At 44.0% G+C, this 144,179-nt stretch overlaps 3 protein-coding genes and 1 long non-coding RNA gene across 18 annotated transcripts; 2 read left to right on the top strand and 2 right to left on the bottom strand.

Annotated features, from left to right (window-relative positions):
* Window positions 1-35,893: 35,893 nt before the first annotated feature.
* On the top strand, window positions 35,894-59,509 carry LOC120095087 (uncharacterized). Of its 7 annotated transcripts, none has more exons than XR_005490184.2 (6): window positions 35,894-35,986; window positions 44,237-44,342; window positions 44,926-44,984; window positions 50,421-50,587; window positions 52,652-52,737; window positions 53,339-59,509. It is a non-coding gene; the product is annotated as an uncharacterized LOC120095087 (long non-coding RNA). The 7 variants fall into 7 exon arrangements; XR_005490185.2 differs by having other exon boundaries at window positions 44,926-45,003; XR_005490179.2 differs by having other exon boundaries at window positions 44,926-45,083.
* Window positions 59,510-68,463: 8,954 nt separating this feature from the next.
* Cnot6 (CCR4-NOT transcription complex, subunit 6) lies at window positions 68,464-120,738 on the top strand. Of its 9 annotated transcripts, none has more exons than XM_063268577.1 (14): window positions 68,481-68,720; window positions 72,405-72,518; window positions 76,218-76,280; window positions 87,956-88,069; window positions 103,481-103,667; window positions 105,719-105,804; window positions 107,081-107,170; window positions 107,278-107,346; window positions 109,500-109,657; window positions 110,650-110,804; window positions 111,528-111,682; window positions 112,810-113,040; window positions 114,663-114,865; window positions 116,795-120,738. In XM_063268577.1, the coding sequence occupies exons 4-14, from the start codon at window positions 87,958-87,960 to the stop codon at window positions 117,005-117,007; spliced, it is 1,659 nt and encodes a 552-aa protein (XP_063124647.1). In that variant the 5' UTR covers window positions 68,481-68,720; window positions 72,405-72,518; window positions 76,218-76,280; window positions 87,956-87,957; the 3' UTR covers window positions 117,008-120,738. The 9 variants fall into 9 exon arrangements, 8 of the variants coding, with proteins under 8 accessions (XP_063124646.1, XP_063124647.1, XP_063124645.1 ...); XM_063268575.1 differs by lacking the exon at window positions 72,405-72,518 and adding an exon at window positions 73,034-73,094 and having other exon boundaries at window positions 68,483-68,720; window positions 107,081-107,185; NR_172026.1 differs by lacking the exon at window positions 72,405-72,518 and having other exon boundaries at window positions 68,504-68,720; window positions 107,081-107,185; window positions 116,795-117,074; window positions 118,535-120,736.
* On the bottom strand, window positions 68,902-79,862 carry Cnot6l2 (CCR4-NOT transcription complex, subunit 6 like 2). Its single transcript, XM_063270031.1, has 3 exons — window positions 79,854-79,862; window positions 73,715-78,636; window positions 68,902-72,965 (listed from the first exon to the last, which is right to left on the bottom strand). Exons 1-2 carry the CDS (start codon window positions 79,860-79,862, stop codon window positions 77,788-77,790), a joined length of 858 nt encoding a protein of 285 aa, XP_063126101.1. The 3' UTR covers window positions 68,902-72,965; window positions 73,715-77,787.
* Window positions 120,739-130,156: 9,418 nt separating the features above from the next.
* Scgb3a1 (secretoglobin, family 3A, member 1) lies at window positions 130,157-131,464 on the bottom strand. The gene is given in 3 exon segments (NM_001013180.1): window positions 130,157-130,184; window positions 130,536-130,771; window positions 131,398-131,464. Coding segments are annotated over 3 exon segments (315 nt in total). The 5' UTR covers window positions 131,453-131,464; the 3' UTR covers window positions 130,157-130,160.
* Window positions 131,465-144,179: the final 12,715 nt, after the last annotated feature.

Below are 144,179 nucleotides of genomic sequence, written 5' to 3'. Positions count from 1 at the left end.
AGGCAGAGGTGGAGGAGTACCATGAGCTCAGTGCTAGCCTGAGCTACTCAGAGCTCCATGACAGCCTTGGCTACATGACGAGAGCCTGTCTTAAAAAAAACAAAACAAAAAAACAACCATAAGCAAAAAGTAAAACAAAACAAACAAAAGGAGCCCTTCCACTGAGGAATATCTAAAGCATACGTGTGTAGCTTATTTGTTCAAATCAGGATACAAACAGTGTCTGCCCGTTGCGATGGCAAGCACGTACCTCTGAGATATAAGAAAACATGTAATCCACAAAAGCATTTATAATTTCCCCTGTGTCATTCATTCTCCATCACTTAGGACAGTTTAATGGTCCTAAGTGTTTTTCCGCCCTGCAAAGCCTGTAGGGGTCTGTTTCCAGCCTGGCTCACTGGCTGGCAAGGAGACTGTGAGTACCTCGTGCACGCGGCTAGAAAAGCAGAAGCCCTGGAGCCCAGAGCCAGCATCTGAAGGCAAGGGAGGGAGGATGTAAAAGTCAGCACACTCCAGTGTCAGTTGCCAGGTCCTGAAAAGAGCTAGCCCTGGGATTGGCTGGCCAACAGCAAGCCTCCCACACCCAGTGGCATCAGGGAGTGTAGTGAGAGTTTTCATTTCTTAACAAAACAAAACAAAACAAAACAAAACAGTTACGTTATGTGAATATGTTTTTGTTTTAGTCCCAGGTGTGGGATTCGGGGCTGCTCCAGATTGTCCACAGTCTGTGGACAATTACAATTATTGACTATGATTATCTCATGCTCTAGGAGGGGCATGATTTTTGATGGTTACAGGTAGTTTAGTTCTGGGGACTTTGGGAGGGGAGAGCCCCAAGAGGACCTGGGAAACTGCTGTTCCCCCTGATGCTGGCTTCTGTTGCTGCTTTTGCTATTGCTGGATTGCTGGCTTATTATTATAATTATTATCCTTATTATTAGTGTGTGTGTGTGTATGCACACATGTTCACATATATATACTGCAAGTACTAGAGTGCCATGGTATGTGTGGAGGTCAGAGAACACGTTTCAAAGTTCCATTCCCATCTATGGGCACATTGGTGCAGAAGGCCTTCGGGTCCCCACAGCCAAGGTCTCTGTCACACGTGCTTCTCAAACAAGCACACATGGATCATTTTCTTCATGTGCCAATGACAAGACAACTTCCAAAAATCTCTGTCAGCTGGGATGTGTGACAGAAAAGCCATCTGGCCAACACCCGTCCTGGGGCCAGTGACCATTTAGTTTCAATCTGTGGTTTTGGAAGAAAATAATTAAGGCTCTGGATGCTGCCAACAGGGTGGCTCTGTGCTGTCCTTGGCAATGACCCCTAAAGCAGAGCCCCACCATGAAGCTCTCTGCCCTGGCTCCAGCCCCACCCCACCGGTCTCTGCTGCAGACACTTGTAGTTAGCTCGCTTAGAGCATCGGAAGTAGTCATGCCTTCCTCATGGATGGCTGGTGCCCCTTCCCTAACTACAGGTCTTGGGTCTTCTTTTTGTCCCACTCCTGTTCTGCCTGTTTCTCTGCTGTCCTATAGACATCTACCCTGTGCTTCCTGGGTTTCCACCAGCCCTGCCAATGGCTGGGAGCTAGGCTTTCTCAGTCCTACTTTATAGACAGTGAAATCAAGGCTCTGAGAACTAACAGTTGTTGCTCAAGGTCCAAAGCCAGCAAGCCCGGGCACTTGATATTGGATCAAGCCTCCTGCTATGGCTTCTTCCTCTCTTACCCTTCATCATTCACATTTCTGTCTGCTGGTTTACTTCTCTCTCTGGCAAGTCCCTTTCTGAGCTTTCGAACCACAGCTGTTTGAAAAAAGTCTGTGGGGTTGCCTTTTGGCTTTTTTTGGTTGATTGATGTGGAAGGGCCCTACTCACTGTGTGTGGTGCCACCCCCGAAATAGTCCTGGATTCTATAAGAAAGCAGACTGAGCATGACATAAGGAGCAAGCCCTAAGCTAGTAAGCAGCACCCCTACATGACCTCCATTAACGGGGGAAGTCAGAGTGGGAACTCAAGCAGAGGCAGGAACCTGGAAACAGGAACTGAAGCAGAGGCTTACCTCACCCTTTCCTCCTTAAGCTACGTTGGTCATGGTCTTCATCATAGATAATCCTCTTCCTAAGCCAACTGTAACTCGCCATCATTCTGTACGCCGAAGTTCAGCCAATGGCTTTTCTGTTGGCCCCCAGAGCTGAAATCACTGGACTCAGTCTCTACTTTTCTTACCCCCAGTCTCCATCTTAAACTTGGGAGGCCTGCTTGATGCAACTCCCCTGCATCACTTCCCTTCCATCCCTCATTGCACTGAAGCCCCTCCACCCAACCCAGAAATCTATCAAAAATGAAATTTTCACCATACGCTTCTGCCTTATTTCTTTATGGAGCTTGAGAAATCGCTCAGAAGTTAAGAACATGTACTGCTCTTCCAGAGGACTCTAATTCGCATCTCAATACTCATGATAGCTTAAAACTGCTCCTTTCTGGCCTCTGTGGGCAGTAGCACTAGTGCGCACACACACACACACACACACACATGCACATACATACACACACACACACTCATATGCATGTGTACACGACAAAATAATTTAAAATGAAAATAAATCTTCTTTTAAAAAAGACTTCTACTGAGTCTCTGAAAACAGAGAGCTCAGGAAGTTTAGCTAGGCCTGCCCTGTTCCCAGTCCCAACACCCAGGCTACTGTGCTGGCAATCGTAACTCAAGCCAAGGTTCTCATCCCTACAGGCCCAGATTCTCACATCTGTTTTTCTTCTGCCTCCCCCTGCCTGGTCAGATACATTCTCCTCCTTGCTCCTCTGAATGAGGAAGTACCTACCTAGCTGTGATGAGGAAAACACCTTTACAGCCCATTAGCCATGTCCTGGGTCTGGTCTGGTAATAGCACCTCTAACATTTTCTGCTCCACCCCCACTCCACAGTGGCTCTATAACATGCACCTATCATGTCATATACTGTGATAGGCTCTGTGCATGAGTCCCTGGGCCATCCAAAGAAATCCAGGGAAGAATGCTCTGCAGTTCACAGGAGCGACTCAAGCAGTAGGATGTAGACTTGGAACTGCCAAAGGCCATAAGCTCAAGAAAGCTGACCGGAAGTCAACAGAGGGTGAAAGGGATAGGGTGGGGGAGCAGGGCTAAGAGAGTATGTGAACACCTAGATAAAGCTGTAACCTATGCTGACACTGAAATTTTCAGTTGTGTGAATACATGTCTTTTTTCTTTTTCTTGTCTTGAGTTTATTTGTAAAAACAGCATAGGACACTCACTGATCATCTGCAAATAGTGCATAGGTAAGTGTGTCACAGCAGTCCATCTGTCCTCACAGTGGCAGGAGCCTTTTCTATGGCGCCTTCCCAGGGGCCTGGGCACCTTTGGGAGCCTGGGCTGGAGCTGAAGCCTCGGCCTTAGCTGGAGCTTTGGCCTCTGCCTTTGTTTGAACCTTGGGTTTTGGTTGGCAGAGCCTCGGACCCTTGGCCATGTAGCTTTGAATCCTCTTCCCAAGCTTGGGGTGAGCGATGAAAGCCAGACGGCTGAGTCTGCGACTGGGGCCCTTTTGCATCTTGGGCTTGATGGCCTGAGGCTTCACGAGGGCCATGGTGGCCTCTGCGCATGCTATCACTGCCTTGGCATTGTTGGCCTGCGTCTTCTTCAGGCCTTTCTTCTTGTGCTTCTGGGCAAAGCGCATTTTCCTCAGGAACTTGGGGTCAACCCCCTTAAGAGATTCGTATCTTTGTGACTGGACTTCTTTGGTGTCGTTTTTGTGCCATTTGCAGGACTGGTTGTATGTGGTGTGGTTCTTGAACTTGGCCATGTCTGCATAGTAACCTTCGACTCCCACAGTGTCTGGGACCAGAAGAGAAAGACAATGTCTTTTTCCGCTTACATTGTTAAGAATTTTCTTCTGGTTGCATGCTATGGGAGGAACCACAAGTGACTCTTTTTCTGGGCACAGTGAGTGACTCTTCCCACCTACTCCGTGTTATCTGTTGTACTTGGCATAGTACGTTTGATGTGTGTCACCCCAGTTTGACCATGAACTGTCAAGGGTACACACGGAGGTCAATTCATCATAGCCTTGTAGCATCAGCTCCAACTATAGTACAAGATTACTCCAGGATCTACTCCAAGAACGAATGAGTCCTCACCCTGGCTGGGAGAAGCTTCCTGAATAGGGCCTCATTCTTGTCTTGGCATCAATACTCATGCCTATGCTTCCCCCAGGCACTGACTGTCGAGGAAATGGGAGGAGTAAGAAATGGGGGAGGATCATTCTCCCTCCTCTGCAGCTTCCCCTGACCTGAACCTCCTGTGATCCTCAAACAGTTGGTGAATTTCAAGGGTTCTGTGTACTGGGACCACCAGCCCCTTCCTCCTCTCCCTCTGAAAACCCTTTGGCCTCTTATTCCAACACGAACTCTGGTTCTCAGACTCCAGAACAAACGCAGGGCAGGAGAGCTGAGTTCACTGTGTAAAGACCCCCTTGCCATCTAAAGAGGGCCCCTGCTCAAATCCCCAAAGGCAAATTAAACAGAAGACAGTGGGCATGGGAGGGGGTTAACACCATGGAAATAGTGCTCTGTCCCTGGAGTAAGTACATTTCCTTTCTTTTTCGCTCAAGCTAGTTTGAAGTGAGTTCCTGTCCATCAAAGGAGCAGAGACTCAAGGCCAGTGCTGCCTGAGACCACAGATTGTCAGAGTGTGAGCACAGGAGCTTGGAGGAAGAAGGGAAGAGCCAGGCAGAGCCATGGTCTCCATGGGAAGCCTACAGAAGGAAAGCACACACAGAGGTCCAACATAATGAGAACTTGAGGTCTCCCACTCACAAGGATTGAGGGAACACAGTGTCACATTCCAAGTCCTCTTCAGGCAACCAAGGGCCAGAAGCATCAGGCATAAAGTCGCATGGTACTAAAGTTCCTGCGTTCCATGTGCAGCCGCAGTGACCTGCCTGGGAATTTAGTGTCAGTGGAAGAGAGGACGAGCATCCCTGTCAGCAAAGCTGCCTGCTTCAATCCCACCCATGCTCAGGGCTGTGTCAGGCTACAGACCAGTGCGTCTCAATGCTACTCTGTTGTCAGTTATTTTGGCTGAACCACAGACCCACAGAAGGGTCTGGAGCATCTCAGTCCACAGGCTGAGATCGTGGCATGGGAAAAATCTGTACCTTCAGAGGAAAGAGTCCTTGCTTCTTCCTGCTCTGGCTTTATTACCAAGGCCGTCTGCCAATTTGGTGTGTGTGTGTGTGTGTGTGTGTGTGTGTGTGTGTGTGTGTGTAAAGATATATTCTCTCGGCACATTTCAAGCATGACTGTAGTTGTCACGGCCTGTGCTCATTCTGCAGAATTTATTTTTCCTGCCTCAGTGGGTTTTTTTTTTTTTTTTTGGCCTGTAACTCACACTTCCTATTTTGTACATTTTCAGTGGGTGAGTGGATGATCTCTATGGAAAGCTGGTAAATATAAAACACAAACACGATGCCGATTAGGTAACACGGTAGCATCTTTGTGACCCTCTTCTACTTTGCACTGTAGCCAATACCATCACCTGGCATCTCAGAGCCACAGGTAATTCCCATGTGGGCTCCACTCTTCACGCAACCAACCAACCAATCTCTACTGATTGGCGTCGGCTCTTCCTGAAGTTGGCTGAGTAGAACAGCACCAGGTAAACAGGCATGTGCCCAGTTGTACATTATCTCATTGGAATAGTGCTATACCAGAATATATACATTTTAAGATCTTTACTACATGCTGCCGAACTTTTCTCTAGAAGTTTGTGCACATGGATGCTTTCTGAAGCATTCTGGGAAAGGCCCTTCTCATAGAAGATGATGTCTGCTTTTGTTGGTGGTTTGTTGTTGTTTTGTTTTTTGTTTTTTTGGGGGGTTTTGGGGAGCTACTTTATTGGGTTTTTATACCTTCCACCCTTCTGACACTTACTCCACCCCAATTCTTCCAATCCTCCAATACTAGGTAGGAGAGAAAGGTTAGAGGCAAGTCCAGTCTCCAACATAAGGATATCTCTAACCACCAATCTAGCATTCCAGCATTCCAGCATTCCAGCAATCCAGCATTCCAGCAATCCAGCAATCCAGCAATCCAGCAATCCAGCAATCCAGCAATCCAGCAATCATCCAGCAATCCAGCAATCCAGCAATCCAGCAATCCAGCAATCCAGCAATCCAGCAATCCAGCAATCCAGCAATCCAGGAATCCAGCAATCCAGCAATCCAGCAATCCAGCAATCCAGCAAAAGTAGCACCAGGAGCCACCAGCAACCAGAACCAGCAGCACTGGGAACCAGCAGCAGGGACAGCAGCAGGGACAGCAGCAGGGACAGCAGCAGGGACAGCAGCAGGGACAGCAGCAGGGACAGCAGCAGGGACAGCAGCAGCGAGCGTGTGGGACACACCCGAAATAACAAACAAGACAGATCCTTGCAGGCAGAGCTTTCTCCTTCTCTCTTCACTCACTCATGGCCTCCCAGCTGCTAGACCTGAGGAGGCAGCCTGGGCAGCTGACAGGATAGAGTGAAGAAGGCTTTATGGTCAGGAGAAGAGAGGAGGAGTGAAAGGAATGCTCCAGAGACTTGGAGGATTGCACTCTTAGGCCAAATCAAACAAGTAGCAATGTGGCTGATACCAGCTGGGAAGTAGGAACAAAGAACAAGTATGTTCTTCCCAGACCCATGTAAAACCTTCTAAGCCCTGGGATACTCTACCTGGGCCAAGATGGCAGCTGTAAATTGGGGGCTATTCCCACAAATCTGTAGTTTGGTCATTCTACTTACATAGGGCCCCAGAGAAAGTTTGGGCATGGGCACTGCTCCCTCTGTGTGTGTGTGTGTGTGTGTGTGTGTGTGTGTGTGTGTGTGTGTGTAACTCTGACTTTATAGAGAGTCCAAGAAATCTCTTAAAGTAAAACCCAATCCTGGTAGAATAGGGCTTGCATTCTAAATTAAACTTGGCTATAGGGGGAAAAATAAGTAAAGCTATTTTTTTGTTTGATTGATCAACGTCCCCTGCACATGGATGTCACCTGGAAATAGGGAGGGTTTCAGGATTTTCCTTAAAAGACCTTTCATGTCTTCTGATGTCAAAAGTCATTTCTGCACCAAGTGTGTGAACTCTGAGAGATGAAGGGCTGTGTGGAGTCTGTCTGACAGAAGCTGAGGCCTTCGGTGCTCGGATGCAGGGATCCTACTCGTCTCTCTCTCCCTGTTTTCTGCTCAAAATATCCTCTGACTAAACCCAAAGGGAAGTCAAAAGAAATAAAATAAAAAAGCCCTTGATGGGGTTCACATGGTCAGACTCCTAGGATATAGAAGAATGGAGAAGGGTCTGGAACAAAAAGTGTCCAGGTGAGTTTCCACCCTTTGCAAAGTAGGAGTTGGGTGAGGTCATTTTAATCTCTCAAAGTCCACCCCTAGGGATATATTTCCTCCTGCAGGTTTCATACCTAAACATTTCATAACTTCCCAAAACAGTGCCACCAGCTGGGGACCAAGTGTTCAAATACGTGAGCCTACGGGAGACTTTCCTCATTCTAACCACCACTATGGCTATGCATAGAAATTGTCACTGAAGGGCTCTCTTATAGGGAATGCCAGCTCTCTGAGCCAAAGGACAAGCTCTGTTGTCAAAAGAGACTCAGGGACTCTGAGAACTCAGAGTCTCTCTGTTCCTAGCCCATGTCTCGGGGTGTCCTCTCTATGCCCTTTGCATGTATAATGAGTCCAGCTATGCTGACTATTTAGTTGTTTTTGTCATTCCTTAGACCCAGACCCTAGACTTGCTCTTCAGCCTTATGTATCCTCCCTGCTCCCCAGGGGCTGGGACTGAGGCAGGAGGGCATTAGAGAGAAGGGACTAAGCAGAGAAAGGAAGGACCCCCCTCTACCTTCCTAGTTCTGATCATCTATCTCATCCTGCCTGACAGTGAGGAATTTTGACGTAACTAACCCTGCCATCTGTAAAAGAACTGTACTTTCTTGTCTGAGAAGCATCAGAAGTCAAATTGTTAAGAATAGATAACATGCCGGGCGTGGCGGTACATACCTTGTGGTACATACCTTTGATCCCAGCTCTCACAAAGCAGAAGCAGGCAGATCTCTGAGTCTGAGGCCAGCCTGGTTTACAAAATGAGTCTAGGACAGCCAGCCAGGGCTATTACTGGTTGCTCTTACAGAAAACTCAAGTTTGGTTCCCAGCACCAACCACATGGTGGCTCCCAAACACCTTTAGCACCCTCTTCTGGTGCGTGTGTGGGCACACACACACAGACACACACAGACACACACAGACACACACACACACACACAGACACACACAGACACACACACACACACACACACACACACACACACAGACACACACACACACACACACACACACACACACACACACACACACACCATAAAGAGTAAAAGGGAGGCTATTGAACTGTGCCTCAACCACAATCCTTTAACTCCAGTTTCTAAGTAACGATTTTTAAATCAGGGGTTTAGTCTCCATTGATATTGCCTTCTAAGCCTGCACAGCATGCCTAAGTGTCTTATCTCCAAGGAAAGCATTCGGTGGATAAGAAAACAAAGTATACCAGAATATACTTTCCCTTGTATCTAAGCTTACTTGCAGATTAAGTGGCTTCAAGACCGTAAGTCGAATTTGGAGCTCCTGTTGGGTCTCTTGGGCACATCCCTCCTCCAGCAATCGAATTCGAGTCTAATCGGTAATCTCTGATCCACTCTGAAATTTTTTTTTTCTGTGCTGAACGTCACCTTCCATGTATACCTGAATAGAGGTTCCTGGGGCTCTCAGGGGGGTTCCCCAGGTTGCACTGCCTGCAATTGGTGAGCTTGCCGTACCTCCTGGTGTCAGTGATGAAGCTATCTTGCAGGTTACCATGGAGATCTTGAATGTTCTGCCCCCATTCACATCCCTTCTGTCTATTTCCTCTTGTTATCAAGTACATTTCTAGTACATTGCTTAAACTTTTAGTGGATGATGCTCATCTTAAAACTTTCCTAGGGGCTGGAGAGGTGGCTCAGCGGTTAAGAGCACTGGTTGCTCTTCCAGAGGTCCTGAGTTCAAATCCCAGCAACCACATGGTGGCTCATGACTATCTATAATGGTATCTGATACTCTCTTCCGTCATGTAGACCTACAGGAAGACAGAGTGCTCGTAAACATAAACAGATAAATCTTTTTTCTTAAAAACCTCTTCCAGGGGGGCTGGAGAGATGGCTCAGCAGTTAAGAACCCCGACTGCTCTTCCAGAGGTCCTGAGTTCAAATCCCAGCAACCACATGGTGGCTCACAACCATCTATAAAGAGATCTGATGCCCTCTTCTGGTGTGTCTGAAGACAGCTACAGTGTACTTATATATAATAAATGAATAAATCTTTAAAAAAAAAACAAACCTCTTCCAGTACAGTATCTGAGGTTTCATTTTCAAAAGTGAAGGGCTCACTCTCAGTCGGCCCCTGTCTGAAACGCCTAGTGGAAGATTTAATGTAAGAAATCAACTTATGACAACTAAAATGCCACTCTGAAAAACATGGTAAAGGCTCTTGCAGTCTCTAGCATAGTCATAATTTGTGTTATTTTTGCAATTATAAAGAAAAGGGGGTTCCCATTTTTGGTGACTTTGCTGGCAGTTTTTTTTTTCCTTTTGAGAATTATTTCCTGCATCCTAACCCCATCTAACCAGACTGAACTGACACAATACTATTTTGTTGGTAGAGTTAAACACAGAGACATTAGGAGCTGGAAAGATGGCTCAGTGGTTAAGAGCACTGACTGCTCTTCCTAGAGGTCCTGAATTCAATTCCTAGTGCCCAACAGCAGCTCACGAGTGTCTGCAACTCCAGGATCTGACAACTTCTTGCAGACGTACTTACAGGCAAAACACCAATGCACATTAGAAACAAAACACAGAGTTTTAAAAAATACCTCTCTGAGCTCAGGCATTAATCTTAAGTGTTTGTTTAAAATGGAGCAAGTGCTGTGTTTTAGCATCTTCAATCCTTCCCTAGGGTCTATAACTAACCATTTACTTCATATGTTGTAGTGAAACTTAGTAGTCAGTCACCTTTCAAAGACAGAAATGAATTCTATGTTTCAAATGCTCTTAGGTTACAGTGAAAACTAGCTTTAAAACTTCACCCCTAGTAACATCTCAGTACTTCCCGTGTTCCAGCTGGACAAGCTTGCCCTGCGGGAGGTTCCCCATGGCAGTGTGGGGAAGCCTGAGCAGGTCTAGCCTCGGGGAATACAATGAGAACATCAGTCATGCTCTTGAATGTATTTGAATGTCACTGCTACATCAGAAGGCTACAAAAGTTTCCAACAGACTTAGTTTCAGATCTTATCTGTCCTGTAACAAGTCACAAACCATTAGACCTTGTCCTGTGTGATACTATTCCCAGGAAGATGGGAATAAACATTTACTCACCCCAGGTAGGAAAGTGATGAGGGACCACAGAGAGGATACCACTGAAGTCCAACTTGGTGACAATGAATTTTATTGGGGTTACTTACTACAGAAGATTGCCCCAAAGACAGGTGCATCACCAAACTCCCTCCCCGATCTATGTGCAGCAACTCTGGGAAGCTGGGAATCTCGAGGGCACTTCAACACCTGTAGACATCTTTCTAAGTTAGAGAGTGTCCTTTCCTGGTATCTTGACTGATCCTTAGCTGCTTCCCAGAAACTTGACTGATCTGGCTCTTTTGGCAGCTCAGTTGGTCTGAGTTTGTCTCTCTGTAGTTCTTACAGTGTGTGTGTGTGTGTGTGTGTGTGTGTGTGTGTGTGTGTGTTTGTGTATTTGTGTGTGTTGCATGCACCTATAATATCATCACAGCCTCTATAAAACAGCACCTCTATAAACACACCCACCATCTTTCCTTGTGTGTGTTTGTAAGAACACTTACTGTGAGCTCTACTCTCCTACCACATTTTAGTGTGCATTGTATTGTTAACGGTAAGCCTGGAGCTGTGGAAATGCTCTCTGGATGCATTCAACTTGCATAACAGAAACTAGAACCTGCCAAGAAACAATGAATCCCCTACTCCCTCATCTCTAGCAGCTGCCAGTCTAACTCTGAGCCAGTGCTCAGTGCTTTATGTGTTAATGGGTGGAATCCAGCAGTGTTTGTCCCCTTGTAAATAGCTGACTTCACACAGCACAGCATCCTGCATAGCTACATCTGCCTGATTACAAACAGCAGACTTGCTATCTTTTGAGGGAATTTATTAGGAGTCCAGCAGAGTGTAGAAAGCCACCAGGACATTGTAACAGGCCGGGTGTCCAACAGCAAGGTGCTTTCTGCCTGCAGGGTGGAAGCAGTGAGCAGTATCAGAAACTGGGCATTGGATGTGTGTGTGAAGGGTGTGGTGAGTTTGGCCTCGTGCTACTTGTATTCTAATGTTAATTTGGATCCCCCCAAACTGCTTACAAGTGTTGCAAGAAGCTCCTGGGAACCTGCCCCCAATTGGTTCTGATTGGTAAATAAAAGTGCTAATAGCCAATAGCTGGGAAGGACAGAGGCGGGATTTTGGAATTTCCTGGGTTTAGGAGGAGAGGAGAGGTGCCAGGCCTGAAAAGAGTGTGAGACAGACAGACAGACAAGCGTGGCCGCTGTGTGAAGGAGCTGGGAGAGCGGGGCCCAGAGAGGGGCCCAGTTGGGCAGTCCTCTGGGTCCAGAGCAGCCAAGATAGAACACAGAATTTAGTAAGTAATAACTCGGGATTAACTTCATGGAGGTTAGGCAGTGGCTCAGCTATAGAGCTGTTTAAGGCTCTATATCAAAATACAAAAGCTCTGTGTGTCTCTCATTCGGGAATGTAAACCACTGATGCGGGTAGTGAATCTGCCGACGGGGTTTATTTTTTAAATATTTAATTCTTCAGTAGGGTGTTGGTGAGGGTGTTGTACAGAGGAGTCACTTAGCCGGGATGCCATGACCTTTGGTAAAGAAAGAGAGCTAGGTCAAGTTAATCCTGTGGGGAGAGGACCTGGGGGATAAATGCCCTGACTTCTTGCTGCCCTCCCAGGAAGGCCTAATGGTTCATCCGAGAGGTTAGGCTCCCAGGAGAAGATGCACATCCCAGAGCTCCTGGGAAGGGACGCACAGTTGTTCCTCAAGGTAAACTAAAGGCACATCATACTTGCTACGTGCTTCTGAGTTCCCGCCTTAAAAGGTGGATATCCTACAACCCTGTGCTGTTTTGATGCAAGGAAATTCGTTCACGTTCCCTGGAGTCCAACCATAGGAATCCCTCTGAGACACAGCACAGCCATATGTCCTGTGGGGCCTTGGTGTCAGGACTACCCTGCATAGGTTCAAAACTGAAGGATGTCCAAGCCTCCTATTAAAAACAATGTTGCATTTACACCTGATTGAATTGTTTCTTCCCTATACATGAAGTCATCTTAGGTTACCTAGGACAAAATAAATGATACAATAAAAAATTCCGATAATATATTGGTTAGGGACAAGAAAAAAAAAAGTCCACACAAGTTCAATGCATAGTTTTTAAGCCATTTGCTCACAGGGGCTCCTTTAATGAGCACCTAGCCTGGCCTTCTGTCTCCTCTTCCTCAAGCTCCTCCTGTGAGATGGCCCTCTGCCAATTCCTTGCACCCTATACCATGTTATCAAGAAAACCTTATTCTCCATCCATTGGATTCCAATACCACCCTGCACTGGCATCGTGTACTCTGATTGGGCTAGTCAGAGATCAGATCGGGGGACATGAGTTGTGAGTGACACGCTGGTCCAAGTGTGGGTGGGCTCTGCAATATGAGAACAATATGACCTTGGTGGGTGCAGTGGATCACTGTCATTGTCACCTTAACTAGTTTAGAAGCACCTAGATGACACACCCCTGGGTATGCTTGTGTTTTTAGAGGTTCAGCCAAGAAGGGAAGATCTATCCTGAATGTGGGCACCACTAGCCTATGGGCTGGAGTCCTGGATTACGTAGAGACAGGGAGAAGGAAGTGAGCAGAGAACCAGTGCGTCTCTTTCCGCCTGCTAACGGTGGATACATTGTGACAAGCCACCTGTTTCCGGTTTGATTGCTGTGAAGAGACAGCATGTCCATAGCAACACTTACAAAGGAAAAGACATGATTTGGGTCTGGCTTACAGTTTCAGAGGTTCAGTCCTTTCCTGTCATGGCAGAAAGCATAGTGGCATACAGGCAGACATGGTGCTAGAGGAGGAGCTGAGAGCTCTACATCTTGATCCGAAGGTGGAAGGAGACTGTGTGCCACACTGGGTGTAGCATGAGCATAGGAGACCTCAAAGCCCACCCTTCCTCCAACAAGGCCATACCTCCTAATAGCGCCACTCCCCATGGGCCAAGCATTCAAACACATGAGTCTGGGGGGGGGCATCCTTATTCAAACTGCCATAGCACCAAATCTCCTGCCACCATGCCCTTCTGCCATGATGAGCTATATCCCTTCAAACTGAGCCAAAAATAAACCCTTTCTTAGATCGTGGCTGTCCATCTGGTATCTTATCACAGCCGTAGGAAAGTTATTAAGGCAGGGGATGTAGGGACACGGAGTCACATGGTGACAGACGTTTCCTCACATGATAACTTGCCTTTGACTCCTCTGATGTGAGAAAGTTTTAGGAGAAACATGGAGGCCACAGACCCAGGAGACCTTGACAGACAGTCAGGCATGTTGCTAGAATGTAAGAACAAACCTGCTTTTATTGAACCTATTTTCATGGTTGCCTTCTATTTGTGGGAAATTAATCTAACTTTATATTTAACTTAGTAATGTCATGCTATAGTTCGAAAAATAATAAGGTTATTTAAATGAAAACAGAGAGACTCCTTTTAAACTCCAACTGGCAAGCAAATGTGAAGCAGTCGTGGTGATGGGTGTGTCTGGTAGACTGGAGATTCACTTGGTGACTGTGGTGACTTGGTTTGCTCCCCAGGGCTGCCTCTGCTTTCACTTCAGCCCTTTACAGTGGTCCATCAGCTTCCTGTGGCCACAGTAACAAATCCTTACAAGATAGGTGACTCAGAGCTCCACACATTCATCCTCCCACAGTTCTGGTGGCCAGAAGTTTGACTGTGCTCCCTCTCAGGGATCTGGGGAGAAGCCTTCTCATCCTCTTTCAGCACCTGGCATCCGCAGGCTGTCCTGGGACAGCCGATGTTTAAGCACCGCCTCTTCTTCTCGTCTGTCTCTCTTACTAAATGGACAGCTCATTGTACGAGCTGTGTTGAAGTGGCTGACACGGGCATATTTTTGGCTCAGAGTCTGAGGCGCAGGGAAGTGATGGCAACGGGAGCGGGAGGCATCTGGTCACCTTGTACACAGTTAGGAAACAGAGAGAGGGGAGTGCCGGTATGCGATCCGCTTCCTCCTTGAGCTTCAGTTGCAGCCCCAGACGACAGAATGATGCTGCCCACATTCAGGGTCAGTCTTCCCACCTCCATTAACTTAAACTAAACGGGCCCTCACAGGTAGGCCAGGAATCTGGTTTTCTAGGTGGTTCTAGAGCCTGTTAAGTTGACAACGCTATTGACGACCCCGCCCAGAAAGATGGAGCTTTGTCTGTTTTGCCGGATCTGTCTCAGATTCTGTATGCGCTGGTGAGGGATGCTCAGAAGACATACAGTGGCCAATGAGTACATGCATTTGGGGTGTAGGATGAAATGAGGCAGGATGAGATATCAGGCCCGGAGATTCCCAAAGCTCTGCTATAAACGGGCATCCATCCCCCAAAGGTCCTGGTTTGACATCCTTTATCTCCCGGATGGTATTATTGGGAGCTGGCAGAACCTCGGGAGAGGTCCCTAGCTGCCAGGGGCACACCTTTGAAGGGGACTATGAGATTTCAGCCCTTCCTGTCTCCCTTTGCTTCCTGTTTACTAGTTAGTTGAGCAGTTTTGTCCCATCATGACATGCTGCCTTGTCAGAGACCCAGGGCCCTGGACCGCCCGTTTTTAGACTGGAACCTCCCAAAAAATCACAAGCAAAATAGTCATTTCCCAGGGTGGGAGGTGCTCAGTGTGCAAGAGTACTTGTAGCGTAAGCATGGGAACCTGGGCTTTGAACCCCAGCCCCATAGAAACAGTTGGGCTTGGCTGTACGCCTGTAATCCCAGACAGCGTGAGGGAAGGGGCAGAAATAGGAGGATCACTGACCGGAGTACAAGTCTGCCTAACTTGGAGACATCTTAGTTCAGTAAGGAACTGGTCTCAAAAAAAAAAAAAAAAAAAACCAAAGCAAAGAGCAATAAAGGAAACACCAGCAACCTCCGGCTTTCATGTATGTGCACACACACACTCATCCACATGAGCATAACATACACCACCACACACAGAGAAAGAAAGAAAAGTCAACTCAATCTCTTTATACATTAAGCAGTTTCTGAGGGGCTGGAGAGGTAGCTCAGCAGTTAAGAGCACTGTTGCTGGGATTGGGGATTTAGCTCAGTGGTAGAGCGCTTGCCTAGCAAGCACAAGGCCCTGGGTTCGGTCCCCAGCTCCGAAAAATAGGAAAAAAAAAAAAAAGCACTATTGCTCTGCAAAGGGCCTTGGTCGGGTTCCCGGCACCCACATCGACCGCCCGCATCTGGCGGTTCACAACTGTCTGTGACTTCAGTTCCAGTGGATCTGTCGTCATCCTCTGGCTTCCACAGGCACGGCATGGAAATGGTGCACACACACACACACACACACACACACACACACACACAGAGAGAGAGAGAGAGAGAGAGAGAGAGAGAGAGAGAGAGAGAGTTAATTTTAAAAGACATTTCCAAATGGTTTCTCTGAACTCCAATTTCAATAAATTCTAAATAAACCATCAGTGACTTTTTTCTTTTGCATTTTTAAAGTAAAACAATTTCATTGTAGCCAAACAACAACAACAACAACAAAGGAAACGAGAAACCCAAAACACAATAGGAAGACATTCACCGAGCAATTCAAAAAGATCTTTCTCAAAAAGCGACTTTGCAGGGGCCTTGATCCCTGGTGTGTCTGTCCTGCAAACCAGGGAGGAAGCTCACAGTGTCCAGGATCCTTCTTGGTGACACTTGGAAGCCCCTCCATCCTGCAAAACCACACCTAGTCCTTGCCAAAATTCAGAGAAGAACACTGAAACTAGTTTCCAACTTGGAACGCTGAGTTCTGAAATGGAAAAGGCCCCTCTTCTGAGAATCTCGGGCTCTTTCTGCTGCTGAAGGCTTTGTCGAAGTCAAGCCCCTCCTCTCACTGGTGAGGAGATCTCCCAGCCCAGCCCCCATCTCTCAGAGAAAGAACAGAAACCTTGTTCGTTCGGCCAAGCTCGGAGTTTGAGCACCTGGTCCTTTCAACTGTGAGTCTGCAGCCAGTGCTTGTGGGCTGCAACAGGAAGGGCGGAAAGATCTGCCCCTGGGGAGCCTGGAAGAAGGGGCAGCCAAGAATGTGCTAGAGAACTCAGCCAGCACCCTGGGGGGGGGCGGTTAAGGGAGGGAGGTGGGCAGGAGGGAGGGACCCTAACTTCCTCTGGAGTGAAAATGGCTTGCTTGGCAGCCCAGGAGTCTGGTGGCTTCTCCTTGGTTTGTGGAAGCACAATTTAATACTACTTTTCCCCCAGCGTTCTTCCCGGGACTTGGGGGACCGTGAAGTTGACAGGCCCAAACAGCTGCAGTTCTGCTCTATGTGACCTTGCACACATGACCTTGTCTTCTTAACTACAGTTTCCTGTCCGTAAAATGGGCTAATATTAATAGTACCCCTGGTGGCGAAGGCAGCCCCCTCTAGGCTGGGTCTCCACTGTGGCATTTGCACCCCATGTCTATTCCCTTAGGCCAAAGGCCCCTCAGTCTAAGCAATACTGTTCTTGGAGGAGGAAGGGAGAGTGAGGATTGTTCCTCCCTCCCTCCAAGGCTCCAGTTCTGCATGCCTAGGTGGGTTCTCTCATGAGACCTGACCCTCTGGCCTTCTCTTCTCTGGCTTCCCTAGACTGTGGTCTATTCTTGGGTCACCTGCTCTAACACTTCTGGGCTGTTTATACTGATTGGAGGAGGGTCTCAGAAAGATGAAGATCTTCACCACCCTCCCAAGGTCCACCCTAGACCTTGGTGGGGGTTCTCCTGTGCAAGGATGGAGGGTTGTAGGCAGGGGGTCTGCAGGATCCGTCACGTCACCGCTGCAGCTCAGACTGACACCATCCCTTTCCTTTTGTGAAAAGATCCACAACCCCCTAAACCTGCACATTCACTCACTTCCCTGTCCTCCCTTCAAGCCTCCAGGACACCCCCACACCCCCACCCCAGCTCACTGTTCCTCTGGGATAGGACTGGGGACCCTTTCATGCCCTCACCCCAGGGTTTTACAGGCTGTGAAGACAGCCAGAGGCCCCTGCTGTTCATTAATGACTTTCAGACACAGCATGGAGCCCAACTGGACAAGGCAGGACAGCAGGAGGCCAGTCTGGGAAAGTGGGGGGTGGAGAGAGCTACCAGGGGAGTTGAGAAGACACAGGAGACACAGGGTCCTATAAGGAAGATCCAGTTGTGTCTGCTGAGCTGCAGGGGTTGCCTTGTGTGCCTTTGGCTCCTTCGTTAACGCTACCTAGTGCTCCACATGGCCATCTGTGGGCACTGCTCTGAAGATCGATGGTGTCTCTGTGGCTTGCTTGCACCTCATCTCATCTGCCTCCTCTCAGTGTGTATCTCCTGTAGGGGGCGATCCCCCTTCGCCTCTCCTCGGATCTCTTCGTGGTAACTTTGTGTCTATGGTCCCTTATGGTACACACCCCTACCCCACAACTCTCCTGGGGTCAGGGCACCACAAGCCAATTAGGTCTCAAGCTAGGATCCTCATGGATTCAGGCAGGCCTTGTGAATGGACCCCTTTGTTAGGAACCACCCAGATTCCAGAACCAGGTGCTCCCCCAGCCAGCCTTCAGTAACTGTGCCAGCAGCCACAGAAGCAGACAAATGAGATACTTGTGTCCTTTAAAAGGTCCTGACCATCACAGCCCATTCTCTCACTTCTGTTCCTTGCTCTGTCTCTCACTCTGTCTCTTTCTTGTCCCTGCCCAGAGATGCCGTTAAAACACCACCATGATAAATCTCTTGCATGAAATATGTTGTGTGGTGTGTGATCTCTGCCATTCCTTGGCTTTGATTGGCCAAGGCACTTTTCTGCAGAATCCCTAACACCCTTGCCTCTAATCTCGCTCTGTCTCTGTCTCTCTGTCTCTGTCTCTCTGTCTCTGTCTCTCTCTGTCTCTGTCTCTCTCTGACTCTCTCTCTGTCTCTCTGTCTCTCTCTGTCTCTCTCTCTGTCTCTCTCTCTGTCTCTCTCTCTCTCTGTTTCTCTCTCTCCTTTTCTTTTTAGTTTTTGTTTTTCCAAGACAGAGTTTCTCTCTGTAACAGCCCTGGCTGTCTTGGAACTTGCTCTATAGAGCAGGCTAGCCTTGAACTCACATAGATTCGGCTACCTCTGCTTCCTGAGTGCTGGGATTAAAGATGGATGCTACCACTGTTGGCCTGCCTCTGATCTTTCAAAGTTAGTATCTTTGGGACTACAAAAGTAGGACTGGTCCCCAAAGACTTTTACCCACATAAGATGATGCTAGGACTATACATCTTTTAGATACTATTACCCCTCGTAGAGCCCAGAAACAAATATGCTAATCTCTGATAGACCTGGTCTCATCCTACCCCAAAATAACTAAAGCAGTTGGTTAATGGTTTGAAACACGCAGACAAAATTATCTTGATTTGCTAATGAAATTATGGTACATCCAGAAATTCACAGGCGTCTTTTTGAAATACACTGCAAAAATCGATAAGAGGACTTAAGGATGAAATAGGATTTATTTTCAGCACTTGGGAATCAAACCCATGGGTCTTGTCCATGATTGGAAATAGAAAGGTATCAAACCCTTTCGAGAAAACTGAAATTGAACAGAGAGATCCAGAACATATTGAAAAAAGTCACATTCTTGGATAGCAAAGCACAATGTCATTAAAAATGACATTTCCCCATAAATTAAAATTTAAGCTTAAAGTGGTTTGGCTTCCAGGAGGGGTAGGGAAAAAGAGGCAAGGAGGAGGAAGAAATAAAGTTGAATGAAAGAATTTAAATGTTGGGGTTTGGAGAGATGGCTCGGTGGTTAAGGGCACTGACTGCTCTTCCAGAGGTCCCGGGTTCAAATCCCACAACCACATGGTGACTCACAACCATCTGTAATGAGGTCTCATGCCCTCTTCTGGTGTGTCTGAAGACAGCGACAGTGTACTTATATATAATAAATAAATAAATCTATTTTAAAATAATGTAAATGTTTAGAGCAGGACTGGAGAGATGGCTCAGTAGGTAAAGCACTTACCATGCATGCATGAGGAGCACATGGCAGCATCAGGCAAGGCGAGGTGGCACACACCTGTGAACCCCATACTCCAACAGTGAGGTTGAAGGAGATAGGAGAACCCCTAGAATTTCACGAGACAGCTTGCCACGCAAGAGACCTTGGCTCAAATAAAGTAGAGGATGAGGACTTGAAGTTATCCTCTGTACGCCACTCGCGCGTGCCATGATGCACACGTACCACAGTATGCTGCTCATGCCTGCACTCATATGCACACACATGCAAACACATCATACTCACAGTGTATACAGACTTTGTTAAAGTGATGGGGGGATTAATGAGAACAGCATGTTGGGAGCGGCTTGCATTTACAGTCTGGCACTGTGAGATGCGTGCTCTTCCCATGAACTGTTGGATTGCTGGAAGAGAGGCAGATGTCTTTTGCATCCAGCCAGAGAAGCACTGCCAGCCCAGCAGCTACAACTTCCCTCAAGGAGTCAACAGGAAGGTCCCAGATGCTCTCAGCCAGAGGAGGAATTAACATTTGGATATCTCACAGCTCTGCAACCCTGTAGGAGCTGGAAGAGCTCACTGTAGAATAGCAAAGACCTGCTCCCTCTACCTACAGAGTCACCCCAGTACAGGGCTTGATCCCACCGAAGCTCAGGAACCCTTCTGGTGATTGTGAAGGCCTCAAATAGACCATCGCCATAGTAGGGAGGAAAGGTGTGTAGGGGGCACTTTCTGCCTGTCCCATTGAATTATAGCCCTTAAACTCAGTTGGAAGTGTCCTTAAGTTCATAGTGTCAGCTATTAGTATAGCTGCCCCTAGTTTCATGTGACTGTTATGACAAACTACCACAATCTAGGTGGCTTAAATAGAAAAACTATTCTCTCATTCTTCTGAAGACCAGGTGCCTGAAATCCAGCATCAAAAAGTTGGTTCCTTCTAGGGGCTCTGAGAGAGAGACTCCATCTCATGTCTCTCCTTGTTTTGGTGGCTGTGAATAATTCTGGCATTCCCTTACTTGTGAACACACTGCTGAAACCTCTGATGCCCTCTTCATATGGCCTTCTCCCCTCTGTGTCTCCTACCTTCTGTAGGTACTTCAATTACTAATCCAGGATAATATCAAGTCCTTTCATTTGAGTGGCAAAACAAACAAACAAAAAACAAAAAACCCAACAAAACAAAACAACAAAAAAACCAAACCAACCAACCAAACAAACAAACAAACAAATAAATCATGTTCCAAGATTTCAGGTGAACATTTAATGTTGGGGAGCAGGGATGGGATGGAGAGACCTACATTCAACACACCACAGAGCTACAATGGGAATGTTGGTCCCAATCTCTACTTCCCATGAAGAACTGCAGCTGGAGTCTCTTCTTGGTCATGGAAAGGTGTGTTGTGCTTCGTGATGGGATAAGGTTGATTTCCTGCCTAGGGCAACTGGGATATTGAAGAGGCCACCAGATTGGCTCATTTCAAAATTTGCATTATGACTATGTACACAGGGCTGGGGAGACAGTTCAGTAGGTGCAGTGTCTATATGTCTTAGTTCAAGTTTCTATTCCTGTGCTGAAGCACCAGGACCAAAAAGCAAGCTAAGGAAGAAAGGGTTTATAATGTTAGCATTCCTCCTTGTCTCCACCCCACAGTTGCCTGGCAACAGCCAGGTATGCCTAACTCAAGATAAAGGGGCTGCTTGCCCCCTCTTCTCTCTCTCTCTCTTGGTCTCTTACTCTCTTACTCTCTCTCCCTCTCTCTCTTTTCCCATCTTTATTAAATTGGGTATTTCTTATTTACATTTCAAATATTATTCCCTTTCCCGGTTTCCAGGCCAACATCTCCTTCCCTTCTATATGGGTGTTCCCCTCCATCCTCCCCCCACTACCGCTCTCCCCCCAACAATCCCGTTCACTGGGGGTCCAGCCTTGGCAGGACCAAGGGCTTCCCTTTCCACTGGTGCCCTTACTAGGCTATTCATTGCTACCTATGAGGTCAGAGTCCAGGGTCAGTCCATGCATAGTCTTTGGGTAGTGGCTTAGTCCCTGGAAGCTCTGGTTGGTTGGCATTGTTGTTCATATGGGGTCTCAAGCCCCTTCAGTTCTTTCAGTCCTTTCTTTGATTCCTTCAACGGGGGTCCCGTTCTCAGTTCAGTGGTTTGCTGCTGGCATTCACCTCTGTATTTGCTGTATTCTGGCTGTGTCTCTCAGGAGAGATCTACATCCAGTTCCTGTCAGCCTGCACTTCTTTGCTTCATCCATCTTATCTAGTTTGGTGGCTGTATATGTATGGGCCACATGTGGAGCAGGCTCTGAATGGGCGTTCCTTCAGTCTCTGCTCTAAACTTTGCCTCCCTATCCCCTCCTAAGGGTATTCTTGTTCCCCTTTTAAAGAAGGAGTGAAGCATCCGCATTTTGGTCATCCTTCTTGAGTTTCATGTGTTCTGTGCATCTAGGGTAATTCGAGCATTTGTCCTAATATCCACTTATCAATGAGTGCATACCATCTGTGTTTTTCTGTGATTGGGTTACCTCACTCAGGATGATATTTTCCAGTTCCATCCCTTTGCCTACGAATTTCATAAAGTCATTGTTCTTGATAGGTGAGTAGTATTCCATTGTGTAGATGTACTACATTTTCTGTACCCATTCCTCTGTTGAAGGGCATCTGGGTTCTTTCCAGCTTCTGGCTATTATAAATAAGGCTGCGATGAACATAGTGGAGCACGTGTCTTTGTTATATGTTGGAGCATCTTTTGGGTATATGCCCAAGACTCTTACTCTCTTGCCCTCCTCCTTTTCTGTCATTCCCCTTCCCCTCTTTCTCCATGAGGTCATGGCCAGCTTCTATTCCTCTTCCTTCTCCTCTTCCTCTTTCTCCTCCTCCTCCTTCTCTTCCTCTCTCTCTCTCTCTCTCTCTCTCTCTCTCTCTCTCCCTTTCCCAACTCCCCTCCCCATGCCCTACATAAACTCTATTCTATATTATACCTAACGTGTGTGGCTGTACCTCATGGGGAAGGGATACCTCAGCATGGGCCCCACAGAGGCATCCCCTTCCACCTCATCATACCATGCCTCTATCAAACACATCCCTGGCTTCCTTTCCTTTTTACAGATCACAACATATCCAGCTTACACTTCCACATCTTAGTCCATCATTGAAGGGAGCTAGGACAGGAACTCAGACAGGGTGAGAACCTACAGGCAGGAGCTGATGCAGAGCCCATAGAGAAGTGCTGCTTACTGGTTTGCTCCCCACAGCTTGCTCAGCCTTCTTTCTTATAGAACCCAGGACCACCCTCCCAGGGATGGTATCACCACCCACCATGAGCTGAGCCCTCATCCATCAATCACTAAGAATATGCCCTACAGCCCAGTCTCACGGAGGCATTTTCTTAATTGAGGTGCCCTCCTCTCAGATGACTTTAGCTTGTGTTGAGTTGACATAAAACTATCCAGTATCCTATGCAAGCATGAGTTCAGATTCCCATAACCCATGTAAAAGGTGAGCACAGCATCACCGGGGTTGGGAGAGGCAGAGACAGGTGGATCACACTCGGTTGTTGCCCCAATCAGTCTAGCTAAATTGATGAGTTCAGGGTTCAGTGAGAGACCCTGTCTAAAAAGATAAGGTAGAGAGTAACCCAGGAGGACAGTGACTTCTGGTCTCCGCATGTGCACACATGGGCACACGTATTCTGCACACACATGCAAATATATGCATGTGCCACGCAGAGAATCTATATATAGTGATGGAGACAATTGCGGATGAGACATATTATTAGGAAGCATCTGAAGCGCGGGGGTGGGATGCTTCCCTGTGGGTTATTGGTCACGGAGGTCACGGGGGCCCCAGAGGTCCCAAAACAACTCAGGCTGTTGCCATTGCTTTTGGATGCCCATCAGAACAAGACTGTACTGCTGAAGATACCACCCATTTCATATGCATTGGAAGGAAATCAAGCTGGAACCGAGCTAGATGCTTCCTTCCTCTTTGTTGACTGGTTTTCATTGTGCTAGAAGGTGCTGTGCGGGCTGCTGGGGGTGGGGTGGGGTGGGGGATATCATCAAAAGCAGTGAAGCCTGTTTGCTTCAATACCGGTCTACAAGACAAAAGAGAGACATTGGTTCAATTGTGGCATGGTGGTTGGGAGGTAACTGAGTTTGAAGCCTGAGCTGTAAGTGGGAATCCATGCCTGGCCCTGTGAACCTGGGATGATGAGTCAGAGGTTTAGAGCACTGCCTGCTCTTCCAGGGGCCTGGGTTTCAAATCCTAGCACCCACATGGCTACCAAACAACTACTTGTAACTCAAGTTCCAAGGGATTTGATGTCCTCTTCTGGCTTCCATAGGCACAAACAGAGCACACAGACATACAACACCCATACTCATAAGACAAAAGTAAAAGTTAAAAGGCCCATGACTAGGGAGGTTATGGTTATAAGGGATAGCTACTGTTATTTTTCTAAATGGATAGTGTCTTCGTCAGAGTTACGGTTCCTGCACAAACACCATGACCAAGAAGCAGGTTGGGGAGGAAAGGGTTTATTCAGCTTACACTTCCACATTGCTGTTCATCACCAAAGGAAGCCAGGACTGGAACTCACACAGGGCAGGAAGCAGGAGCTGATGCAGAGGCCATGGAGGGATGTTTCTTACTGACTTGTTTTTCCTGACTTGCTCCGCTTGCTTTCTTATAAAACCCAGGACTACCAGCCCAGGGATGGCAGCACCCACAATGGGCTGGGCCCTCCCCTCTTGATCACTAATGGAGAAAATGCCTTACAGCTGGATCTCATGGAGGCATTTCCTCAAGGGAGGCTCCTTTCTCTGTGAATACTCCAGCTTGTGTCAAGTTGACACACGAAACCAACCAGTATAGATAGTTTGTCAAATTGCCTTATAAATATTCCGAATTGTACCGATAATTCGGATTAGAGTTGCCCCCAACCTTTGCTGGGGAAGCCTGTTTTTGCAGAGGACATTGGTTGATGCAGAGATTCATAATTGGCCAAAATGCTGTGACTAAGTTACTGCTGAGTGCTCAGTCCTAAACAAGACAGCTATGTCAATTCTTCCGAGGCTCAGGAAACATCAAAGAAGAGGGAACAGAAGGGACTTAAGAGTCAGGAGATGGGACAGAGGGCTGTGAAGTGCTGTAAAGACAGCATAAGATCACAGCAGCTATGATTACCTGCCCAAGGCCAAGCTTCTCAATAGTCCATCGTGGATAGGGGCAGGGCTCAGAGCTCCCACCTCTCACCGAGGAGCTGTTGGCAGTTGATGGCTACTGGGGGGAAAGTGACTCATCTTTCTGCAATGATGTGGACACTGGTAAGTTGCCCGTACTCTGGTAAATAGCCCCACACCCAGACTCATGTGAGAAGCCCTAATTAAATTTAGTAGATCATTAGAAAAAAGAAGACATGACAGGAGACTGGCAAATAGAGGGAGACATGTGAGGACTTGTTCTGGGGAACGGAGGAGACGAGAGAGTAATGGGGACAAATATACAAATTAGGTCAAAATGTATCACATGCATGTGAGGAAAGAAGAAAAAGTCTATACGGATTCAAACGATGTGCTCTTGGACTCAGTACCAGGCTTATGCTCCTGTGAAGGAACAGGTGGATCCCATTGAATTGGGTTAGAATGAGTTCAATCAGATTGAACTTAGTAGTAAGTTCAATTTACTTAATTTAATAGTAAAATGGCAAGAACCCAGAAAAATAAAGAGCCCAAAGAGGGTCTTAAAATGGCGTAAGCAAAAGTCAAAAGTTTAATTTTACCGTAGTCATCTCTACAGTTGTTTTGCTGATGACCCACACTTTTCTGTTTCGGCTCGAGGATCTTGGTTAGCTTTAAACATGAATGGAAAGGGTCTTGTTCTACTCTGAGCTCAAAATATATTCTTTTCTTCTTTTAGAAGTACTGCTGGTTTCTCTTTCGTGCTTAAAGCTGTGGTTCATTTCGGGAACTTGGTGTGGTGGTGGATGCCTACAGTTCCTGAGATGAATGAGGCAGGGGGATCTAGAGTTTGAGGCTAGTTTGAGGGTAAAAAGTATTTTTGCTTATTCATAGACAATATTTGAAAAGTAACAAAACGAGCCGCATACTGGGAGAAGGTATTTATAGACTATATTACAGGCAACTAGAATATGGAATACGTTGTTTTAAAAAAAACCCCACAAAAAACCCCTACTCATCAAAAAGAAAACAATATACACTCCCCAATTTTTTAAAAAATAAAACTGGGGAAAATCTTCATAAGGGAAGTGCAAATCAAAATCATGACAGGTCGCTACGTGCTTGTTAGCATTGCTAAGTTAATTATGTTTTAAAGATGTATTTATTTTTATTTTATATGAATGAATGTTTTGCCTGCTTGTACATGTGTGCACTATGTGTGCCTGTTTACCCTGGGTGCCAGAAGAGGGGCTGGATCCCCTGGAACTGGAGTTACAGGTGGTTATGAGTCACTGTGGGAGTGCTGGGGACTTCGGTAAGAATAAGTGTTCTTAACCACTGAACCACCCTCTCCAGTTCCCAAGTATTCTTTCTTGGTTTAATCTGGGCAGAGGTTACATGGGACTAAGAATAAGTGTACCAGAAATGGACTTGAGACTTGAGAATTTTACTCTATGTAAACTACCTCTCCCCAATAAGAAAAAACACAAGAGCCAGAGAATGAACAGAGCCATGAAGACAGAAGAGTATGTTTTCTTTTCCTTTTTCTTTTATTGGGATTTTAAAATTTTACATTTCAAATGTTATCCCCTTTCCTGGTTTCCCCTTCAGAAACCCGCTATCCCACCCCCCAACCCCGGCTTCTATGAGGGTGCACCCCCACCTACCTACCCACTCCCTCCCACCTCCACACCCTGACATTCCCCTACACTGGGGCATCCTAGCCTTGACAGTACCTAGGGCCTGTCCTCCCGTTGATGCCCGACAAGGCCATCAAGAGTACATTCTTGAAAAGGGCCTGACAGACTTCCAGGGAAACATGTAGTGGATACATGCCTACCAAATGGAACAACACTTGTACATGTGTTGTTCATATTTGCCTGTGCAGTTCATACGTCCTAGCACAAAGTTGCTTGGCCAACCTTTATGAACGTGAGTGCTTTTGAGTAGCTTTATGTACTGCTCATACCCCTGGTCTGTGAAATCTCTCATTCCTCCCATAGGGTAGCCTCTGAGGGACCAGTACTGGAGGAAACTGATTAGAACTGGACTCCCTTCTACCTTCAACAGGGAACTAACCCCTTCACTTTCTCCCTGGTGCTTCCCCTTACAGGCTAGCCTGTGGGAGGGGTGGGGGTGGGGGTTGTTCAAGATAGGATTCTCTGTGTACAGCTCTGGCTGTCCTGGAACTCACTCTGTAAACCAGGCTGGCATGGAACTCACGGGAGATTCACTTGCCTCTGTGTGCTACCGCCTAACGCCCCACACCATTTTCACTGGTGCTCTGAGCTCAGGACCCTCTCTTCTCCTTTCTCTGAAGCCCCTCTGTCATCCCTTACTTCAGATTCACTGGGTCCTGTGAACAAGGTCTGTAAATAGTGAAGGTCAGGAAAGCCAAGTTAGAAAGACCCTTCCAGCTTTAATCCTGGTTCCATGAGGCCTGAGCAGGGGTCTCAAGGAGAATGCACCCCCAGTTACTTCTCCTATCAGCCAGCTGTGGACATGGAGGAACAAGTGGGGTCAAGGAGTGGGTACCCACTGGCCCAGAGTAATAGCCACTCTGCTGGGTCCTCTATAGAGGTAGATGACCCCCTCATTCCTCTGTTTCTCTAGGAGCTTCCCAGGTATGGACTCTCTGTGAATCTGTCCCCATCGTGCAGATGTTGTGATGTGGCTGGGATATTTCCCAGCTTGCACCAGGCTTGAACTAGACAGCTGCTGGGAGGGTCTCACATTCCCTAAGCAAAAAGTGCTTCCCTAACATTCATTATCCCCTATTGCAGACAAACAGCTCTGACCTCGCCATCCCCATGGGCAGCAAGATCAAAAGTGTGATGCCAGGGAATAAATCAGAGGCTGGCTGAGGGGTAAGGAAAGCAGTGTGGCTCAGCAGGGAGGAAATGACGGGCGACGTAAACAAGCATGACTTCATGTGTCCCCACACACCCCTCTGAGGTCAGACAGACCCCTCCCGTCCCCTGGGCCTGATGTACATAGTTCTAACACGTCAGAGCTGTGATTTCTTGACCACACAGGCACATGGGCCTCCAGGGGAGGACACGCAATTTGTACACCCATGAAGCACAGGTCAGAAGGGCTGGGCATCTCTATGAGCCTTACTTTGAGCATTGAGAGAGTAAGGGGTGGTGGTTTTCGCTCCCTGATCTCGGGGCTTCATGGAGGAATATTCCATTACTACTTATCACATGTGGCCAGGAAGGAAAATGGGGAAGCCCCAGACCTCTGAGTGTCCAGTAGAAAGAGGAGGAGGAAGCTTTGGAAACGAATGGATTTTTCCACTGTGTCTTGAAGGAGCTTACCAAAAAAGATAAGGGAAAAGACTTCAGGCATGGAGAGCAGAAGAACCATCTGACAGACAGACAGTTGCAAAGGCCAGATGGCTGGGACCCAGTCAGTGTTGACCTGTCTGACTCTGTTTTGATCCTTTTTAAATCGGGAGTCATAGGCTCAGGGTGTGAGGTAATAGGGACGGCCCCACCCTGCAAGTTTCCAGTGATGAATACCTTTCAGCTTTCCCTCCACTTCCAGGCTCCAAAGTTCTGGCCGAGGGAGATGACAGGCTGATCTCACATAATCTTAGCTCTCTGAGTGTCCAGAATCCCTATTGTCAAGCTTTTCATTTTTAATTTTTAAAAAAGATTTATTTATTTTCATTTACCTTGGTGTTTTGCCTGCATATATGTCTGTGAGAAGGTATAGGGTCCCGTCCCCTGGAACTGGAGTTACAGACAGTTGGGAACGTCCATGTGGGTGCTGAGAATTGAACCTGGGTCCTTTGGAAGAGCAACCGGTGCTCTTAACCACTAAATCATCACTCCAGCCCCCTCCACGCTTCTGATCACTCATCCTCCCATGTCTAGACTTTCTGAGTGCTCCCAACTCTGACCATAAACTTCAGACAAGGTGGGAAATTGCCTACAGTGTCAGGCCTTGTGTGCTGACTTCAGTCTGGGTATCAAGGAGGAGGAAGGGGACTAATGGTGTAACTCCCGCTATGGCCTTCTGCCACCGCTGCCTCCATGTCCTCACCACCTGTGCTATGTTCATGATTGGTCAGTAAGGGAGAATGGCTTTTCCAAGAAAGGATTATAATTGACACCTATTTGGGGACCAAGGCTGGGACATAGCCCATAGGAGCTGTGTGTAGTGTGTGTAGTGTGTGTACATGTGTGTACATGTGTGTACATGTGTGTGTGTGTGTGTGTGTGTGTGTGTGTGTGTGTGTGTAGGGATGTCTCAATCTGACCCAGATTGTTGGTGGCATGGTCACAGCAGTGGCCCAACCCTTACCATGAAGCCGGTAAGGTACAGACACAGCTATCTGCTGGAGAAGCATGTAACTGTCAGAGATTGTGAGCAACTGGGGAGACCCTTGTCAGAAGGGTTGGCCACTGGCCAGGTTCCAGCCACAATGGCTTTATCAAAGTATGGATCCCATGTCGCTGAACCACAGTGCTGTTCCCTCTCTTTCTTTAAAAACCTGTGTCCTCCGCTCTTTTGGCACTTGACTTATACAAAAAGGTACTGAGGCCTGGCTGCCATGACTGCCAACAGGAAGTAAAGACATATTCAGCACCCTCTATTTCTCCATCCTGGGTCAAGCGCAAAGCTAAAGGTTTGCTGGGGCCACCCTGTTGTGAAGGTAAGAGGAGACCCTCACAGTATCATATGGATACTTAGGAAGGGTCTTCTAAAGCCTCAGACTGGACCTCAGAGTCATCCCCCAACCCACTGCACCCCCACACAAAGGAGACTTGGGCAGGCAAGAAAACGATTTGTGAGGCCTAGGTTATCCTGGGGCTATTCAGATGTGGCACTGACCAAATGCATGGGAGTCTCTCCCCATCACCCTCCATCTAGCTCCAGGGCTATCCAGTAGACCTCATTGGAAGTGGCAGGCAGACAAGTTAAGACCCACTGTGTAATGATGTCTCTTTTTTCCCCTTGTTGAGACTTTATTAACAACTTTCCACTGGAAAGGAACCTATAGTTTAGGGCAAGTTTTAAGATATGCTTGATGATCAAATAACTCCCATGTATGCTTTGGACATAATTGTGCATCTTACCTCTGTAAATAGGTACATATAATTCAGAGACGAGAGCCATATGAAGGCTTTCGATGGGTAGGTCATACTGTGTCTTCAATACCTGTATATGATTTGATATTAGGCAGAGCTCATTTCAAATACAGGTATGGCTATTAATTCGGTGACTGGAGGCCTTTATGTTTATTTTCTGCCTTACTTTTCTTCATAAAAGAGGGACTAATGTAGTGTCTAGAAAGTCTGCTGCGAAGGTTATATGGAGTTACAGTCAACGATGCTCTGTACAGTGCTGTCCATGGTCACCTCTACCTTGCTTGAATAGATGGTGCTCAGTAAAGCAAGCATGTGTTTTTGTGGTTTCTGTAATTTTATGGTCATGGTAGATTGGCAATGCAGACCATACTGGAAGAGTTCCCTGTGATAATACCAAACGAAAAGTTGTCTTCACCATTGTCGATGTGAAGATGAGTGGCAGAGATTACAAAATCAGGACTAGGTCCGGGCAGCGCTACTACTGATTACACCAGAGGGAAAACTGGATCTTTCGTGTAAAGACAACATGGTGTTGTTCCTTTAATTAGAAACTCCACCCTTCAGACCTATGGAAAATTTAATTTGTGAGGCTTTCAATTGGTAATTTTTCTAGACACGTAGGATGAATTAGAAGCTCGAGAGTGTAGTAGCAGTTGAGACAAAAGAAGCTCCAGATAGTCCACATTCTTCATTCCTGATTCTCTTCAAGCCAAAGACGTCTTCTCTTAAGGAGGCTGCTCCAGTCACTTCTCCAGCTCCCAGTTGACACACTGAGGAGGGGGCCTGGGGGAGGGGGATTGGGACAATTGACTTGGAGTCAAGGTGACTGTAGAAGGACATGAGGTGCCCGTGCTTGCAGAAAAGCACAAGAGAATCAAGAATTGTTAAATACAGAGGAATCAGTTGCATACAGCCCCTTGGTTAAGGGTAGAACTGTGTCCACCTTCCCCTCTCTGCCCTGGGATTTTGTTGTTTGAAGCAGGACATGTCTTGTTCGTGCCGTCACTCTCTGTGAGTTCATATGTATATCAGGAAGACATATATGTGTTATTTACTACTTCTGGCTCTTACAATCTTTCTGTCTCCCCTTTTGCAAAGATCCCTGGGCCTTGAGGGGAAATGTTTGATAAAGACATCCTGTTTAGGGCCGAATGGAAGCTGCTATTTTTAAATTTACCCCGTATGTAGGCTGAAATTTCCCACAGCAATTGTGATTCTAAGAGTAGTACCATTCCCAGATCAAGACTTCCCTAGCGGGGCAGGCGAGCAAAAAAAAGAAAAAGAAAAAAAAAAGACTTCCCTAGCTTTGGACTTGTTTTTAAATTATTTTCAGGGGGATTGGAGAGATGGCTCAGTGGTTAAGAGCACTGGCTAGTCTTCCAGAGGTTCTGAGTTCAATTCCCAGCAACCACATGGTGGCTCACAACCATCTGTAATGAGCTCTGATGCCCTCTCCTGGTGTGTCTGAAAACAGCGACAGTGAACTCACATATATAAACTAATAATTTTTTAAATTGTTTCAGATTCATTCATTTATTTAATGTGTATGAACATTTTGATTGCATGTGCATCTGTGTACCATGTGTGTGCCTGTATCTGCAGAGCTAGAAGAGGTCTTTGGATCCCCTTGAAATGGAATTATAAATGATTGTGAGCCTCTGTGTGAGTTCTGAGAAATGAACCCAGGTCCTCTACAAGGGGAACAAGTATTCTTAATCTTTTGAGTCATCTCTTAGCTCTAGACTCCTTTTTACATTCTTCCTTTTCTTCTTTCGTTTTGTTTTGTTTTGGTTTTGAGACAGAGTTTTTTCAGTGTAGCTCTGGGTGCTCTGGAAACTCTTTCTGTAGACCAGGCTGGCCTTGAACTCAGAGATCTGCCTGCCTCTGCCTTCCAAGTGCTGAGATTAGAGGTATGAGCCACGACTGCCTGTAACTCCTTTCTTTTGATTTCTACAACATCCCCTCTTCTCACTGCCCCGGGCACAGATTCTGTGACTTTGTGAATGAGCTGGTAATCTTCATGTGCAAGCTGACTGGGAGGCTGTGCAGAGAGAGTTAAGATATTGTATGTGGTTGCTCAACCCTTGTACGTTTCCTGGAAGCCCAGAGCCAGGACTGTACCTCAGCCAGTTTTTGAGACGATGACACGTTACTCCTGATTATGATGTTTTGTGTACACCCAGGTCAATAAGGCCACTTCTACGTCTTGGGACTTGCCAGCATCGATTTGTGCAAACATCAAGATAACCCATACATCTGGTTTCACTGGTGGGGTCTTGAATTTTATTTGCCACAGTATGCTGTGCTTATGAGAAGCCCTTGTTGGAGCTTGTAGATTCTGAGACTTGAGTGGCTTCCCTGGGTGAGGGCATCTCACAGGGGTCACTGCTACAGAGCCAATGTGACCTGGGTAACCCCAGTGTAAGTAGAGATTGATTCATATGCTTAATCTTTCTTCTAACACAAATCTTCCTGCTTCTGCTTCTCCCCATGCCTTTTTCCATAATAAACTTCAGCCTTGAGTGTAACCTGACATTGAGTCGTGGGAGCTCCTTTAGTAAAATTATCAAACTGGAGTCTGATCTCAAGACCCTCTCCCTTCCAAAACAGAGGGTGAGGGGGAAATTTCAAAAGTGTCTTACTTGCCCTGAGGTTATCCTCAGCAATGGTGGTCACAGTTAGCATCTCTGTGAATTCATTCTGTTCTGATTGACAATCCATTGATCTCATTCTTGTCTGTGACCAATGGTGGGTTTTGACTTGGCCTTCTATCCTTCCCTTACTAAATTTAACATTCATTCCCCTGAGATGCTTCACAGCCAATCTCTCATCAGAGCATCCCTGGTCAGGACAAAGTCTTCAATAGGTGGAGACATGAATTACACACACAGTTGACCAATTCTTGGGGGCAGCCTCCTCAGAGGGGTGAAGCTTATCTATGATTTTTGACGTGTTTTCTTCTTGTCGAAATTCATGTCCAAATGCGATTCCCACTGTGTGGGTCTTGAAAGATGGCAGGCCTGAAGAGGTGATAAGCAGGAAGAGGGACAAATGAAAATCTTACTGGATCAGGGGTGAGGCCATTCCCTTGTTTTCTTTCCCATGCCCACCCTTCCCCTTCCTACTATGATACTATGCAGTAAGAGACCCTCACTGCTATGACTGCCTCATTTTTAACATTCAGCCTTCAGAACCATGAGCTGAATAAACTTTTTTTTAGGACATTCTGTTATGACAACAAAAAATGGGAGTGCTGGAGAGATGGCTCAGTGGTTAAGAGCACTGACTGCTCTTCCGGAGGTCCTGAGTTCAATTCCCAGCAACCACATGGTGGCTCACAACCATCTGTAATGGGATCTGATGCCCTCTTCTGGTGTGTCTGAAGACAGCTACAGTGTACTCATATAATGAATAAATAAATCTTAAAAAAAAAAGAAAGAAAATGGAAGCATATGATGGGTATATTCTTCAGGCAGGAGCCCAGACTCTCAGAGACAGAAGAACCTAAGAAGCTATGAGGTTTGAGTGGACAGACATACCTCCCTTTTGAAAATTATGGGCCCTGAAACCTGGATAAGACAGTAAATATTGTTTAATAAAGAGTGAATGAAAGTCTTGTTCAGGGGCAAGGACCCAGAAGAAGTCTTTCCAAAACATAATGGAATTTTGGGTTTGATTTCCAGCACTGAAAAAAAAGAGGGAGAGGAAAGATAGGAAACAAAGAGGGAAGGAAAAGGAGGAGGAATAGGAGGAGGAGGACAAGGGTTAGAATAATAGGAAAGGAAGACAAAGAAAGGGATGAGGAAGAGAGATCTGTTGTTGTCAAAGCCATCAATCAAAGGATCCCAGGACCATACTCAGTCAAGAGTGGGCTGCATCAAGGGAAAGTGAACACAGGCCAGGGACTTTACAGAATATGAGATTGTGCTGGGCGAGTCTAAGGAAGGCTTTGGGGCCTGAAGGTGAGCTCTGGGCTAGGAGCCGGGAAGAAGCAGAAAAGTGATGGTACTATGTACCACATTTAAATTCTCTGTCCATCTGTCCATCTGTCCATCCATCCATCCGTCCATCCATCCATCCATCTATCCATCCATTCAAAGACACTTGGGTGGTATCCCCACCTTTTAGCAATTGTGAGCAATGCTGCTGTCACCATGGGTGTAAAAATATCTCAAGGTCCTGTTTTTTATTCCTTTGGATATATATTGGAAAGCAGACTTTCTGGGCTGTGTGTTGCTTCAATTTTGAGAGTTTTGGGGGACTCCGTTCTGTTTTCCCACAATGGCCATGGCATTTCTTCTTCCTACCAGCAGTACATAAGGGCTCCAATTTTTTCCACATCCTTGTTAACATTTCTTGTTTTCTTTTCTTTCTTTTTTTTTTTTAAAGATTTATTTATTTTATGTATACGAGTACACTGTAGCTTTCTTCAGACACACCAGATCTCATTACAGATGGTTGTGAGCCACCATGTGGTTGCTGGGAATTGAACTCAGGACCTCTGGAAGAGCAGTCACTGCTCTTAACCGCTGAGCCATCTCTCCAGCCCCTCTTGTTTTCTTTTCTATTGTAGGTGAGGTGTAGCCCATTTGTGGATCTCATTTGCATTTCTCCAATACTTAGGGATGTTGCCTGTCTATTGTGTCCTGTTGGCCATTTACATGTCTCTTGAGGAGAAATGCCTATTCAAGGCCACCATTCATTTTGTACTTTGGTTCTGTGTTGGACTGGCTTTATTATAGTCTTCATATGACTCCTTTACCAGACATCTGTTTGGTGACTATTTCCTCTTATTCTATGAGTTGCCATTTTACCCTCTTAATAGTGTTTTGCTGTCTGTGTTGTATATTTTGGAAGCAAATCATCTGTCAGTCTCTCCCATGAAGCAAGCTACAGGATTTTCTTCATACCTACGTACCCTGGGGCAGAGACAAGGGTAAAGCAACCACTAATCAGCAAATGCAGGATATCCTGAAAGGGGAGACTGAATCAGAAGTGAATGGCAGAAGTGTTAGCAAAACATGATGGGAATCCAGCTAACCAAAGGAATTGTCAGCTCATACGTATATGAGTTTCCCCCCCAGAGCCTATAATCTCTCTATTGCTTATTGTCTCTATTGAGGTTTCAGAGCAGACACAGTTACAGGAAGTACAGGACATAGTCTCAGGATTCTAGTTAGAAACCCAGGAGGTTCATGGAGAGATGTTTCCCCACCAAGGTCAATGAATCCATGATAATCGGAAACAGCATAATTCTGGGAGTCAAGAACGGGTCTGGTGATCTTCAGCAATATGGTGCCACCCTGATCTTCAGGACAGCCCTTAAGGCTGTGGGAAAGAACTCTGAAAACGAGTTTAATAGATGTTCAAGAATACATAAATGAGTATAAGAACTGTTTTTTTATAGGCTTTCTCAACTATGAAAAAATATAACATGTCTGCCCCAGCAAAACACCATCCAACACAACTGAATTTCCAAAGAAAATAGAGATTTCCACTTCACAGGTGCTGAGGCAAGACCCATGGAAGGACATGTGATGTTTGGAGAGAGTATAAGTAGGACTCAATGGACCAGTGCTCTTGGTGTCTTATCTTTGTCTTTACTGATCTTCACTTTGGTGAGAGAGGCAGGACAGAGAACTCCTGGCATCCCTGCTGGTCCTGGTCACTTCTGCTGACTTGTGCCAATTCAGTGAAGCCTGACTCTTTCTGCCAGGTCATGCCACCACTGCTGATTTGTGTTTGCTCGCCTGACACTACTGAACTGGACTGCTGCTTTATATCCTGACAATGTAGATTGGATTTGCTTCAAAGAATTATTTCTAAACATGTCTACTTTCCCTGTATCCTACTACCTTTGGTGGGTGTTAGGTTAGAAGGAAGGTTAAAGCATTTAAGAACCCTTATTAAAAGTAGTATTTGAAAAATTGACGCCTACAAGATAGATGTGGCCTTATTGAAGGAAGTGTGCCACTCTGGGTTGCTTTTGAGGTTTCAAGGGCCCAAGTCCGGCCAAGTGATTCTCTTCTTCCTGCTGCCTGCCAATCTGGATGTAGAACTCTTAGTTACTTCTCTAGCACCATGTCTGCCTGAAGGCCACCATGCTCTCTCTACCATGATGATAATGGACTAAACTTCTGAAACTTTAAGCAAACCCCAATTAAATGCTTCCTTCTATATGAGTTGCCATGTTCATGGTGTTTCTTGACAACAATAGAACACTGACTAAGATGACAACCCAGACAGACAAAAGGAAGAATGTACATACAGGAACCTAAGGTCTCAGAGCCCCATGAAATTAGAAAAGGCTCTATTCCCAGGGTGAGCCTCTATTTCTTAATATGTAATGATGGAATATAGACTACTCACAGAGTGAAGATAGAAATCAAAATATTGAATGAGCACTGGGCCACAGGCATCAACATCCCTGTCTTGGTAATATTGAAGAAGAAGGAGGGGGAGGAGGAGGAGGAGGAGGAGGAGGAGGAGGAGGAGGAGGAGGAGGAAGAGGAGGAGGAGGAGGTGGTGGTGGTGGAGGAGGAGGAAGAGGAAGAGGAGGAGGAGGAGGAGGAGGAAGAGGGGGAGGGGGGACAGTATTCATGATGACAATAATGGCAGCCAAAAGAATGTGCTTTAGGGTTGAGGTCCTGTGGAATCTGAGGCTGAGCTGGAAAGATCCTTGCTGCCTTGATGAATACCACATGGGGGTCAGCCCTGGCGGGGGGGTCTCTGGAGAGGGGAGGAGGGTCCTGTTTTGTCTTTATCACAGCACTAAACATGTCCTGAACTTGGGCAACAGTGCCCCTAAGCTGAATACTTCACACAATAGGGGGTTTATTTAGCTCAGCCTGTTAGAGATCAAAGAGCATGATGACGCTAGATCTATCTATCTACGAATGGTGGGCATTACAGTGGAAGTGTTTGAGAAAGGGAGAGACCACTCAGCAAAACAGGGCACCAGTAAGAAAGACAAAGCCTCCTTTGTAACAACCCCATTTTTGTGAGAACTAATCCCATTTATAAATCCAATTTCTCTCTTCAGAGGAAGGCGCCTCCATAATCTATTACCTTGTACAAAGCCTCACTGAAAGGCTTCATCACTTCAACACCACCACACTGGGAACAAAGCTTTCAGCCCGTGAACCTTTGGGGAACAGGACACACTCAGACCAAATCTAACCACAGCTATGAGTCGGCCAGGACGGTGCTGAATCCTCAACACCCACTCACCCAGAGTCTAACTCCTGACTTCCCAGCCTGACCACACCTCTCTTTCTAGGAGATCAGAGAAAGAATGCATGCAACAACAGTGCCAGTCCCTGCTCGGGAGAGCCTACTTCTAGCTCAGCACAGTGTTTGAGTTCTATATGTCACCTCAGGCATTCTTTAGTGTTTAGCGTAGTAACCATGGATTGGTCCCAGAGGCCTCTACAGGCCAGCTTCCCTCTTTACCTGGAATGGCACTGAGCCTTGGAAATATTGACGCTGAGATAACGACAGCAGCTGCCACGGATTCCCTCAGTAGATTTCTACTCACAGTCAACCATCCATTGCTGTCAGTGGCACATTGCTTCTAACACCCTCCAAATAACACAGAGTGCGAATGCTCAAATCCCATATATACAATGGTATCCCTTGTTGCAGTAAAATTTAAAAAGCCTAACCTTTTATCCCTGCACTAGTGTGGCACCCGAGGGGCCGCATGACACTGTGGGGCACCCTTATCTCAGCGGCTCCATGCTGCCCCCAAGTACTCTCTGACCCAGGCAGTCATGGGCCATTCCACACTGGTCCTTCATGTCCTTCCGCACATGTGCCTTGCCACACTGGTCTCTAGTGTTAGCTCTCGCACCCGTGGGGCCAAATGGAACTAATCATAGTTTATGTCTGGTTAATATCTCTCCCAGTGGCTCTTTGCTAGCCGAGAATTCTCTGGTTACAGCTACCCAGTGAAATCAAGACTCGACAAACTGCAACCCAACAATCAGATTTATATGTTAAATTCTCAATCCACAATACATCCGCACAATAAACTCACAACCAATTGATAAGGATATAAACCGCCCACCTAGATAAGATAAATTTGCCTACAGAAATCCATCCCTTAAGAAATATACTTTACTACCTTGGCAATTCAAGACCACCTGGATCTGGGTCATTCTTCGTCTCCATCTTGATTCTCCTTCTCCTTCCCCCTCTCTCCCACCTTACAAAAACTTTGTCCCTGCCTTATTTTTTTTTACTGTCCAATCATGGCCTTGACCTAACTTGTGCCAGCCCTTACCTGCATATAGACATCAACCTACAATCCCTATGCACATTCTCCTGAATGCTATTTCTCTACATTCCTTGTAAATACTAACGTAATGTGAATGCTACGCAAACCGTTGCTGAACTGTACTGCTTTTGTGTCTAGTATTTCATACTCCTCCATCGTTATATTTTTTTAAAGATTTATTCATTTATTACATATAAGTAACTGTAGCTGTCTTCAGATAAACCAGAAGAGGGCATCAGACCTCTTTACAGATGGTTGTGAGCCACCATGTGGTTGCTGGGAATTGAACTCAGGACCTCTGGAAGAACAATCAGGGCTCTTAACTGCTGAGCCATTTCTCCAGCCCCCATCGTTATTTTTATTGTTCACCCCTCATAGTTTTTCGGTCAGCAGTTGAGCGAATCTGTAGATGTACAAGTCACGATTACCATAGGGCTGACTACATATTGCTGAAATACTTTGAGGTGCTCAAACCAATGCATATATTTTTTCTGGATACCATGTTCCCAGTCCCAGAGGACAACTGCTGGGGCTTGTTGTCTCTCCCTGAAGACCTTTTCTCTGTACTGTGCCCACTTTGGTGTGCACGAGGAGTATCTGAGTAAGCATCGTGAGTAGCGGAATCTGTCCATGATGGTTTTCAGCTCAATGTTTCCCACCATCCACCTGTATTATTGAGTGAAGCATATGTCAGCTTGTGGCTGCTGTCTTCCTCAGCACAAACACAGCCTTGTGTGGTCTGTCCTTCACTGAGAGTTCTGGGTGAGATTCTGCAGCTCCAGTCTGCTGTGGACAGAGCAAACATTTGCACTTCGCCTTACACCCATACTTTGAAATCTATTTCCCAGGAAGAGGATAGTAAGAGGTGATACCTTTGAGAGGTAATTAGGCCATGATGGTGAAGTTCTTGTGAGTGATGCTAATCCCCATGTAAAGAGACTTATTATCATTATTATAAACTGCACAGGTCCATGTTCTACGCTTTATTTCTTTTTAACGTGCATTTACTCGGTGGTGGGGCGCTCCTATTATGACATGCATGAAGAGATCAGAGGATAACTTGCAGGAGTCTGTCCTCCCCTTCCACTGTATGGGCCTCAGGGATTGGATAGAGGCTGTTGGGTTTGGCTTTTTTTTTTTTAAGATTTGTTTATTATATATGAGTATACTACAGCTGTCTTCAGACACACCAGAAGAAAGCATCAGATCCCATTACAGATGGTTGTGAGCCACCATGTGGTTGCTGGGAATTGAACTCAGGACCTCTGGAAGAGCAGTCAGTGCTCTTAACCACTGAGCTGTCTCTCCAGCTCAATTTTGGCATCTTTACCACTGAGATATCTCATTGGTCCCTGTGTGCCGTACTTTTATGTGACTGACAGCATAGTGCATTTTTGTGCTGCAGTGGCACCCCAGACACATGGGTGGTACACTACACTCCCATGCTATGAGAGCTGCCATGTCATGTCCCTGGACAATGGGACTTTTCAGCTACATTAACCATCCTGTAAAACTGTCTTCATTCATATGTTCATCAGTGACCATTACATCATTATGTGGTATCTGACTGTCAGGGGAAAGCCCCAAATACTGTTACACCCTTAGTAGGTGTTCAATAAAAAGTTTTCCTTTCATTCCACATTCATCTTTAGCTGGAAAGAATTCACAGATGAATAAGCCACTTGCCACTGTCTCCTGTGGCACCGAGCCAATGAAAAGAGCCTTACTGACTGCTGAAAGCCAGGCACCAGGCCAAAGGAAGCTGCTGGTGGTGGTGTTTCCCTTGCAGGAAACATCCATGTTAGTATATCCAACAGCGACGCATCCAGATAGCATGGGACTCCAAATGTGGACAACTGATAAAAAGCTCTTGGTCCCACCTCTGAGGTGTGTGTGTGTGTGTGTGTGTGTGTGTGTGTGTGTGTGTGTGTGTGTGTTTGTGTGTAGGTATATGTAGTGGGATCACCTATGTCTGCATGTGTAGAGGCCAGGGGTCAATGTTGACTATCTTTATCGGTGGCTCTCCCCTAGTTTTTTGAGTCAGGGTCCCTGACTAGCTAGACTCCTGGCTAGCAGGATCTCAAGATCCCCCTGTCTCTGGTCCCCCCCCCCCCAAAAATATGTGCTACCATCTGGCTCTTCTGTGGATGCCAGGGATCAAATTCTGGTCTTCATGCTGAACACAGCAAGAAGTTTACTCGTTGAACCACTACCGCAGCCCACCTCAGAGCTTTTCATGAAGAAAATCTTGGGCCTGAATCCGGAGAATTTGCTTCACAGTTGACTTCCTATTTTTCCGATAAAGAGGAGATGGCAAATCCAGTTAAAGGATGCCTACAGACAGGCCAGACAAACTGGGAAGGAGGAATGCTGTCCAAACACACTGACTCAGTTAATACAGTAAGTCCAAGGCAGGAGAGGGAAAGAGGATTTAAAAAGTGGAACATCCACTGTGACGTGTAATCCTTGCTTTGAATTCTGTGTGAGCAAGACACAAAGAGAAAGAGTTCTTATCTTGGGCATGATTGGGAAATGGCTCTTGCAAAGTGGCAAAGAGTTCTTGATTATTTACTGTTATCACGGCATGGTGACGCTATGGGGGAAATGTCCATTTGAAGTAATTAGGGGTAAAATGTAATCTGATTTTTGGAAAGAGCCATGAAGACAGACCGAAACTTTAATTATTTTGTGTGTCTATGTACTAGTGGCTTTTCTATTAGTCCAAAGTGTGAGCATGCTGTGCAAGCAACTGTTATTCCTGAAAATGAAGAACATGGTTACTCAAAAAGGTTTCCAAAGTTTAGTGATAAGAATAAATGCCAGCAATACGATCATGAAGCCATGTGTTGTTCTACTATTGATAATGAAATCATATATGCACGCAGAAAACTATTTGGCAATAAGCAGTGCGAACCTTAAAAGTATTCGTATCCTCTAATTCAAGGGCCAGACTTCTGGGAATGTACTCTGACTTAATTTGAAAGACAGGGGTGGGAGGTGGAAATCCTTCTCTTTGCATGGGAGTGGCTCTCTGAGTTACGTGTTTTGGCTTGATGGCATTAGACAGCAAAGTTCTGAGGTCTGTGTTGCAACTTGGAAGCCTGAGCTACAAGCTGGGAAGTGCGCGTACTGTGATTATAGCCAAGCGGAGGCATGTGTGCCTGGGACCCCCGCCAGTGGAAAGTCTGGAGGGGTGAGAACAGCTGAATCTTTGGAGAGAGCAGGGCTGGTCTGTGGAAAGTGGGAGACGGGGGGGGGGGGCGGGGGGGGCTGGGTGGGGGGGGTGGGTTGGGTGGGGGGGGTGGGTTGGGTGGGGGGAGGTAAAAGAGACTTCGGGCCACTTTTGAACCTTTAGAAAAGGCTGGGGCTATACCATCAGGGCTGCAAGCAAGTAGGACTTAGTGTAAATGTCTACAGTGGCCTTTGAATATTACCTGGTAAGACTCTGGGTGGTGAAGTTGGACTTTTGGAGGTCCTGGAAGACTTTGTCCTCACCTTCCTCCTCCTCTTCATTCCCCCCGCCCCTGCCCTCTTTCTTCTCCTCCTCCTCTTTCTTTTTTTTTTTTTTAAATTTTTATTTATTTGAGTACACACTAGCTGTCTTCAGATACACCAGAAGAGGGCAGACCATTACAGATGGTTGTGAGCCACCATGTGGTTGCTGGGAATTGAACTCAGATCCTCTGGAAGAGCAGTCAGTGCTCTTAACCGCTGAGCCATGTCTCCAGCCCCCTCGTTCTTGTATATCTGAGATGGGACCTTATATTGTATCCCAGGCTGACCTTGAACTCAAAGTGATCTTCCTGCTTCAACCTCCATTGTGGCTTTGGTTTTACCATTGAAGCTTTAACAGTGCTCTCTCCGGAGTTGCCTAAAGGGCACCATACACTCCGCTACACATTGCCTAGCCTTCAGACTTTCATTGGAAATCCTAAAATTCTTGCCTTTGTGTGCTTGCAAAACCAACACCATGTGGATAATGAGAAGGTCCTCTAGCACCTCGAACTGTCGTATTCAGGTCCCCTGGACCATGACTGCAGTGGCTTCTGAGTGTCTGGGTGACTGAGCAGGGTAAAGCCAAATTGAATTCCAGGAAGTCCGTATGTGTCCGGGAATGGTGAAATGAGTTCTAGAGAATTTGTAGGTGGCCCTATGCAACTCCTGGAGTCCTGTCCTTCTCAAAAGAAGGTATTTCAGATGAGTTTCATATCCTTCAGGTCACAATGGGTGGGGTCTGATTTACTCCTGAGATGCCTAAAAGGTTTTTTTTTTTTTTTTTTTTTTTTACTGTCCCGATGCAAAGCACTTGGCTTCTTTCTAACCCCAATCTCTTCTGAAACCATGCCCCCCACTCCCCCCGCATGCCCCCGTCTTTAGACTAGTCTGATCAAACTGAAAGTTTTTCAAGTATCTCTGCTCTATTTTTACTCATAATCCTCAGGGTAGGAGTATCCAGCCACAGTGAAGCCACAGCCTGCATGCTGGGCTCCTCTGATACTTCCTGGTCAGATTAGTCAGCTTGTTACCTTAAAAGGTAACTTTTGCCTTCCACAAATTCTCAGAATGGATTAAATGGTGACAGGTTCTTTACCAGGACATAGCTTGAATGTTTTTATTTCAGTCCCCTGCAGAGTCTCTGCTCCCAGGCAAAACACACAGACTACCGTTTCTACACTGTATTACTACGAACATTATGGCATTTTGGGCTCCTGCTGGTGTTGCTGATTAAGCTGAGTTGACAGCATTCTAGGGTTTCTTTAGCCTTCATCTTTGAACTCCTCCAAATCCCTCCCCCAACCTAGCTCCAAAGGCTTAAGTATCACATGGTCAGGCTTAATCATAATGATGAATCCCCTTTGCTTTAACAAAAACACATAGCGGAAATAATTTACGTCACAATGAGATAGGATTTATTCCAGCTCTCAGTTTCAGAAGTTCAGTCCAGCCCATTGATTCTGATGTTTGGTGAGGCAGAATGTTGTGGTAAAGAAAGAGCATGTGACAAAGGGAATTTATTTTATCACATAAAAGAAGTAGTTACTTTGCCTTGAAGCTTTCGCCTATTGTAGCAGATACAGACCCTAATCTCCAGTGCCTCTACTAATAAGACCAATATTTTCCATCTCAGCAGCAGTCTGTTGTTTGGAAAGTTCTGGTCTGAGGGCTGAGATAAGTGTAGCATTTACAGCACATGTTTTCCTTGCCTTGAAATATGGTACTCATATTGTCTTCGTTAGGGTTTCATTGCTGTAAAGAGATCAAGGCAAGTCTTAAAAAAGAAAACATTTAATTGGGGCTGGCTTACAGTTTCAGAGGTTCAGTCCATTGTCATCATGGTGGTAAGCCTGGCAGCCTGCAGGGACCTGTGGTGTTGGAAGAGTCAGAGTTCTACGTCCTGATCCAAAGGCAGCCAGGAGAGGACTGTTTCTTCTGTGAGCAGCCAGGAGGAGGCTCCCTTTCCACACTGGGTGGAGCTTGAACATAGGAGTCCTCAAAGCCCACCTACACAGGGAGTGAAACATTTCTTCCAACAAGACCACACCCCCTAATAGTGCCACTAATCATGGGCCAAGCATATTTAAACCAGCACACATATATTTTCTACAATGCTGTTGTTGCCTAAAATAGGAAGGTAAAATCTAATATTTATTTTTGTGTCATGAGTGGATCTTTAAATCTCACCCACTCCATTACTTTTCTTCATTTAAATATGAATGGGTGGTTAAGAATTATCGTGAGGGCCAGGCATTGTGCTGCACAGCTTTAATCCCACTACTTAAGAGGCAGAGGCAGGCACATCTCTGTAACTGGGAGGTCAGCATGGTCTACAGAGTGAGTTCCAAGTCAGCCAGGGCTACACAGAGAAACCCTGTCTCGAAAAAGAAAAACAAATACAAGATTGTGAATTGGAGGAAACTTTCCATGTTAAATCAGAGGCTAAACCTAAGAAGCACACAAGCAAATAAAATAATAACTTGAAGGAGGGAAAGGCTCGCACAGAGACATACACACACATACAAAGACGTCTATTTTCATATCCTTAGGGAGATAGAACATCTGTGGTCTAAGAACAAAAAGTTTTATCTTAAAATAATAAAAAATATTCAGAGAAAATTTGCTTTAGAAAATAGAAACATAATCCCGGAAACACAAAGCTCGCTGAAGAGTTAGAAATATAAGGAGGGAAAAAAAATTCGGACAAAGGGGTTGGGGATTTAGTTCAGTGGTAGAGTGCTTGCTAGGCAAGGCCCTGGGTTCGGTCCTCAGCTCAAAAAAAAAATTTTTTTTTTCAGACAAAACCCAAAAACCTAAAAATGTGTAACTCAACCCCAGAGAGATGATGTTTGAAGAATAGAGGTATTTAAGGAACACAAAAACAAAGGAGACAAAGCAAAACAGGTAGGTCAATGAGTTTTCCAGAGTAAAAAGCACACCCTTTACAACAAGGGCTTTGCACAAGGAAAAGAGAGACAGCTATACATCGAGCTATAACATCACATTGTAAGACTTCAGCACTGCAAATAAAAGGTGTGTATTGTGCACGGTCCTAGTCAGAAAGAAGGGGAAAGTTCTTTTAAAACTATCATCCCTGAGACTGTTTCGAATCGCTCAATGGCTTCTCAGAAGGATGAGACTAAAACACTTCCAGCTTGGATGCTGACATTCAACAGAACCAGCAACTGTGTCAGAGTCTGGATTACACATTTTTCAGAATGCATGTTCTCAAAGTAATTATCTCACGTGATTCTGGTTTCTACAGACTAATTCGCATGGTGCTTATAGGGAAGGGAATCGTGGGAAGGGAATCGTGGAAAGGGCTCCACGGGACCCAGGACTGAGTCTAAGCAGAAGAGAACCCCAGGACGATGATTCCTCAGTCTACAGTGGTTGCCCTTTAGGGCGCTGCCCTTGGCAGAATTGCTTCCCCTTTTTACCACACCCAAATGATTAAGATGTCAGCTGCTAAAAACCCTCTCTTTAGACCCATAGGTCTTCAGATAACGTCGGACTGCGCAATGTGTCTCTTCATTCCTTAATCCCGTGAGTCATCTAACTCGAAGTACGTTAATTGCTATGTTTAATCTGCAGAGGAGTAATGGGGCTGTAACGAGCCTCAGAAGGTCAAGGTCAATTTTGAAGGTGTGGAAATAAAAATAGAGACACATTCTAGATCGGTGTTCTTAACTTTCCTAATGCAGTGACCCTTTAATACAGGTCCTCACGTTGTATGAGCACTTACCGTAAAATTTTTTTGTTGCTACTTCGCAGCTGTAATTCTGCTACTGTTGTGAATGGTAATGTAAATATTGGCTGTGCGGGATATCTGACTTTTACCCTGGGTGAATAGGTCATTCAACTCTCCACAGACTGAGAGTCACCGTTCTACATGACGTGGCTCCTGCTTGGCGTGTAGCCTGCAACCTTCCTGTTGTTACCTGTGTACATCCTTACCTTCTCCAGAGAAGCCTATTTGTACTTGAGTCCTCCAAGACGTAGCTTTGAAGATGACTGTCCTAGTGCCTTTCAAGGAAAGCCTTGATTTAATCTGGTTTCTTTCCCAACAACTCCCAAATATTGGTTTTGAAGGACGATCTATTTATTATTTTACAAATATGAGTGTTTACCTGCATGTAACGAAGTGTATCACATGCACACAGTGCTCGAAGAGGCCAGAAGAGGGCACTGGATTTCCTGGAACTGGAGTAACAGATGGTAGTGAGTCACCATGACTCTGTGCTGGGTACCGGAGCCCAGGTCCTCTGGAAGAGTAGCCAGTCCTTTTGACCACTACTGTTAAGACATCTCGAGAGCCTCTCCGAATGCTGGCTTTTGAATGACAGGCACCTGGTTCTGGAGCAAGTAACAAGACTAAAGCAGATCTTAAGCTCTGGGAGAAAGATCAGTGTAAGCTGCAAATACACCTAAATGTCATTTTACAGAATCCAAAGCAAGTTATCTAAGTGGGGAAGAGTCTGAGGATACAATTAGTGATAAATATATGGAGAAACGGATGCCAGTTGCAACCTCCAGTGCTAACAAAAAGCTGTTCTAGGGGGGAAATGTAATTATGGCAGCACATGGTTCAGTTGTGAATGTAATTTACATAGCCACAATGGCATCACTCCTGAATAGCAATCTAATCCAAATGACAATAAAACTGGAGTGATGAGGGTAGCTGGGAGGGTTAGGGACAGAGAGAAAAGAGCTAAAATTTCATGCATTTGGAACTGTAGAAACAAAGGAAATAAGGCTCAGAAGGAAGCCACCAAGAAGTAATGACCCATGCATGGTATTCAGAAATATGAAGGTTAACGCCAAAGGATTAACTGGTGAGGTCCAAGACTAGATAGAGGTAGAGAGACGGCTGTTCTTGATATGATTCGTGTAGGGTTTGTCTTTCTGTTGAACATAGGCATAGTTCAATTCTCAATCTGATCAGTTATCCCGGGATGAGCACTATTAGGCTGAAGGGGTTTCCAAAGTGTCCCCTGAAGCTACTTTCCCAGTGAAAGACACTGTCTCAAGCGAGAGAGAGAGAGAGAGAGAGAGAGAGAGAGAGAGATTGATTCCTGCTGAAAGACCACATTTCCCAGATTCCTTTGTGCATTGCAGAAGTCTGTTCTGCCCCATAAAGGACAGCACCCCATCTTCTTAGGAAGGCATTTTTGGCCTTCTGCATACAGGGATGGCAAAACTGCCCTCTTGCCATGAATAAGCATGGCCCTGGCTAAGGTCAGGCCAGCACTCTCTCTCCACCTTCTGTTTCTCTACAGCTTCTTAAATAGTGTAACAGAGATCAATAAAGCAAGATGCCTACTGTCCTCTTCTGGCACACACACACACACACCATACCACATACACACACACACACCACACACATACACACACACCACAGCACATGCACACATACACACACACACCACACACACATACATACACAACACACCACACACATACCACACATACACCACAGACACACACACACACCACACATACACACACATCACACACACACACACCATACCACACACACACACCACACACATACACACACACCACAGCACATACGGACCACACACACCACACACACATACGCACCACACACACCACACACACATACACACACACCACACCACACACACACACACACATACACCACACACATACACCACACACATACACCACACACATACACCACACACACACATACACACACACACCACACATACACACATCACACATACACACCACACACACACAGACCACATACACACACACCACACCACACACACACACATACACATACACCACATACATACACCACACACACACATACACACACACACCACACATACACACATCACACATACACACCACACACACACAGACCACATACACACACACCACATCACACACACATACACACACACACACACACACACACACACACACACACACACACACACACACACACTAAACAAATATATAATTAAGCCTTACTGTCAAAGGCATTACCAAAGCTGAAAGTTTTGAGCCAGTTGAACACAGTTTTTAAAGTTTTTGCCAGGCCTCTCTCTAAAGAGTTGTGTCAACTCTGTTCTTTGAGCCATGTGCTCTGACTTGGAGTTTTGCCACTTCCTGGATGCTGTGATGGGCTTGAAGTGACACTGGGCATTTAGCAACTCTGCCACAAAAGGTCCTCAGGGTTCCAAAATATAGAGGAAGCCCTCTCAGAAGAAGGATAAGTCTCTTAAGGAAGTCGACACTCAGGTTGGCTCTTAGAAAAGAAGAATTTTCTCCTTGATGAAGACAGAAAGAGCTTCTGGGTAGTAACTTAAGGGTAAGTTACTGTGAGATCTTTCTGTTTGATCGTTTTTAATTTTATTTTCATTAATGATTTGTTTTTTTTTTTACTTTATGCGCATTGCTCTTTTGCCTGCGTGTATGTTTGTGCGAGGGCGTCAGGTCCCCTGGAGCTAGAGTTATAGACAGTTGTGAGCTGTCATGTGGGTGCTGTTAACCACTGAGCCATTTCTATAGCCTTTTATTATTGTTTAATGTGATGTTGATACTGAGAAAATTACGGTTCCCTCTTGGCGATCTCATTAATAAAAGAGTTTTAAGAATGGAGACTTAAACGGAGGCTTGCCAGCAATGTTATTAGAGTTTAAAAGAAAAACCCCAGAGCAGGCAAGCTGTAAATCCCAGAGGCTGCATCGGGAATAAATGAAGAGGAAAAAGAGAAAAGGCCATGCCATTTCTGTTAAGCCACCCTGGGAACATGGTGGACAGCCTGGGCACATGGTGGACGAAGGAACAGCTGCATGTTGATGAGGGGAGCATTGTAGAAAGAATAAGAAGCTCAATGTATCAGCAAAGACCCCCAAAGGCACCTGGGAGCCAGAGATAGGCTGAGCTTTGTGAGTTTGGGGCCAGCCTGGCTTACATAAGGAGTTCCAGGCTAGCCAGGACTACATAGTGAGTCCCCAGCTCAATTAAATTAAAGAGTTTGCTAGAACCCAAAACCAGTCTCTTTCCAGCCAGAAAGAGTTTTTATTTTGTTCTTTGGTTTTGGTTTGTGTTTTAGCTGGCTTTTATTTTTGTCTTGTTTTTGAATGTCAAAACATGATATGCAGAAGATTTTTTAAGATGTAAATAATCTAAAAGCCAACTTGAATTAACTGTATGTAGCATACACCAGAAGGGCAAGCAGAGGTTGGCCTTGAGGGAGGGCCAAACTGCTCCTTCTTCCTCTCTTTTCCAGACTGCCTTCTAAGTATGCGCTGACTTCCTTTACCCAGCCTAGCTGGTCCCTGAAGTGGGGAGAGGCTGGTGGAAGCTCTCTGCTCCAGCACTGGAGGGAAAGGGGCTTCTTTCCTTTTCACCTGTGAGGTGATCTCAGTTCTTGTCTTGGGTTGAACAGTTTCCCTCTCATCAGAGCAGACTAATCCCTGAGATCAGAGGTGGCTAATGACTGACAGGCGGGTGTAAGGGGCTGTTCTATGTATGGCTGATACAGTAACTTTTATTCACCCGATGAAATTGTTGTCGCCCAGGTTTACTGCCTCAGTCTGTTAACCTTGGCCTAGTTCTGGAAGCTTCTAGCCTCCATACAATCAAATATCCTGTTCTCCTTGAAGCCTATACTGGCTATCTTATGAAAATCAAGACCTTTCGTATCCACTAACATAGCCTTTTGTTTCTCTATGGCAAGGGCACCATCTGGCTACTGCATTTTAAGAAGATAAATTTAGGCACATAAACATCTCAATGAGTTTATCTAATCATTCAGCAGTTTATGAATCAGGGTGTAGGAGACCATGGTAGGTCAGTGCTGCACTGAGTTGGCTTAATAGAAAGGCTTTAGAAATATGGCATCAGTCAAAACAAACCAATATATATTTAATTGGTTAAAATGGAAAGTCTCCAGTTGGAGGTTTAACTGGTAGTTTCTAACTGGTAAAAATCCCTAGTTGGTAGTTAGTTTGCATTTTCTGTTGGGAAAAATCTACGCATAGTTAATGGTATTTAGTAGAATCCCAAGTTATTGATTAGTTGGCAATTCCTGGTTACTTTTTCTTTAAATTTTTTTTTCAAAAATATGTGTATGCCTGTGAGTCTGTGTGGGGTGTGCACTTGTGAGAGCAGGTGCCCTGGAGGCCAGCGAAGGTGTCAGATCCCCTAGAGCTAGAGTTACAGTTAACTCCCCGACATGGGTGCTGGGAATCCAACTAGGACCCCCTGTAATCGTAATGACTCTTAGCAGTTGAGTCGTTTCTCCACCCGCCCCCCTGGTTAGTTTTTATTTTCTTTTTCTAGCTATGCCATTCATTCTGAATCAAGTTACTGTTTGCTTACACAGAAAGCCGAGGTGTTAAGTGTGGCTCAGCTCAAGGCACTTCCCAGTTAATAAATGTTGACTATCTGTGTGTGCTTATAGGTGAGAACAAGTCTTCTCTAGAATAGAATATCAATTATTACGTACACTTTCCCCACTAGAATACAAGATGTATGGGGGCAGAGTTGTCCTCAGCACCACTGTTCCAACCCAAGTGTGCCTAGGAGGGTCCTTGGTGCACTGCAGGTGATATTCTGATGATGGGACCTGAAGCAGTAAGCAGAGGAGAATGTCCTCAAAAGAAAGGAACTTGAATAGCTGAGACACAGGGCTGGGTCGCAGAAGCAATAGGACCCTTCAAGAGTCATCCCACATTTGGCTCTCTGCTTCTGAGCTTTCCTTGGGGATTTAAGTCCCACCTTCTCCTCAGCAGGCAGGCTCCTTCTACTTCTTCTCCCCTCCCCCTGACAGAAACTAAAAGATATCCAGGAAGGCAAATGAATAGCACCAGAAAGGCTAGTGGCTGTGTTTGTTGAAGCATTGGAGGGCCACCATGTGAGTATTTAGCTGAAGTCTGTAGTTTAAGCTATGACTTCTAGACACAGGCCCTGTCTGAGCTATTCCTCTTTTTTTGGCAGAAAGCTGGCCATTGGGATCTGACTGAGGGCAAGGCTATGGTGGAAAGGACATCTCAGGTCTCAGAGCAGCCAAGACAGAGATGCCTGAGATGACAGAGTGGAGCCTGGGTGCTCTGGGGAGCGGATATTTGCTGGGAACATGAGAAAGAAGGTGGAACCAACGCTGAGTGAGTGATTTTGTCCTCTTTCCTCCGTCCCACTGTGTCCTCATAAGGACACAGGTAAATTAGTCATTTTTCTCATTGCCACAAAAGCAGCCTAAGGAAAGAAGGGATTATCTTGGTGCTCAGTTCCAGGGTGTAGTCCACTACAGTGGGGAAAGTGTGACCTCAGGAGGCTGATGGAGCTGCTCAGACTGCATTCACAAGGAGCAGAGAGATGAATGTGGGTACCCAGCTTTCATTCTCCTTTGTGTTTAGTCCAGGGCACCAACCCATAGGGTGGGTTTTCTCACCTCAACACAATCTAGGAACTTCCTCGTGGGCATGTCAAGAAGTTAGTCTGCTAGGTGAATCTAAATCTTCCCAAGTGGATCATTGATTGCTCTTGGCCATGAAGGACTTGGTCCTAACAGTTCTCTTCTTTTGAAGGTCAACCTCATGGCGACCTATTTTTGTCTTTTTGATTCACAAAGCTCTCCCCAACAGTGCCTGGCATCTAGTAAGCTTTTGTCAATATTCGTGAGGCCACTGAGGGCATTGGCAGCAGACTAAGCAACCGACCTGAAGCAACCGTTGAGTTTTCCTCAGGACGGTCAAGGCAGCATCTTTACAGAACACTCAAGCATCAGTGTTGATCCACAGGAAGGAACCACCCTGATGAGAGTAGGACCCAACCTTTAGGTGGGAGATAGAGTTTAAGAAGGTTGTCTGCCTGGGCTCTCAATGAGACCATTGACGGCCAGACTTCAGTGGATCTAAGAAGACTTCAGTCTCTAGATCCACTTCTGTTTCCAGGACTTTCTTTTTTAAATTTATCTCTTAAAAATAATATCTTAAATGGTACCTACAGAGACTAGAATGACTCAGATCCCCTGGAGCTGGAGTTATGGTTCAGCCATCTTTCCAGCCTTAGTTGGGGCTTTCTTGTTGAAGTGACAGTTACTACTGTTCCTCCAAGCCTGGTAAATTTCATTAGACTCACCAATTTGTCCCTACGGTCTATATGACCTCAAGACCAGCTAGATCTTCAGGGATGAGGAAAGAACCTCTGAGTGTTGGAGTGACCAGAATAGTTACTCCCAAAGGGATCCTGAGCTCCTTACTCACCCAGTGCTGCCCATGTCTCCATAGCACCTGAGTTCTCTGGTGAACTTGACGTAGACCCAGAATCCCAAGCCTAAGAGACTGTATCTCTTGTGAAGCTCACCCCTCCAAACTGAAGCGTTCCCATTGGAGGAGCTCCCCCCCCCCGGATGCTCAGAAAGTCACAAGACTCACAATATATACCCACATATAAAGTTATATAAATAGTAATAGTCTGGAGAGGAGACCCTTTGATGGAGTTGCACAAAAGTTGAGCAAGGAATCTAAGAATGCAGTTTTCATGAGGAGAATAAAGACCCTCCAAATCTATTCGGATCCTAATCTTTGAAACCTACACAAGTCGCCGTGTATGGTTTAAAGAGACTTTAAAACATGATTAAGGGAGCTGGAGAGATGGCTCAGAGGTTAAGAGCACTGACTGCCCTTCCAGAGGTCCTGAGTTAAATCCCCAGCAACCACATGGTGGCTCACAACCATCTGTAATGGAATCTGATGCCCTCTTCTAGTGTATCATATATATAACTGTGGATAATGTGGTCATATATATAAAATAAATCTTTAAAAAAAAACATGATTAAGGTAAGAATTGTGCTGGTTAGTTTTTGTCAATTGGGCATGCACTAGAGTCCCCTGTAAAGAAGGGCTCTCAATTCAGAAAATGCCCCCATTGCATTGGCTGTGGGCATACATATGGCATATTTTCTTAACTTATAATGGCTATAGGAGGGCCCAGCCCACTGTTGATAGTGCCACACCTGGGCAGGTAGGTTCTATTAGAAAGCAGGCTGAGTGAGCCATGAGAGGAAAACAGCAAGCAGCTTTCCTCCATGGTTCCTGCTTCTACACTGGCTTGAGTTCCTGCCCTGGCTTCCTCCAGTGCTGGACTGACTGCATCAGGAGGAGTAAGCCAAATAAACTCTTTCCTCTTCAAGTCGCTTTGGATAATGGAGTTTATCACCACAACAGGAAGAAAACTGATACAAGGATCTTGAGATGGAGATGATCTTAGACTTTTATAGTCTGGAATGAACCATAACTGCTCTTATGAGAAGGTGGGTGTGGTGATTTGAATATGCTTGGCCCATGGGAAGTGTCACTGTTAGGAGGTGTGGCCTTGGAGGAAGTATGTCACCGTGCAGGCAGGCTTTGAGGTCTCCTAGTGCTCAAACTCCACTCAGTGCAGAAGAGCTCATCCTCCTGGCTTCCTTCAGATCAAGATGTAGAACTCTGTGCTCCTCCAGGCCCATGTCTGCCTGCACACTGCTATGCTTCCTGCCAGGATGATAATGGACTGAAACTCTGAAAATGTAAGCCAGCCTCAGTTAGATGTTGTCCTTTATTAGAGTTGCCTTGGTCATGGTGTCTCTTCACAACAATGGAACCCTAACTAGGATGGTGACAGAGAGAGACCACACTTAGAAGAGAAGGTGGGTATGTGAGCACAGAGGTAGAAACTACAAGCTAAGGCTTACGAGCAACCACCAGAAGCAGGCAGAGGCCAAGGCCAGAAACAGACCCTCTTAGAACTGCCAGAAGGACTCAGACTTGTTTTTAGCCCTATGACGCTGATTTTGGTCTTCTGACCTCAAAAACTGCGAAGGAAGAAGTTCACGGAACATCACAAGTGTTTGGTCATTTTTTTTTTTTTATCAGTCATGAGGCACTTCTTCCTGGGAGCTGTTACCTGGTGGCCTGACTGCTCTATCGGTCAGGAAAGGAGTCCAGCAGAGGATAAAGAAAAGTCATCAAGCCAATGGCCTTGCGAACCTCCAGTTCCTTCTCCAACCCCGGGTTGAAGCTATGTCTGCTCAGTGTTGCTTTTAGGTATCTTACAAATTACCCACCTCCCAGATCTTCCCCCAGAGCAAGTGTCTGTTGGAATAACTGATGTTCCCCTGGGGTCTTCTTTGTGGGCTGGCATGGCCTGAAAGACCATGGAGGAGCTCAGGGAATGTTTTAGAAGTGGGGTGGGAGGGTCGCAAACTGGTGGTCGGCATCTTTGCCAGGTTAGGGCCTCTCCTCAGATCACCGTATCCAGAACCATCTGTCATTTCACCTCTCAGAGTCTCCATTTCTGTCCCTAGCCCGTGCCTCCTTGAGACAGACCACCCTTTCTGCAGCAGAAGATGACTTTCATCCTGTGGTAGCTGGCTCCTGCACAGACCCAGTATATTATATTCTTTTGTGTTCCTCTAACGTGGGTAACTAAGTCTGAGAATTTATAGCAAAAACAGGTTGATTTAGCTGACAGTTTAGGGAACTGAAAAACCAAAGATGAGGTAGGCCCATTTTTTCTGGGATTTGGTGAGGACCCCCATGGCTAGATCACAGTATGGCAGGAAGAAAAGCAGCAGGGAGAGAGCTGTGTGCGGGAGGAGCCAATCACATTGACTCACTTAACGACTCACTGATGAGATCAAAATTACTTTGACAGACCAGCATTAATCCTGTCTAGGTGGAACCCCATGACCAAAGCACCTAGCACAGTGCTAGACACCTTTTAAAGGTGCCACCACCTCTCAGTATCGCAAAGCTGGGACCGAGCTTCTAGTACAGGAATGTTCGGAGGACGTACTCAACGTACTCAAATACCATCCAAATCATGACGTCTAGGTAGAGCGTGCCTTAGATTCTTGGTAGGGATACTGAGTGGCTGGTGTGAGGACCAGGCTGCCTCTTCTTCCCATTGTCATTCTTGGAGGACAAGGGCAGAGCTGGGTCTGATCCAGCACCTGTGTCCCCCATTTCCTACATGTAAGGGTCAGCCTGCTTGTGTGTTGCATAGACAGCTTCTACAGTCCTCTGGAAAGCTGGTTCCTCCAGAAAGTCATCAGCACCACAATCCTAGTGTGTCCCCTTCCATGACGTGAGATCCTGCTTCACCCTCCTCCCCTGCACACAGCCAGGTACAGTCCCAGGCGCCAGGTGAGATGGAAACCTGAGTGCTTGGTGTTGAAGAACCTCTGGGCCTCCCTGGTACCTCTCCTTCCGGCTCCTGGTTCTGACAACTTCCTTAGCTTTCTCAGGTCCGTTTCCTGTTTCTAGTCCCTTCACCCCTTGTATACCTACCTCCAAAGCCATTCTTTTATCCTCTTGGTCTCATGTCCAGCCTCCTCTGTGGCTTCCCATGACTGTGTTCCTTTGGGACGTGATGCCTCAGCCCCTGGACTCTGAGCTTCAATAGACTCCTCTTGGAAACCCAGTGAAAACTAGACCCCAGACAATACCCTGCATCACTTGGGTCTGTGGATCCAAGATAGGGACTTGTCCCCAGTCTCTGTTATGTACACCTTCCTGCCAGGTAGTGCTAGGGTAGCAGGAAGAGCAGGACTGTCACAAAAGATGCTCAAATTCACTGTGCCTCCTGTAGGTTGCTCTGCCACACTCCACATCCCCACCGTTAACAGCAGGCTCTGTTTCAGATCTGGCTCTGGTTTCATGCCTGGCCACCAGGCATGCCAAGGAGGCTGCAGGCTGGATTATCCTAATTAACAGTACCTGCTTCAACCATAGGCTGAGACAGCTGGGACATGGCATAGAGCCACGTCTTTCTCAGTCCAAAGCAGCATCGAGGGAGCAAGAGAATAGACTCTTTCCACCATGCAATCCTGGAGAGGTAATTCAGGTGCCCTGCAACTCCCCATGGTTATATACTGATGAAAACATCCTTAGCTGAGCGCACCTTCAGTACACCTAAAGAATGCCACAGTTCAGCCACATAGTTGTGGTGGTTTGACTAAGAATGGCCCCAATAGGCTCATATATTTGAATGCTTGTTTATCGAGGAATGGCTCTACCTGAGAGGGATTAGGTTAGGTGTGGCCTTGTTGGAGTTAAATGTGTGTGGCCTTTGAGGTTCACAAGGACCCAAGTCAGGCCAAGTGTTTCTCTCTCTCTCTCTCTCTCTCTCTCTCTCTCTCTCTCTCTCTCTCTTCCCCTCCCTCCCTCCTGATGCTACTGATGCCTATGGATCCAAATGGAGAACTCTCAGCTACTTCTCTAGCACCATGTCTGCCTGTGTACTGCCATGTTCCCTGCCATGAAGAGAATCCTCTGAAACTATAAGCCAGGCCCAGTGAAATCCTTTCCTCTATAAGAGTTGCCACTGACCGAGACAACGGTGTGTGGAGGAATATCAGTCGCCAGTCCTCACGCTGAACAACTGTGATTCACTACCACTTCTCAGTGTTGAGAGACAAGAGGACCTCGTGTGGTTAGCCCAGGGAAAGGCCTGAATTCAAACTCTGAAGTATTCCTTCTGCCAAGAGCCTATTGCTTTCATGCCATTGCGCAGTGAACAATCACTGGGTGAAATCATGGTTAAGATGGGGCCAGCACAAGGAAAATGTGCAGGTGGGAGCTGGTTGTGGATATTCTGTGCAAGTTCTTCTGCAGCTTGGAGGACGTGAACTAGATCAAGGTTTTCAGATGACCAACTCTGGGCTGAATTCTATCACAGACCAGGTGCCCACCTACCTGTTCATTTTGAGCAAGACATACCCTGGTGTGTGAAAGGCCACAGACAGCAGCGGGGGTCACTGGAGCATTGGACTGAGAGCTAAATGGAGACAAATTCATAAATGGCTCATCCCAGGAGAAACACAGGCTATTCCATGCCAAGCTCTCAGTAGGCTTCTAACAACCCTGTTTCCAGGCAGCGTTTGCAGAGCCCGCTCTGTTTCCCCTAGTACTGTAGGGCTGGGAATTTGCAGCACACTCTATGGCTAACCAACACTCTGCCCCAGATTTTAAATTCTGAATTTTAGCTTTTAGCCACTTCCAGGGAAGCAGGACTGGAGGGCAGAGAGTTCTCAGACTCCTTCCTTAGCCACGGTACAGCAGCACAACAGCTCTCACCTGTACCTGATCCTACCCACTTGGCAGAGTTCTCCATTCTGTGTGTTGAGGGATCATTTAAGGGGCATGAAATCCCTAAGTGCCACTTGGGCAGACATTAAGGGGAGACCCTGGTCCCCACAAAGCAGTGACTCAGTGAAGAAAGTCCTGTATAAGCCAGATGTATGCCATTTCTGGGTTTTGGGTTTGTTGGGGAGGTTTCTAAGGAGGACACTGGGCCTGGAACCCAGAACTAACAACAGAGGGTGCTCTCAGGTGGGCGAGGCAGCGTTGCAGTTGGGGAGGCAGGGTGTGGTGGCTTTGGGCTGGGACCAGTGATGAGCTTGGAATTCCCCAGGGCTTTTCTGAAGTCAGAGAACTGGGGTGGAGTGGGTTGTCTCTCCAGTCTTGTCCAGTGCTGGCCACAGCGGGGAAGCCCTAGGTGGGTGCTGCAGACAGCTGGTACACCCTGTCTTCAGCAGAAAATTTAAGTGGACTGGGAAAACTAAGGGGCTGGGTGGGGGAAATGTCCCAGAGCTCCAAGATGAGGTCATTCCTGCTTAGCATTCAAGATAGGAATCGAAGGACTAGGGGCAGAGGAGATGGCTCAGTGACTTAGGACATTTGCTGCTCTTGTAGAAGACCCAGGTTCAAATCCCAGAACTCACATCGTGGTGTGCAACCACCTGTCACTCCAGCTGTAAGCACATGCACACACAGACACACAGACACACACACACAGACACAGACACACACACACACACACACACACACACACACACACACACACACACACGGAGGCTGGGGGACACATAAATAAACTAGACAAATATTTTTGAGGAGCGAAAAGGACAGTGAGTCAGGAGACTGCTTACCCAGCACAGTACAAGGAGAAAGTCTTGACCGGGTCATATTTAGGCCCGGAGGAGACTGTTGTTTGATTACAGGACTTACCCTAATTGGTCCTTCTCTGCTACTGACCCAGAGGGAAGTGAGGAAGATCCAGAGGGAAGTGAGGAAGATAGGGAAAACATTTTACATGGTCAGAGAAGAAATGTCCTACCCCCAGTTCCTGACCAAAAAGGCTGGGGTTCAGAGCACGGCTGAAGCATCAGTAGAATGAGGCAAGTGGGAGTAGATGGGGGTGGGGGGACAAGGGTCCCTGTCCACTGACTCTGGACCAGATGAAGGAGGGCCTGATCAGCTCATGCTGTGATAAGGACTCTCACTGACACAGGAAACACGATGGTAGAGAGCCCAGGAGGGCTACTGAGGTCAGTGCGGAGAGGTTGCTACAGCTTTAAAGTGTCTCCTAAGGTTCATGTGTTAGAAACTTCAACTTCTTGGCCAACAAGATGGCTCAGCTGGTAAAGGCCAACTCTGTCTGCCTGAGTACAATTCCCGGGATGTACATGGTAGAAGGAGAGATCTAACTCCTGCAAGTTGTCCTCTGACATCCATATGCATATATATGTGACTCCATGTCTGTGTGTATACAGACAGACAGACACAATTAATGTTTAAAACCCACAAAATCGTTTGACTCCCATGTAACAGTGTTGAAATTTGGGGTCTCTATGGTTAGGTCATAAAAGCTTGACTTCCGAATAGAGATTGATGCTGATGCCCTTATTTTTGAAATGGGCCTGTATGAAAGTCAGCCCCCATGTTGCCCCTAAATCTTTTGCCTGTCCTTGGATCCTGTTCCCCCAACTAGGCTGCCTTGTCTGGCCTCAGTGGGAGAGGATGGGCCTAGTCCTACAGTGCCCTTATGTGCCAGGGTGGGGTGATACCCTGGAGGACCTACTTCTCAGAGGAGAAGGGGAGAGACTATGCAAGGGGTGGGGGGAGAGACCAGGAGGAGAGGTAAGGTGACTAATGAAAAAAAAATTTGGCTTCCACAACCCCCCCAGCATTCTGTTGTGGGATATATATGCCTAAGACTTTCACTAGATGTGTCTCTCCTATGTCACAGCCTTCAGAATTGTTTATCTATATAAATTCTGTTCACAAGAAATGATTTAATCCTTGATATTCTGTTAGAGCAACACAAAAGGGACTGAGGCAGAAGCTTGGGTGAGCTCAGACTTGGGTGGGTCCCAGCACAAGCCAGGCTGCAGCTGGCCCAGAACACCGGGTCAGGATCAGGGCATCGGAACCAGAATGTAGGTGGTCCAGCAGTACTGAGACTCTCTGCTCAGAGGCCTCTGAGGTTTCTTGGGCCCAGCCTCCTCCCCCTGGCATTTAAGGCCTGCTATGTTGACATGTCTGACACCCAGTAACCATTCCCATGGCTTCTCTTTAGACAGGCCAGGATCTCCTGTCTCCTATAAGCATACTTCACTCTCATCTCTCACACTCGACCTGGCCTGAAGTAGTCTATTCTTAAACAAAGCCTGTTCCTTCTCCAGTTTTATCTCAGGAAGGCCCTCCATGAAGCTCTTCCTGAAGCATTCCAGCCAGAGGGACAAGGAATGTTTCTGGAGCCTGGAACACATTGGCCAGTCACTCAACGCAGGGAAGAATTCCAGGATATGGCCCCAGCCATTCTAAAGAAAATGGCATCTGCTGTCCTTGTTGCATGGAACTGACAGTCACAGGGGAGAAGCAGATAGCCTGGGGAATGATCAGACTCACCATGACAATGCTGACATCTGTGATGATGGAAACACACTTGGTCATTGATGTCCTAGAGGATAAGACCCTCCTCCAAGAATGTCCAGGCTATGACCCCTGAGCCCACAGCCTGGCTCCTACTGCATCTGAACACCTCTCTTCTTGGGTTTGAACTCAAATTGGCTTCTCTTGGTCCATTTGGGAGAGATCTCTCCCAAATCTTCAGATGCTCAAATCTCTCCTGTAAAATAGTGTAAAGTTTACAGATAACATATGCATGTCCCCATATCCTTTAAATGATCTCTATATGACTTCTATCTAATACACTATAATGTTTTATACATTTTTATGTTCTAAGAAATTACATTTCACATATTTATTTGTATGTGAGAGTGCATATGTACAAGTGGTTATACATGTGTCATGGCATGTGTATGGATGTCAGAGGATAACCTGAGGGAGTCACTTCTCTCCTCCTGTCATGTGGGTACCAGGGATTGAACTCTGGTCATCAGGCCCAGCCACAAGCACCTTTACCTGATGTGTCGTCTTGCTGGCTCTATAAACAATTATTGTATTATTATATTGTTTAGGAAACAGGGACAAGGAAATAATGTGTGTATGTTAGGTACAGACAACACTTTTGAACATTTCAAATCTAGGGTTGGTCTAATCTTTAATGTAGGTCTCAATATTTTTTTAGAATAGACAACCCCTGTCTTGGGTACAGAGTAAATGTGATCCAGTACACTTAGGAAATTCTGGAGCCGAAGAGGGCTGGCTGGCTTGGCTGGGACAGAGGAGGAAAAGTAGGAGGCTGGTGTCTAGGGCATGGCAAGTGAACAGGAAGGAACAGGAGAGCCTGCCCCACATTTCATGTGATGAGGGGCTGGTGACAAGTTTGAGTTGTGGCCTCAAAGTAAAAGGAAGCCACCACTAGACATGAAAGCATGTTGTAACATAGCTACCCCGGGAGAGCATCCCTCTGACTTCAAGGGGCAGAGTGAGTTGAAGGAGTCAAGAATGGATCTTGGGATATCACTTCAGTTGAGAGATAATGAGAAGTAGATGTGTTTGGGGAGCAGCATCCACCATACTTGGGAGACAGGAAACGGGAGTGCCTAGGGTTCTGGTGGAAGTGACCAGTATCCATGACCAGTAGCAGGTATGTCTAACTTCTGAAGTTCTGAAATGACCTTACTGATAGAGCAGGTTGAACAGGCCTGATACAGCATGCAGCCCGCTGGTGAAGCTCAGCAGCACATGGGGCAGCCGGGAGGAGGCCATGAGCTCCTTTGGGGATGGTGAGGTACCAGTGGGTGACTTGCCAGTGGGTGACTTACCACAGGCTCCGGTAACTTCATGGAAGGACCCATACAGAGCACACAAACCCAAGGGTTCTTATGTCACCAAGGACACTGGTATGAAACAGCCTATCTTGAACTCCAAGTGTCCCCCATCGCCTCAGTCTCTTTTCCAGAGACCCCTGCCCCCCATAACCTCATTCCTACTATTTATAACACATGTTCAGAATGTGTTAGTGCTTGCAGTGGTCTGTGCAGAAGTTTAAAAGCCCTGGTCTGGTGAGACAATTTACCAGGATTCTGGCTGTTGTAGGTGGGTAGAACAACATAATCCAAGACAGAGGACAGAGGAGAGGGGACAGGTATGAGAGTGTGTGTGTGTGTGTGTGTGTGTGTGTGTGTGTGTGTGTGTGTGTGTGACTGTTTGAGTTCCATGTAAGCCTTTAGAACTCTGGAAGTCTAAGGACACTCAATGGCGGTGTTGCAGAGGAACCAGGCATATACGAAGGCAGGCATCTGGTAGGAGGTATAGGGATAGATGTAGCATGTTAGCATACAGTCACTGGGACAATCAATGCATAAAGGAGAAGTTTGTTCTAGCGTGCAGTAGCATCACTTGATAAAATATACATGCTCCGCTGCATAAAATCATGACAAGGATAAATAATAGCACATTGCAAATTTCAGAAGTGCTAAAGGAGCAGCTTTTAAATGTTTTCAGTTTTAAAATATGATAAGCATGTAAGGCCATAGATTCCATAACTATCCTGCTTTAATCATTCCCCATTGTAAACATGTATCAAATTGCCAGGCTGTGCCCTGAAAACACTCGGTTTGCCATTTGATCATTTTTAAAGTGTGCATGGCTTTGACACCAAAGACTCAGATTCTGTCTTCCTGAGGGAGCCTTCATTTTAAAACAAAACAGAAATGAAGCAGAAGTGGCCGCCGCCTTGTGGTGCTTAGTCAAGGATGTCAATAGCTCCACTTGGTGGCATTCAGGGGAGTTACACCTTCCTAAAGGGAGATTTCCCCTTCTTGGACCCAGACTATCTCTCCTGATATTCCTAACACTTCTGCAGGAGAGATTCTCACCTTCATCTTATTAATGGAGAAGGCAAGACTCAAACAGTGCAGGTGACATCTCTAAAAATAATCCCACATCTGAGACGCTGAGGAGAATCGAATCCCAGCTCTGTTGTCTGTGCCAATGGCTTATAAATCTTGCTGATAAATAAGACCATCCAGGCAGCCTTAGTGAACTGGTGGTGAGGCTGTTAGGACCACTTATGTGCATATGGATTTTTGCTTTCCTAAGCAAATATGTACTCACTACAGATGGAGATTGGATGATGCCATCAGGACAGGGAATGATTGGGACGGGGGATGGATGCTGGATGATGCTCCAGGTCACTATTCTCTAAACAACATACTACAACAATCAGTTACACAGCAACTACAATGTAATTGGTGTTGTAAGCAGTCTAGAGATAACATCTATGAGTAAATTAACATGAGTAAATGCACACACACATGTGAAGTTAGATGCCATTTTATTAAAAAGGCTGGAGCATTCTTGGGGTTGGTTATCTTGGGGGACATGTAACCTATTCATTGCTCTATGGAGGGGTGACTTTTATACACACATGAATTTATAAGCCTAGGAAAGAAAGAAGAGGAATATCTGGAAGTTAGAAACAAACTCTTGAGTATCAACTGACTTAGCTGTGTGCATTGGTTTTCTGCTGTTTTCTGAAAACCTCACAGAAATGAAAACCCAGGCATAAAGGTCCTAGGATCCCCTAAAACAAAGGGAATGGGATACCAGCAGTCAAAGTATCCCATAGTGATGGGAAGTGGGCAAGTAAGGCTGTGGAAATGCCCTTGGAGGTACTCAAGATTATCCAACCCGGTGCATTCTGGCATCCTTCCCAGCCTCCTGGCAATGCCCAACAGGGCCAACTTGAGAGAAAGGTGTCTGCAGTCTGTAATCCTTCTCTGTCCTGTGATGACAGTTGTCATTCAACAAGTCCTACCCCAACATCCTGCTTCTTTCTTCCACATAAATAACAACAGGAGGAAGAGAGCCAGCCATTGACACTCGAGGAAAACCAGCTTCCTGAAAAAGGCAGGCCAAGAAAGGAGATTCAAAGCTCTGACCTTCACAGTCACAGGGACAGTTCCAGAAGTGGGAAAAAATAAATGTCAAGGAAAGCTAATTAGAACCCACATGGAGATGAGAAGTGATGTCGAGTATTGTTTAGCTAAAAGATGTCAGCGCCTTAAATTTTCTCTCCTATTGGTTCCGAGAATCATCACAAATAAGTTAAACAGTTAATTTGTTCCATATTTCTTTGTATTCATGTTTCCCTATGTACAGAATGGCATGTGAGTTGATTCTGGGTTCTTTCTCTGTATTTATGTGTGTGTATATGCTGTGTATGTTTGTGTGCATGTGTGTATGTGTGTGTGGTGTGTATGTGTGAATGATACGTGTGTATGTGGTATGTGTATGATGCATGTGTGTGGTGTGTGTGTGATGCATGTGTGTGTGGTGTGTGTGTGTGCATGATGCATGTGTGTGGTATGTGTGTGTATGATGCATGTATGTGGTGTATATGTGTGTGATGCATGTGTGTGTGTATGGTGTGTGTGTATGATGCATGTGTGTGGTGTGTGTGTGATGCATGTGTGTGTGTGGGGTGTATGTGGTGTATGTGATACATGTGTGTGTACGTGTGTGTCTGTTGTGTGTGTATGATGCATGTGTGTGTGGTGTGTGTGTATGATGCATGTGTGTGTGGTGTGTGTGTGTGCATGATGCATGTGTGTGTGATGTGTGTGGTATGTGTGTGTATGATGCATGTATGTAGTGTATGTGTGTGTGATGCATGTGTGTGTGTATGGTGTGTGTGTATGATGCATGTGTGTGTGGTGTGTATGTGTATGATGCATATGTGTGTGTATGATGCATGTGTGTGATGCATGCATGTGTGTTGTGTGCGTGTGTGTGGTGTGTATGGTGTGTGTGTGTATGATGCATGTGTGTGGTGTATGTGTGTGTGTATGGTATGTGTATGATGCATGTGTGTGTGGTGTGTGTATGTGTATGTTGCATGTGTGTGTGATGCATGTGTGTGTGATGCATGTGTGTGTGGTGTGTGTGTGTGGTGTGTGTGGTGTGTGTATGTGTATGTTGCATTGTGTGTGATGCATGTGTGTGTGATGCATGTGTGTGTGGTGTGTGTGGTGTGTATGGGTGTATGATGCATGTATGTGTGTGGTATGTGTGTATGATGCATGTGTGTGGTGTGTGTGTATGATGCATGTGTGTGGTGTGTGTTTATGATGCATATGTGTGTGTATGATGCATGTGTGTGTGGTGTGTGTATGATGCATGTGGTGTGTGTGTGTGTGTGATGCATGTGTGCGGTGCGGGTACATATGGAAACTAGAAGAGGACACTGCGTATCCTGTTCTATTGCACTCTGCCATATTCCCCTGAGACAGGTTCTCTCACTGAAACTGGAGCCAGGCTGGCAGGGAGCAGGCCTTAGCAATCCTCCTACTGCTCCCTCCTTCAGCTCAGGGCTTACAGACATGTCTTCAGTCATGCTAGGCTATTTATGTGTATCCTTGGGTTTCGAATTCAGGTCCCTATGTTTTTTTTTTTCTTTTTTCTTTTTTTTTTTTCTCGGAGCTGGGGACCGAACCCAGGGTCTTGCGCTTCCTAGGTAAGCGCTCTACCACTGAGCTAAATCCCCAGCCCCCAGGTCCCTATGTTTTGACAGCAAGTCTTCTTATCCACTGCCCCAGCTCCCTGGGTTTGATTTTCCTGTTTGTTTTTGGTTCTGTTCATAACTGCAAAGGATGCTTAGGTGACATTTAACTTCCTTGGACTTCTATTTATGAATATTGGTTCTGTTAATAGACTGTGTGATTTATAAAGTCATGCTATATGACACGTCATGCTGTATGACACATATTTATGATGTGGATTAAATGCAGTTCATAGATGTAAAACCTTAGAGCAGCACTGGTTCCCAAGTTGGTGATGATTCTGTACCCAGAGGGCTGTGGGCAACATCTGAAGATATTTCTGGATGAAAGAACTGGCAGAGATGTTACTGGCACCTAGTGGGTTAGAGGCCAAGGAAGCTAAGCAGTCCATGATGTGCAGGGTGGCCGTCTACAAGAAAGACTTTCCAAAGCCCAGATAGCGGGACCCAACCATTAAATATAAGTCCTGTTTCAAAGCTTCAATGAAAGTTCTTTGCTTTATAGTCTATAGAACACAGCGAGTCCCTCGAGACTATCTTCTCTTCAAATATGCATGAAGCATTTATCAAAAACACTTTACTCAGCCATAGGGACATCTAAGTGAATTAAAAAACATGGGAGTTCTACTACTTCCTTACCATGAGGCAGTAACTGAGAAATTAACACAAAACTTAGCCTCACCCTGCTTCATCCTTGGCCTCTTGGAGCCCATGCATAATTCTAACATCAATCAGAAGTTCAAATCTCACGAATAACTTGTCTGCCTGTCTGTCTGCCTGTCTGTTTTTGTGTCTTTCTGTGTCTTTCCTTCTCCTCCACACTCCTCTTCTTCCTCCCCTCCCTTCTCCTCCTCCTCTCCCCTCCTTCCCACTCCATCTCTTTCTTCTTCACTGGAGACAGGGTTTCCGTTATGTACCCCTGGCTGTCTTGGAACTCACTCTGTAGATCAGGCTGGCCTTGAAATTGCAGAAATCCCCCTGCCTCTGCCTCCTGAGGGTTGGGACAAAAGATGTGGACCACCATGTCTGACATAAATAACCATTTTCTAAAGGAGAACAGAAAGTGAAACAGTAATTCTGGAAGTAATGCAAATTAGAGTATCGGATGTTCAAAGTCCTTGAGTACTTCAAAACAAACAAACAAACACACAAACACACACCACCCAGGGGAATAACAGTCCTGTGACGTTTCATAAAATGAAGAAGATTGAAAACAAGAGAGATAAGTTTTCTTTCATTTGTAGAAAGAAAACGAGGAAGACGTAGTTACCAGGGGCGTAGGAGGAGGATTTCGTAAAAAATGAAATGAAATAATGAAACACAAACCAAATGTGGCCTCAATAAAAGCTGCTTTAAAGTTCCAATATGGAATAAAGGACACAAAACTCAGACTCCTAGTCTGACTTTAAAAGGAGGAGAAAAGCCAGAAAGGGAGGTAAGCAGCACTGGGCTGCGGAATGGGCTATGAGTACAGATCCACGGGGGAAAGGGCCGGGTGTGTGCTTCTGCGTGGGACCCTTGGTTCTCATGACAGGCCTGGGCGTCATCTGCAGATCTGCACAGAGGATGCTGCCAGTTCTGTTTAAGATGGATGTTGACTTTACTGACCTGATTTCAAGTTGTTCTTAAACACCCCATGAGAAATACAATAAAAGAATCATGAGAGGGGACCAACCCTCCCCCAAAGACAGAGAATGAAAGGAGGGACTCTTGAGTCATAATTGTCTTCGACTCCAAACCATATAAGCAAAGCTGAAAAAAAAATCAGATTAAACTTTAATATAATGAGTCCAGGGAGATGTCTCAGTGGGTTGGCATGAAGATCTAAGTTTGAATCCCCAGCAACCATGTAAGAAGTTGGGTGTAGCCATCCAAGAACCTATATAATACTAGCACTTTACACACACACACACACACACACACACACACACCCCTTCAAAATGCACATGCTGTCCTATAGCCAGTACTATACAATCAACCTGCATCAGCAGAGTGGTGAAATCACTCACCGCGCCAGCTGTCCTGTTGGGAGCACCCAAGCTGTTGTCAGAACTAAAGCCCACAAAGGGAGACAGAAGCCCACGCTAACCTGGGAGAGCGCACGCTGAAATAATACATTTAAGGAGGATTAAAGGGCCTCTCCTTGTCCAATAACCAAAATGGGAATGGTGCAGCAAAGAATCACTCATCAACCCCAGATCCAGGAAAACCACGAACTGCATCAGAGACGACCACCTGTGCCAGTACTAACACTGAACCAACTAACCTGTTGGGATGATATGACAAGGATGTTAAAGTACCCATCGTAAGAGTACATCAGCGGTCACTTACAAATTCTGTTGAAATAGTTTTTTAAAAAAAAAATCTCAACAAAGGAAAAGAAGCTCTGGTGGGGTGGGGCTCATAGAACTGGAAAACGCAAGAATTGCAGCTTCGAATCTTACCAATCACACCATGCACTATGCTCACCTGAGTTCAATTGTTGTCATACGGGTGACAGAGGAGTCCTTCAACTTGAAGACAGACTGAAGGAAGTTACTCAGTCTGAATAACAGAAAAAAACAAAACAAAACAAAACAAAAGACAGATAAAGAAAACTAAGCCGAGGCTTGCGAAATGATGTCATTTCTCCCCGTGATCTCACTGTCCATGGCTTCAGTTAGCCATGGTCAAGGGCAATGTGAAACATTTTGGGAGAAAACATCTTAAGGGGATAGTTCGCAGCCAGGTGTGGTGGCTCACACCTTTAGTCCTAGTACTTGAGAGAGGCAGAGGCAGGTGGATCTCTGTGAGGTGGAGGACAGCTTGATCTATAGATCGAGTTCCAGAACAGTCAGAGCTACACAGAAAAACCCTTTCTCAAAACAAAACAAAACAAAATAAAAAACCAAAAACCAAACAAACAAAAAAGAAAAACAAGTTTATAATTTTTAAGCTGTATGCCATTCCAAGTGGCGAAATGAAGCTACATGCTGCCTTGGTCCAGCCCAACCAGGATACAAAGCATCCCCTTGTCGTATCCTACCTGTCCATTAGTCACTTGGCGGACATCTTGGTTATCAGATGAACTGTTGTGGTATTACAGTGTTAAGTTCAGCTAACCCTTGCATTAATTAATTAATAACGGCTCCAATGTATAAACTTGCACAATATTTGTAATAACTGTCCACTTTTGTTGTTCGTTCTTTTATTTACCTCATTGTGTCTAATTGACCATTTAATTTATTTATAAATTAAGCTGTTTTATAGGGATGCATGTATGGGAGAGTAAACAGTATATAAACTGTTGTTCTAAAATCAGTGCTATTAAGTCTTAGAACATGACCCTGAGGATAAGGTATAGAAAGGAATTGATGCCGTAAACATTCTGGGAGGTGAGGACAAGATTTGAACCAGACACTGAATGACTATTTCCTTGGTGAAAGATGCAAGTCTACAGGTCTAAGAATGGGAGTGACTCTCAAACAGAAGTCCTAAGGAATCCATAAGACACATAATTAGACCTCTCAAACCAACCTAAAAATCTTCAAAGCAGTTGAGAGAAAGCAGGCAAGTCCTTACCAAAGGACAACTTGAAACTGGTAGGCTTCTCTTCTGAAGTGATGGGTAGGACGACCGGCACCCCTCAGGTTTCTAGAAGAACCAAGACCCCCAGGCCCTACACAGGTCAAACTGTTGTTATGGAATTAAAGGCGAAGAGGACACTCTGAGTAAAGGAAAACATGGGAACTTGCCGCTGTCATCCTGGGAGCACAAAAGTCCTTGGGGCCACAGAGCTCCAGAGAACCAGGAATGTTGAACACACAGGGGCCACTCCACAATGGAGGAGGTAAACATACCTTTTTTTTCCCACCCAGAGGGCTGGGAGTAAATATTGTTAATGATCTGGTGACCCTTTGCCTGTCTGTGGAGGCAGAGCTCACCTACCTTTTGCTATAGAGGCAGACCTCACCCAAATCCCCTACAATGTTTATCCCAGACTCTTGCTCCCTAGCTCTCAGTTAATAAGAAACATCCTTAGGGGGGATGACACATGTACTTTATAACCTGTTGACCTCTAAGCTAACTCAGTCAGAGAGCACACTAGATTCCAGGCCCTTTAGCTATAGAACCCACTGTCTTGGTCACGTGTACTTTGCAAATGAGTTTCTAAGTAGTCACACCTCAAGCTTTATTGAGCACCTGGAATTGGAATGATTGTTGCCTGGAAACCTGGAATGGGAATGACTGTTGCCTGGACATTTTTTTCCAGATTGCACTGTGTTTTTAAATATGCTGACAATGAACTGCCTGGCATTGGACTCCCTGAAGTCTGATCCAGGTTGACAAAGTCAATGTGAACCAAGCTTTCATTCTCATCTCTTCGTGGGTTGGCTTTGCTGCCTGGACACCTGCAGGATCCCCCTCATTGGCAGACCTTCCTTAAAAGAATGGCTAAGGGAAGCTCTCCAGAACTGAAGAAAATGGTAGCTGACCCTTCTAAGAGGAAAACACAATGAGGTGGGTAAACTGACTTAAATGTAACAGACTCTTCCCCACATGAGTTCTCTTACTCATGTTTTATGGTTAAGGTAGGATGGTGTGGCTCGTTGGTAGACCATTTATCTAGTACCCGAAAAGCCTCTAATTCCTCCTCTAGCACCCCACAGGACAAAGGATATAGAGGACAAAACGGCGGCAGTAGGTTGTGATAAGCTGTTTATGGGTATGATACAGCACAAGAAAACTACAATGGGGTACAACTGCAACTTTAGGGAAACACAAGGAAGGCCAAGCGGCCAATAGGGAGTCCTGGGAAAGCAAAACAAAACAAAACAGACAAAAAATAGGCTGACACACAGAGCAAACAAGAAAAATGCAAAACCCAAACGTTTAAATGACTGACTTAGTCGTAGCACTTCAATGGTTGTGCTAGATGAAGTAGTCTGGGGGCTGGCAGAGGCCTCAGTGGTTAAGAGTGTGCACTGCTCTTACAGAGGACCCAGATTCAGTTCCCAGCCTCCTTGTCAGGCAGTTCCAGGGGGATCCAGTGTCTCTGATCTCTGGGCATCTGCATTCACATGCACGCGGCCAATCACACACACACACACACACACACACACACACACACACACACACACACACACACTTAGAAAAATGAAATAAATCTTGAAAAGAGAAAGAATGATGGGTTAAAAAAAACACAGTTCAGGGGCTGGAGAGATGGCTCAGCGGTTAAGAGCACCCAACTGCTCTTCCAGAGGTCCTGAGTTCAATTCCCAGCAACCACATGGTGGCTCACAACCATCTGTAAAGAGATCCGATTCCCTCTTCTGGTGTGCCTGGAGACAGTGACAATGTACTCATCATATATAAAATGAATAAAAAACAAACAAACAAACAAAAAAAACCACAGTTCAACTATATGTTACCTATAAGACACAAATAAAACTGTTAAGAGTTTGAATATGGGGCTAGAGAGATGGCTCAGCGGTTAAGAGCACTGACAGCTCTTCCAGAGGTCCTGAGTTCAAATCCCAGCAACCACATGGTGGCTCACAACCATCTGTAATGAGATCTGATGCCCTCTTCTGATGTGTCTGAAGACAGTGATGGTGTACCTACATACATAAAATAAATAAAATCTTTTAAAAAAGAGTTTGAATATATGTCCCCCCACAGGCTTCTACAATGGGGGTTTGGTGGCTAATAGGCTTCTGGGAAATAATTTGATCCTAAGGACTCTGGTCAAAGCAATTGGTTTTTCTTTCATGGATTCTCGATGTGAAGTCTCGATGTGTTTGGAGGTGGAGCCCAGTTAGAGGACATAGGTCAGTAGGTTGTGCCCGAGGAAGATGTATCTTGTTCCCTTACTCTGCTTTCTCTCTTCTTAGCCACCATTAGGTGGATGAGTTCCTCTTCCACATGCTCATGGTCTCTGCTTCATGCCAGGCCCAAAGTGATGGGTCCAGTAGCCATGTACTGAAGCCTTTGAAACCATGAGCCACCATAAGTTACTTCATGTGACTTCGCCACAGCAACAAAAACTGTCAGAGTAAGGAAAGGGAACAGATGGGGAAAGATAAAGGAGGCCCAGGCTGAAATGGAGTACTTCGCCAAATATAAGATTTGTTCCTTCAAATAGAAGAGGGGCCACTTCACTGGTTTTATGGGCCAGTTGTACTCTCATCTAAAGATAGCACAAGAAAGAAAACCATGAATCCCTATCTCTCCTAACTTATGTAAATAAACGCATGAAAACATTGGCAGATCAAATCTAAGAATGTACAAAGAGGATGACATTCTTCCACTGACAGGGATCCATCCCAGTTATACAAGGTGTTTCAGTATCTGAAGATCAACAGGAAAAGTCCTATGACTGTATCAACTTAAGCAGAAAAGCTGAAGATATGTATTTGTGATAAAACACTTATGAGAGAAACTCTGTGTCTGTGGGCAGGGGAGGTAGTAGCTTAGTTGAGTAAGTGTATACACGATTAGTGCATTAGTCAGGGCTCTGTAGAGGAACTGATTGAATGAATGGATGGAATGAATGAATGAGTGAGTGAGTGAAAGAATGCATTAAAGATTTATTTAATTATGTGTATGAGTGTTTGGCTTGTCTCTGTACCATGTGCGTGCCTCGTACCCAAGGAGGTCAGAAGAGGGCATCAGATCCTCTGATCCTGGAGTTACAGACAGTTGTGAGTCCATGTGGATACTGAGAATCCTCTGCAGGAACAATTACTCTTAACTGCCAAGCTCTCTCCAGCCCTCCTGAATCTCAGTCTTCTTTGGAATCCTGAAGTAGGTTCTACTACTAGAGAAGAAGCAGCAGGTTAGATGAACTTGCCAGCGGGAATGAGGGCAAGCAGGCAAAAACAAAACCCCAAAATTTCATTCTTCCATGCCCTTTATATAAGCTGCCACCAAAGTGTGGCCCAGATTTAGGGTGTGTCTTCTGACCTCAAATGATCCAGATTTTAGAGTAAGTCTTTCCACTTCAAATGATCCAATCAACAAAATCCCCTGGGTGCCCAACCTTGGATTTTAGTTATTTCCAGATGAAGCCAAGCTGGCAGCTGAGATTAGTTATCATGCCTAGCATGTGTAAGGTTCTGAGTTTGATACCTGGGACCACACAAGCCAGTGGTGCTGCATGCCTATGAGCTGAGCTCGGGAGGAAGTCAGGAGGATCGAGTGCTCAAGGTCCCGGCCTGTGAGACTGTTCAATTGGTAAAGACACTTACTGCCCAGCCTGATGATCTGAGTTCAATCCCTGGGTCCCATATAATAGAAGAGAACGAATACACTCACGTTGTCCTATGACCTCCACACATGTGACATGGCAACCCCCCATAAAATAAATAAAAATGTGATTAAAATTAATAATAAAATGAAGAGGCCTAGAGAGATGGTTCAGTGGTTACGACCATAAATAGCTCTTCTAGATGACCCAAGTTCAATTCCCAGTACCCATGTTAGGTGTGGCTCACAACCACCTGTAACTTCAGCCCCAGGGGATCTGATGTCCTCTTCTGGACTCTGTAGGCTTATGTATTCATATATACAACCCTCCCCTCTCTTTCTCTCACTCTCTCTCATGAACATAATTAAAATTAAGTCAGGTGTGCTGGTGCATTCCTTTAATCCCAGCCTACATAACCAATTTCAGGCCAGCCACATAATGAGACCCTGTCTAAACCAAGCAAATGGTAAACGTAAAGAAGTCCAAGGGAATCTTTGGCTATGTAGCAAATCCACAGTCAGTGTGGGATACAGGAGACACTGTCTTAGAGTAAAAAAAAAAAAAAGAAAGAAAGAAAAGGCCAGGGGAGGGCTCAGGGAGTGAAGGGCTTATCTGGAAGGCAGAAGGACCTATAGCCACATAAAATCTGCATGCAGTAATGTGATTCTATAATGAAAGTGGTTCTACTGCAAGAAGGACAAAGACAAGAGAATCCCCAGATGCTCATGGACCAGTTAGTCTGGCATACACAGCAGAGGACAAAAAAGATACCCTGCCCTACCTCAGACAAGGTGGAAGGAAAGACCCAATGCTAGAGGTGTCCTCCGACCTCTGGATCATGCTATGGCAATCTCAAGCCCACACTCACACACACAAACACATGCGTCTGATACACCATTACATGCACGCGCGCAAAGACAAAGAACCAAAACAAAACCCTCTCTGTTCTATTGCAGTCATTTACATACGAACCCTAGTCGTCTGGAAGATCAATAAGTGTTCTTAACCACGGACCCACCTCTCCATCCCCTAGTTATGCATTGAAATAGTGCACTCGATAACAAGATCCGGTGAGTCTGATGTCTGTTGTTTCACAGCAGTAAGCGAGTTAAAGTGGTATCTCACGACATCTCCAATGTGCTCTGATATGGGATGAAAATACTTTATAACCGGAGAGAGGTGGGTTTACAGTATTGCAAGTGCACTGAACGCTACTGAATTATATGTTCTGAAGTGGTTAATTTTTACACAATAAGAATCTTACTTTAGTAAAGGAAACAGTATTAACTTGAAGAGGAAAAACTGATCTTCCGAACAAACGGATAGGAAATGAAAACGCTTTGTTTGAATTTCCTCTGGTGATGGTCAGGGGTGCTGCTCGCCCTCCTGGGACTTGTTCCCTGTGCTTAGTTTCTCCTGCTGTTGAGAAAATAGTTCCACTCCCAGTTCCGGGTTACCATCGGTTATTGTAGGGAAGTTGCTGCATCGGGGGCTTGAGACAGCTGGTCACGGTGCATCTGTAGTTAAGAAGCAGAGAGCGACAGATGAATGTGTGGCGTTACCCAGCCTCCCTTTCCATTTATAGAGTCCAGGATCCCAAGAAGGAATGGTACTACCCACAGCGGTCAAGTCTTAGCCTGATCAAGGTAATCCATTGGCCTGCCTAGAGGCCCATCTCTAGAGTGATGCGGGATTTGGTCAAATTTACAACACTAACACACTGTTCTAGACTCTTTTTCTTTTGCTAATGTATAAAACTACAGACTGGGGGCTGGAGAGATGGCTCAGTGGTTAAGAGCGCTGACTGCTCTTCCCGAGGTCCTGAGTTCAAATCCCAGCAACCACATGGTGGCTCACAACCATCTGTAATGGGATCTGATGCCCTCTTCTGGTGTGTCTGAAGACAGCTACGGTATACTGTTATAATAAATAAATAAACCTTTAAAACAAAAGAAACTACAGACTGAATAAGCTATAAAGGGGCAGTGTTTTCTTCAGCTTGTGGTTCTGAACAATATTGAAGGGCCACATCTGGTAATGGCCTTCTTGAGTCAGAGTCCAACGATATCTCAGGTGTGATAGGTTGGAACATGTACAATCACCAAAAGCCCCACATATGAACGACTTGGTCAGCAAGCTGTGGTGTAGTTGGGAGGAGGGGAGTCCTTTAGGAGGTAGGGCCTAGTGGGAGGAAGTTAGGTCATTGAAGGCGTGCACGAGAAGGCTATTACAACCCCTATGCCTTCCTGTCTCTTTCTCCACTTACCGCTCAGCATGGCCGAGTAGCTCTCGTCTCTCTATATTCCTACCACCAAGTGTCCTTTGTCTTGCTTCTAGCACAAAGGCAACAAGAGGAAGCAACCATGAACTGATGCCTCTGGGAAACCTTTTTATTTATATATAATTTGGTCTGCATAGTGAATTCCAAGCCATCCAGGACTACATAGTGAGACCCTGTCTTAAAACAATTAGAAGTTAAAAAAAAAAAAAAGAGTACCCTTGAAAAGACCTGCCATTTAATTGATTCTAGATCCAACCAAGGTGACAAGCAAAATTAATCATCACAGGATACAGGATTAGTTTTGAGAATTCTCTGCAATTCACTTTACAGACTTTCAGTTTGGTTCCTGCCATCTCTCTAACACCTCGTATCTTATAATAAGGAGCAATGTAACGGACAGTGCTCTTCACCCAGGGGAGGATCGGTGATTAATCACTTGTAGGCGTTGGTAGCTTACATTTGAGGTGGAAGGAATCTCTGGGCTTTTCCAGCATTGCCCAAACCCCTCTGCCCTACACATCAAAACTGACACCAAATCACCTGCTCGTTGCTGGGGCCAAAGTTTCCGAAAACACATAAATGTGCATTTATGAAGAGGTCAGAAAGATGATGGGGTGTCTTCATGCTTGCACAAGGAAGTGCTCTTACCCACTGAGCCATGATCTCCCCACCTGCCCCCTCCAGATGCACCCGCTGCCAAAAATTTACAGGTTTACTAGCCTGAATTGGTAGGTATCTGTTAGTGAAACAAAAATGTACCAGGAATGTTATTTGGAATGTGATTTGCCTAACTTTAAAACTTGCCTTGTTTCAAGACATTCTCAGAACATGCATTAAACTTTAGGGCATGAAACCTTTAGTAGTTAGGACACTTCAGTACTTCTCATCCTGGGAGTAAATACTTTTATCTGGCAAGTAAGCTTGAGGTTTACCAGAAGTCCAAATCCAAATGCTTAGCTTTTAGGGGGTGCGGTTGGGGTGGGAACCAGGGTGAGGCACACTTTCTTCTTCATGCTTTTCTGCTTTTTAAGTTACTCCCAAATTCATGACTGACACTTTTTCTTTCTTATTTCTTCTCGTGAGGAGCCAAGCCAGAGCCTTGTTTATAATAGTCAGGTGACGCACACTTGAGGTGCCCTCCAAGTCCCTAGTAATTTTTGTATAGCAATTGAAAATTAGCTTAATTCTTTGAAACCATGATACATAGGTCAAAACAGAAACAGACCTGCTGCCTCGTCCGGTTCTTGTTGATCCTCTGAGGTGAGTCTTCAGGGAGCATGTTGAGCTCAGAGCAGAAGACCTGTTTTCTGGTTTAGAAGACTTCCAGACATCTCTCAATTCTACCCGGCAGGATTGAAACCGGGACAAATCAGACACGTTGAGAAGAGAAGAGGCTAGCAGGGGCCTCTGAATGTAGGAGACTGGAGAGAGAATAAACTTTAGGTTTCTGTGGCTTCCTGCCATTCTGCTTCTGTTTCTCTTTCCCAACAGCATCATCTCACCTCTCACCCCAATTCTCTCCATTTCTTCTGAATCCAGCCCAATTACATGGGGGTATGGGGATGGAATGTGATTTCTTTCTGGTCAGGGTAAGAGATTCTCCTGAAGATGGTATTTAGTTCAGAAATAGAAATGAAGTCAGGCCCAAGACGACAAACTCTCATTTTCTTGCTGGTCTTAAACCCTGTAGAAGTTAACATCTGCTTTGATTCAATATGGCTTCTGATGACGTGGTCACCATGGATGAGACTAGATCTTAGAATGTCCTCAGTCCCCAGATCAAGTCACACTTGAATGGTATACTTTTCCTGGCCTTCAAAGCTATTTGAGCCAACTAATTTCCTTTCTCATTTTCTTATTCCTTAAAGCTGTTTGAACTGAATTTTGAATCAAATGAAATCTAATACACTAGACCTAAAGATAACAAAATACTGTGAAGACGATTGATGGGGACCTGTAACTTTATAATACCACATTCTAACTGAAGAAAACTGTGGGGCTGAGCCCAGAGAAAGAGAGGTGGATGGCAAGGATATATTACTGTCCTTAGCACACACGGATAAGGGACTCAGGTTGTCAGCGGTGCTCCTCGGACACCAAGCCTCCACCTTAGCAGAGGATTTTCAGAATCGAATAACTACCCCGGGTCCATATTTCATGCTCTCTGGTATGGCTTGTCTTTCCCTTATAAAACCATGGACCTTCTATAATAAAGCGCTCTGGTTCTTTGGCAGTTCAGTTTGCCAGGATTGGCTTGATCAGACAATCGTTAATGCAATCAATTTGAGCAATACCATGCATTCTTGGGGACCCCAGTCTTTGCAGGGCTAGTCTACCTCAATGGTGCTGAATAGGTGCACCGGGCTATGTGCGTGCACAACTGCTCCTTGGCTTGTCTCCTCTCTTAAATCCACGCTGTGCTTGTGCGTGCCTGGCGAATGGAATACAGAGAAAGAAGACTTGAGTGACTCTTTTTCTTTTCCCTTAGATCCCTGAGTTGCCCGGATAGTGATCCAGAATGACCTCCAACTGGAGAAGATCATCCACAAAGGTAAAAGGAAGCACTCCCAACATAGATGGAGGAGCTTGGTTAAGGGATACAAATGTGCCAGATATCCATCATTCAACACCTCTGTGAGGCACTGGCATGAAAGACCACAAGTGAGACCAGTAGAACTGTCTAAGTATCTGACTTCTGAATTATAATAGAATTGTTGCTTAATGAGGCTAAGGTTTTTTGTTACATAACGAGGCTCCTCTGGAGGCCTACAGTCACTCTCAAAAGTGCAGCTCCCCTTGGGCAGATGAGTTGCAAAAAGACACCCTCTTCTCTAGGCTGGAGCACAGGTTCCCAGGGCACAGCACTGGAATGGGAACAGCCCAGCAGGATGTCTACACCCTTGGCCCCTCAGCCTGGTTGTACTCTTTGTATAAAATAGGCACTGATTGACCTGCATAGGTCAGGGCTTCAGGTAGCTCATATATCTTCAGGTAGATCATCTGCGCCTGTCCTTACTAATTCCTCACGTATGATGGGTGTTTCCATTGCCTTAACTTTTCCAGTGTCTCATGGCACCAGAAGCCTAGACTGACACTGCTATCCTGGCAAACGGTAGGCAGTGGGTGATCTCAAGGCAATGCTGGGGCCAGGCAAACACAAACTGCCTTGAACAGAACATCTGGTTCTTGGAAGGCCTTTTGTCCCTCAGTGTTTTGCTTGCCCAGTTCTCTCCTGCCTTAGGCAACAGCCTTGCAGTTCCCACATCCTGGAACTCATTCCTGATGGACTTCTGTGAGAGACATGCACTTATTTTTTCCTTGTTAGTTCCTGGAAACCATTTCACGCTCAGCTTTTGGGCTGATCTGCCCCATGGAGGTAGGGGCAGCTCTTTTCCTTCACGCTGAACCCGTCAGTCTATAGTGCCGGTGTATTTTAAGTCTGTTGGGTGTTACTCTTGCCCATACACTATGACTCGACAAGGTGGAGCTGGATTAATCCCTGTGTCCAGAATACCAGTCAGCTACTTTTTCCTGATGTTAGTATCATTAATCAGCCCATTCCTTTTCCAGTTTACCTGAAAACACAGTTTGTCATGAATAGACTGTGTTAGCCTTTGAATGCAGCTATGATTCGTTACTTAAATTAGGACTCCATTATCAAAAACTGCCTGTTAATTTTTTTTTTCTGCATAGTTAGGGCAGGAACAATAGTTGACTATTGAAAATTTAAAGTTTTGTCTCTCGGCAGATCAAGATACTGGACAGGGTTAACCGACTGAGAATTTTATCTGTGATTGACAGGCCAAGGAAGAAAAAAGTGAATCAAGAGGAGGGGGAAAATCAATGGTAAAGTGGATATAAAAGTGGACGAGAAAGAAAAGGAGCAACTGAACCGTGGAAGAACAGCTTTAGGAGAGGAAATAGAAGGCGCGGAGAAGCATAGGCGCAGAGAGAGCGGGAAGAGAGGCTGGGAGGGCGGGCAGGAGCGCGCCGGGCCGGCTCACTACTCTGAGACGCGGGGGAACGTAGACGGGGCTAAAGCGTCGAGCTGCGAGGAGTCACCCCCCCACCCGACGCGGGATGGTCGCGTCCAGCAGCGTCAGCCAATAGGAAGCCGGGATGTTGGAGAGACGGCGGTGAGCGGGGCGCTCGCTGGCTGGGGTGGGAGGGGGACGGCGGCCGCCGCCATGATGCTTGTTTGCTTTCAATGAAAACGAGGGGGGCGCGGAAGAGGAGGCGTCGGCGTCGGTGGCGGCGGCGTCGACGGCGCGGAGGCGAAGGCGGCGGCCGGCGCGGCGAGGAGGGCGAGGCCGGGGTCCGAGAGGGCGGCAGAGCGTAGCGGCGGCTCGTGGGGTCCGGGCGGCCGAGGCGGGCGGCTGAGGAGCGGCGGCTGAGGAGGGGGAACAAAGAGCGGCGGCTGAGGCGGCTGAGGAGTGGCGGCGGCGGCGCTGCAGCAGCGGGCGGGACTGGTATGGTGGTTCCACAGGGCAGACCCCGCTGCACTCACCGGGAGGAGGCGGCGGCAGCGGCGGAGGAAGGCGGCGCAGCTCGAGAGGTGAGCGCGACGGGCCCGAGCGACGTCCCGCCGAGGCTCTGCCGCCTGCGCTCCCCCATCCCCCAGGGGTCGTGCCCTGGGGACCCCGAGCGCGCACTCGCGCACAACTTAGTAGCTCTCCGAGTGACGTCTGTCCGTCCCCCTCCTTGACACAGCGATCGCGGTCCGGTCGGTCCCCGGGCCGCGCCCCCGCGCGGAGTCCCGGGGCTCGGCCTGGGTCGGAGGGTGGGGGGGGGCAGGAGTGTTGATTGACGGCAGTGTGGCGGCGTACCGAGGGCGGTGGCGTGAGCCCTGGCTTTTCGGACCCCCGGCTCCGGTCACGCGCCCCAAGAGAGGTGCTGGTGTGCGGGGACTAGGAGCTAGGAACCGGTGGCAACTTTGGAGAAGTGGCTGTGCGGGGTGGCGCACTGTGCGGCGTGGAACTTGGCACTCAGTGGACGCTCTTAATGCTCACCCGTTTCCTCCTAAAGTGTTTAAAGTCAATTTAACGCAGATATTGTTAGGGGCGGGGCGGATTACGTGGCCAAAGAAGTGATTATCAGCTGTAGAGATTATTGGACTCGGGACTCAAGTACTAATTTCTCGAAGAAAAATTTTCCCTAGTTTAAACCAAAGCGGACCTAGCCTTTTCATGTTTCAAAGCCAGTGGTTATTTTCTTTGGTAACATTTTTACAAATATCCCCCCCCCCCCGCCCCCCGACTCTTTCTACCCGGACATCGGTTTTTAGAGACTGCTCATAAGCAACTGTAATTCTTTACTTTTAACTATTCCTGCAAGTGAGGACATTGTGAACGGGCCAACTTGTTACTGTGTTTAAATTTGCCTCAATTTGAGTACAGGTAAACCTGTTTTACAGGTAGATTGCCTGATCCTGCTAGGTCTAAATTCTTCTCTGCCTGTGTTTGGAATTTTAACTTTGGAGACTAAATGAAAAAACAATCCGGTGTGTGCGAGCACTGTCTCTTCTACACTTCCCTAGACTTCTCCACCGTTCCACAACCGTTCTGTATGCTGCTCAAAACAAGGCATCGTTTGCTTTTTTTTGTAATTGCTGCCAGTCTTTTGAAGTTGGCGCGTTTTAGAATACATTTTAGAATTAAAATGAACTCGGAGCCAGTGGTCTAGTCTAATTCTCTGACACCGTTTCTAAGGATAGGATCAGGATATTGCAGTTATGAAGGGTGATATAGTTGCTAAGTATTTGGGTTTTGGAGAAGGAAGGGGAGTGTTTTTAACGGGTAGATATTACTTAAAGTATGTCAGTGTAGCCATTTCTCAGTAGGTGCACAGGGTGTTGCAAACATAGACAAAAAGTATGTGGCAGACATTTTCTAGTGTGGCTGGAGAATTCTTGAACAATCCTTGTATAATTTCAGATGTATTATGGCTGCTGGGAAATTTCAGGGTTTTTTTTTTTTGTTTGTTTGTTTTGTTTTGTTTTGTTTGTTTTGTTTTGTTTTGAACAGACAAGTTGATATATGGAACTTTGTCCTGACTGCAAATAAAGGCATTATAGGAAATTGCCCACTATGCACGTAGTATTTTGGTTAATGTTTAAACATCCCACTGAACCCATGTTAACTTTTTTTTAAAACAAAACAAAACAAAACAAAAATATGGGTCTTAAAATATAGTTCCTGCTGGCCTGGAACCTTTTTTTGTAGAATAGGCTGACCTTGAACTCAGATCCTCCTGTTTCTGCCTCTGGGATGCTGAGGTTAAAGGTGTACAGCACCATGTTTAAGTTTTTCATTCAGTGCATCCTAGAAGGACGACATATGTAAGGCATACTGGAGTAAATGAAGTATCCTTTGGTCCTTACATGGTAAGAGATCAATATCTTCAGTATACATGTAACTCTGTTCTGAGAAAGGTCCACTGGCTAGGAAGCTCACGCTTCTGTTTTAGCACTCTGAAAATGTCTACATTTTCATCTAAAAATGTATAATACACACACACACACTATACTTTTGTCATGGAGAAGAAAGTTCTGTTAATTTTTTAAACCTTTTAGCTTTTACACAATATACAGTTTTTCTTATCTGTCCCTCTTATTCAGGCTAAGGTGGCCGTGTTACAAGGAAATGAGATTAATAAACACTACTTGAAAAGTGTTGACTAAACCCAAGTGTAACTATATGTATAACGTGTACTTGTGAGTACAGTGGAGTGTAGTAGAGTTTGGTGTTTAAGGAAGGAAGGAAGGAAGGAAAGAATGATTATTTGAATCTAAGGTAGAGGCTGATTCAGGCCGCCTTACCCTTTGGGCTTTACTTTTCTGTTGTCCATGTGGATATTTTGGATGAATTGCACCCTGAGGAATAGCTTTTGATAGTCCTGAGATAGATGATGGGAACCCAGAGATGACTGTGTCCAGTTCTGCCTTCCTGTTCTGCATAGAAATATGGTGTACAAGTGCTTCAAGGAACAGAAGAATGATGAAACTTATGGATGAGGGTGCGGTGCCAGTTTAAAGAAAAGTGACACTGAGTGGAAGCTTGCCAAGTTGGAGAAGGGGAGCATTGTAAACAAAGGGGACAGTGATCAGACTGAGGTATCAGGTTTGGGGGTAAGGTCAGCCACCATACGATGTTACTGGAACAGTGGGAGTGAGTTGAGAGCATCTGTACAAGAGGTCTGTCTAGCCTAGATTTTGAAGGACTTTGCTGAGCTTTGTTTCCTTTTAGCAAAGGAGAGTCTGTTTTTTTTTTTTTAAACAAGAAATAAAGTTTTAAAGATAACTAGGCATCAGTGTGGGGGAATAAAGACCATGCAAGTAAAATTGAAGTCATATTTGGAATAATACAGGTAGTGACTGTTTTTTTGACTTGGATATAGTGTCTGTGGCTCCTTTTGTGATGGGCTTGAAAACTGCCCAATCACTCTGTAATATAGGGTCATGCCAATTCAGAATGTTGGAGTTTTAGAAGATGTGAAAAGCAGCCAAAACAGTGAAAGCCCTGAAATGAGACGCATGAAACTTGAGGTTTGTGGACTTTGCTTCCTAGAGCTCAGACAGGCTAGAGAGTTTAATTGGAGCAGTCAACCAGCACACACACTGGAATCAAAGCAGCCAGGCTGTTTAGGAATACTCTTGACGGTTAGGCTATGGTAAGTATTTTGTGAAATGCTAGGGGAAGATGAGTTTTCCCTCTAAATTCCTGGAAGTAGAATATTGAGACTTAGAAGCGTGGGACTCTTAAGAAAGCTGCTGTAACAGGTTTTATATGGAAATCACAGGCCTTGGGAGGAAGTGGAATTGGAGTACAGGAACTTGATAAGAATGGAAGCATTTCTCATGTTAAGTGACTAAGAAGTAGAGCAGTATTACATAACTGTGCACCTACCCTCAAAAAGCACCTGCTTTATTTGAGCTGCACATCCACAGGGTTGGTCCTTGTAAATTACTCTGATTTGCTAGGAGAGTTACCTGAAAGTCTGGAAAACTATGACACTGAAGTTGAATGGGTGCGGTCCACAACACAGAAGGAGCTGACTTACTGGTTAGTGCTCCTGTCTTACGTATTTTTGTACAGCTCAGTTCACCTGGGGCAGTTTTCTATCTTAGTCTAATTTTTTTTCACAGATTAAAATAGCACATAAACAAGTGAGAAGTTTGCAGTGATTGTTCAGTATTAAGTCAGTCATGTTGGAACAAATTCACATTTTTTCCAAACAAGTGTTATACAGATGAGCTAATTATACTTAAACACAGTATTTGAAAATATTCAATTCAGAGTGAGTTTGTAGTAGTGCAGAGAGAAAGACAAAAGAGTAATAAACATAGCAGGTTATATGGTAATTAGAAATATATAAACATTTTGTGTATCCTTAGGAAGAATCTAATTTTGACTAGGAACCTTTGGAGGAGTTGTTAGTGATCTTAGAGCTGAAGTTAGAAGATATAAGGGCTGTCAGGCTGAATAGGGTGTTTGAGAGAAGGCAACAGCGTGTCCACACTAAGTCATACACAGTGCGGGCTGTGTGAGGATACAAGTGTTAGAGCATCTTCTGTATACGGTGGGAGCCCATGTTCTTGTGTGACATACTTAGGAAGCAAGTAGTAAAAATGGGGAGACTGGATGAAAAGGGTCAGGACACACTAAAGTGGAAGTTTCTGGTTATGTGATGTATATGGATGAGGGAGATCATTAGGTCTTAATGAGAGAATGGGGGCATCAGCATTGAGGGGAGAAAACTAGTATATGCTATAACAATTTTGAAAGTACTAAAATTAAGATAATGTAGATATTGCATAGTAGCTGTTTCTTGTTCTCTAGATTTTCCTTTTTGAGTGATCTTGAGTATCAAGGGCTACAATATCTTTTTAAGGCTGAAAAAATTATCTGTTTATATTTTTGAGATAAAGCCTCGCTGTGTATCCTTGGCTAGTTTGGAAATTATTGTGTGCTCCAGTCTGCCTCTGCATAGTATTAGAGTAGAGGCCTACACCTCTGATGACTTGAGGGTACCATTTCAGTGCATGCAGAGTGTCTGAGAGTGGTGAGGGTGAATTCATATACTAGTTCAGGGTGTGGCACTTATCAGCACAACTGAATTTTGGTATTATGCCTGTTGATGTTTACTTGGTTTGACTTTTGCTTCTTATCTCAAGGTATCCTGGAACTGGTATTCTCAGTTCCTGTGGATAGTAGGAAGGGTCTTTTAGTCTGCTTTTTCTGGATTTCACCTGCACCACTTGAAGCCTAGGTATTAATTTTTTCATATTCCTGATAAGGTGGAACTAGCTTCTATTTTATTTATTTTTTTTAAGATTTATTTATTTATTTGTTTTATGTACAAATGGTTGTGAGCCACCATGTGGTTGCTGGGAATTGAATTCAAGATCTCTGAAAGAGCAGTCAATGCTCTTAACCACTGAGCCATCTCTCCAGCCCAGTTATTTTTGAACTATCACAGCTTTCCCTCTTGAATTCATATAAATGTTGACTGAGTATGACCTAACTTGCTAGATGCTGGACTTATGAAAATACCAAGATTTCAAATGATGTATTGTGGCAACCATATAGCACTTATATTTTATTTGATTAGAAGTCATCTGGAGATGGGTTAAACCATGATAAAGATATTTTGTGATTTTTTTTTTTTCTTTTAATAAGGCACATCCTGGAAGTTTTGTAGTTATTTGGGTTCCTGGAACCAGTCATCCAGTAATTAATCCCTAGCAGATACCTTGGGACAACTGTATTTAACAGTTTCTCTCAGGTACAGTGAGAGTCAAATAAAATTCAGTTTGGGGACAGTCACCAAAGATGATATCTAGAATGAATGAAGGTAGGAAGACAGTGGAACAAAGAAATAGATCTGAGACTGTGCAAATAACCCAGATAAAATCTGAGGGGGTTAGGGCAGAATTGGTGAGAAGTTTGTGTTAGAATTGGGAGTCTGGATACTCATTTTGGCTTGGAAAATTGGGCACATGTCATAGGAAGAAAGACAAGGTGGAAAATCAAGAGGCTAGATTTCCTTTTACACTTTTATTTTGTTCTCTTCCTACTGTAAGGTAAAAGAAATGAATGAGCTATGTTGCAATTTGATACAGGATTATTGGAAACATGAATTATATTGTATTCTAGTCTCTTATGAAGCGATTTCAGAATGGTCTTTGAAAATGAATAAATCTAAGGCTGTTCCTTGTAGTGGGAGGCAGAGTCGGGTGGATCTCTTGAGTTCAAGGATAATCTGATCTGCATAGTGAGTTCCTGGCCAGCCAGGAACTGTGGCTAAAAACAAATACCCAGGGCTAGAGAGAGATGGCTCAGTGGTTTAGAGCACTTGCTGTTCTTAAAAGAGTACTAGGGTTTGGTTCCCAGCATCCATATGGTAGCTCAAAACCATTTATAACTTCAGTTTGAGGAGATCCAGCGCCTCGTTTTTGTCCTCTGTAGGTATCAGACACACATACAAGCACTTTTGCATACACTTGAAATGAAAGTAAATCTTGATACGTCTTTAAGAATGTTCTTTGGAAGCCTGGTAGTGGTGGTGCATGCCTTAAATCCTGGAACTTAGGAGGCAGAGGCAGGCAGATTTTTTTGAGTTTGAGGACAACCTGATCTACAGAGTTGAGGACAGCAAGGGCTACACAGAGAAACCCTGTCTTGAAAAATGAAAGAATGCTCTTTGAAGAACATCCAACAGAACTCTGTTATCGCTTTGTCTAGTCTTGTGTGGTGAATATATTTATGGTCCTATGTTATAGGATAACAAATTGTGATCTACTAGTCAAACGTGCACATAATGACTAGAATTTCAGTGTGCAGTGATAGAACTTTTTGGAGGTAGAAGAGCATATCTGAAGGATGTCAGTTAGTTTGCAGGCTCTCTCAAAAGTACAAAGAAAATACTGGGACAGAGGTAGAAAAGATGGGGGAGCTGGGTGGTTGTGGCTCACACCTTTAATCCCAGCACTTGGTTAGGCAGAGGCAGGCAGATCTTTTAAGTTTGAGGCCAGCCTTATCTACAGAGTGGGTTCCAAGACAGCTATACAGAAAGTTCTATCTGGAACAACATAATCACCACCACCACCTCCATGACCAGTGACAACGAAAAAGAAAGTAGGTGTGAATGATAAACTATGGAGTTTGAATTTGTTTTCTAAGATGTGGGGATTTAGTATTTTTTGTAGTGTAAAAGACGGAATGTGTGTGCTAAGTAGATCCTCTACAGAGCTACATCCCCATTCCAAAAGACCAGAAAAAGATGTAGAGTGGATGCCAGTTCTGATCCCGAAAGCTTACTGAGGATCAGAAGTTAACTCTAGTTAAGCTTTGTCATTTTAGATGCCAATAAAGATATGCAATGAAGGATGGCTCTTTAATGTAGTATAATTAGATAGAACTCAGCTTTAGGAAGAATAATTTGAGAGTGGTATATAGGTCAATTGTAATCCTAAAAGTGCATATCATCTAGAAGAAATAAGCATTAAAAATAATGGGCTAGAGTATGATTACATTATAATGTTTTGTTTTTCTCTATAGGTTAAACCTTCCTGATTTATTTTTTGTTCTAATACCCAACAGAGTGCTTGACACACTAAAATTTTTCAGCAAGTATTTTATGAATGAATGGTTGTGTAAAGAAATCTCCCTTAAAGGAAGCATAGTTCATCTGTATCAAATTAGTTTCAGATTTCTGTGAAAATCTGGTCCACAGGGAAGTTACAAGTAAGTCTTGAGGTATTGCCTGGCCAAGTCCAGTCAAGTTTTCAGTCAAGGTGAATGTTCATAGCTCATCACATTAAGTTATCCGATGCTGGTCTCTGCTGTTAAGGTTACTAGGATTGACAAGGAGGTGGGTAACAGAATGTTTTCTAGTTTATACTCTGAAAGTAGTTTGTAGTGGTGTTACCTTAATGTTCTTTCTATTTAGAGCTAAAAGATTTTAAGTATCTTATATTCCTTGCCTGAACAATGTTCACTAGAAGTTAAAAAATTGTTACAACTTGTACGTTGACTTTTAAATCTTCTATACTCATTTATACTACTAGCTATTTGGTATGTGTGAGACAGGGTCTTCTTTGTAACCTCAGCAGGTTTTTATCTAATTTAATATGTATGGATGTTTTGCCTGTGTATGTCTGTTCACCACTTGTGTGCCTGTTGGCTTCAGAGGCCAGAAGGGGACATTACAGTCACTGGAACAGGAATTAAAGACAGTTACCCATCATGTGGGTGCTGGGAATTGAACCATGGCCCTCTGGAAGAGCATACAGGGTTCTTAACCTTTGAGCCATCTCTAGACTAGTCGAGGCAGGCTCTTTTAGCTGTTATTCTTTTGTAAAGTGGGACTTTTCTTTAGCTCAAGTTTGGTTCCTCTGAATGCCCTTCCTTTCTGAAGGGATAAGTAGGTAAGCCTTTCTCTTTAGTTACCAGTTCTCTGATTATTCTACATCAGAGTAGTTAGTTGGCCTACTGGGTCTGTGCTGCTCGTCTCACTTGCGCCCCCCACAACCCTTGTCTTGGTGGCTGTTGGAGTAGTATCTCTCCACTGTTTGCTCTTCTACAATTATGCTTTCCTGCAGCACATGGAACATCATGTTAATTCCTCAGTTTAGCATTTTTCTTTGAAGTACTCATTTTATTAATTGTGCTTTAGCCTATTTATTATAATTGTGATTCTTTTTGACTAAATCATCACTATGACCAGTGAGAATGGTTCCTCTTAGCTAGTTCTTGTATTGTGTTGACATGAAAATCCCACTAGATTTTGCTTTTTGGCACTGAAAGATGCCCTAGATTCATGCTGTATTATTTCTTGTATCATATTTACATTTGTTTATCCTACAAAGAATTTTGCGTTGTTGGTAGTTTATTTTTCTGAAGTTTCAGTTGTCTGTGGTCAGTTTTATTCAAAAAATGATAAGGGGTAAATTAATAAGCCAGGTGGTGGTGGTACATGCCTTTAATCCCAGTACTGGGAAGGAAGAAGCAGGCCAATCTCTGTGAGGTTGAGGCCAGCTTAGTCTGCAGGGCTACCTAGTTCCTAGGTAGTCAAGGACTAGGACAGTCAAGTATTTTGAGGGAAAAATTACAGAAATAAGCATATATTCATAAGATTTAAATCACAGGCCATTTCAGGTGCATGATGAATATTTGTGGTATCCTATACCCAGAAAATGAATCATATCTTATCTATACTGGATGTACTTCTGCCCATTAGTCGTTTGGTCTGGCATATTAGATGAACTCTGATTGTACCACAGTGGCTAGTGTTTAAGAAATGCTTATTTTACTCTGCGTTGCCAAGGCACAAGAGTACTGAGTCTAGCAGTTTGGCTAGTACACCAAAGAGAAGCATAGCAGTTCCCCCCTCCCCTATATGACAGTAGAGTCCATTCTAAGATTCACAGTGGGTACCTAAAAGTTCAATGGTATCAAATCCTGTATATACTGTATGCCCACTTCCCCACTTACATATACTTATGTTTAATTTTTAAATTAAGCATAATAGAGAGATTAATAACAGTTGAACTGTAAAGCTATCAGGAATTTATTTTTTCTTAAGTCCAGAACTTTTAATATTTTAAGTCAAAGAAAACTACTACATCTCTTTGCTATCTAAATTGGGAACATCATTCTTTTATGTGAATAAGTAAGTTATTTAAATGAGCACAGTGATACTGTAACAAGTGTATTCTAAACAGCTACTAAGTGACTAGCAGACAGCAATGTATTCAAGGAGGCATGATTTCCTGGGACCCACAAGGTAGAAGGAGAGAGTATCTTCTGCAGGCTTCCCTCTGGCTTCCACATGCATGCACGCTTCTCCGTGCGTACATGAAGTGTGTATGCACATATAGATAGATAAATGTAAAAGACATTAAAAATGAAATTATGAATTCACTCAGTTTGTACTGTGCAGTTGTGGTTACTCGTTATGTTCAGATTTTCTTTCATTTGGCCAGTGGAACACTTCTAAAGCAAACAGCTATATTTTCTTCAATCACACCTTTATTAGCTCCAGAGTTTAATCATTCATATTCTAGAACTAAAAATCATTAAAAACTACATGGCACTCCTAGTTCTTTTTGGTAGCAAATCTATTTAATGATCCTAATACGTCTGCTTTTTTTTTTTTTTTAAATACTTCTACTGATTTGATTCTTTATTATGTACTGATTGGTTTCTTTTCTTCGTTTATTAACAGGCATGCCCAAAGAAAAGTACGAGCCCCCTGACCCTCGGAGGATGTACACAATTATGTCCTCTGAGGAAGCAGCAAATGGAAAGAAATCACATTGGGCAGAGCTTGAAATAAGTGGTAAGACGTGTTAGCATGAATTTATGGTATAGAGATTAAAGATATATTGGAAAATTAGGTTTTTTAATGCTAATGCATATATAAGAGCAGTTGTGTTTTACAAATGTTAATTTCACTTTGGAGCAGGAAGGGCTGGTGAAAAGTGGTTTGAGTTGTAATTTAAATCCCGTTGGTTGCCTGTTACTTCTACTTGTGCATGTTCTTCCTCTCACTTCATACATCACATCATAAACTCTAAGGTTAGGGACTATGGATTCTTTTTTCTTTTTGGCTTTTCAAGTTTCTTTGTGTCCTGTCCAGGACTGACTTAGAACTCAGAGATCTGCCTTCTGCTGCCTCCTGAGTGCTGGCATTAAAGGTACACACCACCAGGCCGGGCTATGATGGCTCATTAGTTCATTCTGTTTAGCCCTGGGTAATGCTACATTGTGTGGAAGTACCGGCAGCTCTTGCTTACTTACTTTGGGAAGAACATCTTGGGTTCTTCCAGGTTTTGGCTTTGCATTCTGCTGGTAGGGTTTGCTAAGGACCAAGGAAGCATGGTTGTCGCACATGTGCTAAGAGCATGCTTAGTTTTTATCAGAAACTGCTTTCTTTCTTTCTTTCTTTTTTTTTTTAAGCAAAACGAAACAACACAAACAAACCAAAAGAAATCCCCAGAGTAAACAAAAATTCCTGTTTTGCAGCATCCTTAGGGGTTGGTGTCCTCAGTGTTTTGAGTTTTGCCATTGTGATAATATATATGGTGACCTTGAGCTCACAGAGATCTGCCTGCCTCTACCTCCTGAGTGCTGGGATGAAAGGCATGTGCCACCATTGCCTGGTATTTTGTTATTTTGTAGTTCTTAATGATAGCTCTGTTGTGGTTTAAATGTGAAATGTCCCTCTTGAGCTTCCTGTGTGTGAATATCGGTCTCCAGCTGTCGGTGTGAAAGTTCTATAGGCTTTAGGAGGTGGAGTCTTCCTGGAGGAAATGGGGAAGGGCCTTGAGGCTTTATACCTAGTGTGGTTCCATTTTCTCTTCTTTCCGTTTTCCTGAAGAGTAGACGCTGGCTGTGCTGGCACTGAGTTCTGGCACCATACTTTTTCTGCCTGCTGCCATGTCTTTCCTTCTGTGCTGGAATGGTCCTTAGAACAGTCATTCTCAACTTGTGGGTTGTGACCCCTTTGGCAAACCTCTTTCTCCTAAAATATTATCTTACGATTCATAACAGTAGAAAATTATAGTTATGAAATAGCAGCAAAAATAATGTTGTGGTCGGTGTTCACTACAGCATGAGGAATTGAATGTATTAAAGGGTTGAAGCTTTCGGCAGGTTGAGAACACTGCCCTAGAACAATAAGCAAGAGCAAACCTCTTCTCCCTTAAATTGCTTTGTCAACAACAAAACAAGACTTAATACTTCTTTAACCAGATCTCTTTCTCTGTCTGTCTGTCTGTCTGTCTGTCGTCTCTCTCTCTCTCTCTCTCTCTCTCTCTCTCTCTCTCTCTCTCTCTTTCTCTCTCTCTGTCTCTCTAGTTTACTTTACATCCCACTCAATGTTTCCTTCCTGGTCACCCCCAACCTCCACAATCCTTCCCCTAACCCCCCCCCCCCCCTTTCTTCTCTGAGCAGGTGTGTGTCCCCTGGGTATCATCCCCACCCTGGCACTTCAAGACTGTGAGGATAGGCACTTTCTCTCCCACGGAGGCACAGAGGCCAGACAGTCTCTCTCATTCTTATGTTTCACTTTGGAGATTAAGTCCAGGGCCTTGTGCACAGAATTACATCCCCAGATGTGCCTTTTTACAAATACTTTCTTCCACTTTATGGCTGGTCTTCTCATTCTCTTGACAGTTGAGATCAGACTTTTTATTTTTAAGGTAGGTTTGTTTATGTATTTATTATGAGTACACTGTAGTACATTATCAGACACACCAGAAGAGGGCATCAGATACCATTACAGATGGTTGTGAGCCACCATGTGGTTGTGGGATTTGAACCTGGGATCTCTGGAAGAGCAGTCCGTGATCTTAACCTCTGAGCCATCTCTCCAGCCCCAAGGGCAGACATTTTAAATTTAAATGGATTTGGCATGTATATTGGGAAGAACTGACATTTTGGCACTATTGGGTTCTAGTCTTTTTCACTTATTTATTCTTACTTGATATCTTTATATGGAATTTCATACTTTTCCTTATTTTAGTAAATGGTGGTGTTTTTATTTTGAATTTCATCGTATTCATCATGGCATATCAAACAGAATGGATGACTTTTAAGTCTTCCTTTATGTTTTTAAACTTTACTCATGTGTTCTAGTTCTAAGTCTCATTGTATGTTGATACTATTCCTTTAAATGTTAAAGTTTTTATTCACCTAGTTTTTCCATTGTTCATTATTAAGACATGCAGATTCTTGTTTGTTTTGTTCTTTTAAAGTCTGGTGATAGGTCTCTTCTTTAGACTCATTATTTTGTGCTGATTTGAAAGATAATTTGTGCAGGAGAAAGAGTTATCAGTTAATGGTTTGTATCTGTCAGTAAGATGCTCCTTCTCTTCTTGCTTAAGTTGTTTCTCTTAAGTCTACAGTCACTCCTGTCCTTGCTTCTGTATCTATGTCTATTTTCTTTCTTTCTATTTTTTTTTTAGATTTATTTATTATATATGTACACTGTAGCTATCTTCAGACACAGCAGAAGAGGGCATCAGACCTCGTTATAGATGGTTATGAGCCACCATGTGGTTGCTGGGATTTGAACTCAGGACCTCTGGAAGAGCAGTCAGTGCTCTTAACCACTGAGCCATCTCTCTCCAGCCCTCTATGTCCATTTTCTAAGGCAGTTAGTTGTTAAGTTTTTGTGCCATTGGTTTTAAGCACCATGATTACAATGTCTCTTTGGTGTGGGGTGTTCCCCTCCCACCCCCTGCCACTTTCTTTGGGAAGTAGGTTTTGTCAACCTTCTTGGATCTGTGGGTTTAAAGTTTACAGTTTTGTCATTTTGTCTGCTTTCCCTCGCCTGCCCCTTTGGAGGCATGTGGTTACTTGTATTTTAGCTTACTTAGAAGTTGTCTTTTGGATTTGTTAATGCTTAATTTACTATTACCTTTATTTTCTTTTGGACTAGTTTCTATTGCTATACCCTTAATTTCACTAATTTTTCCCCCCAGTGTCTAATTTTCATCACTAGAGGTTGTGGGAATTTGTTTTCTGTGCCTTTACATAACATTTCCCTTTTTAAAAAGTATATACCAAATTACTGTCTTCAGCATCCATTTTGTCATCTTTTTTTTCATTTCTAGTTTGATTTAAAGTCATTTCTTTTATTCCACTTTGTATGTGTCATACTTTAATTTTCATTTTGATATAGAAAGTACAGAGGTTTGTACTTTTTTTGAGTTTTGGATAGTTTTACATTCTTGGAAATACTCTGAAGCTTTGTTGTGAAGCTAAGAGTGGTCAGGCTAAAATAAGGGAAGAAGAAAGCCCAGTGGTTGTTCTATCACTTGCTTGCTAGGAACTACTTACTGCCACTCATTCATTCACTGTGTTTATGAACCGATGAGTAGGTAGTTACATGTAAAGATTTCCAGAATTTTGCAATACATAAATAAATAACTATCTTGGAAGCAGTTTGCTTTGTTTGGAGCTCACTTTTAAGTAGTACCCTCCTAAGTATTCTCTGGTTAAAAGGTTTTCCATTCTGGCCGGTGGAAAATCAGAGTGTTCTGATCTTTGGAATCACCGAGGACTGCTTTCTGTGTTCTTGCCAGTTTCTCTCTGTTTTCCTTTCTATCCAGGTTATTCCTTATATGAGCACTCATGTGGGGCCCTCTTCACATCTCTGCACAGCTCTGTCCTTCATCTCATCTCAGTAGCCTGTCAGACTCTGCCTGGGTTCTGTGTTAGGTATCCTCAGGACCCTAGGCAGAAGGCAGAAATAATGATACCAGCTGACTTCATTTCCCACCAGTCACTGATGCTCTGTACTGCCTAGTGTCCGTCTGAAAACATACTTATTGTCTTCTATGTGATTCCTTCCTTTATTCCTTTTGTTGTATTGTTTCTTTTTTTCTTGTCTTTTTTTGTCATTTGATTTTTTTTTTTAATTTTTTTTTTTCGGAGCTGGGGACCAAACCCAGGGCCTTGTGTTTGCTAGGCAAGCGCTCTACCACTGAGCTAAATCCCCAACCCCTTCATTTGATATTTTTATTCATTGTTGGAAGTAGTAATTTCATGACCTTTATTTTCCTTAGGAGTAAATTCACTTGTGTACTTTTCAGCTAATTACGAAGGGGTAGGTGGCCTAAATCTAATCAGGGATTGATGGACTTGAGCCGGATCTCACTGGTTGTGAGCATCCCTCCCTGTTGTTGGATCTTCCCTTTTCCATTTATAGCTCCCAGCTGGAGTCTTCGTGTTTAACGGGATCTTCTTCTTCCTCAAGGTTTCAGAGTTCTTGTTTTATCTTGTAAATATTGAAGGTGGCTTGGGTTCTCTCTGGCCTCAGCGTCTGCTTTCAGCTTCCTTCTTAGTTGCTGCTTGCAGTTGTGGAGCTGCGACTCTGGAAAGCATCCTGTGCTTTCACTCTGTGCTTCCAGCCTTTTCCTGCTCTCAGGTTGTCTGGTGCATCTTTGCTTCCTTTGTTCTCCGGTGCAACCACTGGCCCACCACAGGGATGTTGAACAATCTGGTATTCTAAGATATTTTATTTTTTTCTTTTTTTCGGAGCTGGGGACCAAACCCAGGGCCTTGCGCTTCCTAGGCAAGTGCTCTACCACTGAGCTAAATCCCCAGCCCCAGATATTTTTATTTAGGTAGTTTTTTCATTTAAATCATGCTCTCTCTCCACACCCAAACCCCTCCCAGGTCCCCTTCTACTTCCCTACCTGTCCATCTTCATGCTCATTCTTTAAAAAAGAATACAACAAAATAAAACAAACAAAAACACAGGGAATCCAGTTTGCATTGACCAATTATGCCTGAATGTGAGGCTTACCCTAGACTGTGGTCCAAGTGTCACTTCATTGACGAAAACTGATTTTCCCTCATGCAGCACCACTCAGATGCCATTAGCTTTTGGCTAACAGTAGGATTCTTTGTCCACCACCAACAAATTCTTTTTATAGGAATCTAAAATTTGATGTGTACAAAAAAAGTCTGCCTGAAGATGCCAATTGTCTGTCTCTTGTTCTCATTTTAATGGGGGCAGTACTGTGGTTACCGCCTTTGGAGGGACACCTGTGGCTTTCAGCAGCTGTTTTTGTTCCAGGCCTTTTGCGATACCGCTGTAGGGCAGGAGGAAGTGTACTAACCACTCAGGAAGCTTCCAGGAGATACAACGTTGGATCTGAACGGATTTTCGAAGCAGGTGTCTTGCCTTGTAGGCCACATATTAGCTTTCATGTGTGACATTCTCTAACATTTGAGTTTATTCAGGTTTAAGCTTTATTCAGGTTTATTTTTCTGTGGAGAATAATAGACCATGAATAAAATTGTAAATCAAATTTTTTATGATTTTAAAAAGAATATTATATGAAGCTCTTTTGGATAATTATTAAGTATAACTTGAGAATCAGGTACCTTTCATTATGTAGTCAGCTTAGGAGCTTCCTGCTCTCCATCCAATGCCTGTTTTCCAGAAGCTAAGAGTGGTCAGGCCAAAATAAGGGAAGAAGAAAGCCCAGTGGTCGTTCTGTCACTTGCTTGCTAGGAATTACTTACTGACACTCATTCGTTTGTTGTGTTTATAAACCGATGAGTAGGTAATTATATGTAAAGATTTCCAGAATTTTGCAAACTATAGGAGTCCCTGACAAGGTAGTTAAGAAACTGTGATAAATAATGGCACACAAATGCTTGGAGTGTTATCTTTAAGAGGGTTTTACTGGCAGGATTAAGGAAAGCATCTTAGGCTAGCTGAGTACTGAGGTGGTGATATAAACCAAGTAGAACTGAGATTGAGGGCGGTTTAGGAAAGGGGGGGAACACAGAAAAACTACCTTCTAAAAGGTACACGCAAAAGTCTGCTTTTTACTATTCCTCTCCTCCATGTGTTACACAGCAAACACAGACAAAGAAGTTATTCTGTGCCTCTTTTTTGATACAAAATGTTATATTTTATTACTGTGGTTTATTTTTTTTTTCACTTAAAGTTTACTCAATACAGTATAATCTCCAGTTTCACTGAAATGGCTGACCATGTCCACCACCAAAACCATCTCTAAACTGGAATTCAGTGACTGAGCCAACCCCAGACTCAGCATTCTTGTCAGCCCCAGGAGACACAGCACTCCTTCTGTAGGGGTCTCTGTCCACCTCCCCTTTTTCAGGTCACTTGCCAAGGTCTGCCAGTCTCAGGGTGACTGTGCCTCAGGGTGGCACACACGATCTCCAGAAGTAGGTGAAGGTAATCTCAGAGATATTAGATGCTCTCGTTTGTAAGGTAACAACAGAAATGTCTCCAGGCGGGTTGGGGATTTAGCTCAGTGGTAGAGCGCTTGCCTAGGAAGCGCAAGGCCCTGGGTTCGGTCGTCCCCAGCTTCGGAAAAAAAAGAACCAAAAAAAAAGAAAGAAATGTCTCCAGGCAAACTGCTCCTTCATGTAGCTGAGACTTGAGAGACTGCATGGCCTTCCTTACCTGAAGGTTGGCCCATCCGTCATCTGATGGCTTGGTGTGTCAGGCATATGGATGTCTTTCTTGGCAACCAGAACTGCTTCCTTAAAAAGGAGTTCATAGATAGCAGTCTGGTTCTTCTTAGGCATCAGTGTCATGCCAGCTGTAGGGTCCGAGGCGGGGGTTGGAAAGGAGCAAGAAGAGATTTTTATTTTTTTAAAGTGATACTTTTTTAATTTACTTTATTCTTTTTTTTTTTTTTTTTTTTTTTTGGTTCTTTTTTTTTTTTTTTTTTTTTTTTCTTCGGAGCTGGGGACCGAACCCAGGGCCTTGCGCTTCCTAGGTAAGCGCTCTACCACTGAGCTAAATCCCCAGCCCCTTTATTTACTTTATTTTTGACAACAGTACCATAATTATTTTACATTGCTTCTAATATCTTAGGGCATATAGATAAGGGTACAGGAGTCAAAGGGTATATGGATTTGTAGTTTTGATATGTGATACTTTGGAGGTTTTTTTTGTTATTGTATAAATTAGGATGGTTATGATTTTTCTTTTTATCCTTTTTTTTATCTTTTTATTTTTCTTTATCTTTTTCTCCCATCAGTTTTACATACTTATTACATCTAGTTATTCTGCCTTTTTGTTTGTATGATAAATAAGGCATTCTATTTTACTTGATTATTATGTGCACAAAATTGGTTGATAGTACATCTTGTATGCTAACAGGAATGTTTTTGTTATGTAGTGGACTTGTTTTCTAAATCCTTGTAAACGTGTGGGTTAGGTTAGGTGCTTTCTCCGTAGGTTCACTGTGCCTAGTCCTTTAGGGTTTGTTGACTGAAGAGTTGGAAATGTGTGACTATAATGGTAACTATCTTTTGTCCACTTCTTACGTATGGGAGTGACTTGACTCTGTGTGGTGTGGGGTTGAGAAAAGTACCAAACTGGGAAACAGTAGAGATCAGGTACACTTCCTGTTTCTTCTAGTATGTCAACTAGATGTTTAGATTTTTTTTTCCCCCAGTATCTCTCTAAATGCATAATAGCTATTTTGGCTTCTTGGTAGGTTCATTAATTATCCCGTAGCTTGCTAATCAATCACTACCTTCTGATTTCAAGGAACAATATATTTCTTCTTGTCTCCTGATATTTATTTAGCAATAAAATATTCTGGGAACTTTAGAATGAATTCACTTATTAGAATATGGCTCTTAGTTAAATCTTGGCCTTTCTTAAACCACTCAGTCACCCTGGAGTACAGGTTCTGCTTACCTTTGGCCTGTTAGATATTTCTAGACCAAGGTAGTCACAGTTTTATCAAAGTATAACTGACATGCAGAAATCAGCATGCATGGGGGCTGAAGAAATGGCTCAGTGTGGTGCAGAGGGCCCTCAACTTCGGTTCCTAGCACCCACATGAGGTAGCTCAAAGACACCTGTCATTAGGGATTGGTGCCTTTTTTGGCCTCTGCCAGCACATCCATATCCACACAGAGAGACACTCACTTACACTTAATTAAAAATAAGTTCTTAAAATGAGCATTTATTTACATTGTAATAATGCGATCTGTTCTGACCTTAGATGTGCCTGTTAGTGCCGTCCTTCCTGAGACTCTGCCATCCTTCTTTGTTAATGTGCCATTGCTACATCTCTTCCCTTACGCCTATACTAGATGGGTGTTTTGTGGAATTTGTATAAATGATATCATTCAATATGGTTTTGTTGTTTTATTTTTCTGGTAGACAGGTTTTCCAGTAGCTTCAGCTGGCCTTGAACTTAATATGTAGCCAAGCATGACTTTGAATTTTTGATTGTCCTGTCTCCATGTCCTTCATTCTAGGACCAGCCATAGGCATGCACTATATTCCTGGTAACGTTGGTACTGGGAATCAAACCCAGGAAGGACTACGTGCACACTAGGCAAACACTCTGCCAACTAAAGTGCGTCCTCACGCCAGTGTGGCACAGATAAGGCTACTCTAAATGGTCCTATTGCTGTGGGTGTAGCTTTTATGATCGTGTATTTTTGAGACTCTTGAAACTTTTTTGAAACGGTTTACTCACTCCTTGCTTCCCTCCCTCCCTCCCTTCTTCCTTTCTTTAGTTTTTACTAGATAGCTTTGGTCTGCAACTCAGGGCAGTGGCATGTAGTAAGTGTTTAAGACTTAGTTATTCGGGCTGGAGAGATGGCTCAGTGGTTAAGAGCACTGACTACTCTTCCAGAGATCCTGAGTTCAAATCCCAGCAACCACGTGGTGGCTCATAACCATCTGTAATGAGAACTGATGCCCTCTTCTGGTGTGTCTGAAGACAGCTACAGTGTGCTCATATAAATAAAATAAATAAATCTTTAAAAAAGGGGGGGGGGTTGGGGATTTAGCTCAGTGGTAGAGCACAAGGCCCTGAGTTCGGTCCCCAGCTCCGAAAAAAAAGAACCAAAAAAAAAAAAAAAAAAAAAGACTTAGTTATTCTCTGGTTTGTAGTGCTATCTAATTGTGGCTTTATGGTTTTTTTTTTTTTAATTATTGCTGATATTGAGCATCTTTCAATATGACTTTCCCATCTGTTTGTGCTTTTTGTTGAAGTGTCTGTCTAAGTCTTGTTCAAAGATTTAATTTTTAAGGTTCTTTATTAGTCCTTTTGAGCTATACCACAGACTAGAACTTTATAAACAGTTCAGTGCTGTGGCCCTTTACTACAACTCCTGATGTTGTGGTGACCCCTCCCCCCAGCCATAAAATTATTTTCATTGTTACTTCATAACTGTAATTTTGCTAGTTATGAATTATAATATAAATACCTTTGGGGTCTTTGGCGACCCCTGTGAAAGGGTCATTTAACACCCCTAAGGGGTCAGGCCCATAGGTTGAGAGCCACTGTTCTGGAGACTGAGATCAAAGGGCTGCATCTGGTGATGGTCATTGCTGTGCACAGCATAGATGAAAGCATGAAGTGGCAAGAGAGTATGTTTGAGAGAAGTAAATTGGTTTCCATTATAACACAAGGGCAGAGCACTGGTGACCCAAACATCTTGCATCATGTCCTGCTTCTCAGCACTGTTGCCAAGATTGAGTTTCCAACATAGGAGCTTTAGGAGGAGTGTCCACACCATGGTGTGTGTGTAATAATAGCTCCTGATGCTGGGCAGTACTCGCCCTCTGACTTTGTTGTATGGCTTCTCTTTCTTTGTGATAATCAATTTTATAGTTGCTGTAGATGTCACATGTCTTCCCTTAGGTATTCTTAGGACATTCATTTCTCAGCATTTTACAGTTACTGTACTATATATAAGTCATATATTTTTGGTCAGGTTTACCATTAACTTTCATGATTCAGAGAATGTTGTAGATTGTATCCTTTCAATTTCTAGTCGCTCATTATTGGTGTTCAGAAGAAATGCAGTGCTTTCTATATGCTGATCTTGTACCCTACAATTTTACAAAACTTACTTGATAGTCGCATTTTTATTTATTCAGTAAAAGTTTTATATACATGATTACACCATTGGGGGATGGGACAGTTTTATTTCTGCCTTCCAAAATATTTATTCCCCCCTTCCCAATGTCCTGGCTAAGACTCCACGATGTTAAGTGGGAGTAATAAGAGGAGACACCCTTGCCTTGTCCCTGATTTTGGAGAATCCTTGTATCCCTTTACCACTAAGACTTTTATAGGCTCTTTTCAAGGTCAAGTTCTTACTGATGTTTTTTTTTTTTTTTTTTAAAGAATCCACAGTAGATATTTTGTCAAAATACTGCTCAGATTTGCATCTGTTAGGTAGGACTTTTTAGACTATTAAAATTTTACATTAATTTTTTTGCAATATTCAATAAGCCTTTAATTTCTAGATCAAAGTACTTGTTTATAACTTCTTGAAATAGAGTTTATATTTCCAGCTCGTGTATATAAAAATTCTTAGCAAATTTCTACTAAATCAAATCCAGTAATGCATTAAAAGAACCAGTGGGGGGCTGGAGAGATGGCTCAGCAGTTAAGAGCACCCGACTGCTCTTCCAGAGGTCATGAGTTCCCAGCAACCACATGGTGGCTTACAACCATCTGTAAAGAGATCTGGTGTATCTGAAGACAGCTACAGTGTACTTATATATAATAAATAAATAAATCTTTTTTTTTTTTTTGGGTTCTTTTTTTTCGGAGCTGGGGACTGAACCCAGGGCCTTGCGCTTCCTAGGCAAGCGCTCTACCACTGAGCTAAATCCCCAGCCCCCTAAATAAATCTTAAAAAAAAAAAAAGAAAACGTTAATGTGACGGTACTTTTAAAAAAAAAAAAAAAAAAGAACCAGTGGGGTTGGAATACAGAGAAGTTGGTAAAATAATTTTTAAGCCATTTGATTACTGGGTGCTTTCATAAAGTTTTCTTTTTAAATGGGATTTTCTTTTTGTTGTTTTTAAAATTAATTATTTGTCTGGTTAGAGAAATGACAATTAGTTTTCATTTATCAGTGTCATATGTTTATTGTCCAGAGTGATTGGCTTCATGAAGATATTTTTATTCATATTCTCCCTTTCTTTCTTCCCAGCTTTCCCTTCCTGCTAGTTCTGTTCCTCTGTTTAGACTTATTGAGCTTACTGCTATGTCAAACTACCTGACAAAGGCAGCCTAAAAGAAGGAAGTGTTTGATTGGGCTCTCAGTTTCAAGAAGCAGTGTCTCATGATAGGGAGCATATAGTGTCAGGAGGGGACAGATGGTTGGTTACTCTGCTTCTACAGGCAAAAAGCAGAGGGCTTAGCCTCATTGTTCTTGTCCAGCCTGAGACATAGAATGGTACCACCCACTTCCTTCCTCAGCTAGCTTAATCTAGATAATCCTTCAGAGACTCGGTTCCATGGTGTTCCTGAATTCCATCAGATTGACAGTCAAGACTAACCAGTACACTGTATTCATAGTTTTCTTTGCATAAGGAACATTTTCTGTCTCCCTTTCTCTTTTTTTTAGGACAGCTATTTCATCAACCTTGTGTAGTTACAGATTTCTGTAATGTTTATCTCAGTTTGAAAACATTTCCATTAGGTCCTAAAAGGAGCTCTTTTTTTCCTTTTCCCTTTCTCCTCAGCATCCTTCCCAGCAGCTATTATTCTTCCTTCTTGGTGGGCTTTTACTGTTTGGACATTTCATGTAAGGGCATTAATACGATGTGTACGATTAATACGATGTGTGACCTCTCATCACCAACCAGCTCTTTCACTTAGCAAGTATTTTCAAAGTTGATCCTTGGTCTAGCACATACCTGCTTTGCATATAATAATATTCTATGATATTGAACATACCACATTTTATTTATTAATTCATAGAGTCATAAACATCTAGATTATTTCCAGTTTTGAGTTTTTGTTTTTTGTCTTTTAAGTTTTTTGAGACAGGGTTTCTCTATGTATTCCTGACTGTCCTGGAGCTGGCTGGTCTCAAACTCAAAGAGATCTGCCTGCCTCTGCCCAGCCAGTTTTAAGTATTAAAATCTTCTGTAATCATTTATCTGGATTATATTTTGATTTCTGTTGTGTATATACCTGAGTTAACTGCCTATCATATATTAACAGTATATGAACTTTTTAAGGCGCTGTCATTTGATTGAGTACCTAAACCATTTTACATTTCCACTACCACCATGTAAGGTTTAAGTTTCTCTGTTTACTAACACTTACTTTCTGATTGTGTCCATCCAAGCGGGTTTGAAGTTCATCATTGTGATTTGAGGGGTCACATTTCCATTTCCCTCATGGATATTAAGTGTCTTTTCATGTGGTTATTGACCCTTTGTACATTTTTGGAGAAATATGTGGTTTTTTTTTTTTTTTTTTTTGAGTGTTTTTGAGATGGGATTTTACTATGTAGCACTGAATAATCTGGAAGTTACCGTATAGCCCAAGCTGGTGTCAGACTTGTAGTGCTGTTGCCTCTGCCTCCTAAGTACTTATAAACAAAGCCTGTTCCAGTTGTACTCAGATCCTTTTTTTATTTTACTTTGTAAACTGTGTGCCTGTGTTTATTAGTACACAGTGCCAGCATGCTTGTGTGGAAGTCAGAGGACAACCTCGTATGTTAGTATTCAACATTCACCTGGTTTGAGTTAGGGCCTCTGTTTCTTTGCCACATCTGTCAGGCCTACAAGTTTCTGAGCGCTTTGAGGGGTCTCCTGTGTCTGCCTCCCCTTTCCCTGAGAGTTATGAGATTATAGATACTCACACCGTCTGGTTTTTAATGGAAGTTCTGGGAATTAGAATTCAGGCCCTCATACTTGCCTGCTAAGTGCTTTATCCATTGAGCCAGCTCCCACAGCCTCTCTGAGTTTTAAGAATGTAAATGACTTTGCAAATTTACGATTTGCCAAATATTTTCCTTTTCTGTGGGTTTATCTCTTCTAAGGTTGTTCTTTAAAGTGCAAAAGATTATTTTTCTTCCTAGACAGGTTTCATTATGTAGCCCTGGATATCTAAGAACTCTCTCTGTAGACCAGGCTGACCTTGAACTCACAGAGATCCTTCTGCCTCTGCCTCTGCCTCTGCCTCTGCCTCTGCCTCTGCCTCTGCCTCTGCCTCTGCCTCTGCCTCTGCCTCTGCCTCTGCCCCTGCCCCTGCCCCTGCCCCTGCCCCTGCCCCTGCCCCTGCCGAGTTGTAGGATTAAAGGTACATGCTCCCACTGCCTGCAAGTTCAAAAGATTTTAATTTTAATAAAATACAATTCACTTGTTTTTGTTTGTGCTTTTCAGTTTTGTATATAATGTAAAGTAAGGCCCCAGCATCTTTTTTTAAAAAACATTTAAAAATTTTTGTGTGTGTGTCTATGTGCCACAAGACTGCCTGTGCTCAAGGAGGCCAGAAAAGGGCATCCAGTTTTCTGGAACACTAGAGCACTTGATGGTTCTGAGCTGGCTTATGGTTGCTGGGAACTTAACTCTGGTCCTCTGGAAGAGCAGCCAGTGTATTTAACTGCTAACCCATCTTGGCAGCACCCCTTCTTCATTCTTTTGTATATAGTTATCCAGTTGTACATTTCTGTTATTTCTTAATTTTTTTCTGTCTCCTGAGTCCCTATTTAGAGTATCTAGTTACATATGCTTCCACTGTTAAAAGTTGTCCCAGATATTACTGAAGTGCCATGTGTTTTTTTTCAATGTGTTTCCTTTTTTGTTTTAAGTTTTTCTTGTCCTGCAATCCAAATCCAGTAATTTTCTTCAGTGTCTAATATACCGTTAATCTCATGTTGGCCATTCCCCTACCACCACCACCACCACCATCCCACCCCCCAAATCTGAATCTTGATGTAAATGCAAAATTCTACAAGTTCAGTTTTGTGTTTGGGCTTTCATTTCTATCTCAACATTGTTACTTTTCCTAGTTTTGATTAATTTTTCCCTTTATGGATTTTTGCTTTCCTGATGATTTACATGCTTGGTAATTTTCTCTTTGGTGCCAGAAACTGAAGCTTTTCTTTGGATGATCCATGTTTAAGGATTCCTCCAACTAATCTTGGGTGGTGTTAAAGGGATGCGGTGAAGGTACTGGAAAACAGTCTGACTCTTGTGAGATTTGAGCTTAAACTTTCTAGGTACGACTGGAGCAGTTAATAGTCTAGAGTTGAATTTTGACCCTGTGCCTTCTGAGTGGAAAGGATTTCTCTTTATACTCTTCTTTGAAACCCAACCACCACCGTGTTAGTGCGATTGTTTCCAGAGCTCAGGAGCACTCGATCTAACTGGGATTGCCCCTGCCCTGTTTTGTTTTTTTGCAAATACTGCCCAGGAAGTAAACTGAGAAAACTGTAGAGACCACCATATTTGTTTCTCATTTCTCCTGGGTAACTCTGCTACCTTGGTTGGTGTCTTCTGTAGGATAACAAATTTGGGCTTTCTTACCCTGTCTTGACTAGAAGTAAAAGTTTCAAGGTTGTGTTTTCAGCCGTTAGACTACAATAGTCCTCAAAGGCTGGTATATTTCCACTGCATCTGTTTGTTTCATTCTCTCTCAAATTAGGCTCGAAAGTTTGTATGTATTGTAGAAACGATTGACCTCTTAGTCAAGCAATGCCTAAGTATAGATTTCATACTGTATTGAAAGAAGGCTGTAGTTTTACATTTCTGAGCACTATGTTATTGCTTGGCTAGGCATCCGACATGTTTCTGGGAGATACTTTCTCTTGTACGTTAATGGTACAGGTTTTCCTTTTTATTGTTGTTTTGTTGTTGTTGTCTTCTTTTGGGGTTTTTTTTTTTTTTTTGAGACAAGATCTCACTGTGTAGACCAGGCTTGCTTTTGACTCTCCAGTGCTAGAATTAAAGGTTTCTACCACTACACCAGGCTTTACTGCCTCAAAGGCACCACCATAATAGAAATTTTGTTGTCTTATATGATGCAGTTATCACTTGAGTAATTTGTCCCTAAGCTCAACTAAACTAAGAATATCTTAGCTTCTTTTTTTTAAGGTAACATTTTTATTTTTCAGACATTATCTTTCATAGTATCTAAATTCTAGATTTATCATTGCTGTAGATTACTCATATTTTTTGTTTACATATCTGAGGTCATTTAAAGACTTCTTTCCAGTATGCTCTTAAAATGGAAATAGTTGACACTTTGCTTTAAAAGTTTAAATTTTAGCTTCCTTCTGCTAGTTAGAGTTAATCATTTAGTGCATTGTGAATTTTTCTAGAATGGATAAAATCTTGTTAAGTCTTCTCACACCTTTAAAATAGTAATTTAAATACCTAATTAAAACATATAACTTTTATTTACTACATGATACAAATTTGGGCGATCTATATATATAATCTCTCCCCCCCTCTTGTCTTGCAGGAAAAGTAAGAAGCTTAAGCTCATCTTTGTGGTCACTAACTCACTTGACAGCTTTGCATCTGAGTGACAATTCCCTGTCCTGTATTCCTTCAGACATTGCCAAGCTTCACAATCTGGTATATCTGGACCTGTCCCATAATCAAATCCAGAGTTTACCGGCAGAACTCGGAAACATGGTATCACTCAGGTATGCAGACTCAGTATTGGACCTTTAGGTTCCTCTGAAACAAAAGGCAACATGTATATAGTTAGGAAATAAAGCTGTTTCATATTGAAGAAATAAGTTTTATTAAAAGATTTTTGATAAGAATTTAATGTTCAATAATAAAAATTAGGTAAGTCCATTGCTTAGTTTTTTTTAATTACGATGTCATGGTTTTTGTGTTACGTATTTTATTTTCAAACCAAAACAGTGTAGAGATTAACAACTGTAAGGCACTGTGTTATTTAATGTCTTTAGCTGTGACCAACAGTTGGTACCACACAAACATATTTACTCACATGGGTCCTTGAAGCCTGTTGCCTACAGTAACATGAACAAAGCTACAATTAGTTACTATGCTTGGAAGCCTGTGGTCTTATGTGTAGAATTTAGAGTAGTGTAGTTCCTTTGGGAGATTTACTTTGCTATATGTAAATTATGTAATCTTAGCCAGAAGTTAGGGATGTTGACAATAGTGAGTAAAAAGCCACCATTAATTAATTTAAGATTCAGCAAATGATATAATTGCTGGACTTTTTTCTTTTCTTAAAACCTTTGAGGGGCTGGAGAGATGGCTCACTGGTTAGAGCAGTAACTGCTCTTCCAGAGGTTCTGAGTTCAATTCCCACCAACCACATGTTGGCTCACAGCCATCTGTAATGGAATCTGGTGCCCTCTTCCGGTGTGTTTGAAGACAGCTACTGTATACTTATAAAATAAATAATTCTTAAAAAAAAAAAAAAACCAAAAACCTTTGAAGATTTTATTTGAAGAAGATCTACATAAATCCAAACCCAGCATACCTGCTCAGAGCATGGTGGTTTTCATGGCTTCTCTGCTACCTTTTAATATAAGGAATGAAGACTTACAGAAGTGTCTTTGTTTTTATCAGTCTCAGTCCAAGCTTTTCACACTTCCTTGGCTCAGTTATTTAGTATTACCTTTTTGCTTTGCTTTGGTTTTGTTTTTTGAGACAAGATTTTTCTTTGTAGCCCTGGCTGTCCTGGAACTCACTCAATAGACCAGGCTGGCCTTGAACTGACAGAGATCCTCCTGCCTCTACCTCCTGAGTGCTGGTACTAAAAAGTCTAGCCACTACTGCCAGACTTACTATAACTTTTTAATCCTCAGAAACAAACTGGTGTACAGAGCCTTTTTTTTTTCTATGTAATGTATTTGGAAATAAATAGGAACCAGTTACTCAGATCTTGTTTTTCTTGTTCAGTTTTCTCAAAAGTATGCAAGATTTGTATCAAGAAACAAGGATGGTAGAGATCATGTTTCTCATCTAAACTTTGATTAGTAAAACTTAAGACAGGAAAGCAGTAGTATCTGTGCTTGGTTGGCTTTTTTCCTTGAAAATTCCTGTGACTCATATTTATAATGTGGTTGTAAGAAACATTAAAATAACCTCTTGTTTACATAGCTTTTACCCTGAGAGTTCTGTAAGCTGGAGAGAGGGTATGAAGAACTGTAGCCATTGTGAAGCTCATTCAGCAGTTCTCATGATAGCCTCTTGTTAACTTCTCTCCTTGTTGCTGCAACCAAACACTTGAGGAAAAACAAATGTGAAGGGAAAACTCCCTCCTTAGATTCATGGATCAAGGGCGTGCAGTCCATCATGGTGGGAGAGACGCACGGCAGCCAATCACACTGCATCCGCCTGCCATCAGGCAGTGGAGATGGATGTGCTTCCCCCTCCCCCTTTTATTTCCTGTGGCTTCCTAGCCCTGGGGCTGCTCATAATGAGGTATCCATGAATTTAATAACTTAAAAATTGAAGCTTATATCATACTTTGTTTTTGTTTCTTTTATAGTAATCTTCCCCCCCTGTTTTTTTTTACCAAAAGTATGGTCTGTGACAGTGTTGTTGTTTATTTTTAACTATATAGAGTTTGAGAAAAGCCAAGGCTAGCTGTTGGAATATGGTGTATACAACTCTCGTGCTTAGGTACATATTTCCTAGAAATAGCATTGTTGGTTTTACTGTTAAGATTAACATGTCTTCTGACTTCCTGGAATTTTTATATCATTAGGGAGCTCCATTTAAATTACAACCAGTTACGAGTTCTACCTTTTGAGCTGGGAAAACTGTTTCAGTTGCAGACTTTAAGCCTGAAAGGTAGGATTTCGGTTTTTTCTTACAGTTTCAAAGAAGCTATGAGATGCTTGGGCAGGCAGTGTTGTCCTGTGCTTTATCTGTTGCTTTGCCTGTGCTGTAGGTTCCTGTCACTCTTCAGCCCCAGGCAGCCGGTGTCATTGTGTTCTCCTGGCTCCTGGCCTGCCTGCTTTCTTTGCTTCTGTCTTGGTGCTACCTTCCTTTTGCTGTGCTTTCTCAGCATGTCGTAAACCGCTCTCTGCTTGTGTTCAAATGAGAGTATAGTTCCCATAAAATAAGAAAGAAAATTTCCCCAGTAAGTAGGAATCTCTGATTTGGTCCTGGTACTAGAAATTATGCTTTCGAGGGTTTGTTTAAAAAAAAAAAGTTTATGAGTACTTAATCAGTATTAGAAGTGGGGAAGGAGAAATGCAGTAGGAACTATTATGAAATGGCTTAGCCCAGAAGGAGTCAGAGTCAGATTTTTAAAGTGTGTCAAGACATGGGCATGTCTTATAATGTGATTGGTTCTTCATCAATCAGGGCAGATGTGGACAGATAGCTGTCTCCTAAAGCAAAGGCTTCTGGGTAAAGTCTCTAAGAGTTACATTCATATTTCTGAATGATAATTATAGGGTCAGATAATACTCCTATAAATTCATTTGATATACCATTAAAACTGTTGAATAAATAAATACATAAATAAACACTTATATATGGAATAATTTTTAGCAACCATCAACTTTACAGATGTTTCAAGCCCATTGCGTGTCAGAGAAAGCCTCTCGTGTATTCTTCCAGTTCAGAATTGATACAAAGCACTTCTTTGTTAACATTAATCCATTAATAATCATTTTATGAACTTTTGTGTACAGTGCAAAGTTTGAGGTAGAGACATGACTCAATGGTTAAGAGAAGCACTGGCTACTCTTTCAGAGGACCCAGGTTCAAGTCTCAGTACCCACATGGAGCTCATACCTGCCTGTAACTCCAGTCCCAGGACCCAGTCCCCCTTTCCTGGCCTCTAAAGGTGCCAGGCATGCACATGGTGCCCAGATATAAATGCAGGGAAAACACTCATATTCATAAAACAAAAGTACATATTTTTTTTAAAAAGTGCTAAGTTTTATTTTTTTATATAAAATTTTTCAAAAGAGTCATTTTTATGTGGTAAGTTATTAGCAACTATAATGAACATTGTTGTAATAATATAATGTTTTGTATTAGGTTATTATATTTATTTTTTTTCTAAGTTTGAAACACTTTATTATCTTAATTTACCTGCTTAAATTTTTCCCAGGAAATCCACTTACCCAGGATATATTGAACCTCTGTCTGGAGCCAGATGGAACAAGAAGGCTACTGAACTACTTGCTCGATAATTTGTCAGGTACTGCAAAAAGAAGTAAGTGGCTGTTTGTTTAGACTTTTTATTAGGAAAACATGTAAGGATATCACCTAATTATTACTATTTTTTCTATATACATATATACCCAGTTTCAACAGAACAACCACCTCCAAGATCTTGGATCATGTTACAAGAACCAGACAGAACAAGGCCAACAGGTTGGTAGCCCTGCTTTTTTTTTTTCCTCCAGGGCTGAGGACTGAACCCAGGGCTTTGCGCTTTCTAGGCAAGTGCTCTACCACTGAGCTAAATCCCCAACCCCATAGCCCTGCTTTTTAACATTAATTTTTGATCAGGTCTTGATATAGCTAAAAGTATTGTTGGGTGCTTTAAATTATGAACAGTATTTAAGGTAGTATTCTTATAAGCAATTTGGTTTGGGAAATAACAATAATGATTTAACTCTTTAATGCATTGCTTCTTAACCAGGAGGCAGTTTATCTTTGAGGGGGCATGTGTAGTGTGTAGTTGTTGGTATACTGCTCTGTGTTCCCCGCTAGACACACGTGCATCCGCCCAGGAGGCAGCACCCCAGATCCACACATGAAAGACAGACACTCATACTTTCTCTCTCTCTCTCTCTCTCTCTCTCTCTCTCTCTCTCTCTCTCTCTCTCTCTGTCTCTCTGTGTCTCTGTGTGTGTGTGTCTCTCTCTGTCTCTCTGTGTCTCTCTGTGTGTGTATGTGTCTCTCTGTCTCTCTGTGTCTCTCTGTGTGTGTATGTGTCTCTCTCTCTGTCTCTCTGTCTCTTCCCCCCACCCCCCATGCTTTTTAACTCAATGTCCAGGTACTCTAAGGCTTCCTGGGCTAGCGCATCCTTATCTTCACTCCCAGTTCAACACTTCTAGTTCTGCCCTCAGCCTAGTTGCTCGATTGTCTGCTCCTTGCTCAGCTTGGTTACGATTCTCATCTCCTGCCTGCTACCCCAGGCCTAGTTGGGGAAACAGCCAATGGCCACCCCACTCTAGATCTCACATGGCTGGTAGTTCTTTCTCCCTCCAAAGGATAGCAAATCCCTTTCCTCCTGTGTCTGCTAGACGCCTTCAGGGAAACTAGAAGTCCTGTCTCTTCTGTCCAGCCTTTGGCGTCTAGCATCTTTATTGACTATTCAAGAACCAGTTGGGGAACAGGACCTTCAGCATTCATTCCCGAGCATCAGAACTGCCCCTTGCGACATGTATCACATTTGGCAATTCTGATTGTCAAAACTGGGAGAAGTAGCTGGGGATTTAGCTCAGCGGTAGAGCGCTTGCCTAGGAAGCGCAAGGCCCTGGGTTCGGTCCCCAGCTCCGGGAAAAAAAAAAAAAAAAACTGGGAGAAGTATAATGTGGAGAAATGGGATTGATGTCAGGGACACAGCTAAGTATCCCACAGTGCCTGATCAAGTTAGCCCGTACAAGAGAAGACTTCAGCCACCTTGAACACTTGACCTTTTGTATCAATCACATTCACTGAATAACATCTTTCCACATTGGAGGTTTCCATGTGCTAATGTGTTCTAAAGGTACTTAATATCAGGAAAAATATAAGAGCTTTTTTACCTGAGGAAAAAATTGAACTTTAATTCATTTTTAACTTAAATTTTTTTTGGTTCTTTTTTTCGGAGCTGGGGACCGAACCCAGGGCCTTGCGCTTCCTAGGCAAGCGCTCTACCACTGAGCTAAATCCTCAACCCCTTAACTTAAATTTTATGAAGATAGTTTAGTTCTCAGAGTATGTTTAACAGAATTTGGCTGATGATATACCTGTCCTGCATTAACACAAACAGACTACCTTGTTTCCTACCATTGCCATTCCTCCTGTAGCTAAGACAAAATTTTCTTAGCATTTCTTAGTCTGTGTGTCTAAGACAGTGCTGCTCTACAGGTTATTCTAATGAAAGACTTTTGCCCCAGGAAGCCAAAAGTAACTCTGATTTGCTTCATTATTACATATTTGTTCTATTTGCGTGTTCTGAAGCCAGACTCACAAACTTTCTCCAGGCTAGTCTGTAGTTGGTCTATAGGAAAAAGAAAATTGGGCAACCTGTTAAGAAAATTGCTTGTCAAGTTTCCATGTTCTGCATTTACAGTTAGTGGCATAGAAGAAATAAGGAGACCTGGTTTATCCTGTCTTCTAGGTTCTGCAGGTATAAGCTCATTGTATTCTAATTGGTTTGTCTGTCTTTCCATCATTTATTTTTCTTGAGTAATAACTTTTCAATGACTGTAGGTTCAGTGGTTAAGTCTGACTTAACATAGTGAGGACTATTACTGAAATAATTATGGTGGTTTTTTTCTGCCACATGTGTGAATAAGTTATCTTTCCTACAGCCTTGTTTTCTGTCATGTGCTATAATGTTCTTTGTGATAAATATGCGACCCGGCAGTTATACGGCTACTGTCCATCATGGGCACTAAATTGGGACTACAGGAAAAAGGCCATTATTCAAGAAATTTTGAGCTGCAATGCTGATATTATAAGTCTTCAGGTAAGTCATGCAGAAGACTCTTTAAGTTACGTGACCCTCCAAACCAGGACATAACAAGAAGCAATTACCCTTGAGTATACTATGCTGATGATATATTTGAAATGCTAGCTTCAGCAGCCCTTAAAATCCTGGCCTTTTATGGTTTGGGTGAATTCTGAAAAAAATCAACTGTCTCGCTGTGCAGCCTTCTGTGCTGTCATATTAAAGCAAATGGGTTCACTTAGGTTTTAAACACTGATAATAACTTTAGTCCTTTGTTCAGTATTCCTTTGTACTGCATTTGAATTGGGTGGTAAAGTTACTGAAATTGTGCCATTATCTGGATATATTCTTACTTTACCAGTACTGTTAATAGAAAAATTATGGTGAAGTAGAAAACAATTGGACTGTCTGCACTGTAACCTAGGCTTTTTAGCCCAAATCTTACAATAATTAATACAGTTTTGGTCAGTTTGCTTTCTTTTTCTGGGTCTAGAATTACAATCTGTGACAACCACAATTCCTTCTTGTATGGTTCTTGTTCCAGCAACAAGACCTATATTTAGGTCTTGTTCTAAGACCTAAATATACATGTGTGGGTGTATATATCTTTTACTTTTTAAAAAAAATTATTTATTTTTATTTTATGCATACGAGAACACTGTAGCTGTCTTCAGACTCATCAGAAGAGGGCATCAGATTCCGTTACAGATGGTTGTGAGCCACCATGTGGTTGCTGGGAATTGAACTCAGGACCTCTGGAACAGGTGCTCTAAACTTCTGAGCCATCTCTCCAGTTCTATGTCTTTCATTTTACTTCTAAACTATAAAGAACTAGTATTAGCAACTGGTACAATAAAGTCTTCTGATTGGTTTTAGATAAATTACATTTTGAAGATACTCTTTGATCTGTAACTTGGTCTGTTGACAAATATTTCCGGCTGTACATATGGGGTTAATGTGTAGGGCAGGTCTGTATCTTTGAAGTAACTTTGCTGGTTATGATTTTTCAGGAAGTTGAAACAGAGCAGTATTACAGTTTTTTTCTGGTAGAACTGAAAGAACGTGGCTATAATGGATTCTTTAGTCCTAAGTCTCGAGCTAGGACTATGTCTGAACAGGAAAGAAAGCATGTTGATGGCTGTGCAATATTCTTCAAGACTGAAAAGTAAGCCTATCTCATTTTTTTAAAAATAGGATAGTGTCCTCAATATTTGCTGGGTGGAGCAGAGGATGTAGCAATTAATTGGTAAATAAGAGAATGAAGTGCCATATTATTATTGAAGAAAACAGAACTATTTAAAATTAAAGGGTCTTGTCTTTGTTTGAAATAACTTGTTTTGAGGACATATTGAGATCACTGCTGTTTCTTTGGGTGGTTTACTACAGATTTAATTTTGCTGCTAATTGAAATATTTTGCAAGTAACCTTCCCTCTTGGAAAACTATATTTTGGAAAATAATGATTTAAAAATTATGAGTTGAAATATCAGCAGTGATGTTAAAGATGACCACTACACTGTACTGAGAAGTAAAGGTGTTTCCAGGTCTTACCTATAAGTCAGAAATAAACGGAAAGGAACTCTGAGGTCTGGGAGTGTACATCATTGTTTGAAGTGTGGAAACATACATCAGTGTTTCGCATCTGGTGATATACACTAGTGTTAGAGAATTTGCCTAATATGCATCCTGAGTTTGATCTCAGTAACACAAAACAAGCCAAGTTAGACTGGAAATAACCTTAAGTGAATTTGGGGAGCTTGGCACTGTGGTGGATTTTCCACTCTATGACTGAAGTGATTTTTGTATCTGGTTATAAGGTTTTCGAGGAAGGCTTTTCCCTCAGAGCTAATGGACTGCATTTCTGATCCCATGTTTATGCTTTGTTTCAGATTTACTTTGGTTCAGAAACACACGGTTGAATTTAATCAGCTAGCAATGGCGAATTCAGAAGGGTCTGAAGCTATGTTGAACAGAGTCATGACAAAGGATAACATTGGAGTTGCCGTACTGCTAGAACTTCGAAAGGAATTGATTGAAATGTCATGTGAGTGATGGCTTCACTGCCTGTAAAATTGACATTCCTATCTTCCCAAATTTAATAGTTTGGAGTAGATACCTTCAAAACAGAAATCTCAGTATATGTTTAGTAGTCTGGTCCAACACCTGAAGAAATTCAGTGAGTATTTGTCTATTGTAAAATGTCATACATCGTTTTCTCTATCACAGTGCTAAAGATGAGAGAAACGTTGCCCTCAAAATTTACAACCTCGGAAAGGCATAAAGAAAAATAGATGTTTTAATAGTAATTGAAACAATTGCTCAGGGATAAGAATTCAGTATGTTCCCTTGATTTCTTGTCAGCAGGGGTGTTTGGTAAAGCTAACTTTTTTTTTGGTTCTTTTTTTTTTTTTCCGGAGCTGGGGACCGAACCCAGGGCCTTGCGCTTCCTAGGTAAGCGCTCTACCACTGAGCTAAATCCCCAGCCCCGGTAAAGCTAACTTTTTATAAGTTGATCTTCCTGACTGACTTAGAGTTTGGGAAGGAAAAGGATTATATATAATGGCTTAGATGCCGAGAACTGAAGCTTCCATTACTGAAGTTGGTACGAACTATGATGTTCCTCTAAGAAGTGAAGAATATTTTTGATAAAGCCTCTTGGAGCCTCATGTCCAGTCTATTGAGAGAATGTGGAACTATTCTCCTTGTGTTAGGTGCAGATCTGAATTCTTTGCTATTCTTTGTTGTGGAATTTGTGATATTTAATGTAAAGATAAAATCTAGTGACTGAGGATCATGTCTCAGTGCTAGTATTTGTAGAGTATGCACAAGGTCTGTGCTCACTTTCCAGTTCCTGAGGAAATAAAAAGGCCAAAGAATTAAAAACTGCTGAAAAGTGCATAGCTAAGAGAATTTAGATTTAACATGATGACTTGATTTAGTGCATCTAACAATGGCTGACATGGCTGCCTCTGTCCAGGTAGGCTGTAGTGCTGGAGTACCAAAAAGATCTAGAAATCCAGTCCTTAGCTGTATTGTATGTCAGGTTCACTGATTGGTGGGAAATCACTAGGTACATTAGATTCTCTTCTGAAATTTCAGTTGTTTTTAGATGCTGTAATAAGCTATTACTAATGAGCACATTTTGTCTGTTGTATTTTTTATCTAATATAGCTGGAAAACCACATCTGGGAACAGAAAAACAACTTATTCTTGTGGCTAATGCTCATATGCATTGGGACCCTGAATACTCAGACGTGAAGTTGGTGCAAACTATGATGTTCCTTTCAGAAGTGAAGAATATTATTGATAAAGCCTCTCGGAGCCTCAAATCCAGTGTATTGGGAGAATGTGGAACTATTCCACTTGTGTTATGTGCAGATCTGAATTCTTTGCCAGACTCTGGTGAGAAAAGTAATGTTTTATATGGAATACAGCTAGTTTTTTATTTATAATGTTTTTTTTAAACCTAATATGCATGTGCATGTCAAGGTTTTCATAAGGATCAAAGAACAACTTTGTGCAGTTGATCCTCCCTGTCTACACTCTGCGTTTTGAAGGTAGAACTCAGGTCATCAGGCTTTAGGACAAGCACCTTCACTGCTGAGCCATCTCACCAGCTCTGCAATGTAGTGGGGGGAGGTTTTTTGTTTTTATAATTCAGAATTAAGTATAAAGGGAATTTCATTTTGTAGTGGCAGCTGCGTACAGGTTTTATAGTTTTTTTTTTTTAATAGGATAGGCAGAGGGGAAGAGCCCGATTTTAAGTAGTGTTATAGAAACCTGTGGACGCCATGCGATGATAAGTGTTGCTCATTCAGTCTGTGATCTCCCTTCCCTGCTTCTTCACGCCACCTCTTTTCTTTTCTTTTTTTTCTTTTCTCCTTTTTCTTTTTCTTTTGAGGCTGGATTTTAGACTCAGGAAATCTTCCTAAATAGGTATAACCACAGGACACATGTCACCATACCCCCAAGCTCCAAATCTTCTTTCTTCTGGTGACTTTCATTAAAAAGTACAAAGTACATCTTAGATAGAAGTTAAGACCTTTTATCATACAGATATGAACTTATCTTTTTTGTTTTATATGATAAGGCAAAAGAGAGCAAAATTCTTGTTTTTTTTTTTTTTTTGTCCTAAAGCAGGGCTCCGAAAGCCTGGTTTTGTTAAATACATCTTATGGCTGGCACAGAGAATAAACCAGGTCCCTTTTAGTAGCAAATTAGTTCACTGTGCTCCAGCTCTTTGTTCTTGCTCTCATCTAACAATGTGTGTATGTAACATGTGTGATACAGCGTGACTGCATATAATGCAGTGCTGTGTTGATAGTTGACAAATATGAGAATACATTATTACTGTGGCAAACAGATAGAGCCCTGAGGAAGAAACTTAAAATTTGTTTTCAGGGGCAACAAAAGGTGCCTGAGATCTCTAGACCCTTCACCCTGTACCATCATTAAGTCATCAGGCTGTCTGGGAAGCCTTGCTGCTGAAGAGATGAGCTTCTCTGACAGCTCCACATGCTGCTCAACCCTCTGGTTGCAGATATTGGAGGGAACAGGGATGTTTTTTAACAGCACTGCAGGGAAATGTCTGCTCATGTTAGGTACTTTAATAAAAGTTAAAATATATTTGTAGAACCTACTTTATGAGTAAGAATTTAAGAAAATAATGAAGTTGCCCTCTTACTTGATGAGACATTCTGTTCCACCGTTTGGTGAGGTGGTGACACATAAAACCCAAAAACAGGTTGTGTAGGCCTGTGGGTGGTAGAGGACACGAGGAAACGCGTACTATTTTGATTGTGATGTTCTTGCTTAAGTCTGAAGTTAAGTAGGAATATTCTAGCTATCTGCTTTATGGAAGGATTTGGAAAGATATCTACTTGATGATTTTAAGCATACTCAAATGTAAAATATTTGGGTGTTATAATTTCATAAGGATGAATTTGGGCAAATCATGACAAATTAAGAATTTTGTTTTCTGTGTAGTTTACTTGACAAATATAAGTACATTTCTGTTTGTTTAGGTGTTGTAGAGTATTTGAGCACTGGTGGGGTAGAAACAAATCATAAAGACTTTAAGGAACTGAGATACAATGAAAGTCTTACAAACTTCAGCTGCAATGGGAAGAATGGGATGACCAATGGAAGAATCACACATGGTTTCAAGTTAAAGAGTGCCTATGAGAATGGCCTGATGCCTTACACGAATTACACATTTGATTTCAAGGTACGCTTTCAAACCTCATTTTTACCAGCTTGTCCTGTAACTTCTTAAGTCTTAAATACCAGTGTGTGCTCTGACTGGAACTGAGCAGTCTTAACTTGGCAGCAATGTTCATTGATCTATGGACAAGCACGGGATTGGTGTCAGTCTTTGTAGATAACCTAGCAGAATAGTTTCCAGAGTGAAGTCAGGTGAAATGTGGCAGTAAGGCAGTTATTGGTTATTCTTTGCCCTTGTGACATTTAAATACTGGTCACTAAAAGCGAGACACTGTAGTGTGTTCTTTGCCATCAGGTGAAGGGAGCCATCCTTCTGTCACACTGTAACTGGAACACCTTTGAATGCCAAAGTGGGGTTTATGTTAGCCATTTTAAATGTGTGTGTGTGTGGGGGTATGTATGGGAGGGTGTGCTCATGTTGCCACAGTGCTTGTATTCATGTCAGAGGGCAGCTTGGAGTTGGTTCTCTCCATTATATGGTCCCCTAGGATTGAACTTAGGTTGTCAGACTTAGTGACAAGTGCCTTTACCCACTGAGCCATCTTGCTATCCTTACAGAAGTACTTTTTTGTGTTTTGTAGGGAATTGAATCCAGGGTCTTATGTCTCCTAGGCAAGTGTTCTTAAGCTTGTCCCTAGTCTTGGTCTCTAAAGTATATTGTATACTGTATTACGCTGTTACTGTATTAGACAGTTAATAGCTTGCAGCATGGATACCTTTTCTCAATAATTATCATTTTTATATGGGTGATGGTTTAGATTTTCAGGCAGGTTGGTTAATGGGAAGACAAGGGTAGTAACCACAAAGTAGAGAAGAAATTATTGTTTTGTTCTTTTGTAACTAAGATAGGAAGAAAACACTTGAATATGCTTTAGTGTCCTTAACCAAGAACACATGAGAAAGGAGGTGAAGTTAATGGAGGAAAGCCCCCAAATCAGCAGATTCATTTTTGTGTACTGTGTTACCTAGTAGTGCTGAGTGTACACAGAATGGACGTAGCCCTGCACTTTGGCAACTCTGATGCAGTAGGAAAGGATCTTGTTTTTGTTTGAGACAGGGTCACACTACATAGACCACATTTGCCTCAAATCCTTACTCCTCTTATCTTCCTAAGTGATGGCATTACAAGTGTGTAGCACCACACTTAGCTTAAAAAAAGCAAACCTTGTGTCAGATAGCCTCCTGTTACTGAAACAAAATGCTTGCTACTTTTTTTAAAGTTTTATTTTGGCCTTTTTTTTTTTTTTTTAATAAGGCTGTTGTACATAATCAAGTTGTGCTATAGCTGTGGACCTCCATATTGGGAAAGAGTATCATAGTGAGAGCATTTGACAGAGCAAATTGCTCACCTTAGTTGCCAGTAAGAAGAAAAAAAAAAAAAAAACAGAAAAAGGAAGAGGAGAGTTGGGGGTCCCATAATCCTATTCACGTGTGAGTTTCTAGTGACCTGAAGACCTCCCCGAAGACTTTTGGCACCTCCCAGGGGCACTGCCAGGGCCCCAAGCCTTCAACATCCGGACCTTTGAGGGGCATTTAATACAATTTAAATGAGTATGTCCTTACACTTGAGGGTGTGCATTAGCAAGGGAGGAGCCCAGTGTTGGAGGTTATTAAGGGGTGACTGCAGGACTTAGGAGGGTTTGATGCTTGGTAAGGAGTTAGCCAGGTGGCAAGAAGAACATGGGAACTTGTAGGCCATTAGGACAGAGCTTATCTAGCCAGGGCTGGTTGATTTTGCAGAATTCGACTTTGGCAGGGTTGTTTGTTTAATGTTTTTCCTGTGTAGGGCTGGAGGTTGCTCATACTGTCGTTCCTTCAAGCTAGCAAATTGCTTTTGTTTACCAAATAAGATGTCTAAGGCTCTATCTTAAAAACGTTTGGTGTTTCGGTGTTTTCTTCCGTGGAGCTTACCATTCTCATTGCTGTTTTTCAGGGTATAATTGACTACATCTTCTATTCTAAACCTCAGCTGAATACTTTAGCCATCCTGGGACCTCTGGACCACCATTGGCTAGTTGAGAATAACATCAGCGGCTGCCCACATCCACTTATTCCCTCCGACCACTTCTCACTTTTTGCACAATTGGAGCTCTTACTGCCTTTCCTGCCCCAAGTTAATGGCATTCACCTTCCTGGCAGGAGGTAGTCATGTACTTTCAGAGGACCTCAGATTTACTTGTAAACTCGTGAAAATCTAAATATAGGGGAGTGAGGTATGGCCACTAGGGATTTTTCTCAATGATCATTTGGATTTTCAGTCTGGTTATTTGATAAAGGATATAGTATGAAAGCCAGGTGCTAGCAACAGACAGATTCTGAGCCCAGTGTACTTCATATACTGCTAGACAGGGACTGGTGTGTTTACACCTATCTTTTAATTTGTTACAAATAATTTTCCTGTTTCTTCTCTCCAATGTGTATTGTCATGCCTTGAAATAGGAAGATGTGTGAACAGTGTGTGTTTGCACAGAAGTCCACAGCACTGTTCTCTGAGGCCAGTAGTAACATCAGAGACCGTTCTTCCAGACTTTACTCCTTTTTTTTTTCAGACTTGTTTGTAAAATGTAGAATTTGAATTTAGCCTTTATGATTGTATATGATCCACAGAAGACCTGATTTATGAAGTTTTCTACTAAAAAAAAGCAAAATCGAAAACAGTTGTATTGTAAACTAAGGCTAATTTTTTTTAACCTGTGTCCTGTGTTCTGAAGGCCAGCTGGTAACAAAGTTGCATCAGACTTTCTCTGCAGTGATTTGCACTGTTAGGGTTTTGTTAGCCCTTTTATACTACTTTATTTTTAAATTGAAAACATTACTCTTTAAATGTAAGTTTGCTTAGACCTTGGGATATTTTCTTGGACCAGAGGCAACTTATGTATGAATTCCTGGATTTCTATGGAAACTTTGTACCAGGACAGATAAGCTGATGTGTAGGCATTTAATGGACTGAATATGACAGTTGACATATGTACATTCTGCTATTTTTAAGTCTTTCACTTTTTATGTTAAAAAATTACAGCTGCTTAGGTACAGCTTCTAAGTCGTCCTTTCTGAGACATTTCTGTTCTGTCTCCACTGTGCCTGCCTAGATTTGTCCTCACCGAGCACTGCCTGTGCATGCAGAGAAAATCTGTGCATCTTTTATATTTTTAAAAACTAACATTTGTGAGAATTTTATGGAAATGCTTTTGTATGAGCTGTGGCTTTTCCTCGTTGTAAAGCGCTGGATAGCACATTCTGGAACATGTTCCTGGGTCCTGGGTCTTTGCTCCCCAGACCCAAGCACTGCTTCTTGGTGTCATTGCGTCCAGAGTGCCACTATCATGTGTATTCCTTATTCTCTTAATGTTTTTTAAAAAAATCATTCCTTTTTTTAAGAAGAGTAATTTTCTGTTTATGAAGCAGTATAAATTAGACGCATTTTCAAAACAGTTACCCTAAGACAATTGTTTGGATCATTTTTAAAGTGACTAAGGAATTTTAGTATGTCAACCAAGATAAAAGTTATACTGTACCCTATATTTTGCCCATAGTGCCATTAGTAGATTAGAGATTAAAGTCACTTTTAACTTTACAAAGTTAACTTGTATATGTTCTGTTCTCGGTCGTTAGTTCTCTCAAAATCAAATGAATTCAGAGGGAACTTGTCTGGCTGCTTTTGTTTCAACTGCAGGCAGTGGAGCAGAAGGACGCCGCGTGGCACTAAAGTGAACTGTTGCGTGTTAACAGTTTTATACAGAGACTGAGCCATTTTGGATGACTCAAAATTTTATGAGAAGACATTTAATTGCTTATGCTGTTTTTAAGAGGAAATAAAATTACATACTGTTTAAATAAATGAATTTTTTTCTTTTTAAAAAATTCTCTAGAAGGTCTTGATCTTGAATCTGTCTTGGACCTTGTTTTTTCTTTAAGGTTTTTTGTTTTGTTTGTTTAATCTTAATTGTAATGTTGGGTTTGTTTGTTGTGGGTTTTTACTTTGTTTAAGTTGTGCTGGCACCAAACGCACCCAGTTTGTAATCAGCAGGTTGGTGTAGAACCAGTACATAACTTCTAATGGCTTTTTGTCCTGTCTTTCCCCCACCCCCTTGTCTCTGTCTCTGTCTCTTTCTTGTAAAGTGTGAATATAAGATGTGTTGACTCGATTTTCGTAAACACTGTGTTGGTAGTGTGCATCATGACAATTTCCAGTGAAGGTGAACTGGAGCTGGTTGGACTGATGGGACTGAGGAATCCACTTTTCCTGTGACCTGCTTAGAGAAGCACAGGTCCAGAGAGTGTGGTGTGAGGAGTGGGGAGGAGCACTTACTCATTTTTGCATTTGTTAGTGGAAGACGTATTCCTTTCATGGATGCTGGAACTAGAGTGCACTTGTTAGATGCTAAAGGTTTGAGCTTTACAGAGAACATTCATCTGTATTTGTAACTGTCTACACTATATTTGAATCTGGGGGCAGCATAGTGAGATATAATTAATTGCCTGTTATGTCTTGAAAGTACTTGTTTTGCCTCTTTTAGGCGTACTGCATTCTGTGGGTCAGTTTGAACATCCCCACCTGGGTTAGATAGTGGTGAGTTGAACGGAGAGTGTAGATTTACAAGTATAATCTTCAAAAGAAAAATATTTTGAATCTATTGAGAATAAATGTTCACACCAAAATAGACTGATACTTTGTTAAGCAAGGTTTTATGTTTTAAATGCTTTGTGTCCAAAATAATTTCCAAGAACCTATACTTCTTAAAATGCATAAAACTAGTCTGTTTTCATAATGTAGATTATTTTGAAAGATACAGATTTTTGAAAAATTCTGTAATAAATATATGTAATGTTTTGCTATAATGTAATTTCAGTGTTCTTGATGATAAATACATCTTAGGAGTGTTTTACAGAATGTTTGGAATATGTTTCCCTTTCTAAAGATGCAGATTGGAGGCACTCAAATCTTTGTAAATCTTATGAAGTACAGTTTACAGTATTGGTGGTAATTATTTATGCTTTGAGAATTTAAATAATGTTCGTTGAAATTAATTTATGGCATAGTATAAACTGAAGTTCTAGAAGTAAATTGTTGATTGCAGCTTTAATAATCCCAGAACATAGGCATCTCCAAAAATTTCGTTTTTGTTTGTACTTTGATTTGATTTGGTGTCAACTAGGAAAATTCATTTCATATTAGCACTTTGAAACCTAAAGACATAATTAAATTGGGTAGAATGCACTTCTAAATCTTTAAATTATAATTGAAACCTCTAAGATTCCATTTTCCCATAATAGCACTCATGGTTTAGAGTTCCACTTTTTCACTATTTAAACTGACTCTGAAGTTTGGTGGTCATGTCATATGTAGGCCAAAGCCAACCCAGGCAAGACAATTAGAGGAGTTTGTCTTCCGAGAGTCAGCCATAATATCCAGGACCACAGGTGTTGCAGATAATTTAGAGAACATAAGCAGGTGTCTCCAACCACAAGCAGTATTTTAAGATGTTCGCTTTGTTCCTTTTGGTTACATAAATTTTAAAAACTGGTATGTTGATGTAGTGTCTAAAGTAGAGTAGTCTTTATTCACAGTACATTATATGGTGTAATGCACTGGACTAACTCTTGTTTACCATTCGTGTAACAAAACCCAGCACACTTTCTGCACTAAGCTCAAGAACGTCATATCTGCCTAGGCAGCTCTTTGATAAGGGTGATGAGAAACTGAATTTACACCATGTGGACTGGTGGTAACAAGGGCTTTTACTGTTCTTTTCAGTGGGATTCTTCTTGGTCAAATTGTAACTAGCTAGTATTATATTTATATACAGGGTCTCTTTTCCTTACCGATGTATTTTCCTACTCATAGCCAACCAATAAATTCAATATCTGTTTCAAATATTTTAAAAGTGTAGTTTGTGCAGCTGTAGCACGGAGGCTTCCAAACAGGTATCGGTCAGAGTCCTCTGGGACAGTTACAGTTCACCCTTGGGGCGAAGGTGAGTGGGATCAGAGACATGGTACAGTGGAATGGTGTGAACACCTTTCCTCGTTGACTGTCATTCTATAACATTCATCTTTGCCAAAGTTCAATTTTGTATTTAGGTTCTGGGTGGTTCTTTTACATTTTAGGGTTTTTTGTTACCATATACCTATAAAAACAGGCTCATGTTATGGAAGGACATTGGCATATATTTTAAATAAATGATTTTAAATATGGTAGCAAATATTGTGTTGAGGTTATAATTATTTCCATATTCAGGAGGCTGAGGCAGAAGGATCGTGGCTTCCAGTCATCCCTCTTAAAAGGAGAGGGAGGAATGACTACTGTATGCACGCTGAAAAAAATGTTTTAAAAAATGTAGAGAGAATGATGTTAGGTTCTTAGAGTAAACACACATCATATAAACCCGAGTCTAAAATTCGTCATAAGCAAGTAAGTGTAAAAGCTAAGTATAGTTTGTAAATTCTAACTCGTGTTTTTTTGAGGGAATAGTATCTAAAATATGAGCTGGAAATGTATTTTCAGCTTTTAGGTAGCGGTGTTAATGTATATTGAAAAATCCCCTTTTTGAGTTTAAATTTATGATGATTCGCAGTTAGAGACAGTTACTATAGAGATTAAAGAGATCCTGTGATCTGCCTCTGCCTCCCCTCCTAAGTACTGGGATTAAAGGTGAACTCTGCCACTCCTGGTAGAAACAGTTCTAATCTCACATGTATTTAGAAGAAAATATGTTGAAAAAGCCAGCTCATACTAGAATTTTTGGCAGATTTTGGGGCCTCTTTGTAAGTACATTAGTCCCCAATCAGGTTCTAAGTTCTTAGAAGGAATGTAACTTGCAAGTCTCTCTGTACCTGGGAAACGGGCCGACTGCTGGGTAATGGTGCTGTCAAAGCCCTTTCTCCAGACTCCTGAGCACCTTTACCACTTCTAATCATAGGAACAAGGAGATGGCAGTGTTCTTGTTTTCTTTGAATTGCAAACTTAAACCACTATACCCCATAGTTGTTAAATTTACATTGGAGCTGTCAGGACAAACCTTTTTCTGTCCACTATGACCTGTGGCAACTTCAGTAACTTGTCACTATTCTCCAGCCTGCCATCACTGCTGGCCAATTGAGCCCAGACCTCTGGGCTCAGACTCAGCGAACAGGAGTTGGGAGAGCTCTTGGGATGTTGATACACCTTGATGAATGGGGGCTAAGGCAACTTTGTTGTTGCATTGATGAACAGTCATTTTGAATTGCAGTATTATGCTTAGTGGAGAGATTTACAGGAATCATCTCTGCCTTGTTTGTCGTCATAACCTAATGTAGTAAGTGCCACATGTATACGAAGGAGCAACTGCTTGCATGGGTCAAGAGGTGACTTTGTGGCTATGTTTTGAAGGACTGAGAATTCATTTCGCAGAGGAACAAAAGAATTTGTTTTAAAAGCCTTCATGGACTGTCTATGACTGTTGGGTGAATTTGGCATATGATGTGGTCCAAGCTCATGGAGCACCTGAAGCACATGGGAAGTTTGAACTTTGTTTTATGAGTGGTGTAAAAAGCCATATGAGGAATTGAATGGGGCATAGTGGACCACTGTACCTACCTGGACTTCAGCTTTTCTCAGATCTCCTTTCACAAGATGGAAGCTTAGTTGGGTGGGATCTTGTCCCAGAAGTCAACACTCCTTTAATTCCATTTAATATTGTTCATCTGGTTATCTCCTTGAACACAGAATTTAGCTGCAGTCCACTTCCAGTGCCCCTTTACTCCTTGATTTATTTTTTTTCCAAAGAAATCTGGAAATACTGCTGTAAGCAGCACTTTGGAGGAGAGATGGAAATAATGAGACCAATTAGTTAACAACTGCTAGCTTCAGGATGGCTCACGTGAAAGGTGAGCAGGAAGTGTCCATGGCACATGTGAGCATAGAGAAGGGGGGTGGGTGGGGGGCCTTTAAGGAAAAAGTAACCCTTGACACAATCAAAGCAATCCAAGAATTTTAAATGAGTTTCTTCGAGGAATTAGCTCTGTGCCTCAGCCACCCACAGCTTTTAATGACTTGAAACCTGGCTCTGTGACAGATCACCATGAAATAGCTTTTGTTATTTATGAAGCTTGACTTTTAAATTTTTTTCTTTTAAAGATTTTATTGTATATGACTACGCTGTAGCTGTCTTCAGACACACTAGAAGAGGGCATTGGATCCCATTACAGATGGTTGTGAGCCACAGTGTGGTTGCTGGGAATTGAACTCAGGACCTCTGGAAGAGCAGCCAGTGCTCTTAACTGCTGAGCCATCTCTCCAGCCCCTAAAAAAGATTCCTTGATATAAAAAGTTGTGCATGTTTATGGTAGCACTTCCTGACGGGTGCTGGGATTGAAACTCAAGTCTGAAAGAGGGGCAAGTGCTGTGAACTGCTGGGCCATCTGTGGCTCTGGCCCCCAGGGCTCATCTTTTTTTTTTTTTTTTAATTAACTTGAGTATTTCTTATATACATTTCAAGTGTTATTCCCTTTCCTGGTATCCGGGCAAACATCCCCCTCCCCCCTCCCCTTCCTTATGGGTATTCCCCTCCCAACCCTCCCCCCATTGCCGCCCTCCCCCCACCAGTCTAGTTCACTGGGGGTTCAGTCTTAGCAGGACCCAGGGCTCATCTTTATAGGACACTGCATGTGCAAGGAAGGGAGCTGCCATGTTGCTTATTTGTGTTATATGCAAGCGTCTCATTAGTCTGCAGATGGCAAGGGAACAATGAGTATAGCTCAGTAGTTCCTATGTATGTATTGCCCCCCTTTAAATTTACAAATGTGGGGAAATTAGAATTGGTTTTAATACAGAACTTGGATGTGCAGAGTTATTACCATATCAAGACTAGTGAAAACTGGGTGTGTCACAAAAAACTGCATGAAGACAGTTTGCTATAGCAGAGGAAAAAAACCTTTGTTGTATAAAAGGGTAGGATTAAAGGCACGAACAGTATCAATATTTGCCCCAGAAATGCATATTATAACATTTCACTGGTCAAGAAATAGATGGTGCCAGGCAGTGGTGCCTTTAATCTCAGCACTCCCTGGAAGGCAGAGGCAGGTGGATCTTTGAATTCAAGGCCAGCCTGGTCTACAGAGTGAGTTCTAGGGCTACACAGAGAACCCTGTCATGGAAAAAACAAAAAGAAGCATCCATGAGGCCAAAATGTCAAACGAGAAGCTTAAAAGAAAAAAAAAAATCACACTTCTGGGTCAACCAGCTTTTATAAAGGGGCTCATACTGCACTAGGGAAAATGGCATGTTGGGTGGGAAGTGATTTGATAGGGAAATTATTGTGGCAAAGTTATGAGAAGACCGACTGACTGTCTTATGAAAGTGCAAGCTTTGCAGTTGGCCCCGAGCACAAGACTTGCCTGGTGCCACAGAAGGTCAGCTGATTGAAGGGCTGGAGAGATGGCTCAGCAATAAGGACCCTTGCCAAGGACCTGGGTTTAATTCCCAGCATCCACATGGTAGTTTTAAACTACCTGTCATTCCAGTTCCAGGGAGACCAAAGCTCTCCAAGGACATTCATAATGTCCTTGACAATAAGCAGATGAAAACTGTCACATAACCACATTGTAAGTGGTTACACCAACCAGACAATACAGCCTTAAATCCTTACCAGAAACTAAGGCATTGTTTGTAATGATCACGTCAGATTACAGAGCTCTGAAGTCAACGATGAGAAATTGGGTAACGGAGCAATCATAGTGGAACACTCAAGTGCTGGGCTGCCAATGGCCAGCACCACCAGATAGTGCACAGCATAGGAAGACTGTCAGAACCAAAATGGGACAGGATATAAGGAAGAAAATCAGTGCTGTAACTCAGCTAGATCTAATAAACGAGGGAGACAGGAATAGAGTGCTTGTCTTCTCAACTACACATGGGATAGTTTGAACTCATACAAAAGTGAATCTAGTTAGTGACATGAAGTTGGAGAATTCAAAAGTAAGTGGAAGTTAACACCAGAAAAGCCAGTGGATAAAAGAAAAGCCAGGGGCTGGGGATTTAGCTCAGTGGTAGAGCGCTTACCTAGGAAGCTCAAGGCCCTGGGTTCGGTCCCCAGCTCTGAAAAAAAGAACCAAAAAGAAAAAGAAAAGAAAAGCCAAAGCAAAATTCTCTGAAATGAATTAAAAAAAAAAAAAAAAAACATTCAAGCAGGGAACACAGAACAATGCAGAGAGGGAAGTTACAATGCAAAGACATTAAAGAGGGAAATGACCTAATGCCAGGGCAAGCCAAAGCAGGAAGTAGGAAGAAATGAGTAAAACAGAAGTATGGATGAAGAATAGAAATCAGAAAGCTTAAAATTACGTATGCTGGGACTTTAGAGAGATGAGCAAAATTCATGAGTATACAGGTTGGCAGAAGAGAAAAAAAGTCGTTATTAAATTTAGATACTAAAAGGACATTACTACCAACCTCAGGAAAACAGGAATATTGAGGAATGTCGCATACCATCTCAAAAAAGGGATAGAGAAACTTAAAATCTGAGTAGATTTATAACAAGTAGTGGGGAATGCAAAGTAAACTCTGGAAAGAAGAGCTCGGGCCTGGGTGGTTTCACAGGAAATTCCAACAGACTTTTAAATAGTCTGAAAATTCAATTCTTTAAGTGTTTTTAAAGTTGTGTGTGTGTGTGTGTGTGTGTGTGTGTGTGTGTGTGTGTGTGTGTGAAAACTTCTTGCCCCACTTATAAATTCAGTATTATCACCCTGATACCCAAGCAAATGAAGCAGGCTGGAGAGGTGACTCAGTAAATATGAGCATGTACTACTCTTGCAGAGGACCCAAACTCAGTTCCCAGCGCTAACATCAAGCGAGTCACCTACTGTAACTCTAGGGGCATCCAACACTTCTGGCATCGGAGAACTCTTCTGACTGTATACACAAACAGTACAGTTAAAAATACAGACAGCTCAATGGTTAAGAGCATTGCCTGCTCCTGGAAGACCTGGATTCTGTTCCCAACACCAATTTGGTAGCTGACAGCTGGCTGTTAACTCCAGTTCTAGCAGGAGATCCAACACGTGTCCCTTTAAGTCACCAGGCACTACACGTGTGGTCCAGTCAACACTTCAATATAAATCAAAAGGAAAACATACTAATATTCTTCAAAAACAAAAGTTCTAGAGTTTTAGCTTGTGCTAAATGTTGTCTTCCTGTGATATTAATAGCCATGGATAACGTTCCTACAACTAAGCTAGGCATGGTAGAGCAGCCTTTAATCCTGGCATTTGGGAAGCAGAGGCAGGTGTGTCTCTGAGTTCAAAGCCAGCGTGGTCTAAATGAGTCCCAGACCTGTCAAGGCTACAATCCTGTCTTAAATCCTACATCTAGCTTTTGTTTAAAACAAAACAAACAAACGAACAAACACCCAAACCTGTAGTATTCCTTTGCTTAATGTTTTGTGAGAACGTATCCCTCATCAAACAGTTGCCCTGTGTTGGATCAGAAAGGCAAGGCACATTCTTGATTATTTCCTTCATCCACTTTCAGAATAATATTGGTTTCCCTGCATTCTTTGATGAAAGGTTATCTACTAAGCCATCTATGGTTGCGGGAAAATACTAAAAAATGGCACCAGCTGGGTGTTCTCATCTCCACAGACTCTCTGGCCTGGAACTCCCGAATTCTCTCCTTCCGACTCGATATGTTCCCACGGCTAGTTGCTGCCACATCAGCCACACACATTCAAATTCTGTGCCCTGTCACCGGACCTTTCTCTGGAAGTTGAGTCACCCCGGGAAGGAAAACAACACAAACTTAGTTTAGAATCAACAGGTAACTCAATCGCTGGGTGCAACTACCAACGTTCTAATTAGCCATACTAAATTAAATCCTCCGGTGGCAGATCCCCCAGGGATCTAACCGGGGGGGGGCCTCTAGTTCATCACATCTTGTACTCCAAAATCTGTCCAAAAACCCCATCTCTTTTCTCCTCTGCCCTACCCCTCCGACCTGGAAGTCACGCCTACTCACCCAGTAATTGGTCCCCTGAAATCTTTATTCATCAAGGGAAGGTCCTTGCCACAATTTATTGCTCAAGATCAAGAACATGGATTTATATACACGCCGGATAAGGTTTGCTGATTTCAGCTGTTACTATTAACGTTCAAAAATAACCCGATCTATGGCCTGTGTATCTTTGAGGTGGTCCTGGTAGTCACTGGTAATTTCCTATCTGGTATGAAAGATTGTTGTCTTTTATGTTTCCTACACGAGGGCTGTACTTAACTAGTCATTTAAAGATTTATGCTTCTTAAAGTAGGTAGTTACATATGGAGGCCAAAACTGTATAATACAGGAAGGATTGCTTTTAGCCACTGTCATTTCTGAGTTCTGGATTTCAGAGGACAGAAGTGAGAATTTCCCCCAAAGATAAAATATGTCCATGGTGTTTTTAAAGGAAAATGTTCCCTGTGGTCTTGGACATTGGAAAGCTTGGTCCTTGGTTTGTGGAGCTGTTTGGGGAGGCTTAGAAGGTGTGACCTTGTTAGAAGAGGTGTGCCACTGGGAACCGGCTTTGACCTTTCGAAGACCCATGCTATTCCCACTTCGTAGTCTCTCTGCTTGTGCGGCCCTTCAAGATGTGAGCTCACAGCTTCTCCAGCTGTCATGTTGGCTGCTTGTGTCTCACTGCTCCATCATTTAAGCCCTCAGAACTGTAAGCCAAATAAATAAACCCTTCTCTAGGTTGGCTTGGTCGTGGTGTTTTATCACAGTAATGGAAAAATTAACTATGTTGTGTTGATAGTTATACTTCGATTTTCATTTGAACCACAAGGTTTTTATACTTAAAATCAACAGTCTTTTTTTTTTTTTTTTGGTTCTTTTTTTCGGAGCTGGGGACCGAACCCAGGGCCTTGCGCTTCCTAGGTAAGCGCTCTACCACTGAGCTAAATCCCCAGCCCCTAAAATCAACAGTCTTAAGTCAGTACCTCCCTTTAACTTGGCCAGAACAACTTGGGTTTTTTTAATATTTATTTATTTATTTTATGTATAAGTACACTATAACTGTCTTCAGACACACCAGAAGAGGTCATCAGATCTCATTACAGATGGTTGTGAGCCATCATGTGGTTGCTGGGATTTGAACTCAGGACCTCGGGAAGAGCAGTCAGTGCTCTTAACCATTGAGCCATCTCTCCAGCCCATCATAACTTGGGTTTTAATGACACTAAACTGACTCTTTTAAGAAGTAAAGATCCTTCCACCCCCAGCAGTGCTGGGATCCAATGCCTTGTGCATGCTGGGTCAGTCCTCTACCACTGAGCTGTATGCCCAGCTCCTAGTTACTCATCTAACTTAGAATGTGCCACAGATGGCCTAGGGATAGCAATGCCATCGCCAAGAACAGTGTATTGTCATTTAGGCAGCTCTTGTCCTTGGGGTGCACCCTCTTCCTCCGAAGGATGTAGAGTTAAACTGCCATGTTTATCTGTGATACGGATTACTGCCGTTGTGGCTATCCTCAAACAAAATTAGATTTACTCCTTATTGATGTCACGTTTTAGAGGGTTGTCTTTTTTAAAAAGTATTTATTTGGCTTTAGTAGTAGTCTCAATGGTTACAATGGCAAATTAACAAAATACGATTTATTTAAGGAAATAAAACTTTTTAGTTCTTTCTCCTTGTTTTTTAGTAGGTCTCTGTTTTAGCCTGCCATTGGATATTTTTTATTTATATTTCAAATTTTATTCCCTTTCCCAGTTTTTCATCCATAAGCCCCCTTCCTCTCCCCCTCCCCTTCTTCTATAAGGGTGTTCCTCCCACAACCTCCCTTCCCGGCCTCCCTGCCCTTACATTCCCCTACACTGGGGGGCCCAGCCTTGGCAGGACCAAGGGCTTCTCCTCCCATTTTTAAAATAGAGACACCTTCCTTAACAAATAGAACCCGTCTTGTTATACGTTCAAAAGAAAAACATAAGGGAAAAGGAGAAAGATGAAATTCAGGTGCCAGACTGGAGATGACCCCTGTGTGAATGAGGAGCCATCCTCTAGAACTCTGCACACACGCTGGAGTTGACAATTCCGTGGTGGTGTGAGAAAAATTAAGGGATTAGTATTGGGTGGAGGGGAAGCTGGGTAGTAATGGATCACTAATTCCTTATGTGATTCATGGGAGTGTGAAGAAGATCCTGGTGATGTGGAGACCCTTCAGATTTGTTCCCTCTTGAAGCCATGAGCCCAAGTCTTTATGACCTACCCCAGAGAGCTGGTGACACAGAAATAAACCCACATCAACTTCCTCTGGGTCAGAGTTGTAACCTCGTAGTTCTTTGAGGGTGGTTCCCAGGAGCAAACTCAGCTGGGTGTGTCAGTTGCCAAAATTCTCGTGAGCTACGGAAGGGACACTGTGAAGGGGAAACTGGGTGACATGCGGTGGCATCTAATACACCCACCCCTTTGCACTCTCCTCACTTCTCAAATAATGGATTTGGGGATCTGCCTCCTAATCAGACCAGGATTATGCTGGTCTCATTTCCTCAGGAATCTACAAGAGCTGGTCCAGGGCTTCAGCTGAATCCTGAAGTCTCTTCTAAACATTTCTTACCCACTGTCATGGGGGGGAGCCACCAGTTTAAGAAGGGTAGCAGCGCTGGCTCAGACTGGGCTCTTTTATTTGATACAAGCCCTCCCACTCCCCATCCAGTGAGCTTCTGTAGTGAACAGTGTTTCTGTGGTAACATAGGGTATGTTCTCAGACAATCTACAGAGTTTGGGCATGTTATTGTTAACAAGAAGTTATCCAGGGACATGTCAGGGTGTCCCCGCCCACTTCACCAGAGTTGGAAAACAAGTCATCTATGTGTGTTTGTGACTATTCAGACTAGCGTCTTCCACAAAGATCCATACCCCTTGGCGATCATATTGAAAATGAAACAAACCTTACCTGAATCCAGGTGACTTTTCCCTCTCCTTCTACTCTAGTTTGTGAACTTATCACCTCCCCAAATTGGAAAATTCAAATCCCTGGTGATTTTTATAATAGAAATAGAAAAATGAAAAATCCCAGCCCTATGTTTAAGTGTAAAGGATTTAAGCAGCTCCAGTTTCCCCTTTTTCCAACCCTCAACCCTCTATACACACACACACACACACACACACACACACACACGTATGATGTTTTCTGGCTTCCTATAGGGATTGGCTTTGAGGCAAGAAGACATCAACTGCAGAGCTGCCCTGGGTGTGTTTATTAAGGTAGAGAGGAAAGGCACGAGTGGGAGGGTTTCTAGCTCTTGTTGAAGAATAACATCTTGTCAGGCAGAATTTTCCCAGGTTCACCTCAACCGAACGTTGTCAGGGCCCCCTGGAAAAGAGAGGCCAAGCTTGAGATGCTCTTCACTGCTACCAAGGACTGCTGAGGAGAGGACATGGGCACCTTAGATTACTCAACACAGGAAGGCATAGAAAGGAGCTGGTTCTGGAGAGAGTCCTTGTAAAGCCCATAGGGAGGGGCCCTAGGACAAATGTCATGGCCTGCTGGCAGCCACTTGTGAAAGGTAAACCTCGAAGAACTCCTTGGACTCTTCCAATTTTAGTTAGGATATGGGTTGCTGGAGCATATCAGGAAGCAAGGACTCTCTACGATGTTGAAGGTGGCTGGGGAGGGGTACCCACCCAGGGAGGAATAGCCATGCAAGGAAGATGCCCATGTTACCAGCAGTGACTTCACAGCTCCTACAGCCTCAGGGCCCAGCTCGGTGACGCACTTCCTGGAACCATCTATGAGAGGATCCAATGGGATGCCCAGGCTGGCCAGGATGAACCTCAGGATGGCCAAGTGGCTTAATGGTAGGCTAGGCACAGCCCCTGCCACAGCCTCTGCAGCTGGAGCAAGGGCAGCCACGGGTTCTACCACAGGCTTGGCCAGTGACTCCACGAAGAAAGCAACGCCTACCAACACAAAACAGAGAACCTAGGTCTTCTCAAGGATTCTGAAGACACAACTCCTCCAGGGAGGGCACTCAAGCGAGACTTCACAGCCACCTACTTACTTCCTGATTGGTGGCTGCCCTGTGTCAAGGGAGAACGCCAGCAGAAGTTAGGAAAGGTCGCCACATAGTGGGCCCAGGGAGGAGATGGCTACAGAGAGAGCCGTAGGAGATGGGTAAGGTTTTTAGAGCTGGGGACGTTCATACTGTGCCTTGCTGACTGAGGGGGCATTAACCAGGTTGAGAACAGATGGGATAAGTGGTGTCAATCCAGGGCTGGCCCTTGAATAAGCCATCGGGCTGGTGGGTGAAGCGAAGAAGCTGGAGGTGGGTAGGTATATGAGAGGCAGCTGGAAGGCTCAGGTGGGGCTGACAGCAGAAGCTTTGAAGGTCATGGAAAACACAGAGGAAAGCCTCCAAGGATAAGAAGAGGAGCATCTGGGTTCCCCTGCAGACAAGTCTGCTAGAAGAGCTACCATCAACAACCGTGAGGGCGATAAGGTAAAAACCCGCTGGAGCAGTGGCCAGGATAGAGCAGGTACCAATGGCAGGTCCTCCGTAGGAGATGCTAAACCTGGAGGAACTCACCAGAGTCGCTGAGCAGAGCCACACAGAACACTAGAAAGATGGCGGTGAGCTTCATGGTGGAATGAGACTCGGAAGATGCTCCTGGGACCTAAGACACACCTCCTGAAGCCTGGCCCGGATGGCTTCATATATCCAGGAGTGGAACCTCACCCTCCTGGGAAACGTGTTGTTTGCTCAGCTAATAGGCCGAACTGCAGCCAACTTCCTCCTCTCGTCAGTGGACCCTGGGAGGATTGCACATCCCACATCCCACCTCGGTGCTGGCGATTTCCTCTTGGCAGGGTCTCCTGAACTCAAGTGCTAGGCCTTTTCTTCCAGGAACCAAGGTCCTTTGTCTCCATAGGGCCCACCCAGGCCTACACCTAGATTCTGTGGTGACTGACCCCACCTCAACATTATCACGGAACAGGCCAGGGGCCCACGGTTCGGTGGGAACAGGCTCCCCATGGGCGATTAGGCAGGTTCTGGGGCTGGAAGTCTGAAGAGCACAGTGTGAATCGGCAGGTGCCACGGACCCCAAATCTCTCAGTGAGCTATTGGTCTCTGGCCCCAGACTATGGAAAATGTCCCACCATGACAGTCTTCCCAGCTCCTGTTGGTCTGGGAGCACCCATGTATTTGAGCCGGAAAGGAATGCCTAATAGTCTGGCGGGGCAACTGGGTCTCTCTCTTGGCTACATCTTGGACCTGGGACATCTTTTCTGTCTTTGAAATCACCCTCAAAGGCAGCAGATGAGCTCGGTACACTTCAGAGTTTCTCTAGAAGCCCTTTCTCGTCCACCACCTGCAGAAGTCTAGCAGAGAATGAAGTACTGATACCCTTCCGTTAGGCTTGTTAGCGGGGAGATCTGACTCCCAGCATTTTAGAATGCTTTGTGAGCAGCAGATGAGCAAACCTTGATTTTTCTAGCTAGAAGGAAAGGGTCTCCAGCGGCCCCTGGGCTGCTGTGAAGGTTTACAGTGGCAGCTCCCACCTGTTTCCAGCCTGTGACTTGCGACCATGCTGACGTTGCCTCTGCCCATTCCGTCCATCTTTTCCTTATTGCTTTATCTGGGAAGTGTTTGTTAGTCACGTGGAAGTAATTTCAGTTTGTGAGGTGTGTGCACCTCCTTTTAATGGGTTTCTGGAAGGAACGCTACTTGTGAGGCAGGCAGCATGGAGACCATTTGTGAGGATATAGAGGGCGCCGCTTCCACACCCAGAAGACTCCGAGCCTCTTCCTCTGAAGGGCACATCTGTGAAGTGGATGCTGCTCTGATCAACCACCTTCCTGAAAAGCCACGCCCAGCTGGCCTGATAACGGTGTTCATTTTCTGTGATAACTGTAGTGTAACCCACCCTGCTGCTGCTGCTGCTGCTTCCTCCTCCTCCTCCCCCTTCTTCCTCTTCCTCTTCTTCCTCTTCCTCTTCTTCCTCCTCCTTCCTCTTCCTCTTCCTCCTCTCCCTCCTCCTACCCACCTTCTCCTCCTACCTCCTCCTCCTCTTCTTTTTCTTCCTCCTCTTCTGTCTTTAAATTTACAATTATGAATATAGATTGTCATATGTGGTTTTCACTGTAACATTTCCATACAACATGTACAATGCATTGATCATAACTTACTCTCCCAATGCTTTCTCACACTCTGTCTTCCTCTTCTACCTAGTCCTGTTGCACCACCCTGTTATTGCATCTTCTGCTTTCAGATGTGTGTGTGTGTGTGTGTGTGTGTGTGTGTGTGTGTGTGTGTGTGTGTATTGTAATTCTGGCTTCCATGTTTGAGAAAACATGGCAATATTCATGAAAAAGCATATTATATAGTATATGTGTTTGTACATTTTATGATACCTCTTTTTGTTGGTTTCTGATTTTATTAAGATCTGATCAGATGCAAGAGAGTAATTAAATTGTGTATTTGTTAAGACTTGCTTTAGATTGTAAAATATGATCTATTTTGGAAAAAGTTTCAGGAGCTGAAAAAAAAAGCAAAGTGTATGTTCCTCTGCTGGATGGAATATTCTGTAATGTCTGCTAAATCCAGTTAATCTAAGGCGGAGTCTCTCAACCTGTGGATCACAACCGTGAAGAGAGTCAAACAACCCTTTTATACAGGTTGTATATCAAATACCCTGCATACCAGATATATACATTGCGATTCATAACAATAGCAAAATTACTGGTATGAAGTAGCAACAAAAATAATCTTATGGTTTGGGGTCACCACAACAAGAGGAGCTGTATTTAAGGGTGTGCTGGCATACACTTTAGTCCCAGCACTCAGGAGCAGGTGGACTTCAAGGCCAGCCTGGTCTACAGAGTGAGTTCCAAGACAGCCAGGGCTACACAGAGAAACTCTGTCTCAAAACAAACAAACAAATAATAAATAAGTAAATAAATTCTGAATTCATTCTTTGTTCAGTATTTCATTCACTTTGGTATTGTTGGAGTCTCAGTTACTGAAAAGCTGACTTTTGGAGGAGTCATGCTATCTCCCCACCACACATACACACACCATGTTTCTTATGTTTGTGTTGAGATTTGCGCATATGTCTCAATAGATAATGTCTTTTTCTGTGTGTGAGGGTCTCGGTGACTAGCTTCTCTGGAGAACTCCATCCCCACTACTGTCCAAAGAGGAAGCCCTGGTAACAGCAACCACAGTAAGGATAGACCAGACACAGTAATACACTTTACAAAATTACAAAACAACTTTACCACTCGGCTGTACTGAAGAAAGGCACCGACATGTAGACTAAGAGAAAAATTAAAGTTAATGAAAAACCATTACTAATAAGGAAAATGTTAGTGGAGAAAGAAAATAAGCAGTAAAATTGTAAAAAAAAAAAAAAAGGAAGAAGAATGAGAAAAGAGTTAAGGGAAAAGAATAGTAAAAGATCCTTCCTAATTTTATGCAGCCACTGAGAGGTGAAATCGCATTTTCAGGAAATGGGTGCAGCTGGAAATCACGGTGTTAAATGAAATAAGCACACAGACAAATACCCATGCTCACTCTCATATGCTGATCCTGGATGTAGAGCTATGTTCTGGTATGTGTGTGCTGTGTGCATGTGTGTGCGTGCATGTATGGGTGCGTGTGTGCATGCATGTTAGTTTTCAGAGGACTACAGAAGCAATCACAACACGGAGAGAGATATCTTGAGAGGTGGAGCATGGAGTAGTAGAGCCCAAGTAGAGTGGCGCATGAGTGGGCAAAACGGGAAACAACTGGAGGGGAGAAGGTGGGGCCCAGAAGGAGGGAGAGAAGCAATGTCTAATGACGCAAATTGACACATGTACAGAGATAGTGTGAAGAGAGTAGTCTGGATGCCGATCTAAAAACTAACTTTAAAAACTACCAAAGTTCTAAAACTCTGCATCACACAGCTATCTATGAATGCCCTACATGCCTTTCGGGGTTGTGCGTCCACATTGCCTGGTCTCTAGAAATCTTCTTCAAATATAGCTCGAAACCTGTGCCCATTAAAAGATTTATTTATGGGGTTGGGGATTTAGCTCAGTGGTAGAGCGCTTGCCTAGCAAGCGCCAGGCCCTGGGTTCGGTCCCCAGCTCTGAAAAAAAGAAAAGAAAAAGATTTATTTATTTATTTTTATGTATGTGAGTACATTGTCACTGTCTTCAGACACACCAGAAGAGGGCATCAGATCCCATTACAGATGGATGTGAGCCACCATGTGGTTGCTGGGAATTGAACTCAGGACCTCTGGAAGAGCAGCCAGTGCTCTTAACCACTGAGCCATCTCTCCAGCTCACCTGTGCCCATTATATACAACCTCCACTTCCTTTTCTCCTATCCTTGCCTCTTTGATGACTCTAGAGTCTGCCATAACATCATGGATCGAGACTTCAGGTGAGCTCTGGCTGGCGTTGTCGGATCCTCCATCATTTTGAGTAAGCCCCAGTCTCTTCCACAACAGCTGAGCCGTTTGCATTCCCATGCACAGAGCTTCTCCTCAGCTCTCTGTATTCTCTTCTGACAGGATTCCAGTGACCCAACTGGTCACGTTGGGCATCTAGGAGCTGGACTTGGGTCTGCTTTCCACCATGCTGGCTGAGAACCAGAGACAACCAAGTTCAGGCAAAATCAAAACTGACAAAGGTGGAGACCTGCCATTCGAGAGGTCCCAGTGGCTTGTGAACTCTCCTGGTGTCGGTCCAGTGGCCTCCCTGCACACCCTTCCTGGGATTCTTTGTCTTTAAAACAACCTTCCAGCAGGATGTGGTGTTGCATGCCTGGGCTTCATTACAATACCCTGTGTTAAAAAAAACCAAAACAACAGAACAAAGAAAAACAAAACTAGCCTTCTCAGGCTGAACCGGAGAGCTCACTAGTGGAGTACTTGTCTTAACAAAAGGAAGGACCTGGATTTGATCACCAATGATGAAAAATGGCAAAAACAAAACAAAAATTCCCAGCAACGACTGCCCCACCCCCCCTTCCACTTCCTGATTGAATAGTTTGAGCGACCGCTTCCTGGCTTCCCATGAGCTTGCCGCGGCGTGACCACAGGCCTTGACATGATTGCCAAAATACATCCTCACAGCAATGCAAGTCATCATGGCTCATCGTACTTTCCCAGTTGTGTGAGGGTCACTCAAAGCTCAACTTAGGCCAATCAGGCCCAATCCTTCACCACACGCTGGCATTTAGAACTGGCCTTGTGGACGTCCTCAGTGCCAGTCAATGGGGGAGAGTTGGGATCTGCTTGTGTTGAGGGGCCAGACGATGCCTCTGAACTAGCTTCTGGAGGCTGCTGTCAACACCTCCCTGGTGGCTGAAGGCAGTTACTTGTTCTCTCTTCTGAAGGCCAGAAATCACGTATCAGTGGGGTGAAAACCAAGTGTTGGTGCACTCCCTCGGGAGCCTGTGGGAAGGTTGATTCCTGGCTTCTAGTTTCTGGGATTCCTTGGCTGTTGTCTCTGCTGTCAGACTGCGTGTGTGTGTGTGTGTGTGTGTGTGTGTGTGTGTGTGTGTGTGTGTGTGTGTACGTGTGTGCATTCTCTTTGCCTATTTTTTTTTTTTTGGTTCTTTTTTTCGGAGCTGGGGACCGAACCCAGGGCCTTGCGCTTCCTAGGCAAGCACTCTACCACTGAGCTAAATCCCCAACCCCCTCTTTGCCTATTATATGACTACATGTGACTGCATTTAGGACTGACCCAGATAAGCCAGGAGAATTACCTTGTCTCAAAAATAATGAGCTTAATTGTACTGCCAACTCTCCATAGAAAGTGACATTTAAAAGACCTGGCAATTGTTTTCACTGTGTATCTTATCCTTCAATATCTGTGTTGTTTTGTCATGGCTGGTGGAGTGTCTCCAGTGGGTGTCAAGGCCTACCTGGCATGTGGGAGGGAGGAGGATGGACAGGGTTGGTCAGTATCCCCTCTGGACTGTCCCCCCCAGTTCCTGAATGCCTGTTCCCTGGTGGCCCAGGACTTGCTATGATACTGAGGAAGTGCTTGGCACTTCTTCAGATAAGAGGGTCAGCTTGTCCCAGGACGTGTTTGCAGGACATCCTTTGGGCCAAAACAAACATCCACGCCTTGACAATCCTCTGGGAATGCAGGAAGTGCTAGATGTAAACAGTGGCTTTGAAGGCTTTGAGCATGGGTCAAATATCAGCTTTGAAACCTTGGAAGGACCGTGAGGACCTCAAAGCTGGGTGCTCTGCCAATGGCGTCCCTTCAGCAGACAGAGCGTGCGTGCGTGAAGGGAGCTTCTTGGGCCTTTATCATGGTGCCTGGTTTCAAGAAGCATCAAGGGGAGGTTGTGCTGGCGTGATGCTCAGTGCTAGGCCCCGCAGCAGGTTGTTACCGACAATAGAGGCCTACACCATCAACAGGCCCTCTGCTTGAAAAACTGGGAGGCCTGGTCATGCTTTCCCCATGCTGAGATTTCTGTCCCAGGGTCCAGTTCAACTCTCAGCTTGGCTCCAGGGTCTTGTAGGTCCATGCTTGGTGCCTCTCCATTCATGTGTACATACTTGGGCCTAAAGTGTGGCTGTCATAAGCATGTAGACATGGAGCTTAGGCATGTAGGCTTAGACAGACTGGCATGCTGCATCCTGAGCCCCTGGGTTGGGGAGTGACCAGATGTCTCTTCTTAATTTTTTCTCCTTTCATATTTGTCAGTCAACACACCCATCACGAAGACTTGCTGCGCTGGATCTCTCCCTCTGATACCCAGGCTAAGTTCATTCTTAATCATACTAGGGCCTTCAATGCCATCTCTCAGTGAGAGTATGCTTGCCCTGCTGGAGCAGGTAGACTGGCTTCTCTGCCCTTCAGACAGGGCATCTTGATCGTCACTCCTGGGGGAGGTGTGTGGGGGTGGGGGTGAGACCTCCACAATGACTCATTGACATGTCGCTTCGCTGTGGACCAGTTAGGTTAGACCCCTGCTTTATGATTATTTGTGTGTTGTAGGGTGGGTCTTGTACACATTACTCCTGTCTCTGCGAAAAGCACATGAAGCTGACAAATGGGCTGTGTTGAGTTTCTTTTCAGTTCTTCTCCATTCTTTTCCTACCAGGAGGTGGAGAGGGATTGGCCTCTGGGCTAAGTCAGTACCCAGCTTCTTTCCGAGATCCTGGCCCCTTGCTCTTCCTTTTTTAAAAAAGATGTATTTATTTATTCTATATAAGTACACTGTCACTGTCTTCAGACACACCAGAAGAGGGCAGCAGACCTCATTACAGATGGTCATGAGCCACCATGTGGTTGCTGGGATTTGAACTCAGGATCTCTGGAAGAGCAGTCAGTGCTCTTAACCACTGAGACATCTCTCTAGCCCTAGTTCTTCCTTTAAGATTTATTTATGTTATTTATATGAGTACACTGTAGCTGTCTTCAGACACACCAGAAGAGGGCATCAGATCCCATTACAGATGGTTGGGAGCCACCATGTGGTTGCTGGGATTTGAACTCAGGACCTCTGGAAAAGCAGTCGATGCTCTTAACCACTGAGCCATCTCTCCAGCCCCCGGTTCTTCCTTTAAAAACACTTTTTTTTAAAAAATTGATTGTGTGTGTGTGTGTGTGTGTGTGTGTGTGTGAATTTCACAACATGAAGCCCAATTCCATTCACCTCCCCCTTCTTCCACATCTGCCCTCCAACCTTGCAAGCTCCCCCCACAAAAGAAAACAAAAATTAAAAATAAGAAAAAAACCATCTCGCTGTGGAAGCTGTAGTGTGTCATGTATGTCACATGGTATATCCTTTCCCCCAAATGGCTTTATTTGCAAATGTTCGTTGCGATGAGTTGTTAGTCTGGTTCGAAGCCTCTGGCTTCTGCTACATTATGAATACTGAATCCTCACTTGGACTCCTCTTGGATAACCTGTTGTTGTCTTGTGTCATAGAGATCTTGAAGCTTTGGTTCTGCAGGATTGGCTCCTTCATGTGCTCTAGCAGTTCACAGATGGGGTAGATGTTGGGGTGGGCCAACTCAAAGTCCTGGGTCTGAGAGCCTGGGTGGTAGCTAAGTTGGTCAACATACCTGCTCTGCTGGGCCTATGCACCAGGGCCAGTTCCACTGAGCTGTCCAGGGGAGAGGCAGGGCCAGCTGTCCTGTGTTCACGCCACTGGAGCCAGCTCTCTTGCACCCACGTCACCACGGCCAGCTTCCCTTCACCCATGCCACCAGGGTGAGCTCTACTGAGCTGCCTGGACCCTTCTTAAGGGTCCCATGGAGACTTCTGAACTCAGAATCTCTTTCTTCCCACCAATATGGCTTCCTCCCTAGGGACGTCATAATCTTCTGCCTTGACAATTGCATGGCCAAGGGATGTATCCTTCTATGTCTTCCTTGCTTAAATAATTACCACAAGGTCAGAGAGGCACATCCAGGCTCTACTAGCAGCTAAGACAAGGCCATGGCGGCAGGGCCCTGGACTTTGTTTAACACCAGGTATACGTGGCTTGGGGAAGAAGCCAGGATCTATCTGTAAGTCTGTGGCCACTAACGGCCAGAGCAGAGAGGGCTGCTGAGCTCTCTCGGAATCCCTGGCTCACCCACCAGGTACACAGATGTGCTGTGTTCTCCTCAGTGGCCTCCTTCCTCCTTCCTCCTAGCTCAGCCAATCTGGGCCCTGGGGCTCTCAGCAGAGTCTCCAATGTGTCTTGTTAGCACTCGTGCGAAGGCCTTCGCTTTGGTCAATATTGATCTGGTTCTCTCAAGCACTTTGTGTTTCCTGTCTCTCAAAGCCTCTGACAAAGGATCCTACAGAAGGTGGCACAATACAATCAGCATGGTTCCTCCTGGGGCGGGGGTGAGGGGGCTCGGGGCATTGCTGAAGGAGGCAGAATGCTGGCCCCATGGTAAGCAGTGACTGAAGTCCATGGAAGGTTCTTCCTTCGGTCAAAACTTTATCCAAGCTCAATTGGCGTCAACGGGACCTTGCGTTTTCAGCTCTCTGGTCCTGTTTTTCACATTTGCCCTTTCTGTCTCATGCCTGTACCCTCATAGGGCAGGAAGGTCCCCCATCAACTAATGCCCTTGGCTGCCTCCACACACTAGGACCCAGGGTCATATAAGCTGGTGGGTTAGATAACTGGGGAGATCCCACCCCAAACTCCAGCCCAGGGTCTCACCCACATCAAAGACAGAGTCATTGCTGTCCCAAAGCGAGACCCATGCAATGGCTTAAAATGCAATAGTTCAGTAGCAGCCCTTGGGGTACTCTCATCTCTTATGGGACACAGAAGGGGTGGCACACATTCCAGCCCCCTGCAAGAGGCTATATCCCAGAGGAAGTACCCAGGTGTCCCACTGCACACGAGAGGCTCTCAGAAGGTTCCCAACACTGCCTCAGTGGCCAGGCAGGATGACAAGAGCCACATGAACCTAGCCACTTTGACCCCCTGTTTGCAATGATTGGCCAAGGTTTTCAAGGATGCTATCTATCCCCAGACACATTCTAAATGTTCAATTCTCCCTCCCTGCAGTCTCTCTGAGTTTTCCTCTGCCCCATATTAGTCATCCATTCCAATATTCTCCCAACTCCTGTCTGACTGCAGCAAACTTGTCCAGCTTTACCTGAAAAGCAGAGGGTCCTGCATCCCCCTGCACCTGTGTTTCTGATGGCAAGGGGGTGTAGAGCATTCAGTCCAGGGTGGGGAAGCAAGTCACCTCCCCTGCTTTGGTGGCAGCAATCACTCAACTCCAGACTTCCCTGGGTCAGAGACACTGACAGCTCCCTTAGCTGCAGGAGCCTCCTAGTTTTGTGTAACAGGAGGAATACAGGTCCAGCTGATGTCTGTTTCCCTGCTTCTAAGTCAGCTTCCCACCGCTCCCTGCAAGGCCTTCTGTTACTCGCAATGGCTGCAGCCCCAGAGGTCTGTCTGTGATTGCTTGAAGGGTTGTTGTGGGAAGACGAGAACCCCACTTACTCTGATGCAGAAAGAAGGATAAGAGGGTGGTGACTCAACGGGGCTTTCTATAACAAATGACCATGGGCTTGGCTTAAATGCTACATTCATTCACTACTTGCAGTTCTGCAGATAGAAAAGTCCAAGATCAAAAAGCAGGGACGGTTTTGTATCTGATGAAGACTCACTGTCTGACTGGTGGATATGTTTTCATACAGTGGGAAGAGGGGGAAAGAACTCCCTCTCGGTGTGTGCCATCTAACTTTTTTAATCCCTTGGTGTGATAGGTTCTTATATTTGGATGCTTGGTCCCTAGTCAGTGGAACTGTTTGGGAAGGATTAGGAGGTGTGGTTTTGTTGGAGGAGGTGTGACATTGGGGGCAGGCTTTGAGGGTTCAAAGGCCCATACAATTTCTGGTCATCCCCACCCCCCAGCCTCTCTGTCTGATATTTATGGATCAGATGTAAGCTCTAAGGTGCTGTTCCACGGCCATGTCTGCCTGCCACCATGATGGGCATGGACTCTAACTCTCTAAAACTTTGAGCTGCAAAGTAAATGCTTCTTTTGTAAGTGACCTTAGTCATCATGTCTTCCCACAGTGGAAGGAACTAAGACACCAAGTTCTTCTTCTTCTTCTTCTTCTTCTTCTTCTTCTTCTTCTTCTTCTTCTTCTTCTTCTTCTTCTTCTTCTTCTTCTTCTTCTTCTCCTTCTCCTCCTCCTCCTCCTCCTCCTCCTCCTCCTCTTCCTCCTCCTCCTCCTCCTCCTCCTCCTCCTCCTCCTCCTCCTCCTCCTTCTTCTTCTTCTTCTTCTTCTTCTTCTTCTTCTTCTTCTTCTTCTTCTTCTCCTTCTCCTTCTCCTTCTCCTTCTCCTTCTTCTCCTCCTCCTCCTCTTCGGTATTTATTTATTTATTTATTTATTTATTTATTTATTTATTTACATGTATGTAAGTACACTGTAGTTATCTTCGGACACACCAGAAGAGGGCATCAGATCCCACTACAGATGGTTGTGAGCCACCATGTGGTTGCTGGGAATTGAACTCAGGACCTCTGGAAGGGCAATAAGTGCTCTTAACCACTGAGCCATCTCTCCAGCCCCGCTGGTTCTTCTAATAGGGGAAAAAACATTCTTGAGGGACCACTCCTTTTGGCCTGATTCCTTCCCAAGGGCTGTGACCCTCATACCATCCCCTTGTGATAAGGGTCTTGAGGAGGTCACAGGGTTCAGCCCATTTCGGGTATCTAAGAGATGAATGCATATGCAATGGGCAATTTTATCAACTTGACTGGACTGAAAAATGCCTACAACATGACATTAGTGAAACACACCTCTGTAGGGTCTACGAAGGTTTTCCCCAAAGGATCTAATACTGAATGTGGGTGGCATCCTCCAGCAGGCTGGGATCAAGATATAACAAAAGGGAAATGTTGGGGGGAGGGGCAGACCTGTCAGTGCCACTATGGACAAGATTTTGTGGGGACAGGAATATCCTTCATGATATGGTCACTTCCAACACCATGTTTTTCTCCAATGCTCCCAAGGCCACAAGTCATGGGGAGACACTGAGGGTCCGATGGGCATTGATCCATCCAGGCTCAACCAGCTTCAGTCAGGGAGCTTCATCTGGACTTCCGCTGTCAGCCTTGCACAACCCACAGTCCAGCCTGGTCCTGCCTCTTTGGTTAATGAGAGAGGAGATCCAGGGCCTGGGGAGAGGTTTCTGCCACTGATTCTGTGGCCGAATGCAACTGAGTCTCACACAACATTAAGTGTCAAGATATGTGTAGTTCATGTGATTTTGTTTTCTAGTCCGATGTAGATTTATTATAGAAACCAAGACAAGCTGTCTCCATGGGGAGGGGCTCTTCCCATCAGAATGTCATAAACTTGAAAAACCAATAGGCATTCTGGGGCAGGCTCAACATGTACAGCCGGCCCAACAAGGTGGTGACCTTCTCTCAGGCCTTTGTTGGGCTCTTTTCTGTTCTCTTGGGCAGAATGGTCCCTCAAGTATGCTGGCTGACTGTTCCTGGGTGCTTAAGTCCACCTCCAGTCTGTCCAGCTGACAGGGCTGCTGTCTCCCAGTGGCCATCGCTGGCTTTCCCTCCTGGGCCCCTGGGACAGTCTAACCTGGAGACAACCTCAGGGGTGTACTGGCCCCCTGCTTCCTCCATGTTATTGGGAAAGGACATAGAGAAATGGTGCAGAGGACTCGCCTAGAGCTGAGCTCCCGTGTCTACCACCGCTGGTGATCGGGGGCAACGTGTGGCTTTGGTGGGCGACAAGAGAGCACCGCATTACTTTATAGATGAAGTAAGTGTTAGGAGAACCTGTTTGGAATAAGCTGGCGCTGACAGACTGGGTGGACGAATAACAAGCATCTCAATGTCTCTTCCTCGCCCTCTGCTGGCAGTTTTGGGGATTGCGCGCTGAGTTAGGGACCATGGGGATCTGTGCTCTAGGCATGGTCAGGGGACCACGCCATGCTTCCTTTGAGCCTAGAGGCCTTCGTAAACTGTAAGGTTAAGGTCCGAATTAGACAGACAGCTTACTTAGAATCCATTCGTTATAACTCAAAGACTGGCATCAAATTTATTATTATCTTTCGTTAAATATCTTAGCTCATTTCAGAGAACATTGCCAAAAAAAAAAAAAAAAAAAAAAAAAAAAAAAAAAAAAAAAAGGGAGGTGGGAGGTGGGGCGGAGAAGGTTTTCTTCCCCAGTACATTTTGTATGTGTGTAGTTACAAGTCAGGAGAGATGACACAGACAGGTGATACGTAAGGGAGGGTTGAGAAGGGCTCTGCAGCCCCATTGCAGCCTTTGGTCCTCTGAGAGAACAGTCTCTACATCCACTAGGTGAGCTTGAGACTCAATTCCACAGACAGGTTCGGTGTGGAGGAATGGGGGTGGGGGGCTCCACAGGGACAAAGAAGACTACAGTCATACATGCATTCAACATATCTAGGAGAACAATACACGTGGTGGGGGAGGGTCTGCGGAGCAAGCCCCTGCTTGCTGTATGGTCGCCTGTCCTGCAAGCGTTCTTGTTGGGATGGGGCTGGGGATCAATAGGACTCATCTCCATGAAGCTTTCTTCCGGTACTGATGGGGTGGACTGTACGAGCTGAGCTGTGGGGGTTCTTGGCAGGGAGGCCTCAGCTTCCGTGGAGGGGGTCTCTTAGGACAGAGGTTTGATTTTTTTTTCTTTTTTTTTTTTAGGTGTCAATGTCAGGTAAAAGTATAGGACAAGCTGAAACCAGGGGCCTGGGGACATGGGGTTGATCGCTGAGTGACCCCCATGTGGTCCTCTGTGGCAGCCCCTGAAGCATTCCTTAACAGAATCCATAGATAATCAGATCCAGGATCTAGAGGAAAGACCCCAAGCAAGGGAGGTTCAGAACAGCAGCTGGTT

The sequence above is a fragment of the Rattus norvegicus genome, chromosome 10 (assembly GCF_036323735.1).
Source record: "Rattus norvegicus strain BN/NHsdMcwi chromosome 10, GRCr8, whole genome shotgun sequence".
Lineage (NCBI taxonomy): Eukaryota > Metazoa > Chordata > Mammalia > Rodentia > Muridae > Rattus > Rattus norvegicus.
Note: the sequence above shows the minus strand (reverse complement) of the source record. Positions and strands in the feature narration are given on the sequence as shown.

Coding starts and splice junctions, on each gene's coding strand:
- Cnot6 (XM_063268575.1), top strand. CDS start 87,958: ATGCCCAAAGAAAAGTACGAGCCCCCTGACCCTCGGAGGATGTACACA. Junction 109,658..110,649: donor CTGATATTATAAGTCTTCAG/GTAAGTCATGCA, acceptor ATGATTTTTCAG/GAAGTTGAAACAGAGCAGTA. Junction 113,041..114,662: donor GAATTCTTTGCCAGACTCTG/GTGAGAAAAGTA, acceptor CTGTTTGTTTAG/GTGTTGTAGAGTATTTGAGC.